The sequence below is a fragment of the Pinus tabuliformis genome, chromosome 3_1, assembly GCF_031772625.1.
Source record: "Pinus tabuliformis cultivar Carrire ecotype Pingquan chromosome 3_1, CPIR1, whole genome shotgun sequence".
Lineage (NCBI taxonomy): Eukaryota > Viridiplantae > Streptophyta > Pinopsida > Pinales > Pinaceae > Pinus > Pinus tabuliformis.
This window is the reverse complement of record NC_142301.1, coordinates 819,723,053-819,867,231: the sequence shown is the minus strand read 5'-3', so window position 1 is coordinate 819,867,231 and position 144,179 is coordinate 819,723,053. Positions and strand designations below refer to the sequence as shown.

Below are 144,179 nucleotides of genomic sequence, written 5' to 3'. Positions count from 1 at the left end.
ATAGTAAGAATAAATAAAGTTAACAAAAAGTAAAAAAAAATAAAATAAGAAAAAGGTTAAATTAAGATAAAAACTGAATTAAGTAAAACTTAAATTAAAAATGAAAAATTGACATGTTGACATATGTATTATGTGCATGTGGATCTTTTTCCAATCCCTTTCTATTTTTGAAATTGTTTGTTTTATCTAATGGATGAAGAGGGGATGAGATTATTTATTTATTGTTTTGGAACAAAAGTGTTGTGAGACGAAGGGTTCCCTGGTAGTAGTAATTGATTGAAGGCTCGAGGGTGGCAAGTTGTGGAAAGACTATGTGTAGTTGAGCCTACTGTTGGGTTGAGATTCATCCCCAAAAACTTTGTTGCAATTAGCAGGATTCAAATAGCGTTTGACTCCGAAGTCACAAGTAAAAATATCGTCGCTACAAGTAAGTTGCTCTGCTCACATTTTATGAAAATCCTATGCTAATTAGTTGAATAGTTTGTCTGTTGATTATCAATCACATGATTGATATAATTAATTGTATATTTTAAATTTTGGGTTGTTATGTTGGGTGCGGGATCCCCCAAGGGAAGTTTTGGGGCTTAGAGCCTAGATTTTGGTCAAAAGTTGTAACCCCGATGTAAAGACTCCACATTTTGTGGGTGCGAAGTGCGTAGTTTGTAAAAGAGTCATAGGGTTGTCCACCATCAATTTTGTAATGTAATGTCGGGTGTAGAGATCTACCCATGGCTCGCAGACCATGGGATTGTATAAATAGAGTGAGGCTTTAAGTAGTTAAATCAGAGAATAGATCATGGAATAATACAGATCTAAGGATGAAGAGTTGAGTCTTATCTGAAGTGTAAGGTCTAGTTTTGGGTCATAGGGTAGGAGAAGGCTCTGCAACTGAGTGCGCAGAGGCCTAGTAGTCCGCAACTGAGTGTGCGGACACCCGCAGCTAAGCGCGCAGGGCGATTTGAGTCTGTAACAGTTGGAGCATTAATAAAGAGACTTTTCATATCTATTCTGCGTATTTATTTCCTGTTTTATGCATCTATTAGATTGAATATACATTGCACTTTTAATGCTTATATGATGCGTGGATATGTATGAATGTGTTGAATAAGTGAATGCAAGCTAGAATATCTGTTTACGCAAAGTTAACTAATATCTTTAAGAAGATAAGTAAGATACACGGTGTAATTTGGGGAAATAGCGCGACACTGCCATAACAGTGTGAAAGCATCTCAGCCCCTGGTTAGGGCTGTGCGAAAGATGATTATAACAGATCGCGAAGGTATTGAAGGTTAGGACAGTGCGCAAAGTGACCTGCATGAAGTTAGGCACATTTGGACTAAATCGGCATCTCAGACATCTTAAGGGTGCCAAACTTGGTTCCAGCATCCCCTCATACTGCTTCGAGTGAGACTTCAGTCTGCGCTTTGCGGGCTGATGCCGAAAGGGCCAGTAGTGTAGGGATTTGTTTGGCTAATTAACTCTGAACCTGGGTCAGACCCCCTCAAGCCAACAAATCATTCCGTTGCTGGGACTGGAATCTGCATAGAGATGTCTGATGTTGTATCATTGGAATCCAACTAAGAAGAAAATTGAAGGCTAGTTGGATAGAAGAATTCACGATGTCACAGCACAAGAGAACAAGAATCCACAACTGACAAAATAAGAGTGGTTAGATTGCTACCTATACATAGAGATCCATGAAATCTTCTTCGCATCTTTCCCTACTGAGCTATACGAGTGGATCGTGAAGCTAGAAGATAACCAAGGAAGGTGGAAACTCGACAATCCTATTGTGTGGACCCCAGATCTAGTGCGAAGATTTGAAGCATCAGAGGATAAGATCACTCGCGTCGTTGATCATTGGCTTGTTCATACTATTGGAGGATTCATTACTGAGTTCGCGGTTGACATCTCAGTCAGCTATAACGAGGCAGAGCAACGCTTTCTCAAGGAACCGCGAGGTAAGTACGTAAAGTCTTTGAATACTTGGATTAAAATGCCATTGTGCGAAAAGAGGGTCATGAAATTATCTTGATGTTCGAGGCTACGCGAAGTGGAAAAGCTTACAGGAACGAAGGAAATAAGGGACCAGAAACTAGCCCCTTGATTTCATCTCCACGAGGGGACGAGGAAGATCTCACGAAGGTATCACCACAAAGTGAGATCCATCTGATAAGGCAAAGAATTCCGCGAATAGCACCTCCACCCACACCGCCACCAACTTCACCACCATCACCTCCATCTTCACTTGTACCACCTCCACCACTACCATGATTCAATATGGCAAACACAGTGAGGTTGCCTATGTTCAAGGGTTTGGGAAATGAGGATCCAGACCAATTCTGGTTCGTGGTAAGAGTTGTATGGGAAGCACAAGGAGATACAGATGACAATATAAAGAAAGTGACACTCATTAGCGCCCTGCAGTACCGCGCGCTGACCTGGTATATTAAGCACTCCAATGATAATCCAAATGCGGGAATCACAGATATCCAAGAAGCGCTAAATAGAGAATTTAACAGACCGAAATCTAAAGCACAGTCAATCATTGCATTCAAAGAGATCACGATGCTACCAGGCGAGGCTCCTTGGGAGCTGGATCAGAGGCTGAAATTTACGATTTGTGAAGCTAATGTGAATCTAATGGATGGATAGCATCGCAAATGGTTTGTAGCTTCGCTAATGCCACATTTAAGGAGTGCGTTATCACAAAAAAAGCTAATGACTCAGGCAGAGGCCTTAGAGATCACGATGAGGCTACATGAGACCCTAATCTAAGATCCTAACTTGGGAGTTCAACAGATCCACGCGCAGCTGAAGAATTTATGCCTTGAGATGCAGAGTTTGAAACAGGATAGGACGACTCAACCAGAAGTGCGCGAAGGGGTGTGGTGCGCAAAATGCAAGGGTCGGGGTCCTGACAAGGACCACTACCCGGTTTTCGAAAATTACCTCATAGGAGGAGGAACGATGTTGTTAAGGCCGGAAGCACAAGCAAGACCTAGTGCGATGCCTATTTTGTGGTGTGTGATTTGTCAAATAGCTGGAAAACATGCCACGGACAATTGTCACTTGTTACAGAAGTATACGAAAAATTCACAACAGTTGTTCTACAACTTTTGTAGGTCAGTGGGACACGATGAGCACACTTGTAGAAGCTATGAGTTAATGATGGATAGAACTCCCACCTACAGAGTTCAGGCTGAAACGTGGCCCCTTGACCAGAATGCAGGAATGGCGTGAACAGGATTTCAGGGGTGCGGACGAGGCCGAGGCGAAGGAGGACCTAGAAGAGGTCGCGAACAATTGATATGCTACAATTGCGGAGGGCTAGGACATTATGCCCGCGATTGCACAAATCCAACGTGCCCGTCGTGTTTGTATTGAAACTTGTTTGATCATGAGACAGAAGATTGTCCTACACTGATAGCTAGGATACGCGAAAAAGGAGCGTTACCGCCTCCCTCGACTCAGAACTTGCAAATGATGAGGTCTGAGTCGTGTGAGGAAGATTCGAATGTGAACATTGTGCTTCAAAGTGGGATCGCGATGAGAGATGACAAAGGCAAACAGCCAGAAGATAGTACTTGGGTTCACAAAGCTTCGGCAAAAGAAGCAGAGTTTGATTTGGAGTGCACTCAGAAAACATTCATGGAAGCTAAGAAGAGCTTCACTGACGCCTCCATTTTAGGAAGCAAAGATAGACTGGATCTGGAGATGGACCCATCCATGCTCACAACATTCTTGGAAACATGTATGAAGTTACTGTAGAACATTAAAGCTGTAAAGGGGTTACAGGAACTTATTAATAGATGCATTAGGACAACGCTAGGAGAACCGCATGTAGTCAGGAGGATCGGAAAACATAAGACAAGGACGGGAAGAGAAATGAGGCTAACCGTACAGATTGAAGAATATGAGATGGAACAAGTCATCATGGATTTAGGTTCAGATATGAATGTTCTGCTGAAACAGACATGGGAGCAAATGGGCAAACCTATGCTGCAGTGGTCTCCTATTTAGCTGCGAATGATGAACCAGTAGAAAATAATACCCTTGGGGTGATGACAAGGAATAACCATGGACATTGAGGGAGCCAGCACGTTAGCAGACTTTGAAGTGATAGAGATTGTTGATGACAACAAACCCTACCACACGCTCTTAGGAATTGATTGGGCCACGGACATGAACAGGGTGATTAATCTGAAAATGCGAAAAATGATTTTTGAATCACTACGCATAATTATACCCCTGGACCCTGCTAAAGGATCGCACTATACAGAGCCAGTGCGTGACTATGAAAGTGATGATGGTTTGGATTACATCTATAAGATAACAACGCAAAACCAGGACTGGGTGAATCCCACTGCGGATGGCCAGATTGCGTGGGAGTGCGAAAGCTCCTATACTTCGGATTCGGATGAGGAGACAGAGCGATGGTAAAATCAGTTACATGAGGTAACTACACTAAATTGTAATATGATGACAAGGTCACTACGCTGCGTATCAACATAAGTAAGAGATTTTCCTACTTATGATGGTTTAAGAGAGGTAGATACCTTCTTGGAAATTTGAAAGGGAGGTGCCAGAAAAACAACACTTCCAGGCATCGCACTGGGTACTGCACGCTACGCCCGCGAGGTGGTGGGGAACGTACAAAGGGAGATTTGACGACTGGTGCTAGTGTAGGGGAATGATGCGCTTATGATTTAGGAAGCCTAGGGTGCAACTGAAAGATAATTACAATGGGCAGGATGATCCGCGGACGCATCTAGCCAAATGGATGCAGGCCTATGGGGAAATCCACAGGCTGAGTGGGTACACCTGTTCTGTCATACCTTAGATGTTATACCAATGAATTGGTATATAGAAATAGAGCTCCGCCATGGGATAGGTGAATGGGATGTTCTGCACGAAGGGTTCGTGATGACCTTCAGTTTAGAGGATGAGTGGGACAGTGTTGATGAAGCACTACAAGAGGTAAAATTAGCCATCTTTAGGATACCACAGGAGCCAATAGAATCGATTCAGCCTAAATGGGCTACTCAGCTAAGTTGTGCACTGGAATGTTGTAATGTAACTGCTGAAGAAGAAGACGAAGATCCGTGGAAAATTAACATTCCAGATTCGGAAGGCCACTGTGTGGTTCAAGGACCAAAGATTGAGGACCCTAACATAACCACATCGGTGAAGACTAAGCAGGTGAATATTGGTACGGAGGCAGAACCTAAAATTGCAAAGATTGGAGACTATTGGGACGACCCGACAATGGATAAGGTCACTGAATTACTCCACGAATATTAGGACTTATTCCCGACCAAATTTACGGATTTAAAGGGAATAATAAGAGATTTAGGGGTAATGAAGATCACGTTAAAACCTGACGCAAATCCAGTTAAGCAAAGGTCGTATCACTTAAATCCGAAATACAAGGAGAAGGTCCGTGTAGAACTAGACAAGATGCTCGCGACAGGCATCATTGAGCCTATGGAGGAATCCGATTGGGTAAGCCCGATGGTGGTACAAGAGAAGAAGCAGATGGAAGAAATAAGAATATGCGTGGATCTCAAAAAGTTAAACAACGTGTGTGTACATGATCCATTCCCAACTCCGTTCACAGATGAGGTGTTGGACAATGTAGGCGGTCAGGAAGCATATTCTTTCATTGATGGGTTCTCAGGGTACCACCAGATCAAAATCGCACCAGAGGATAGGAGCAAGACAACCTTCGCGACTGAGTGGGGTTGCTTTCAATATACTTTCATGCCATTTGGATTGAAAAATTCCCCTGCTATCTTTTCGCGTGTAGTTGTTGCGGCATTCAAGGAATATATTGATAAGTTCTAGGAGGTCTATTTTGACAACTGAACTATATTTGGGCTAGTTAGGTGCCATGTAGTGAACCTGCACTTGATGCTGGATACATCCCGAATATACCAAATCGCACTCAACCTCAAGAAATGTACGTTTCTCGTTCCTTTTGGGAACTTGTTGGGGCATGTGGTTTGTAGACAAGGGCTGACGGTAGACCTCGCGAAAATTGCAGTGATTCTGAATTTGGAGGCACCGCGAAATGCGAAACAGTTATGCACTACTCTGCGACATATGGGGTACTACAGGAAGTTCATCAAAAGCTATGCCCAGATCACCGTGCCGATGGAAAATCAGTTGAAAATGGATGTCACATTCTGCTGGAACGATGACTGTAAGAAAAGCCTTGATGTGTTGAAAGAAAATATGGTTATTGTGCCGATTCTAGTCTTCCCGAACTGGAAGAAAGAGTTTCATGTCCATGTTGACGTGTTGAGTATAGCACTGGGGGTAGTACTAACATAGGCTGGTGGAGAAGGCTTACCCTATCGCGTTCACGAGTCACAGATTATCTAAAGCAGAAAATAACTATTACACCATTGAACATGAGGGACTGGCTGTGGTATATGTGCTCTAGAAGTATCGACACTACTTGCTAGGAGGTCACTTTAAGATGTATACAAATCATTCCGCCCTGAAGTACTTGGTCAATAAGTTTTTGTTGGGGGGGTGCATATGCAGATGGATTTTATTGTTCCAAGAATATGATTTTGAAGTTGTTGTGAACCATGGACGATTGAACGCGGGACCAGATCACCTGTCGCGCATTGAGACATGAGAGGAACCTACTAGTCTGGAGGAAGGATTACCCGATGCGTAGCTCTTTGCTCTGCGCGTCGCGGATGGAAATTTTGAAGATATAATTCACTTTTTCATGACTGGAACTGTGCTAACAGTGTACCCTGTCCAGTAGAAGAAGGAACTAGTGGTGCGCGTGGTAGATTTATCTGTCATTGCGGGGCACCTATATAAGATGGGAAATGATGAGATATTGTGAAGGTATGTATCTGAGTTTGAACGAAGAAATATCCTCGCGGACGCTCATGGGGGTGCTGCAGGAGGACATTATGCAGGAAGAGAAACTATGCAGAAGATTCTCCGCGCAGGGTTGTGGTGGCTGACCCTTCATCAGGATTCAAAAGAACATTGCAAGGCTTGTGATGTATGTCAAAGAATAGGTAAACCATCGCGGAGGGACAATATGCCTTTGAATCCACAAATGACGTTGAAACCCTTTGAAAAGTGGGCAATCGACTTTGTATGACCTATCAAACCTCAACGAAAGACAGGCGTGAGATATATTATCACTGCGACAAAGTACCTGACTCGTTGGGCAGAAGCGCAGCCGGTAAAGGATTGCAAGGCCACGACGGCTGCAAAGTTTTTTTTTTAACATGTATTGACATGATTCAGATGTCCGAATATCTTGATGAGTGATCACGGTACACATTTCCTGAACGAGACGATCAGCGCGCTGACGGAAGAATTTCAGGTGTATCATTAGAAAAGCACAACATATCACCTGCAGGCTAACATGATAGTAGAAGCATTCAATAAAGTACTGGAGACGCGTTGACCAAAGTATGTAACGCGCAACAAAGTGATTGGGACCTACGCGTACCGCAGTATTATGGGCTTATAGGATGACATGCAAGAAACTAATGGGACAAACACCTTTTAGGCTTGTCTATGGAGTGGAAGCTGTAATGCCTATGGAATACATCGTGCCTAGTCTGCCCATAGCAGCACTCACAAGCATGACAGATCACAGAGCCTTGGAGGAGAGGTTCACGCAGTTGGAGGAGCTCGAGGAAGAATATTTTTTGGCTGGATTCCACTAGCAGGTGTAGAAGCAGTGCAAAAAGGCCTGGCACGATCGACATATTAAGTTGCGCACCTTCAAGGCGAATGATTTGGTGTTGTTGTATGATAGTAAGTTCAATAAATTCCCATGGAAGCTCAGAATGCATTCATTGGGACCATATGTTATTAAGGAGATCACAGATGGTGGCGTGGTGGAGTTTCTAAAGCTAATTGGAGAACTCTTCCCAAGAAAATTCAATAGCAGTCATTTGAAGGCATACACAGGTGGCCCAACCATCTGACTAACCGACAGAAACATAGTCTTAGCACTCCAGGTAGCTGAAAGGAGGTATGAGACTATAAACTACTTTGCCGAGGAGCTGCACGATGTTAGGACTGCGTGCAGTAGTGACATGTCGAAGGGTCCGCCACAATGAGAGGGTAGTTGCGTTGCTGTGCGGATCAGCTGGAAAGTGACCGTTACAGTCACTATTCACGATGCGATGCTTGGTTTGGGATCAAATGGAGTAGGCGATAGGCATTTAAGGCGAACTTTGCGTGCTAGATTCTTGAAAACCGGCCACCAAGTGAGAATTAAAGGACCGAATGTGGGGGGAATGGCTGAATTCAAATTCAAAAGGTGCTATAAATTACAAAGGGGTGTCCAGCAAACAATACTTGGCAATTTGAGAACTGAGTTGTTGCGCACCCAAACACTCATGAACTTAGACTTGTTCGATATTTTGAAGGTGAATTCTTTGTTTGAGAACTTACCTGAACAGAGAAGTCCACCGCGCAAAGGAAAAAGGATGAGGAAAAATTGCGGATGGCACAATTGGCAGAGAAGCGAAGGAATGAAGCAGCAGTAGCCAGGGCCCAGGAGGTGCGCGACGCAAAGGTGGCAAAAGAGCAACGGAAGGCAGTAGAGGAGGAGTGTGAAGGACAGAAGTCACCTTCGTCTGAACATGAAATAGATATAGAGCAAGGGGTGTGGACTCGCAGACATTGTCCACACAACTGAAACGACAACGCCCAAGAGAGCAGGTAGGGCCACGGAAGAAGTCAAAGGCTTCAAAAACTTCTTTCGACCCGATCACCCTCATTGAGGGGGATCTACATGACATTGGGGAGATGGTGAGGGACATCACCGCGGAGGCCCTCCAACAGTTTGTGGAGGAAAACCAGATGGTGTTGGGGTCTCTCTGAGCGTGGATACAAGAGTTGCAGGTGCGCACTCCACAGGCTGGCACTTTTTCAACCAACCTTGTAGTAGGCATGTCTGCAGCTGAGGAAATGCTGCGCAACAGAATGACCAACACTATAGTGCTGCCAGAGGGAGCACTCATTACAGAAAATGAGGCCAACAGGCCTATGGTCAGTGGGATGAAGGGGATCGGGATAGATATGGATGCACTCCCTCACGAGACACTCTACATTTTGCAGGATGCAGTTACTGTAGAACTGTGAGATAGCGAGGGTCACGTGCTCCAAGTCGTGAGCGAGAAGCGCATCAACATTGAACAATTGAGCTTGCAACGCGACGAGGTAGTGGCACAGAACCAACAGATAGTGTAGGTGGTCGAGGAAGCCTGCCAGATGGTCCCGGAGCTGGCCATCCATGCAGAGAACCAACAGAGGTGTGCATCCAGAAACTAGCAGCAGTGGTGCACGAGGCAAAGGAAGAGATGGCTAAGGTTTAGCTGGAGCTGAACCTTTAGATAGCCGAACTAAAATTGAAGGCACAGCCTTCAACTCCACCAGAGGTTAAGGAATAGCGCACCAGCACGATTACAGTAGCAATAGAGGAGGTTAATAATGTAGTGACAGACCGCACGAAGCTATTCAAGGAGTCGTTCGAGGTTCTCACTACTTTGCAGGACAATCGAAACATATAGCACCTAGAAACAAAGACGCGCGAGCTACAACAGAAATATGATGAAGTAAAGGGGACCGTGCAGGCAGTTTCCCTTACACAGAGGCTCACGCAGATGCAGCAGGCGAAAGCACTCAACGAGCAGGTGGATGCTGCTAGACACAAGGAAACAATTTTGAAGGTGTGCTTAAAACCGTGGATTGATGAGGCATATGTCATTACAACCTCTATTGAAGAAAAGCTTGCGCAGATGCAAGGAACACAAGAACAGGTTTAGGGAGGCAGTGCAGCTACAACGATCTCTAAACAACGCAAATAGGAAGTGCAGCAGGCAGCCGCTCAGTGTGTTGTCGATCTTGTAGCGATCTAGGTAGAGTTGGGAGGTCTTCGCGCAAAGATTTCCACACTGACAGAGTGACTCAAGGGCAAGTCACGATGTTTGTGTTGGGGGCCTAGTGGGTGCGGGATCCCCTAAGGGAAGTTTTGGGGCTTAGAGCCTAGATTTTGGTCAAAATTTGTAACCCCAATGTAAAGACTCCACATTTTGTGGGCACGAAGTGCGTAGTTTATAAAAGAGTCATAAAGATGCCCGCCCTCAGTTTTGTAATGTAATGTCGACTGTAGAGAGCTACCCATGGTCCGCGGACTATGGGATTGTATAAATAGAGTGAGGCTCTAAGTAGTTAAATCAGAGAATAGATCATGGAATAATACGGATCTAAGGATGAAGAGTTGAGTCTTATCTGAAGTGTAAGGTCTAGTTTTGGGTCGTAGGGTAGGAGAAAGCTCTGCAGCTGAGTATGCAGAGGCCTAGTAGTCCACAACTGAGTGCGCGAACCCCTGCAGCTGAGTGTGTAGGGCGAGTTGAGTCTATAACAGTTGGAGCATTAATAAAGAGAAGTTTCATATCCATTTTGCGTATTTATTTCCTATTTTATGCATCTATTACATTGAATATACATTGCACTTTTAATGCTTATATGATGCGCGAATATGTATGAATGTGTTGAATAAGTGAATGCAAGATAGAATATATGTTTACGCGAAGTTAACTAAGATCTTTAAGAAGATAAGTAAGATACGCGATGTAATTTGGGGAAATAGTGCAGGACGCTGCCATAGCAGTGCAAAAGCATCTCAACCCCTAGTTAGGGCTGTGCGAAAGGCGATTATAACAAATCGCGAAGGTATTGAAGGTTAGGATAGTGCGTGAAGTGACCTGCATGAAGGTAGGCACAGTTGGACTAAATCGACACCTCAGACATCTCAAGGGTGCGAAAACTTGGTTCCAGCATCCCCCCATACTGGTTCGAGTGAGACTTTAGTTCATGCTCCATGGGCTGATGCTGAAAGGGCTAGTAGTGTAGGGATTTGTTTGGCTAATTAACTCTGAACTTGGGTGAGGCCCCCTCAAGCCAACATGTTACACATAGTATCAAAGCAGGGCTACAAGTCATGAGACTTATAAACCTTTATCACGCTCTTCATAAAATTAGAGACTTGTAGATATAATTCAATAAAAACATAAAAATATTACTAAATAAAAATATATAATCAATAGAAATATATAATTAGCTATATTAGAAAAATAAAATATTTGAGATTGTATATATCTATATATATATATAACTTACTAGTAATATATATATTTAAGTATTCAATTATCATTATGCGTAGAAATAGTAGAAATAATATTATTAAGGAATAAAAATATATGTATTTACTTGTTTTGTAAGAGAATAGAGGATGGATACTCCAAAGCTATTATTGAGAGTATCTCTTAAGACTTCATTATCTCAACAAGTGATGAAAAACTACGATAAGAGGAAATTCCCACAATCTAATAACACTGGTTAATCTCCTTCATCGTATACATGTTTAAAAAGTTGAAATAAAATAAGGTTTTTTTAGGAAGAAAAAGCATAATAGTATTATATAAGTTATATAACTGCCAAAATTACATCTTGTCTATGAAATGGTCATGACCAACCTGAGAAACAGACGGCAGATAGATCTGTGCCAAAAGTTCCCAAAAGACAAATTTACAGAAAATACAGAATTTAACAACAGAGTTGATTCATCATGATATTCAGCATGAAAATCTTCTACGACATGGGGATGATAGTTAGATAGTACCACATGATCAAAATAGCAGATGTTCATATGATGGATTATCCATCTGCAGGCCTGAATGGGATAGAATTTTAGATAATCCTAAATAAAAAACAAGAAAGAACATACCTGGGGTCTTTCTGAAACAAAATTAAGAACCAGGGAGGGAGAATTCCTGTATGAGATAATTTTCTGCCTCAAATTTTACCTCCATATTCCAGAAGCCTGGACGAGAATGTAGACCCTTTTTGGACAATATATCTGCCTGAACATTCTGCGCTCTGTAAATATGGCTAATTGAGTAGCCCTCCCTGCCCTTCCACAAAGTCATGATTCTGTACATCCAACTGTCTAGGAACTGATTTTTTATGTGGTGTTTCCCAGTGACATGTTCTATAATGACTTTAGAATCACCAAATATATGAAGAGATTGAATATTTAGAAACTGACACAAAAATAGTAAACCTGCAAGTGCCATAGCTTCTGCTTTTATGTTGGAGCCTGATCCTCCATTCCAATATATTTGATATTGCAGGTTGTTATCCATGCAGATCTGAACACCGCATCCACATATATCATTCTGAGAAGCCCCATCAAAGAACGCTCTTGGGAATAGCATTTGGTCCAGTGGAGAATCCGCTTGTTTTGACTTATGACCCAGAGAAGTTTTAACCGAGATAGAGTCCATGGATGATACAATCTTATCGAAGACGACTATGAAGGGGTCTCTTCTTCCCTGAAAAATACTATGATTCCTCCACTTCCATATATGCCAAAGGGCAAAAATAATAATGGGTCTCCATGACACTTTTTGACAGCGCCACCAAATAAATGCTTCAGATATAGAGTTATGTGTAATAAAGGGAAAGTCATAATGAACAACGAAGTCTCGCCATATTTGTTGAGATAAAGAACATTGAAAAAACAAGTGGAAATTGTTTTCCTTGATTGATTTACAAACATAACATAACCCAAGGCCATGCCAATTTCACTTCTGTAAGTTATTCCATATCAAATTTTTGTTGTGAAATACCAATCAAGAAAATAAGATGGATTTTTGTGCACAGCTAGACTTCCAATTTCTTATCCGAAAATCTAATAATAAATTCAACGTTGGTTTATAGTTTGTACCACGAGTGCTATGGCATAAATAAAGCATTGAGCGAAATACTAAATACTTTATTGAAAAACAAAAAAACAATCATGTAAAACCCATTTTCTTTATTACGGTAGAGTTTGCTTTGAATTTTAGTTTCGTTTTGTCTTCCTATTGAATGTTAAAGGATTACCTTGGGAGTCGGGTTAATCTATATCACCTTGGGGTAGTGAAATATAAAACCTATAATATGTATTGGATTTAGTTATTAAAAGATATATGCTTAATCTTAAATGGAAGATTATTGTTAAAATTGAATGAAAATGTAATATAATATAAAAATATAAAATTATTATTAAAATTTTATGAAAAGTAATATAATACTTGTAATTGCCTATAGTAAGTTGGGTTTGCCTTCCTTAAAACTTATGGGCTTCAGACTTCTATTTTTCTCGTTGATTCTTAACTCCAACAATCTTATAACCGGTGATGTAAAAGAGGACACTACCGCTATATATAAAACTTCACGTGGAGATTCTAAAGAATGCATGATAACATAAATTTTAAAGACCAATCTCTATAATCCAATTTTGATTAAGCTATTGTAAATTTATTGTTAACATTAATTAAATGTTAATTATTATATTACATTACATTATTTAGATTATAAGGGAGTTAAGAAATAAGCATGCCACATATATTATACAAATTTAGTATTTGTTTGTATGTAGATTTCTGGATAGCAATATATTTAACTTTTAATACTTAATTTTTTAATGTTCTTAATGTCCTTGTTGGTGATCAGGTTTTGAAAGGATTTATAAATAACCAAATCATTTCTTTTCATCTTCATAGTAATAGGTTTGCAAGGTACGATTTAAGTAGAAACATTTATACACGGTGTTGTTAATTATATTAAAGGTAAGAATATTATTTTTAATACATTTATTTGGAGATAGATAAATATAACTATTTGTGTACTAGTCACATAAATATCAGTAAATTATTATAAATAGTGTGTTTTAATTTTCATAATCTTATTATTTTTGAAAATATTTAGAGTACTACATAGCTAGTGGTTATTGAAAACTTATGGTTTAATTATGGTAGTAAATGTATTTGAATGAATGATAATTAAATTATGGCTTTTATTTTAATGTGTAACTTATTATTATTGTTCCGAAGGATACGGAAAAATAAAGATGAAATGCTATTCTTTCAACCATGGTTTTTCATTCAAATATTGCACTTTTTTTTTTGGGAAACCCAATCTTTTAGTTTTAATTAAAAATATTGATTTCTTATCCAATGTATACTTATCTATTAAGTTAGGATCTCAAATTTATTTACCATTTGGGTTTCCTTGATCTAGATATTAATGTTGTTGATATTAAAAGATTAGATTTACATTTGACCTATGGAGAATTCTCTAGACCTTGTTTACATTAGTTTTAGAAGAACTAATAATATGATATCCCTTATTGAATTATGTGAGTTTTTTATGATTGGTCAATTATGACTTGATCTTGTCAATTGATTATAGATATACCAAGTTTTCTCGTGGTGTTCATCTATTATAAGTCATCTAAAATATAGTTTCTTGATTATTTCGATAATGCTCACTATATTTATTTATGGGTTGGTTGCAATAATGTGATCATGTGCCTATGTTGTATCCTAGTTGCTAGAATTTTATCTATTATGGAATTGATGTAAGAGATTGACTTCACAAGGGTGTACATTTGTGTGATTTTGGGTTGTCATTCACAGTTGAGTATCATTTATATAATGATATAGACGCAATTTGTATGATTGAAAATATATGTTATTGAACTCTCATAGTCATTAGAGCATATCAAAATTTTAACTCGTCAACATTGCTACAAAGATGTCACCCCTTGAAATTTAATAATGATGTTTATACCCTTAGGTAAATAGTCAGCTTCCTAGTTAAAAGAATAAGGGATGATTATTGAAAAGTAATTGGTATCTCGATGAAAACATATCACTAATTGTATTGATGAAAACAACAGACCGAACTGGCAGATAGATCTAAATTCAAGCCAGAAGGGGTGTTGGATGATGTGGTTGTTTCTTTAGACTCTTGGGAATACCCTGCAGACTTCATTGTGTTTCAACCAAAGAACCCTGTGGGAGGACATCCCTTGATCTTGGGACGGCCATGGCTTGCTATGGCTGATGCTTATACTGGATGCCGTTCTAGTGACATGTATATTTCCCATGGAGATTCTAGGAAGAAGGTCATCTTCTATCCACTGGCTAGATCCATTCAAGAGCTCTGAGACACTTTATGGTTAGACTACAGTAATGATGAGGAGACTCAGCCTATTTCCTTGATACATCAGAATGCTAAGTTTTCGCAGGAAGGTGAGACTCAAGACTTCCTAAACAATCTAGACACCATGCCCAATTTTGAGTCATTGAGTCAGATTTTTAGTTTGGATTTTCAAGAAAGTCATGACTCTCTACCTCCCTCGTCACCATCTCTAGCAACACCTCTGTGTACTCTTGAGCCTGATACCACTCTTGTTGATATTAGTTCAAGCAAATCCTTGCATATCAGTTCAGACTTGGATTCATCCCAACAAGATCATCTTGTGAATTTGTTGCGAAACCATCTTGATGCCTTTGCAGGGGCTATGAATATTTGAAAGGCATCCCTCCTGAAACTTGTACCCACCGTATCTATATTTAGGATGGATCCTGACCTATCCGATGACCCCAAAGGCATATGTACCCAAAACTGAGAGATGTTGTAAAGGAAGGATTGCAAAAACTCTTGGATGCTAGTTTTATGTATCTTATTTCTGACAGCCAGTGGGTCTCTCCATTGGAATTAGTCTCAAAAAAATATGGTAGATGGTGCATTTGTATTGACTACAGAGAATTGAACAAAGCCACTCTCAAGGATTACTTCCCCCTTCTTTTCATCTACCACGTACTCGATACCCTTGGTGGTAAGAAGTACTTTTCTTTTCTAGATGGCTTTAGTGGTTATAGCCAGGTACAAATTGCACCCAAGGATCAAGACAAAACCACTTTTACATGTCCATGGGGTACATTTTCTTATCGAGTGCTTCCCTTTGGGCTATGTAATGCCTCGACTACCTTTCAAAGAGCAGTCTTGGCCATCTTTGCTAACCTTGAGTGTGTGGAAGTCTATATGGATGACTTTTCTATGTTTGGTGATTCATTTCAGGGAGCCCTCAAAAATCTAGAAAAAGTGCTTCTTCGTTGCCAAGAAGCTCATCTTGCCTTGAGTGTCAAAAAATACAGATTAATGTGCAAAGCCAGAGTGGTTCTTGTCCATCTTATTTCTGACAAAGGTATCTAGGTCGACCCTACAAAAATAGAAATTATTTTGAATCCTCCTGTACCCAAAACTCAAAGGGAAGTGAGAGGTTTTCTAGGACATGTGGGCTACTATAGGAGATTCATTGAGAATTTCTCAAGGATAGCTACCCTCCTTTTCTGACTTTTGGCTAAAGATAGTGAGTTTTCTTGGTCCACAACTTGCCAATAGTCATTTGAGACATTGAAGGAAAAACTAGTTCAGGCACCAGTTTTGAGAGGACCAAACTGGTCCTTGCCATTTCATATTTCCTCTTATGCCTCGATACTGCTATTGGTGCAACTTTAGGACTAGAAGAAGACAAACAATCCTATGTTATTTACTTCATTAGTAAAAACTTGTCACCCATTGAACTAAATTACACGGTTACTGAGAAAGAGTTTTTAGTTGTAATTTTTTCCATTAATAAATTCAAACATTATATTACAAGATATGAGGTCTTTGTACATACTGACCATTCTGCAATAAGATATTTGATGAATGAACTATTAACTAGCAGTAGAGTGACTAGGTGGTTATTATTGTTGCAGGAATTTAATATTACCATTATTTATAGACTAGGAAAATCTAATGCAGTAGCAGATTATATTTCAAGATTAAATAATCCTGGTGAAGCAATTCATGTTGATGATGATTTTCCTAACGAACATCTTTTTGGTATGTCGACAAAATCGCCATGGTTTGCTGACATTGCTAACTATTTAGCCACTGGAAAAATACCACCTCACTTATCTGCTCATGAAAAGCAGAATATCATACAGAAAAGCACTGCATATTCTTGGATTCAAGGAGACCTCTTTTACACTGGACCAGATCTTATTATCCATAAATGTGTAAGAGAGGAAGAAGTGTTTGGTATTTTAAAATCTACCCATGTTGAACCTTACGGCAGTCACTTCACTAATAAGTGGGTTGCATGCAAAGTGTTACGAGCTGGCTATTTTTTCCCCTCCTTGTTTAAGGATGCCAAACAATATGTCAAGCGACGTGACAACTATCAGTGAATTGGCCAGCCTAATCAAACTAATGAAATTCCTTTATGTCCTCAGCTTATGATTAAGCCTTTTGAAAAATGGGCCATTGATTTTGTAGGATCGATAAATCCAACATCATTAAAAAAAAAATATATTGGTTTGTACAGATTTCGTTACAAAATGGGTAGAAGCTAAAGTTGTTTCTCTTGCTACTGAAAGAGTTATTGTTGATTTTCCTTTTATTGGAACCTTTACTTGATTTGGTGTGCCTAGAGAAATTGTTTCTGATAATGGACCAAAATTTATTTCTAATCTGGTAGAGCGTGTGATGGAGCAATGCAAAATTTGGCACAGGAAATCTACACCGTATCGCTGGCAAGCAAATGGTCAGGTGGAGTCCACAAACAAGGTGCTCAAGTCCATCCTCACAAACATAGTAAATATTCATAAAAAGGATTAGGCTGACAAATTACCAAAAGCCTTGTGGGCATACCGAACCACTTGGAGGAACATCACAGGACACACACCATATGAGCTAGTGTACGGGAAACAAGCCCTCTTGCCGATAGAATTCCAGATCAAGACATTCATGACTGTAGTCCAATTGGGGCTAGATCTCTCTGAAGCACAACAACAACGTCTTCTATAGTTGAATGAGTTAGATGAATTTCAAAGGGATGTTGTTCAATAGAACATCTTGGTTCAACAACAACGCAAGAAGTGGCATGACAAGTCTATCTGGAAGAAGCAATTCCAACCAGGTGATTGGGTACTCCTTTATGATTCTAGATTCAAATATTTTAAAAGGAAATTCCATACATGCTGGATGGGACCTTATGAGGTGGTCAAAGTGTTTGAGAATGGAGCGGTAGAAATTAAAACTATTGATGGATAGAATTTCGTGTTCCTGGTAAATGGGCATAGATTGAAGATGTATTTTCAACCCCTTACCAAAGGAGATTTTATGCAGCAAGTCCAACAAAAATCTAAAAAGGAGTTGGTAGGTGGCAACACCAACTTGTTGAAGATTTGATTCCTTCTTTCTTTTCCTCATAGAATAAAAAAAAAGAAGGAAACAAATGACAAAAATAAAACGTATAAATTTATTCTTGTAATTATGAAAATCAGTTGACTGATATGATTGTAGAAGGATCAACCTAAGAACCAGCATGCTGGCAGGAAAATTGAAATTTCAATAAAAAGGGAATGTTACGTGAATTTTTAGATATGTTGGTTGTCACCAAGAAGAAGCAGGTTCAAGGAACCCACCCCTTACCCAAGTTTGGGGCAAATAGCATGGAAATTTTTACCCAAGTAAACACTTAATTCCCACTGCAATTACCATTTTCAGCACCAGTACAGATAGACCTTGAAGATAAAATTATGCCTTTCTTCTGTTTTCCCGTTTCATAATTCTCGCTATTTCTCTTTTCTAAATCCCATAATGAATCACCCTCCTTTTTCTTCTAAGAAAATTATCCCTATCTGATTTCATAAAGTCCCTCTTTCCCCCTCGTTTTTTTTTTCACATCCCATTCTCATTTATCCCCCCTGGTAGTATTATTCTTGGAATCCCTGTTATGACATTCCTTCCCATTCTGAAAATTACCCCTTCCCACTTCTTTGTTCCCTCATGGATCGTTTGCAAGATCTGATACAGTCAGATCAGAGGGCATGCTCATGAAACACCAAAGAATGGCAAATAAAACTTCTCTTGTATATTTAGGAAATTTTTTAAGTCCAGCCAAAGAAATGAGTTCTATCATAATTTTTTATTATACCCTCTTTCTTTGATGCTACAAAAATTCCTGATGTAGGAACACACATGATTGGTGCAGGCAGGTTTAGTGCAAGCACGTTGTAGTGCAAGCAGGCTCAGTGCAAGCACGTTGCAGTGCAAGTAGGATCAGTCCAAGCACGATTAGTGCAAGCACACGCCCGACTGTGAAAACATAGTGCAAAGAATTGTTTAAACACAGTACAGGAGCACTAGATGCAAAATGTTTATTGAGAAATTTATTTTTTTTCCTGCAGATGAATAGTTACCATAGTGATAGATCATAGCATTGTATTATTTAAATTTTGGTTAAAACTTTGTTTTATCATTTACTAATTTAGGGAGAAATCATTTAAAGTGCAAGATATTTTAGGTTCTGAGGTCTAATCTTTTTAATGAGTACCGAAGTACACCTTATGTGAATTATGAGGCAAATGGGGATAGTACAGATCCACCTAAAATCCCACACTTACCTCCATTGAAAAGATCCTCCATCACTTGCTCATGATAGCCTTACCTTATAATCCGATCCCCCACGACTGTTACATTGCCACTGCAAAAATTTTAGCCTCCTCTAATTATCATTTCCCACTTGTAGCAGATTGATACATGTGTGCATCCATCCCGAAGGAGAGATTTTAATGATTGAATGTGATTGGATGGAAGCAATCAACAAGACGGTGGAACGGTTGAATCTCCGTCATAAAATTCTTGGCAGATCCCTTGCACTTCGAAGTGTGAAATCTTCCTAAGGTTATGATAGAGAATTGAGGTGGATTCAACACAAAGATGGCACCTGTGAGACATGAACCACCATTTTTGAAAGAGATAGAACAAATGGCTAAGTATCGAGGTAGTCTTGCACTATTGCAAGAATCAAGATTTCTCCCAGTTTTGCAGAAATTCGACGGGTTTGATACAGTCGTGGCTTTGGAATTTTCAAAGACATTCAAGGAGGGATGAGATAAAGTAGAATCACTGGAATTTGAGGTCATGAAAGAATATATAGTGCGAGCTAAACTTTTGTCAACTGTAGGTGAAAAAAAGTTCAAAAATGAGAGGACCGAAAGGAAAATATGGCACCGATTTGTGGTCGATCGAAAGCTCGAAGTCAACTGGAAGAAAGGGCTTTCACAGAGCGCCATGCATGGAAAATGGCGAGACCTCCTGTACATATTACAAAATTTCCTGACCTGGGAGGTACGTTACACATTAACGTTCATGTATCATATCAGGTTGTTGCTGCATTTTGAATCAGGGATACACATCAATTTCCCTTATTACCTGCTTCGAAGTTTAGACAAGATGGTGAAAGAAGTGCATAATGGGAGTCCCAGCCAGGTTGCAGATAAATTGTACCATCACAGGTTCATTGCAATCCTGGTCAAGAAAGAGCTGGAAGATAAGGAAATAACTTGGGAGGCGTTGAAAGAATTTCGGGAAAGAGGTGCAAGGGAGTCAGCTGAAAAATGTGCAAGCAATAAGAGAAAAGCTAAGACTCCATGCCTTGCCAAGACAAAAAGTAATGACAAAAGGGTATAAGTAGGGGAGAAATCTATTGAAGAAGCCTCATCCTCAGCAAAAAGAGGAACAACTAGGACCTCGACGAGGAGAAGCACTGTCTCTTCAGGGACAAGTCACGATTAGTCGATCTCCCCGATTTTGATTGATGAGACACCCCAAGCTTCATGTGGAGATCATAACCTCTCGGTTCTCATAGATGCAGTAGCTCACATAGTGGGGAATGAAGAATATGCAAAGAAGGAGGATGACACACTCTTGTTAGCCTTCCTTCATAAATTGAAGAAGAAAAGAATGACATCAAGTGCAAGTAAAGACCCGGAGGAGGGTCAGGTAGATGATGAGGCACAACACAAAGAAACCCTTGACAATTTTGATGAACAGGGTACTGAAGCCCCTGATGAATTGAAGGAACAGGGTAATGAAGACCTTGTTGAGTTGAATGAACAGGGTATTGAAGCCCCTGCTGAGTTGGACGTACAAGGTATTGAAACCCCTGATGAGTTGGATGCACAGGGGAATGAAACCCTTGGTGACATGGAAGTCCCTGGCACTAAAACCCTTGGTGATATTATGATGCACACATTGGATGGCCAAGATGACTTTGATCTTGGTAACGACGTTACATTTTTTGAATCAGTTGTAGAGAAAGTGCTTGCACCAGAGAAGATGGAAACAAATATCTCTACCCTCTATCTGAATAACCAGATAGTAGAGCTCGAGCAACAAATTCACGACTTGGAGGCATTAAACCAAGTCATGAAGGAGTAGACTTGGCCAAAGCAAGGCAAGATAGAGTTGGTAGAAGAGGTCAAAAGACAGAAACATCAAGTGGAGATATGGAAGTGGAGAGGCTTCTAATTGTTACAAGCGCGTCAAGAAGGTAACCAAACAACTTAAGAAAGCTCGATGAAAGAAGACGAAGGTAGTGAAGGAAGGAATCAGTATCCAAGTGCAGATTGAAAGATGGCTCCCTATGTTTAAGATTTTTGTAGCAGGTAAAGGTTGTGTGAGGACACACAACAACTTAGGGATGGGAGGATGTTGGTAGGCTAAAATGCTCCACTTTATCCCCTTCCTATTACAAGACCATAACCATTAACCTTTGTTTATCTCCATAAACCTCCTCATTCCTGCACTAGTCCAAGAATACTGTCTATTCCTGTTACACTAAAAAATGTCACCTTGACTACTTACAGTTAGTATGGCTCAAATCAACAGTCATGCTACCCTCTTAGGCAAGTCTCATGCCTCTGTTATCCATCTCAAACTCAAAAAAGAGAGAAAGTCTTGTAAAAACTATGTTTATCTCTGGGGTCGCAGGTTCTCTCTAGCCTTACCTGCGGGGACGCTGACCATGTTCACAAAATCTGCGTCCATGGACGCTCTGTATGTTAAGGGACAGGTGCGTCCCTCTGTAAAAGGCAAAATGCGCGAGTTTTATCTTGAAAAAGTTACTTGTGGTTACTTCTAGAACATTCTAGAGGTCGGTTTGATGAAATGGATGCGCCTCCAGTTGGTTCATGTATCTCTATTAAGGGGGAACTTATCCCATCAATAAGGGAGCTATCCCACCCAAAGAGGGGGATGATCCCATTGATAGTGGACCTGAATAACCTCTTTACACCACTATAAATAAAGGCATTGAGCCAGAAGGAGAAGAGGTTGAAGCTATACATTTTCTTTGGGTAAATGCTGCAGGAATTAGGACTCCCATTTAGAACCTTGTGAGGAGAGATTGTCTTTGCTTGATTCTACTTGGAAGTGGGTGAGCTTTGTCAAAGTAGAGGAAAACCCTTGATGGACCCTGGGAAGAACTTGCACAACACCAAGGCCAGGTTGTAAGAGTTTCTTTGTTTCGTTATTAATACAAACTGGTTCATTTTTCTCAATAGCTTGTGTTAATGAGTTATTTCATGTGTTCCTTGGTCTGCATGTTGAATATATGTTTTATTATATGAGATGCAAGTGCTTGGTAATTGTTTGATTGTTTGTGGTTGCAGGAATTGATGTGAAGGAGGAGCTCATCCGGATCGGCAAGGACGGACTACAACAACAGCGTTTTGGAATAAGGTAAGCCTAAACATTTGTAATTTTCATGTTTTAAAAGGTGTATTTAGAGAAAGATCGCTCCATTTTGTCTTGTTTGTCGCTAGAGAGTTTAGACTCCTAGGGAGGTCAGTTGTGTCTGCACAAATGACTTTTTCCGCCACGACAAATTGGCGACTCCACTAGGGAATCCATTAATGATAAAGTCTTTTCCTTTGTGTGAACTTTGCTCTGAGAAAATCATTTTTATTTTCTGGTTTTTGACTGTGAGAATTAGTATTTGGGTGGCTTAGCTTTAGATTTAGTTAGATTTGGTTTTTCTTAACTTTTCCAGAAGGACGCACCCTCTGAGTACTGCACAGTGCGTCTTTGGACGCGCTGTTGCCGTTTGCACAGAGCGGGCCCGCGCCTGTTCTAACGGGTTGCCTGCGTCTTCCTGTAAAAATTTAGGAAAACTCCATTTTTGGTTTAATTGCTTTTAGATTTTGGTTTTTCTTAGTGTTTTCTGCCCAGATCCTTTAGTACCCTGTCAAAAATTTTCACCTGAACTTGTTTCATTAGCATTCCTGCTTTTAGCTTTCATCAATTGGGTGTTTTGAGTCTCTTTTTTGAGAAATTCTTAATTTGATTTCCTTTGGTCATTACTTGGAGGTTTCTCTCAGTCTTTTCACAATTTTGCATCTTTTTGCTTTTGTTTTTGCAAAAAAATTTCCCCCTCATTCGCCGGGGGGGGCTAAATTGTGTATGAGTGTTAATCGCCTTTGAGTGTTTTTATGTTTTGATCTTTGGAACTCTCACCCAGTTTTCTCGACTTGCACTTGATTGGTTCTTAGATTACATTAGAATCATCTTGTGTTTGAGAATTCTCTTGCATAGATCACATTTGCATAATTAGAGTTCTCAGTTTCAGAATATGAATGAAAAATGTGCATAGATTACATTTGCATACTTTTCATGTGAATTGTGCATAGATTACAATTGCATAGTTTACATTCTGAAAAATCAATCGTAGATTTAGATCAGCTTTCTTTGATTTGAATTTACACAAAAAAAAAAAAAAAAATTGGTTTGGAATTGATTTGCATTAGTTTTTCTTGATGAAATTAGTGCATTAGAGAATTTGTTAAATTTTCTCTTAATGATCAATTTTTTGCATTGTTGGAAGTGAATGAAAACTCTCTCCTTACTCTAGTTAGGATTCATCGAATTGAAAGGATTGCATTATCATATTCGATTGCATTCAGTTGAGTCGGGTCATAACACCATTGGTTTCATCTCCATTTACCCATTTGAGTAATAACAGCCTTAATAACACAGCGCTTAATTAAAATTCATCTAGTAATTTTTACATTTCTAGGGTTCTGAAACACCAACATAGCTTAGGCTAGGGTCTTGGAGTAGGTGAGTACTTAACTCTCCAAGACTACAAAACCAAACAGATAGTTTATCTTGAGTAGAATAAATCCAATTGTTTCAATTGCACTCTGGGAAAGCTCCTCTTAAAGGAGAAGCACGAGCTCGTGTCTGAACCAGTGAGGGGATCATTCCCCCCTCGTTGGGAACGACGCCAGACAATACGTATTACAAACGGTAAACCTCGGATTAACCATTGTCGAGGAGCCAGGGGTCACTTATCGGTAAACCTTGGATTGTTGTCAAGGAGCCGGTAAGGGGATTGAGCTTGCTACTCTGCCCTTGCGTGCTGTCGGAGTTTAGACTGTTCCCCCAGGTGTATTTGTTACTGTTGGTGACCTTAGTGACCATAATCTTTAGGGTTCTACCGAGGTGACGGTGGAGGGAAGGTCCCACTGTACCTGGAGCAGACGTCGGTTATACTCACTTGGATTTTCCGGGGGGTTCACTTCACTTCGAGACGGTTAAAGTGGAGGAACTTGTGCCGGTCTATTCATTAAGCAGGTTGCCGGGGTAACTGTTCCACCCACCACTTCTGTACTGAATTCGGCGATGTTGGGCTTCATCACCAACTAGTGTTTTCGGTCCGGAAGGCTACTGTTTGTGTATGGTTTGACTCCTAGATTTGATAGCGCGTGTTAATTTGTTTGTTTTTACTTTTAGAGACCATAGGTGTGAATTGTGAATTTTAATTGTTAGGTGTGAATTGTGAATTGTTAATTTTAGTTTTAAATTGTTAATAAAATTCACTGAAGTTGGATATAATGGCAAATGTTCCAGAATTTATCAACCTAGGAAGTCCTCCTAATGAGAATCCTAGTACTTTTCCTTATTTTGGAAATGTTGGTCCTCCTTATATGGCTACTTTGTCATTACCTGGATTTACAATAGGATTACCGATATGGTTATTTTCAACTTCGTTGGCCCAAAGTACTCCAATTGTTCCACCTCAACCGGATGCTTCACCTCAACAGAGTTCACCATCTCAACATCACCAACCTTCTGTTGACCCTTTACCTTCTTCGCCTAATTTTTCTTCCTCCATTTCTTCCTCTTCACCTGGTAAAAGCCTTGATGCTAGTAACCAGGAGGCTAAGAAGAAGAAGAAAGGGAAGAAGAATAAGAAGAAAAAGAAGCAAGATAAGAAAGAAGTCAACCAACCAACCATGGCTGTAAGTGTTAGTTGTGTTGAGGAAAACTCCGACATGCACCGTAAACCTAAATACCCTTGCAGGCTTTGTAAGGGTGACCACTTCCTTGTCAATTGTCCTAGTATTCCAAAGGTCTTGGAAGTATGGTCAGAAAAATCTCATCAACTTTCCATTGATCCATCAACCAGTGATAGTCAGGTTCCTGGGAAAAAGGGTAAACTTAGGTTTCCTTGTAAGTTATGCAAAGGGAGTCATCAAACTCACACTTGCCCTCACATGGATGAAGCCTCAACATTGTTGGAAAACCTTACTGTTCCACAGCAAGAATTTCCAACTGGTTACCGTAAACTTTCTCCCAACCTACCGTCAACTGACGGAGTGATTGATCTAAATTCAAGTACAGTCGATCACACTCTCTCATTGGAGAGTGAAACTCATGTCACTCAGGTTGATGATCCATTAGTTGATCAAGTGGTCAATTCAATTTCACATTCGGTCGATCACACTCTCCTTTTCGAGAGTAAATTTCATACCGCTGATGTTCTTCTTGTTACATCGGATTCTTCTATGCCGGGGGGCATTTCACCTGTTTCTACAGAACCCCCTCCAAGTACTGAGGTCTTTTCCTTTGATTGGAATAGACTGACAGAACCTCGTCTTCCTTCCTCCATCCCTTTCCAAATCATTGTCAAGGCGGGTGGTAGGGACATACATCGTACTTAGGTAGATGAAGGTGCTTCTGTTAGTATTTTATCCTCAACTGTTTGGAAAGCTTTGGGTTCCCCTCAGCTAGCGCCTATTACGCAGAATCTGAAAGCTTTTAACAGAACCATTAGTGAACCTTTAGGGATCCTTCCTAAGTTTTCTATTGCCTTGGAAGGTAAAACTGTCTGTATTGATCTTATGGTAGTTCGAGGCCCCTTGGATTTCAATTTACTCCTTGGGCGAGACTATGTTTATGCAATGAAAGCTGTCGTATCGACACTCTTTCGCGTGATGTCTTTCCCTCACAATGGACATATTGTGACTGTAGACCAGCTTTCGTTCCCTAGTCTTGTCTCAACTGCCAATAATATGACAGCCCCAAATGTTCCTGATTCTCAAGTGGTATCTACCCCGCCACGGGTAAATTATGTGGCAACCGGTCCCATGTTTTCAGTTACCGAAGTAAGTGAGCCTCTCACTGTTTGCTCATCTTCCTTTGATTTAGATCCGGTAATTGACATGGAAAACTCTATGGGATTACTTGAACACGATGTTCTTATCCCTTTTGAGTCCCTTGACATGTGTTCCTTCCAAAGAACTGTTCTTCCTTCTGATGAAGATCTTTTGGAAGCCATGATCAAGGTGTGTCCATTGACATGTCTTTCCTCCAGTTGGAAGCCATGATCAATGTTACGAGGATAGTTTTTTCCTGTATCAACCTCGTTAAAAAATGAAATAGGCTAGCATGAGGACAGTTCTTTTACTGAGTCAACCTCATTAAAAAATGAATCAGCTAGATTTTAGGATATGTAGGTAGATTGTAGAAAGTAGGGTTTGAGGACAGTTCCTGTTACTGAGTCAACCTCATTAAAAAATGAATCAGGTTTGAGGACAGTTCCTGTTACTGAGTCAACCTCATTAAAAAATGAATCAGGTTTGAGGATAGTTCCTGTTACTGAGTCAACCTCGTTAAAAAATGAATCAGGTATGAGGATAGTTCTTTTCTTGTGTCAACCTCTTTAAAAATGAAACAACTCCCTTTTCAAGTTACATATTGAAAGTAAACCTTCATTTCATCCAGCCGATTGAATGCAGTGAAGCCTGGGGGGGCATGTACCTCACTTTGCATCATTATGCTGGGGGCATGCGAACTTTTTGAGCATAGTTCCTTGTCTTGTGTCAAGCTCGTTAAAAAATGAAACAAGGGTAGGTTAAGTAGGTAGATTGTAGAGAGTAGTCATGAGCATAGTTCCTTGTCTTGTGTCAAGCTCGTTAAAAAATGAATCAAGGTTTTTATGAGCATAGTTCTTTGTCTTGTGTCAAGCTCGTTAAAAAATGAATCAAGGTCTTTAGAGTAGAGTTTTTGTTAGGTAGATTGTAGAGAGTAGTTATGAGCATAGTTCCTTATCTTGTGTCAAGCTCGTTTAAAAAATGAAACAAGGGTTTTGAGGATAGTTCTTTTCTTGTGTCAACCTCACTAAAAAATGAAACAGCTCCCACAAGTCTTTCCACGATCTTGAAAGTAAAGCTTCATTCCATCCACCTCATTGAATGCGATGAAGCTTGGGGGGCATGTACCTTGATTTGCGTCATTATGCTGGGGGCATGTGAACAAGCATAGTTTTTCGTTTCAAGCTTGCGTAAACATGAAACCGAATCCGAGCATAGTTCTTTTCCTGTGTCAAGCTCGTTAAAAAATGAAACAAATCCTCCTCTACTTGAGTCGAGAGATTGACTAGATCTTATAGATGTTAAGTATTTAGGTTAGTTATTTCAGTTTTTTGCATAATTTTCTTACAGTTTTAGGTCAAGTCTTTCAACTGATCTCGTACTTGAACCTTCTTTTCATCCACCTTAGTTGAATGAAATGAAGCTGGGGGGCATGCGCTCTAGCAGTTATGCTTAGGGGGCATCAAGCACAGTTTTCTCTCTGTTTCAAGCTTGTGAAAAAATGAAACTACTATGAAGCATAGTTTTACTCTGTTTCAAGCTTTTGTAAAAATGAAACCTATCTCGAGTCAATTTCAGTTATTTTCAAGACTCGTTAAACTCATGAAAATTCCGAGATTATTTTGCTATCTTTCATTCTCGTAAAACAAATGAAAATGCCGAGTTCTTTCCGTCTTTTCCTGCTCGTAAATTAAATTGAAAGTCGGCCATATGAGTACATTTTTATCATTTTTTCAAACTCATTAAAACTTACGAAAAAGTGAAAACCATGAGTACATTTTTATCCCTTTTTCGAACTCGTTAAAACTTACGAAAAAGTGAAACCTTAGAGTCATCTTTTAAGGCCTTTTCTGACTCCTAAAACATGAAAAGATCGCCGAGTGTTTCTTTTTCACTCGTTAAAACGGAATTAAAAGACGGTCCCCTTTTAGCTCTTTTCTGACCGCAAAATCAAGAAAAGATTGCCGGGTTTTTGTCGTTTCAAACTCGATAAGGAAATAAAACGACGTGTCCTTGATCGCTTTTTACTTTTCACGTCAACGACACTATTATGAAAGTACTCCTTGGTCGCAAGATCAAGCGGTTCCCCCAGGTATTATTTTATACTTTTTCGGGCTTGAGGGACACAAATATACGAAAAAGTTCAACGTGGAGTCTCCTTTAGTTTTTTCAGACTCTCTAAAATTGAAAAACGCCGAGTTTCTCCTATACTGGGCTCGTTAAACTTTTACAGTAGAGGACCTGTTCAATTACAAACAGGAACGAACCACTCCTTCCTAGGGTTCGAATTTAAACTAGGTTGGACTCGTTCGAAGGATGAGCTTATAATCAAGCATATGTTATCCTCCTCAAGCTTGTTAAAAATAAAGAGGTACTTGCCAGAAATGGTGGGGGAAAAGAGAGAAGAATGAACCTGTTTGTCACCTTTTGTCTCAGAAGAAACTTTATTACCACTCTTGAACACGACACTTTTCATTCACTTGGGTTGGGAAATCTTTTACCTCACAGTTGACCAAATCACTTTGAAAGTCTTTAACCGGGTTTCGGAGATTAACTTTGAGTTATTCATCACCAAGCCATCTGTTGTGTCGTTATGTGTTCAAGAGGTCTGCAAGAAAAACTTTCATCTGCAAAATACTTGTCATCCATTTGACCATCCTTGAGTCAGTCCTTACGGCAACATTTCTTCAACTTGAACAATGATTTCGTGTTGCGGGCTTGCCTGCAACGGGTCGCTTTCTATCGACATCGACACATTATCTAGAAAGATGACTTAGGAATCGACAGTACCTTGAAGTCTGCATGCATCAATGGCAGGTTTCTCGCCTTTGACGTCAGTTTACATCATTGACTTTCGATCAAAGGATTCCGTGAAGTGTTCGACATCAAAACATCTATTCACATTTCACGGGTTGTGCTTGGTACTTTGAGAACCATTGACATTACTGGTGGTTTCTCTCACGCTTGTTAACAGTTTACATCATCAACTGGTAATCAAGTGGTTTCTAACATGTTCGACATCAAATCATTTAATCACATGGCTAGAATCGTACCAATTCGGGAAGTAGAAGTGAAGACCCTGGATCTAGTTTCTACCATCCAGGCTGCGAGGAGTTTTGTATTCATTATCTATGTAGACTAATCATAAACAGATGGCTGCATCCATACTGTGTCTACAAAAGTCTATTAAAATGATGTACTGCAAGATCATTCCTGTATCAGAATTGTTAGTCCATTAGTTAAAGTTTTGAATCTGAGTATGGGAATGCCTACCTCAGTGATGATATAATCTTATCCATGTATTTTGTGTTGAAAATTGCAGGTTCCAACCAGGCCATCCACAAGACAATCCTTGAAATGATAAAGCGCTTCACCCTTCCTAGAATTACAAAACCCTATTCTATTCCAGGCTTCGCACTTTAGGGGGCAATCTGTTACACTAAAAAATGTCACCTTGACTACTTACAGTTAGTATGGCTCAAATCAACAGTCATGCTACCCTCTTAGGCAAGTCTCATGCCTCTGTTATCCATCTCAAACTCAAAAAAGAGAGAAAGTCTTGTAAAAACTATGTTTATCTCTGGGGTCGCAGGTTCTCTCTAGCCTTACCTGCGGGGACGCTGACCATGTTCACAAAATCTGCGTCCATGGACGCTTTGTATGTTAAGGGACAGGTGCGTCCCTCTGTAAAAGGCAAAATGCGCGAGTTTTATCTTGAAAAAGTTACTTGTGGTTACTTCTAGAACATTCTAGAGGTCGGTTTGATGAAATGGATGCGCCTCCAGTTGGTTCATGTATCTCTATTAAGGGGGAACTTATCCCATCAATAAGGGAGCTATCCCACCCAAAGAGGGGGATGATCCCATTGATAGTGGACCTGAATAACCTCTTTACACCACTATAAATAAAGGCATTGAGCCAGAAGGAGAGGAGGTTGAAGCTATAGTTTTTCGTTTCAAGCTTGCGTAAACATGAAACCGAATCCGAGCATAGTTCTTTTCCTGTGTCAAGCTCGTTAAAAAATGAAACAAATCCTCCTCTACTTGAGTCGAGAGATTGACTAGATCTTATAGATGTTAAGTATTTAGGTTAGTTATTTCAGTTTTTTGCATAATTTTCTTACAGTTTTAGGTCAAGTCTTTCAACTGATCTCGTACTTGAACCTTCTTTTCATCCACCTTAGTTGAATGAAATGAAGCTGGGGGGCATGTGCTCTAGCAGTTATGCTTAGGGGGCATCAAGCACAATTTTCTCTCTGTTTCAAGCTTGTGAAAAAATGAAACTACTATGAAGCATAGTTTTACTCTGTTTCAAGCTTTTGTAAAAATGAAACCTATCTCGAGTCAATTTTAGTTATTTTCAAGACTCGTTAAACTCATGAAAATTCCGAGATTATTTTGCTATCTTTCATTCTCGTAAAACAAATGAAAATGCCGAGTTCTTTCCGTCTTTTCCTGCTCGTAAATTAAATTGAAAGTCGGCCATATGAGTACATTTTTATCATTTTTTCAAACTCATTAAAACTTACGAAAAAGTGAAAACCATGAGTACATTTTTATCCCTTTTTCGAACTCGTTAAAACTTACGAAAAAGTGAAACCTCAGAGTCATCTTTTAAGGCCTTTTCTGACTCCTAAAACATGAAAAGATCGCCGAGTGTTTCTTTTTCACTCGTTAAAACGGAATTAAAAGACGGTCCCCTTTTAGCTCTTTTCTGACCGCAAAATCAAGAAAAGATTGCCGGGTTTTTGTCGTTTCAAACTCGATAAGGAAATAAAACGACGTGTCCTTGATCGCTTTTTACTTTTCAGGTCAACGACACTATTATGAAAGTACTCCTTGGTCGCAAGATCAAGCGGTTCCCCCAGGTATTATTTTATACTTTTTCGGGCTTGAGGGACACAAATATACGAAAAAGTTCAACGTGGAGTCTCCTTTAGTTTTTTCAGACTCTCTAAAATTGAAAAACACCGAGTTTCTCCTATACTCGGCTCGTTAAACTTTTACAGTAGAGGACCTGTTCAATTACAAACAGGAACGAACCACTCCTTCCTAGGGTTCGAATTTAAACTAGGTTGGACTCGTCCGAAGGATGAGCTTATAATCAAGCATATGTTATCCTCCTCAAGCTTGTTAAAAATAAAGAGGTACTTGCCAGAAATGGTGGGGGAAAAGAGAGAAGAATGAACCTGTTTGTCACCTTTTGTCTCAGAAGAAACTTTATTACCACTCTTGAACACGACACTTTTCATTCCCCTGGGTTGGGAAATCTTTTACCTCACAGTTGACCAAATCACTTTGAAAGTCTTTAACCGGGTTTCGGAGATTAACTTTGAGTTATTCGTCACCAAGCCATCTGTTGTGTCGTTATGTGTTCAAGAGGTCTGCAAGCAAAACTTTCATCTGCAAAATACTTGTCATCCATTTGACCATCCTTGAGTCAGTCCTTACGGCAACATTTCTTCAACTTGAACAATGATTTCGTGTTGCGGGCTTGCCTGCAACGGGTCGCTTTCTATCGACATCGACACATTATCTAGAAAGATGACTTAGGAATCGACAATACCTTGAAGTCTGCATGCATCAATGGCAGGTTTCTCGCCTTTGACGTCAGTTTACATCATTGACTTTCGATCAAAGGATTCCGTGAAGTGTTCGACATCAAAACATCTATTCACATTTCACGGGTTGTGCTTGGTACTTTGAGAACCATTGACATTACTGGTGGTTTCTCTCACGCTTGTTAACAGTTTACATCATCAACTGGTAATCAAGTGGTTTCTAACATGTTCGACATCAAATCATTTAATCACATGGCTAGAATCGTACCAATTCGGGAAGTAGAAGTGAAGACCCTGGATCTAGTTTCTACCATCCAGGCTGCGAGGAGTTTTGTATTCATTATCTATGTAGACTAATCATAAACAGATGGCTGCGTCCATACTGTGTCTACAAAAGTCTATTAAAATGATGTACTGCAAGATCATTCCTGTATCAGAATAGTTAGTCCATTAGTTAAAGTTTTGAATCTGAGTATGGGAATGCCTACCTCAGTGATGATATAATCTTATCCATGTATTTTGTGTTGAAAATTGCAGGTTCCAACCAAGCCATCCACAAGACAATCCTTGAAATGATAAAGCGCTTCACCCTTCCTAGAATTACAAAACCCTATTCTATTCCAGGCTTCGCACTTTAGGGGGCAATCTGTTACACTAAAAAATGTCACCTTGACTACTTACAGTTAGTATGGCTCAAATCAACAGTCATGCTACCCTCTTAGGCAAGTCTCATGCCTCTGTTATCCATCTCAAACTCAAAAAAGAGAGAAAGTCTTGTAAAAACTATGTTTATCTCTGGGGTCGCAGGTTCTCTCTAGCCTTACCTGTGGGGACGCTGACCATGTTCACAAAATCTGCGTCCATGGACGCTCTGTATGTTAAGGGACAGGTGCGTCCCTCTGTAAAAGGAAAAATGCGCGAGTTTTATCTTGAAAAAGTTACTTGTGGTTACTTCTAGAACATTCTAGAGGTCGGTTTGATGAAATGGATGCGCCTCCAGTTGGTTCATGTATCTCTATTAAGGGGGAACTTATCCCATCAATAAGGGAGCTATCCCACCCAAAGAGGGGGATGATCCCATTGATAGTGGACCTGAATAACCTCTTTACACCACTATAAATAAAGGCATTGAGCCAGAAGGAGAAGAGGTTGAAGCTATACATTTTCTTTGGGTAAATGCTGCAGGAATTAGGACTCCCATTTAGAACCTTGTGAGGAGAGATTGTCTTTTCTTGATTCTACTTGGAAGTGGGTGAGCTTTGTCAAAGTAGAGGAAAACCCTTGATGGACCCTGGGAAGAACTTGCACAACACCAAGGCCAGGTTGTAAGAGTTTCTTTGTTTCGTTATTAATACAAACTGGTTCATTTTTCTCAATAGCTTGTGTTAATGAGTTATTTCATGTGTTCCTTGGTCTGCATGTTGAATATATGTTTTATTATATGAGATGCAAGTGCTTGGTAATTGTTTGATTGTTTGTGGTTGCAGGAATTGATGTGAAGGAGGAGCTCATCCGGATCGGCAAGGACGGACTACAACAACAGCGTTTTGGAATAAGGTAAGCCTAAACATTTGTAATTTTCATGTTTTAAAAGGTGTATTTAGAGAAAGATCGCTCCATTTTGTCTTGTTTGTCGCTAGAGAGTTTAGACTCCTAGGGAGGTCAGTTGTGTCCGCACAAATGACTTTTTTCCGCCACGACAATTCCTACAAAAACTTCATATTTCATGTTTAAGGTTTATTAAGTGCTTAATTAATCATTTTAAATAGATTTCATGCCTTTAATATTTGTTACTTATATTTACTTTCCTAAAGTATTTGATAAGATAAAGTATTAATCGTTATGCTAGCTTGATCTAGTGCAGGTAGATTCCTGCACTGCCAGCAACTATCTGTTCTATGATGTCTGTAACAGTTCAATCACTTCACACAGGAATTTTGGTCTACGTTGTCTAGTTTGGTTGTGGTCATCCAAATTTGAACTTAAAGCAAAGGAAAATCAGGGATATGGCTGAGGATCAAGTCTACGGCAAACGAATAGTTCGCATCTTATTATAGCTATTGGCTTAATTTTGTAATTTTGTTTGTTATTTCACTTCAGCCGAAAGGCTTGATTTGGAACGACTGCGATTTTTGGTTACAGCCATAGGCCGCAGGGTTGTATAAAATGTAGCTTTTAGCTAGAACTAGGCTAGCAAGTGATAGCGATAGTAGATAGTTGTAATTTCTAGTTTATTTGTAATTTTGTTGTCACCCTCGTTCTGGGCTAGACTTGAACTCAAATGTATATTTTCTCATCGGAATTAATACAAGGAGTTGCACCATGATTTTCTCATTCTGTGTTATAATTCTTCATTAATGTGTTAGTAACATGTTGAAGGCTTTCATTTCCAAAAATGGGAAACGAGTTGGTTGGCTAGGGTCCAGCCAACCCATCTCATTTACCCTCTTGCTTTGTTATCTTAAAGGTGTGTTACCTCTATTTATTTACAAAAGCGTGGTTTGAATCTTGATTTTGTGCTTGCTTACGAATTCTGATTTATTTCATTAAAATAGTCAAGTGTGAACAGATCTGTTGTGTGAAATTTAAATTCAATTACCTCATGTAATTTATTTTTCTTGGTTTTCTTTTGCTTGGATCGTGCAGACAAGATCCTTCTTGCACCAGTGCATGTAGGATCTTGCACCCTGGTTCGCTAGTTCGTTTACAACAAATGTTTCATTCTTGTTCCTTTATATGACTTAATCTATTTCTGCAAAGCAAGCATTTATCATCCGAAGGAGGCATCTCTAATACTAAAAGTTAAATTCTTAAAGATTAAGGATAACTTCATGAAATAGAAAAGAACGTTGTTGCATATCTCAATTTGTATTTTCACCTCATGATTTAAGGAAAAAGACTAGAAGTAATCTGGAATATGATAGTGAACCATTTCAAGTTATATTTGATTATATGAAAAACCCCTTTCACTGAAGAAATTTTTCTTTACTTTCGAAGATTATTTTTATCTTAAGAGTTTATTTCTATTTGTGAGATTCAGTCAATTAAAGCATTCTTTTCGTGTGCAATATTATTTTAGATTCTACTCGCACCTGCAATTATTTTTATAGTTAACATGCTCCTTTATTTTCCCAAAAGAAAATTTGAATATTTGGTGTAGGAAGCCCTATTCTGGTACAAGGACTAGTGTCTTGTTACAGGAACAAAGTGCTCCAAGCCTTGAGACTTAGAGCCCCTATAGGAAAATATAATTTTTCGGTATAAGTGTAAGATATATGTTTCACATAAGTTCTACACCTGCACTAGTGCAAGCATATTGCAAGAGTACAAGAATGACCACTTAGTGTGATAAGGAAAATAATTTAGAAGTCAAATATTTTCAAGGGCCCACTTGTTAAACTGCCATCACCTATATTGATGATAAACATAGAGTTTCACTTCATCAATTAAGATTGTTTACAACAGTGTGAAATTTCCTTTATTTGATTTCTTTGCAAATGCATTCTTTTACATTCCAACACTAGAATTACTTTGGTGTTAATTTCCTTTGAAATTTTTCTTTTTGATTCTGCAAAGTTTCAGTGGAGAAGTAGGAATAGAAATAGGAAAAGTTCATACCACTTCTAGCATTACCTGCGCTTCGTCTCTAAGTTTACGAAACCCCCGAATTGACAATTAAGTGTTGAAGGAGCTTGCTTAAGTGCAATTCCTGGACCCAATAGGCTCTATACTACTATGTGTATCTTGTACTCTTTCATGTATTTCATATGATTCTTTAGCCCACTTTATGTTCCTTCCTACTCGTAACAAATGCATACTTTTTGCTAGATTACAAAATCAACTCCATTTTCCGTAGTGTTGGACCCAAGTATACATAATATGCATACATGAATGTTAACATTGGAGGATATACAAGAGTTGTGGGAGAAAATGATTAATAACTACCTCAAGAACTACGTGAGAAGAAAGCAACAATTGATTGTAGAAGCTAGAGCACTTTTGTTCTCAAAAGCACATGAAAGGTTTATTGACATAGTTCCTACTGAATAAAGAAATATATTGAGCACTTCACTATTGTGATAGACAAAACCTAACAATTGACTAACTTTAAATTTAACAAAAATAAGAAGAAAAAACTTACATGATTGGGTAAATATGATAGTAGATAACTTATGCAAGGAGAAAGAAATAGAATAATGTACTTTTATTGAAATAATTAAAGCAATGTTCTTCGATGATTTTCATAACAACTTCTTCTACACCATACCTACTTTATTACATGTGTTTCTCCTTGGCAAAGGATTTGGTCACATAGCCAAATATATACCACCCCTACAAGCTCTAATAGACTGCAATCGAAGTAAGCAACAAACCAAATAGGAGTTACTCAACTCTCGGTGAAAAAAAACGAAAGAGGTGTGGGATTATTTCTTAGGCAAATAAAAGGTGTTCTTATATTCACCCTCAATGACCAGGATTAATTTGAGTTAGTAATGGTGGGATAAATTTTCATGAGAGATAAAGAAGAATGAAAAAGAGAAGAACAAATAAAGTGGAAGTCAAAATGAGAGGAAGATAGTAGATTGCAATGACATGAGAAAATACACTTGATGAAGAATCCCCACAGAGGATCCAAGCACGTACATGTCAGTGTAAACAACCGATCGATATTTGAAAAATAGAGATGGAAAAAAGAGAGAAGAAGAAATAATAAATACAATATAAAAATTTATCTAGATATTAAGAACTAAGAAGTTCATGAGTGTGAGAATTATGATGCACCAAACTCCTCTATAGGTAGCTGAAAACACCTAGAGCTGAGAGGTGTAGCACCACCAACAACTGTTAGGCCCCTATACTACTAGTGTAACCCCTTATTGTTATTAGTACAACCCACTTATTATATTGATGTAGCCATGTAGTGCCCATATTGTTACTATTGTGCCCCATAGAAGCCCACTAATGTTATTATTGTGCCTTTACATTATTATTGTTATGTCGGCTCTGATTATGTTATGACCCCTTAGACTCGTATATATAGAAAGGAGGTCTTTTCATTTGTATCATCAAATAATTGTTCATTTATGTAATGTAAAGGAGGTTTCCCCCTTGAAGAGTCTGAATTCTAAGGCATTGATCTATCTTTTATATCTTTTCTTGAGCTGGTTTCATAACATTTGGTATCAGAGCTTTGGATTCTAGGGTTTCGCTGCTCCAAACAGGTCATCATGGAATTTTCGCTATAACTTTTTTTCTGCAACGTTTCAAAAGTTGCAAAAAAACCCATTTGAGAAGAAATCGCGCTGAACCTCAGGTCCAAATTTCAGAGCTTTTCGCGCTATATATGCGGAGATATGATCTGAAGAAGTTGGTCTTTTTGCAGACTCCTGAATTACATTCCAAGCATGTGACCTGGGGAAAATCGTCATAACTTTCTCTCTGGGAATCAGATTGAAATTTTGTAAGAAGGTACAGAAAGAGGACAGAATGTAGTTTCTTGTATGCATTTTTCAGATCCAAAGGTCGAAACAGTGACTCGTGGCACGTCGTACAAGTTCGCTCTACTGAACTAGTCTATAATCAAGTCACTGTGGTAGATTTTGCATAACTCTTCCCTGTAGAATCCAATTTGGGTCAGACTGGTGGCATTGGAAAGAGGACATGGAGAGATACTATAGGTTGCAATTTCAAAAGTTAAAGATCCAAAAGTACAGAGTTACAGTCGTTTCAAGATCAAGCTCCTAAAATCAAGAAAAAGCAAGATGAAGAAGTTTGATGGCAAAGATCCGGTAAATTGGATACTTCAGATGGAGCAATATTTTGATCTACTTGGTGTACCACTGTTACAAAAGGTATGTATTGCATCTTCATATTTAGAACCGGATCAATTTTTATGGTATGAAGGGCTTTGTTCTCGTAAAAAACTTGTTACGTGGTCGATTTTCACGGAGGAAAGGATAGCACATTATGAGGATACAAAGAGCAACACCTTCTTTAGAGAAACACCACAACGATTGGAAAGAGTAAAAGGGCTTTGTGACATAGTGGAAAGCAAAATTATGGAAACCAGGAAGCATACCCCTCACAACTATAAAGATGGAAGTGTTTTTTCTCCTAGCCTTCCACAACTTACAAGGGTTACACCACAACAATTGGAAGAAAAAAGAGAAAAAAGGTTTTGTTACAATTGTGATAGCAAATGCACTAAAGGTCATAAGTGTGCTGAGAAGAAATTATTTTACATAGAATATGAAGAGGAGGAAGAAAAGGATCAAGAAACATCAAAAGAAGAAGATATACTCCAGGACCCCACCCCAGAGAAAGAAGAAATGAATCAGACCATATCTTGTAAAGCATTGGCAAGAATTACCACTCCTCAAACTCTCAAGATAGAAGGACATATCAAGAAGAAAAAGGTGCAAGAAGTGAAATATCACATTGAGAAAGAAGAAATGAACCCAACCATATCTTATAATTCATTGGTCGAAATTAGCACTCCTCAAACTATCAAGATAGAAGGACATATCAAGAATAAAAATGTTCAAGAAGTGAAAGATCACATCGAGCATCAAGAAATGAATCCGACCATATCTTGTAAAGGATTGGAAGAAATTACCACTCCTCAAACTCTAGAGATAGAAGGACATATCAAGAAGAAAAAGGTTCAAGCAGTGAAAGATCACATCGAGCATCAACAACAAGTTCTCCAACTTTTAAAGGATAACGCCACTTCGGTGAAAAATCGAATGAAACAGCAGGTAGATCAATATTGTAGTGAAAAATGTTTTGATGTAGGTGATTGGGTATTTTTACTGCTACATCTCAAGCAAGATATTTATGAGAAGGAAATTTTGGCAATACTACATGCACTTAAAAAATGGCGACCTTACCAAATGGGAAGACTCTTCAAGGATGAGGATGTGGAAGCATTGTTTTGTGCTATTTCTATTATCCAACCAGATTGGATAAACGAAGCAAGGGATGAATGGAAGAAGGACGAAGAAGTATGGCCACTTATTCAAAAGTTGCAAAAGATCCCAATTCAAACAATATTGGTAGAATTTGAAGAGGAAGGAAAAATCATATTGGAACCTGGAGCAGTCACAGAAACAAGAACTCGGCAGCTACGAAATCGATCAATTTCAGAGTATCTCATCAAGTGGAAGAACTTACCCGCTGAAGATTCCACATGGGAGGACAAGAATTTTATATAGAAGCATCAAGAACTACTCAAGCATTGAGGACAACGCTTTTTGAAGGAGAGGGCAATGTTAGGCCCCTATACTACTAGTGTAACCCCTTATTGTTATTAGTACAACCCACTTATTATATTGATGTAGCCATGTAGTGCCCATATTGTTACTATTGTGCCCCATAGAAGCCCACTAATGTTATTATTGTGCCTTTACATTATTATTGTTATGTCGGCTTTGATTATGTTATGACCCCTTAGACTCGTATATATGGAAAGGAGGTCTTTTCATTTGTATCATCAAAGAATTTTTCATTTATGTAGTGTAAAAGAGGTTGCCCCCTCGAAGAGGCTGAATTCTAAGGCGTTGATCTATCTTTTCTATCTTTTCTTGAGCTGGTTTCATAACAACAACGAAAAGAAGTAACAATATGCAACTAATCTTTGGAAAGAATGTAGACAATATAAAAGTTTTGTTCTACCATTTCCAGATTACTCACATCAAATTTTTATTTTTTCCCTTCGACTGATCCGGATTTAAACAGGAACACAACAGATTACAGAGATAACCATATACACAAAGATGCAGCGGAAATAATACTTCATTTCATTAATGGAAAATACTGAAATATGCTTACAACCAGAAATGGAAATAAACCAGCTAGGGCGATGGTAGCTTATCTCTGAGAAGAGATGTGGTGGCTACATCCCTCTGAACTGTGTTACAATGAGGCTCGAAGGCCTATTTATTGTTGAGAAACAATGGAAAACCCATAACATTCCAAAACCTAACCCTAGAAGATGAAACGCCAAACTGTGGGCCCCGTTTGGGTAAATTGGTACACCAACTTCCCAGGGTCGTAACTTTGGCATACGATCTCCATTTGACGCATACAATAGCTCGTTAGAAATATCTATCCGAGCACTGCCACTTTGGGAGGCAACACGGGTCCATGGACCCCTGTTGCCCCAGATTTCCCAAAAAACATCGTTTAGGGCCTCAAAACGGCTCCGGAAGTTCAGGACCCAAAAAACTGCTAAAATTAGTAAGTTGTGCTACAATTAAGGAAACTGAAAATGCTGAGAGAAACAATGGTGGGGGTCCAGGTGGACTTGGCAGGTGGCCACCAATATCCACCTATATCATTCCTCCCCCCTTAGGAAGCAATGGTCCCCATTGCGTTGAGTTTCTCCATGAGATGAGGAAACTTTTGCTGAACTTGTTCCCTGGTGAGCCACTTGCCCTGCTGAAGGAGTTGGCCTGCTTTGACAACTCGATACAGTTGGATATTCTGTTGGCGAGTGTTCTTGATCTTTGTGTCCATGATCCGATCAGTTACAGCTTGTTCCATGCAATCTAGATTTAATTCTGTGGGTGTGAGCTGTTCTGCAATGTCGGATGTGTCTAGCAATGGTGGAAAGTATGGCCGAAGGTGGTCCACATTGAACACTGGGTGCAGGCCAAGGAATGGGGGAATGCTGAGCTCAAATGAATTGTCTCCCATAGCCTTAGTAATGGTGTAAGGACCATATCAGAGTGATCTCAGTTTCCGATAGGCTCCAGTAAGACGTTCCTTTTGCAAATGGAACCAGACTTTGTCACCCACCTGAAACTTGTGTGGCACCCGATGTTGATCATGTCGCTACTTGTACTTGGCATTTGATTTCTCCAGAATGTCATGGACTTGTTGGCGAATATGTTGGATGCACTCAATGAAGCTGGTGGCTTTATCTGTTTCGGACTAGACATGAGCTGAATTTATGTGATTAGCTGCAAGTGGCATGGCCACATCAATGGGGCATAGTGGCTGGAATCCCAAACCCACCTGAAAAGGGCTATGGCCAGTGGAGCTATGAAGAGCTCGGTTGTAGCTGTGCTAAACATAGGGGAGGTTCTCATCCCATGTGCGTGGATGCTTTGAGTTATACATGCGTAGAATGTGCACAATCATCCTATTGACAACCTCTGTCTGGCCATCAGTTTGAGGATGGAAGGCTGTGGACTTTGTGAGTTTGGTGTCCAACATTGACCAGAGACTAGACCAAAATGTGTTGAGAAACTAACTGTCTCGATCTGAGATGATAGACTGTGGGATCCCAAAGTGCACCCACACTCGTTCAAAGAAGAGTTTAGCAGTGGCTTCTGCTGTGATATTCTTCTTGCAGGCCACCATATTGGCCATCTTTGAGAACCTGTCGACGACCACAAAAACACAGTCATTTCCATGCTTAGTGGAAGGAAGGCCTGACATGTAATCCATGGAGATGGATTCCCAAGGTCGACTAGGGGTAGGCAATGGGGTATAGAGGTCGTGCTTCTTGATGGTCGGTTTGGCAATGGCACAGGCAGTACATGATCTGATGTACTTCCCAACATCCTGTCGAAGATTCGGCCAATAGAAATAATTTTGCAGTACTGCCACTGTTTTCTCGACCCCGAAATGCCCAGCAGCCCGACTGTAGTGTGCTTCCCAAATCATCTTGGCACGCTCACTTGAAGGAACACAAAGGTGACCCAGGTGGCATAACAGGGCATCCTGGAGGTGAAAAGCTAGAACAAGCCGACCCTCCAAGAGTGTCTGGTATGTGTGGCCAAATTCTGGGTCGCTTTTGTAGAGAAGTGGCCAATCAGAAGTCTCGTGCCCACAAGAGTTGAGCACGGTGGTTAACGCCATGATCGGTGGTCGACTGAGGCAATCTGCAACATTATTGGTGTTGCCCTTCTTATACTTGATATTCAAGTGGAATTGTTGTAGGTATGTAGACCACTTCTGATGACGATCATTCTGAAATTTCCCTTGGGTCTGTATGAACTGCAGGGGTCGGTGGTCTGTGTGGATGACCGTTTCCTTCCCCAAAATGTAATGCTTCCATTGTCGACAGGCCTGTACAATGGAATACATCTCTTTATCATAAGTGGGGTACTTCCGGACTGTGTCTGAAAGTGTTTCACTGTGATATGCCATTGGATGTCCATGTTGAGTAAGGACTACCCCAATAACATAGTGAGAGGCATCTGTCTTGACCTTAAATGGTTGTTATAAATCTGGTAACGCAAGCACTGGCGCCGTGCAGAGGCGATCCTTCAACTCCATGAATGCCTTCTATTGAGATTCAGACCAAAAGAATTTTGATTTCGCCCCTCCCTTGGTGACATGACTCAAGGGCCAAGTAATATGAGAAAACCCCAACACGAACCTATGGTAGAAGTTGGCAAGACCTAGAAAGCTGCGGAGCTCTGTTAGAGTGGTTGGAGATGGCCAATCCCGAATGACTTGGATCTTGGCTGGATCGACATACACCCCCTGTTCATCAATGATGTATCCAAGATACTGAACCTGGGTCATGCCAAAAGTGCATTTCTCCAAATTGGCACATAGCTTGTGTTGCCGCAGTGTTTGGAGAACCTGTCGGATGTGGTGGAGGTGCTCTTCCCAACTCTGCCTGAAGATCAGAATATAATCCAAGTATACTACTACAAAGGAGTTGGTGAATGGCCGCAAGATGTCATGCATTAGCCTCATGAAGGTTGCAGGAGCATTCGTTAATCCAAAAGGCATAACCAACCATTCGAAAAGGCCCTCCTTGGATTTGAAGGCAGTCTTCCACACATCAGAGGGTTCGATTGGTACCTGGTGATATCCTGACTTCAGATCGATCTTGCTGAAATATTTCGCCCCCTTTAGTTGGTCAAGGAGGTCATCAATCCGCGGGATCAGGTACCTATTACGGACAGTGATCTTGTTTAGCGCCTGATAGTCAATACAGAGTCTCCATGTCCCATCCTTCTTCTGTACCAACACGATCAAGCTCCCACAAGGTGATGAACTCGGACGGATGTGACCTTTCTACAGGAGCTTCTGAATCTACCTCTTGATTTCATTGTTCTCCAGAACAGAGTGCTGATAAATTGGTCCATTGGGTAGCGGCGCACCTGGGGTCAGATCGATGGAGTGCTTGACCTGACAGTGCAGAGGAACCCCTACAGGGGAGGTGAAGATGTCCTCGTACTCCTCCACAACCTTGTCCATCTGTAGTTGTCGTGCAGAGGGACCCCATCTGGAGGCCACGATCATCGTCTTCTTCTTTCCTTGAGGGCGTATCATCAGGAAAACAAATTTCCTGGTTTTGGAAATGATCTTACTGCATTGTTTTGCAGTAATCAAAGAGATGGCGGTAGGTGGTGCTACCTCTGGTATCCTGTACAACTTATTTCCCAATGTAATAATAACAACATGGGGCCTTGATTCATACATAGCAATGAGAGACAAATAGGTGACAAATGCAGGGAACAAGACGTTAGGTTAGTTGAACATTAAAAAGTTAAATATTAAAAAACAAAATTTTGACATTTATAATAAATAAAAAAGGTCATAAATGTTAATAAAAGAAAATAAGTAATTAGTAAATAATAATAAAAAAGGATAAGAAAATATTAAATATTAAAATAATTTAAAACTATTAATTCTAATTAAATAATTTTAAATGAAAGAAAATATAATAAAGATTAATATAATGAAAAGATAAAAAAAGATATATATCTGTCTATATAGATATATATATGTATGTATGTATGTATGTATGTACGTATGTATGTATGTAAAAATAAAATAATAATAACTACGATAAAATAGTTCTAATAAATTAAAATTAGAACAAAAGGAATATAAAACAAAAAATCAAAGAAACTATGAGAATTGATAAATCCTTATACCCCATATATATACGAAGCATATTAATTTATTCTAAAAAATAGAATATAATTTAATAATAATAACTATAAAGATATTCCTAACTATAAAAGGAACCAAAAGCATAAAGAAAGGAATAGAAAGAATTCACGAGGAAGAAAAACCAGAGGAAAGGGTAGGAATCTAGTTTTTGATAATCTTCCAACCATCGTTCCTGTTCAAATTTCCATAGTTTTTTTCAATATGAATGACTTCTCTAAACTTCCTGGGATGATAATGGTCAATTCTAGCTAGGATTATGAAGTCTTCAATGCAAATATGGTGCTTGGTTTTCTCAGCATGCTCAACAAGAGCAGAGGAACAAGATTGCCAATGTTTAATATCAATGATATGCTCTTTGGATAATCTGCTTAATAGATCGATATGTTTCACCCACATAGGGAGCACCACATGAATATGGAATTAAGTAGATTCCTTTCATGTTACAAAGGTCAACCATATCATTAAAAAATTTCGACATACGTACCCTAAATGGTATTTAATTGTTTCAAGGAGGCAAAAACTTGATTATTTCATAATATGTGAGTGATTCTATTAGTGGTTCCTTGAATATAGAGAAGTTGAACCTTGGGATAAGATCATTAGTGTCACTTTTTTGGCATATGATGAAGGTGAGCTTTTTTGAAGGCCTTGATGCACTAACATTTCTTATAACCATTCTTCATGAAAACATCCATCAAGTGGGTTTTTCATCATTAAGGTGAATCTCATCGGAAATCCTCAATGCACGGGTGGCTAAGGTGTTTAGTAGTGCTAGGGAAAATTTTAGGGGATAGTGTTTGCAGGTGGGATAATTTTCCATGCTTTTTCCAACAAAAAAAAACATTCGTCAATTTCCATTTTTTTCTAAAAATGATTCGGCCCAATTTTATATTATATAATTATTTTACCTTAAAAATAACCAAAAATTTATGTATACTAATATAAAATCATTAGAAATATGAATATTTTTATGAAGATATCAGCAAACATTTTACAATATGTATATTAGAGACTAGGTTTCTAAAATCTAGGATAAACTTCCATCCTTAAAATTTTCCGTGTTTAGCAGACCAATATTTTGTGCAGGATGATGATGAGACCTACCATGGAGGTATTGTTTAGTGTGAGTGTTCTTATGGAACACTTGGTGACAAATGGAACCATCGTCATTATTAGTAAGAAGAAAATCAAAGAATGGAAAGATACCATTACTCTCAACCTCCCTAGTAAACTTGATAAAGTCAGATTGACTGCTCATATGTTAAAAGAATAATTCTAACTTATCATGTCCATGGGGCCAGGTAACACAAGTATTATCCACAAAACAATTCGATATATTTGGGCATACAGTGCATAAGCTAAGGCCTTGGTCTCAAAGTCTTCCATGAAAAGGTTAGCAATGACTGGGGAGAGAGGAGATACTATGGCAACTCCACATGTTTTCTCATAGAATTTGTTGGGTGGTGGAATTGCGGTTAGGCAGACTCCTTCAACACTTAATTTTCAACTCAGGGGTTTCGTAAACTTAGAGACGAAGCACAGGAAATTCCAGAAATGATATGAAATTTTCCAAACTCTATTCCTACTTCCTTAATTGTAATCTTTTAGAATAAAAAGGAAAAGATCACTCGACAATTTACACCAAAGATATTATAGTGTTGGAATGTGAAAGAAAGTACTTTTGTAGGAAAATAAATGAAAGGAATTCTCAAACTTCTTGAAAACAATATTTGAATAATGAAAATGTAAATCTTTGTTTATCTTCAGTATAGTTGTGTGCTAGGTTAATAATTGGACCCTTGAAGATATGCGACTCCTTATAGATCATTCTCCCTGCACTAAGCTATTATTCCTGTACTTCTGCAATGTGCTTACACTGGTACCAGAACAAATCTTAGGTGCTAGAGGTATATTTTACACATGTATTAAAGATTTATGTCTTTATGTAGGAGATTTAAGCCTCAAGACTAGAGCACTCCATTCCTATATCAGGAGATCGATTCCTGTACCAAGAAAGAGGTTCCTGCACCAATTTTTCCAATCCTTCTTACGAGAAAATAAAGAATGTGTTAACTTGGGAAAAGAACTTGCAAATGTGAACAAAACTTCAAAATAAATTCCTCAAATCAAAATATGCTTCAACCAATATTAATATCTAAAACAAGAATTAATCTCCATAGTCAAAGCACACTCTTCTTTAATCAAGGAAATTCCTCATGCAATCTAAGAATATCATTTAATTGTGACAACAAGCTTCAATCCTATAATAGTTATTCACACGAACTGATCTACATTCATAACCTTCTTAACTCAGAAAGATTCCCTTCAAGAATAATTACGCATAAAGTCTGATCTTTCCTAAACAGCATGAAGTGTAGGCACAGACCAATGTGTCACAACAACGTTCGGTTTCTGATTATCAAAAGTATGTTTAATTTGAAATATCAAGAACACTTCGGAATGAAAATCATGCTCTTTAGAATCGCATTAAGACTCATCAATCATATAAGAATAAAATACTATTACTGTAATGAACCAAAGGAATCAATCTTCAAGACTGTAAATGCACTAGTGCAGGAATGTGTGCTTGCACGATCTAGGCAGAAAATGAGATTAAACTTCAAAGAAGGAAATCATAAGATTAAAATCAATTGAGCATGCACACCATGGATCCGTCACATTGTAATGAAATCAGATTTAAACTTTGTAGAAGAATTAAAAAAACATCTATTTATTTCACACTTTGCATTAAAAAATTAACCGACCTTAATCGAAAAAGAAGAACACGAGGGAGAATGAGCTGGGTTGGCTAGGCCCTGGCCAACCAGCTCATTTACCTGTTTACGAAATGTAAAGATTTAGCTCTTTAATCAACGCATCAAAACAGAATTACAATGCAAGATTGAGAAATCATGGCACAATTCCTTTCTATTAATAATAAACAAATATACATCATGAGTTCGAATCTAGCCCAGAACGAGGGCGATACTAGAAAAATTACAGAAGAATGAAATCACAATATCCTTGCTATAGCTATCGCTTGCTACCATTTTCTATCTGAGTCCTATATTTTATACATTCATTCAGGCCTACGGTCGTAACCAAATTACATCAAGCATTCCAATCTAAGCCTTTCGACTATAACAAAATAAAAATAATAGTTGGTACTAAGCCTTTCAGCTATAACAAAATGCTATTCTAGGTATTCAGTTGGCGACCCAATCTCCACCATATCCCTGAATTTCCTCTCCACTCCGAGCCCAGATCGAGTTGATCATTCTAGAACACGGTGTCCGCATGGAGTGGTGAGCTGTCATGATAGTGAAAGATTTGCTAGCAGTGTAGGAATCCTACCTACACTCAACCATGCTAACGAGATGATCAATACATTGCCTATCAAATAATTTTAGGAAGATAAACGTTAGTTGCAAATATTTAAATGTATAAAATCTATGAAAATGATTAATTAAGCACATGTGTAACCCTTTAACATGAAATATAAAGTTACTACAGGAAGAGACACGATTCTTGGACTAGTGTAGGAATAGGGAGGTTTGCAAGGTTAAAACAGAGGTCTAAGGTTATGGTTTTGAAGGGAAAAAAGGTTAAAAATGAAGCAATTTAGCCTACCAACATCCTCCCCTCCTTAAGCTGTTGTGGGTCCTCACACAACGTTTACCTACTGAAAAACACCAAAATAGAAGGGCCTCCCTTGAATTCTGAACTTGTATGTGGATCCTTGCTTTCATTGTCTTTGCTTTCTTGCTTTGAGCCTTTTTAAGTTTCTTGGTCACCTTCTTAAGACATTCATAACACTTTGAGGCCCGATATTTCCATATCTTAACTTGTCTTTTCTATTCCTTCACCTCTCCTGCCAACTCTGCGTTTGCTCATTTCTGCATTGTACTCTGCTCTTTCATGGCTTGGTGTAATACCTCCAAGCCATAAACATGTTGCTTGAGTTCTTCTATCCAACTGCTCAGACAGAGGGTGGAGTTCTCCACTCCCAATTCTTTGGGTGCATACTTTTCAGTAGTTGATTCCATACATGTGCCACCATCATCAAGGTCAAAGTTATCCTAGCCGCCTTCAATTCCTATATTGTAATATCATCAAGGGTTTCAACACCCAGAACCTCAATGTTACTAAGGGTCTCAGTGACCTGCATTTTTACTCTATGAGGATTTTCAATACCCTATTCATTCAATGTACCAGGGGTTTCAGTACCCTTCTCCTCAAAGTCATTAAGGCCTTCAATACCTTGCTCGTCCATCTCACTAGGGGCTTCAGTACCCTATTCTTCAAAATCGTTGAGGGTTTCAGCACCCTGCTCATCCATCGCACCAAGGGTTTGAGTACCTTACCCTTAAAAATTATTGAGGGTTTCAGTACCCTATTCCCTGTCATCCACCTGACCCTCTGTCAGGTCCTTACTTGTACTTGACATCACTTTTCTTTTCTTAATTCTGCCAAAGAGGACCGACAACGACGTGTTGTCTTCCTTCTCCACATAGTCACCATCAACCACTTTATGAGATGTTTCCTCAGCAAGAACTGAAAGATTTTCTTTCCCTGGTGAAGCAGGTGGCAAGTCATCCAACAGTATCAGAGAGGTCGACTGAACATGACTAGTTCTTCACCTTGCTGACCTCCTGGTCTTGGTAGGATGCGGTGCCATCATTTTCGATTTCTCATTCTTGCCTGCACTCCTCTTCTGAGCCAATGTCTCTGCACTCTTCTTCGGAGCCAGCTTTTCTGCACTCTTCTTCTGAGCTAGATTTTCTACACTCTTCCCTTGAAACTCCTTCAAGAATTCTTGCCAAGTCACATTTTTAGCTTCCAACTCTTCCTTAACTAATATTGTGATCAGCCCGTGGTGATATAATTTGTATGCGGCCTAATTGGATTTTCCTTTCTGAACCCCTTTCACCATCTTTTCTAAACTTCTGAGCAAATAATACGGGAAATTGATGAGCTTACCAGACTCAAAGTGCAAGAGTAGGTGTATGTGATAGAGGAAAGTTAGTGAGTAGCATCCCTCGCAAGTAAGGAACTTCTGAAACACATACAGGAGATCCTTCCACTTCCCGATCATAGCGTTCCGTTGGAGGCCATTCTTCCACTCCACCTTTGGCTTCGGGTTGACCACGAACTGGTGCCACAGTTTCCTTTCTAACTTCTCCTTCTTGAACCATTTCTCCCCCACTGCTGGCAACTCTGTAGCCTAAGATATCAATTCTTCTGTAACTGCAAATTCTAATGAACCAACCTTGGCTCGGCTCCCATCAAAGGTCTGGGCAAATGCTATTGCCACAACTGAATCAAATCCATCGAACGTCTATAGGAATGGGAGGAACGCAGATTCCTGCAACATTGCAAGACTATTACTATACTCATCTATCTATTCCATCTCTTGTATGGATCATGGTTGAATCCTTATAGGCGCTATGTCTGTTCGAATTCACCCACTCTCTATCTCAAGTTCTAAAAAGATATTGCAACAAATTAACTTAAATGGTGATCAAGCTATACATCCACCATTATATTAACCATTTCTTGAAATATCATGCTTCATTATTAAAATTACACAGATGTGAATGCAAATTGGTGCAAGTACAGGCAGGCGATAATGATTGGAAGAGGCGGGGGTTTAGAAAATAATTTCACGTAACGGTCATGCAAGGTCAGATATGGAGTGAGGGCATTATTATCAGGTGATGAGTTTTCCAAGGGAATGTAAGTATTGGATTTCGGGAGAATCGTACCACTCTGCATTTACTCCATGATTTCATGTAAGGTGTACTTAGTACTCATTGAAAAGATAAGATTTCATAACCTAAAATATCTTTGTACTTAAATGATTTCTTCCTAATTTAGTAAATGATGAAACAAAGCATTAATCATAATATAAACTGAATGCCATGATCTATAGGTGGTACAATTATTCTTCCTATACAAAGGTTCATGAAACAAAGGATAAGCTTCAACATGCATTTTTGCACCAGGTGTTCTTGCACCAGAACATGTGTTTTTTTTTTGAATTGGGCACACTCATCAGTGAGGATTCCTTTACTAAGCATGCCTGCACTGAATGTGCTTGCACCAACCATGCCTGCACCGAGCATGCTTGCACTTAGACATGCTTGCACTACCCATGCCTGCACTGAATCTGCTTGCACTTGAACACACATTCCTGCACCAGGGATATTTGTAGCGTAATAGGAACCAAAAGAAAATTATGATAAAATACAATTCATAGGATGGATCAAAAAAATTGCTGAATATACAAAGGCAATTTTATTCACAATTCTTTAGTGTTAGCATATGCCTCTTGATCTTATTTGTGAGTCATATCCTGCAATCAATCAATGAGGGAAATAAAAGAAGTGGGAAAAATGGTAATTTTTTAGAATGGGAAGGAAATTACGACAGAGAATTCAAGAGAGAAACCACTAAGAGGGATAAATAGAAAAAGGGATTTTGGGGAAAAAACTTCAAGGGAAAAGAGGGAAATATGAAATTGGATAGGGGAAACTTCTTTCAAGAAAAGGATGGTAAACTTTTGGAATAAAAAAGAAGAAGAAAGCAAGGGGATTCTTTTTGAAAATGGGAATAGAAGAAAGGCAGAATTTCACCTGACATTTACCTACATAGTGCTAATCCATAAAATAAATGCAGTGGGAATTGATTGTTTCATGAATAAAAATTTTCATGCCAGCTATCGCACACTTGGATAAGGGCCTAGGTCCTGTACTTGAACCTGCTTCTTCTTGGTGATAGTTAACACATCAAAAGGTCAAGCAACATTCCCATTTTATTAGAACTGATCTTCTTGCTAGCAAGTTGGTTTTCAGGTTGATCCTTTTGTAATTATGTAAGTAGAACTGATTTTAACAATCAGAGGAATTTTTTTTTTTAATTATTATATAATTTTATTTTTTTTGGATTTCCTTAAATTTTATTTTAAGAGAGAGGAAATCATATCACAATAGGCTGGAATAGCCACTTACCAATTGAAGTTCATAATGTTGCTACACTTGCTGCATGAAGTCTTCCTTTGTGATCTGCTAAAAATATACTTTAACCTTATGCCCATTCACAAGGAAAAATGAATCTCACCCATCGATAGTTTTGTCTTCTACATCCCCATTGTCGAAGACTTGAATCACCTTAGATGGTCCCATCCAACGAGTATGGAACTTCCCTTAAAAATTTTAAATATAGAGTCATAGAGAAGTACCCAATCACCTGGTTGGAACTATTTCTTCCTTATAAACTTGTCATGCCACTTCTTGCGTTGCTGCTGCACCAAAATATTCTGTTGAAAAACATCCCTTCGAAATTCATCCAATTCGTTTCGCTGCAATAAAACATTGTTGTTGTGCTTCCAAGAGATCTAGACCCAACTGAACTGCAGTCCCGAAAGTATTTATTTGAAATTCAATCGGTAAAAGGACTTGTTTTCCATACACCAACTCATATGGTGTATGCCCCGTGTTGTTCCTCCAAGTGGTTCGATAAGCTCATAAGGTTTCAAGCAATCGGCTAGCCCAATCTTTCCTGTTCATGTTAACTATTTTGGTGAGGATGGACTCGATCACCTTATTTGTGGATTCCACCTGGCCATTTTCTCGCGGGTGGTACATTGTAGATTTCCTGTGCCAAAACTTATATTGATTCATGACTTCCTGTACCAAGTTAGAAACAAGCTGTGGTCCATTGTTAGAAACAATTTCTCTAAGAACACCAAATCTAGTAAAATTTCATTAAACAAAAAATCAACAAAAACTTTTTCATTTGAAAAAGAAACAACTTTAGCCTCTACCCATTTAGTAACAAAATCAGTACAAACCAAGATATGATTTTTATTTAAATATGTGGGATTTATGGGTCTTACAAAATCAATAGCCCATTTTTCAAAGGGCTCAATCATTACTTGAGTACATAAAGGCATTTCATTAGCTTGAACAGGTTGACCCATTCGTTGACAACTATCACAATGCCTAACATACTGTTTCGCATCCTTAAATAAGGAAGGCCAAAAATAGCCAGTGCGTAAAATATTATACGCAATTCGTTTGTTAGCAAAGTGGCCACCACAAGGTTCATCATGGGAAGCTTTTAAAATATCAAACATTTCTTCCTCCCTTACACATCTAGGAATAACAAAATCTGGTCCAGTGTAAAAGAGGTCTCCTTATATCCAAGAATATGAAGCACTTTTCTGAATAATATTCAACTTTTCATGAGCGGATAAGTGAGGTGGTGTATTTACGGTGACTAAATAGTTGGCTATGTTAGCAAACCATGGAGATTTTGTTGACATACCAAAAAGATTCTCATCAGGGAAATCATCATCAACGAGAATTGCTTCAAACGGATTGTTTAATCTAGAAAGATATCAGCTACAACATTAGACTTTCCTACTACCAATAATTGTAACATTGAAATCTTGTAATAGAAGCAACCACCTAGTCATTCTACCACTAGTTAAAGGTTTATTCATTAAATATTTTATAACAGAATGATCAGTATGCACATAAAATTCATATCCCATAATGTAATGTCTAAATTTATTAATAGCAAAAATAGCGGCTAAAAATTCTTTCCCAGTCATTGTATAGTTAAATTCGGTAGGTGACAAATTTTTACTGATGTAGTAAATAACATAGGACTGTTTATTCTCCTCTTGTCCTAAGGCTGCGCCAATGACATTGTCTGAAGCATCGGGGGAAATATGAAATAGCAGGGACCAGTTTGGTTCTCTCAACACTGGTGCTTGTACCGATTTTTCCTTCAATGTTTCAAATGACTGTTGGAAAGTTGTGGACTAGGTGAATTCACTATCCTTAGCTAGTAATTGAAAAAGGGGGGTAGAAATCTTGGAAAAGTTTTCAATGAATCTCCAGTAATAACCAGCATGTCCTAGGAAACCTCTCACTTCCCTTTGGGTTTTGGGTGCAGGTAGATGAATAATGACTTCAATTTTAGCGGTGTCTACCTGAATACCTTTGTTAGAAACCAAATGACCAAGAACCTCCCCCACTTTTCTCATTAATCTAAATTTTTTATCACTCAAAGAAATATGGTCCTCTTAGCAACGTAAAAGAACTTTTTTGTAAATTTTTGAGAGCTTCATCAAGTGAGTTACCAAACATATAAAAATTATCCGTTAAATCTCCACTCGGTAGGCAAATGTACCCCAAGGGCATGTAAAGGTAGTTTTGTCTTGATCTGAGGGTGCGATCTGGATTTGGTTATACCCACTGAATCCGTCTAAAAATGAAAATTACTTCTTACGGTAAGGGTATCTAGCACCTGATCGATGAAAGGAAGGTGAAAGTAATCCTTGAGAGTGGCTTTGTTTAATTCTTGATAGTCAATGAAAATACTCCATCTCCCATATTTATTAGGTACTATCACTATTGGAGAGACCCAATGGTTGTCGAAAATGGGGTAGATGAAATTAGCATCTAAGAGTTTTTGTAATTCCTCCTTAACAATATCTCTTAGTGCGGGATTCATTTGTCTCTGGGGTTGTCGGACAAATCAGGCTCCCTCTTGGATATAGATATGATAAGTACCAGTCTCAGGATGAATGCCTTTCATCTCTTCATAACTCCAAGAGAATGCATCCTAATGATCTCGTAACAAGGTAACAAGTTGCTCTTGCTGAGATGAATCCTGGTCTGAACTATTGTGTAAGGATTTGCCTGGACTAATTTCAATAAGAGTGCATCGGGATCAAGAGTATAGGCAGATGATGCCACAGTGTGGGATAAATAAGGTTGGGAATCAGAGTTTTCTTGAAAATCTGGACTAAACATCTGATGAAGTGTATCAAAACTAGGCATAGTGTCTAGATTGTTCAAGAAATCTCGCAATTCACCATCCTGAGCAGACTCGGTATGATGCTAAATCGAAGAAGTAGGTTGGGTCTCCTCATCACTACTGCCATAATATAACCATAAGGTATCCTTCAGTTCTTGAATAGATCTAGAAGGTGGGTATAAGGTGACCGTTTTCCTAGAGTCTCCATGTGAAATGTACATATCGCTGGAGCAACATCCAATATAAGCATCAGCTGTGGCAAGCCATGGTCATCCTAGAATCAAAGGATGTCCTCCCACTAGATTCTTTGGCTGAAGCACAATGAAATCTGTGGGGTATTCACATGAATCTATAGAGACAACAACGTCGTCCAATACTCCATCAGGCTTGATTTTAGATATGTATGCAAGTTCAAGCACAGTAGGTGTAGGATGATTATGGCCCAACCCAAGTTGTTCCATGGTTTTCCTAGTCATCACATTAATGGCCACCCCTAGGTCTATTAATATATTAGAGACAAGGATATCACCTATCTGGACAGAAACAATAGGGTTCCAGGATCTGTGCACTTATCCATTGATACACATCTTGTCATCAACTTAGCTGCTCTACCAACAAACTGAATGGTCTGAGGTTCTACTCTCTTTCACCATAGCTTTTTAAGACATAATTCTCGAATGATCTTTGTACAGATGGGAATTTCTTGGATAGCTCGAAGTAAAGGAATCTTTATACAAATATTCCTTAATTCAAAAACCAGAGTGGACTCTGGGTCACTCTTCTCCATGACCAACTGCTCTAGATAGGGGGGCTGGTTTGAAGAAGATGGTGAATTCGAAGGTATGGGAATGGGCTAAAGGGTGATATTGTTTTTCGAATGATGAGGAGTTACCTCCTCATTTTTCTCATCAATAATCATCATGGACTATTTTTTCTTTTCTAGTTCAACCACCCTTCTCGATCTCAATTGAAGCTCATTTATCCCAACCGGTAGGAATCGATAGGTAGGAAGAGGGTACAGTCCAACCGAATGAATTAGTTGTACCACCTTATTATTAGGATTTAGTATCGGTTGAGCAGGTAGTTGAGGTGGTCTGAATGGTGGTGGCCAAGGCAATGGTGGCAATGATTGACTTTGTTCAGGTAGAGAGGGAAAATATGGTTGTGACATATGGTGTAGTGCATAGGAAGGAGGATATGATGGCCTCTAAGTAGGATAGGAATGATTGTAGAAATTCCCATTGTAGGTCACCTGATAATGCAATATACTAAAGCAAAATACTAGATCTTCTTCTACAATCAAACTTTGCGGAAGCTTAAACAAATTGGGCAAGATCAATTGAACACATATAATTGATAAGAAGAAATCAATCACACATAACACAGAAGAAATAACCAAGGGAAATCCTCAGCTAAAAACCTCGCTATCTGTATTATCATACGAGGAAATATCTCAAGATTACATAAAGCTTTAGCTCACAAGCTATCCAACAATCAGTACAATCCCTCACTGCTGCTGATAGACAATCAAAGGCTTCTCACAAACCTTCTTGTCTACCCTCCAAGCCTCCTATTTCTTTGAGTAATTTTCCTTGGGGTCCAGTGCAGCCACTTGTGCGAATTGGCCTCTTCACACACTCACTAACCTCTGATCAAATTGCGCAATCCTAAAGGAGATAAATCCTTCTCCATGGATGATCTTTCTTTATAGGAAAAATCCATCCAACCAATAGTATACTGTCCCTCCTCTGATCTCAATTGGGTCTCTGTCTGAATTGACATGCATGAGTTATTTATGAGAGAATATTCAATTATTTGAAGTGCAGTAGTTACATGCATGCAAACATTAACTAACTAAACTCACATTAATTTAAACAAACTATTTAAATCAATATAACTGGACTTGAATTAGTTAACTGAGCCAACTAATTACAACTCAAATTAGAACTCATCCTTATCTCTTTAACTGATGGATAAATTCCTCAATTAATGGAGAAACTGTTGCATGTCCTCACATAGACTTCATGTTTGAGTTTTCACAACTAATTAACTCATGGTGAATTAATTAATTTATTTTCAAACAACTGTTAAGTTCAAATTCGAATTTTACTTCCTATTTTAGTCTAGGGACTGACTAAAATTGGAATCCATTCCGAAACTTCCATTTTTCATTCCCTATTGCTCAATCCAGCACTGGTACCCAAACTGCTATTTATAGCAGTGCTATTTTTAGCATTTCTTGTTGCCATTTCAACACTCCCTCTCAACAAGAAAGGCATTCAACTCAAACCCGATCCTGTACCTTTGGAACGTTCTACATGCAACACTTCTACCAAGTGTGGTTGCTCCAACAACTCTAGAAACAAAAAAAAACTCCCAGCTGACCTCTTTGTTGGGCTAGAAACATACTTTGATGCTGAAGCTCTACTTGCTGCTGACAAGTGCTTCCTCTCTGACCTCTAAGCTACTGCAACACTCCATGCATCTTGCACTATTGTACACCTCTCTGTGCCATTCTGCGCTGGTGCAACACTACTGTGCCTCTCGCATTGTTGCAACCTGCTAGCTCTACACTGTCTTGGGACTCCTGCACTGTAGCTCTCTCTACTGCTCCATCTACATTTGTCTCTACCCAATCATCCAGTCCTACTACTCCTCGTCGGGGCTCCTATAGCAAAGTCGAATCAAAGAGGTTGGGTGCCTCAAGGATCCTGCCCCTTTTCTAGCCTTCTTGGGACAATCACTCCACATCGCCCCACCTCCTACCTGGAGGTATGGATGCATGTGATCCCTCTACCCACCTGGCTCAAAATTCCCCCCTATTGGAGGTATCTGCATGAGTGGATTCCTCCACTCTATCTCCTCTCGGCTTCCCCAGTTGTGGCTACTCCACAACCTCCTGAAGCTGCTTCACCAATCGTGGCTCCTCCATAATTATCTGAGACTTCTTCTGGCAGTGCATGTTGAGAGGTAATTTACTCTCCCTCTCAACCACCAAGTCTCCATCAGTTGCCTTTCTCCTCAAGGCTTTGCATGCATCTTGAACCTCAAGAGCATACAGGTTCTTGGCTAGCACACCAATCTGTCTCATATTTCCCGCCGTCACAAAATTTTCTAGAAAAAGAGTTGATTTTAAATCAATGATATCTCCCTCATCTGAACTCCGATTCAGCCAATTTTTTTTTTGAATTTGGCTCTTCTCCCACAAATCCAAATATTCTATTTGTTTCTAAAATTTTTGTACATAAATTTTTATATCTTCTCTGCAAACTCTCGGCCCAAAACTCAAAACTTCAAAATCTCCTCTAGTATATTGTTCTCTACTTTGATCACCTTTGCTCCGATACCATGTAGAACTTTTTATACAAAACCTCGCTCTGATACCATGTAGAAATTCCCACTGTAGATCACCTGATAATGCAATATACTAAAGCAAAATACTAGATCTACTTCTACAATCAAACTTTACGGAAGCTTAATCGAATTGAGAAAGATCAATTGAACAGATATCACTGATAAGAAGAAATCAATAACACATAACACAGAAGAGAGAATCATGGGAAAGCCTCAGCTAAAAACCCAGCTATTTGTATTATCATACAAGTGGAAATATCTCAAGTTTACACAAAGCTTTAGCTCACAAGCTATCCAACTCTAAGTACAATCCCTCAGTGCTGCTCATAGACAGTCAAAGGCTTCACACAAACCTTCTCCTCTGCCCTCCAAGCATCCTATTTATTTGCACAATTTTCCTTGGGCTCCAGTGCAGCCACTTGTGTGAATTGGCCTCTTCACACACTCACTAACCTCTGATCAAATTGCGCAATCCCAAAGGAGATAAATCCTTCTCCATGGATGAGCTTCCTTTATAGGAAAATTCCATCCAACTAATAGTACAATGTCCCTCCTTTGATCTCAACTGGGTCTCTGTTTGAACTGACATGCATGAGTTATTTATGAGAGAATATTCAATTATTTGAAGTGCAGCAGTTACATGCATGCCAGCATTAACTAACTTAACTCACATTAATTTAAACAAACTATTTAAATCAATCTAACTGGACTTGACTCAGTTAACTGAGCCAACTAATTACAACTCAAATTAGAACTCATCCTTATCTCTTTAACTAATGGATAAATTCCTCAGTTAATGGAGAAACTGTTGCATGTCCTCACATAGACTTCATGTTTGATTTTTCACAACTAATTAACTCATGGTGAATTAATTTATTTATTTTCAAACAACTATTAAGTTCAAATTCAAATTTTACTTGCTATTTTAGTCCAGGGACTGGCTAAAATTAGAATCCATCCTGAACTGCTAAAAATAACAATGCTATTTTTAGCACTTCCATTGTTCATTCCCTATTACTCAATCCAACACTGGTACCCAAACTGTTATTTATAGTAGTTCTATTTTTAGTACTTCTATTTTTAGCATTTCTTGTTGCCATTTTCAGCAATGATATGAATGGTTTGGCCCTCTCCATCCTTGTTGCCAAGGTTGAGAGGACTGTCCATGATGAAAATGATTCCCATGCTGCCAATGTTGAGAGTGATTATTATTATTATAATAGGAATATATAGGTGCATTATAGCCATAAAAATGTGGTTCAAGAGCCATACTTGCACTTACCTATGGTTAGTTTCTTCGTGCTCAGATGGCATGTAATGGCTCAGCTTCGAAATGCTCTCCTTCAAGTACAAATTTTAATCTAGGTATGGAGGGGCACTCCTTAGTGGCATGGTTCTCTTCAAAAATCACACATTTATTAGCACCTTTCATATCAGCAGGACATTCTCTTAAAGGATGCTTTTTTCTAGACTTTGGACAAAAAATAGACAATGACTCTTGTTCTTTTTCTAATTTTTGCTAAAATTTCAGAGAGTCTATTTGTTTGCTAATAGTATTCATTATTTCAATTTTCATGTTGTCCATTTTATTCTCCAAGCCAATGATCATAGCATTTGTAGATCCCAATTTGTTAGTTTTGCTTCGACCTCCTCTAGTGGATCTAGATTTATTTCTGGAGAACTTCCTGCACAAGTCATAAATTTGTTCAATAGTCTTCTGAGCAATGTCTCCTTGTCCTAAAAAATTCAGATTATGTCTAGAATCCTTAGTAAGTCCTTGTAGGAACAAGGCTCGAATAGTACTTAAATCAAATTTGTTTTTGGACCTTTGGAGTATATACAAAAATCTCTCTAAGTTATCCTCCAAAGTCTCATCATCACCTTGTACAATAGTGAAGATCTCGTCCTACATTTCTCTAGTTTTACAATATTCCTAATATTTATTCAAAAATACTCTTTTCATTTGTTCCCAAGAAATTACAGTGTTTCCTACTAGTCCCATGAACCAGCGCAAGGATGAATCCTTGAGAGTTGCAAGAAATAACTTTAATTTCTAGGCATTAGAAGAATAATCATAACTCTGACACAATATATCAAATTTGAAAAGAAATGAATCTGGGTCTTCATGCACTATTGGAAACCCAAAAGTGGTCTGCTCTTCATTTACCTAGTTCTCTCTAGTCCCGTCTGCATGGTCTTCATGATCAACCATTGTTGTTCCTCCAATTGGACCACTTTAAGAAGGTGAAGGTTGACTAATGTTGAAATGAAATTTTTGATCACCTTTAGTTTCCTTCTTCCCCTTTTTAGTTTGTGTCACACCTGAATCACTATTTCCAAAATCCATGTCGATTGTTCCAGCTTGATGAGTCTGAGTTTTCTTGGACCTCCTACCTGAAAAAGAAGGTCCAATATGAGAAGAGTTTTCAGATTTTTAGTATTTTGTCAGCCCTTATTGGGCTTCAGAACCCTACCTTTCTTAGTCATTCATTTGAAAAAAATCAAATCCAAAAAACAAAATTCAAATTATTATGAAGAAAAAGAATTTGTTAACTCCTAGAATGAATAAAAGAATCAATACTCGTAAAATCCTCAAAATAATAAAAGCATATTGCATATAAAATAATAGCAGACTTACCCCTATTGCAGAAAATGGAAAGTTCTTACTATTTTCAAATCGCCTCCCCGGCAAGGGCGCCAAAATGTTGGGTGTTGGAATTGCAGTTAGGAAGACTTCTTCAAAACTTAATTGTCAACCCAGGGGTTTCGTAAACTTAGAGATGAAGCACAGGAAATGCCAGAAATGATATGAAATTTTCCAAACTCTATTCCTAATTCCATAATTGTAATCTTTAGAATAAAAAAGAAACGATCACCTGACAATTTACACCAAAGATATTCTAGTGCTGGAATGTGAAAGAAAGTAATTTTGCAGGAAAATAAATGAAAGGAATTCTCAAACTTCTTGCAAAAAATTTGTGACTAATGAAAATGTAAATCTATGTTTATCTTCAGCATAGTTGTGTGCTAGGTTAATAATTGGACCCTTGAAGATATATGACTCCTTATAGATCTGTCTCCCTACACTAAGCTATTATTTATGTACTTTTGCAATGTGCTTACACTAGTACCAGAACAAAGCTTAGGTGCTAGAGGTATATTTTACACCTATACTGAAGATTTATGTCTTTATGCAGGAACTCTAAGCCTCAAGACTAGAGCATTATGTTCCTGTATCAGGAGATTGATTCCTGTAGCAGGATAGAGGTTCATGCACAAAGTTTCCAATCCTTCTTACGAGAAAATAAAGAATGTGTTAACTTGGGAAAAGAAATTTCAAAGGTGAACAAAACTTCAAAATAAATTCCTCAAACAAAAAGATGCTTCAACCAATCTTAATATCTAAAACAATAATTAATCTCCACATTCAAAGCGCACTCTTCTTTAATCAAGGAACTTCCTCATGCAATCTAAAAAGATCATTTAATTGTGACAGCAGGCTTCAATCCTATAATAGTTATTCACATGAACGGATTTTCATTTATAACATTCTTAAATCAGAAAGATTCCCTTCAAGAATAATTACGCAAAAAGTTTGATCTTTCCTAAATAGCATGAAGTGCAGGCACATACTAGTGTGTCACAATAGCATTCGGTTTCTGATTATCAAAAGTATGTTTAATTCTAAATATCAAGAACACTTTGGAATGAAAATCACGCTCTTTAGAATCGCATTAAGACTCATCAATCATATAAGAATAAAGTATTATTATTGTAATGAACCAGAGAATCAATCTTCAAGACTGTAAATGCACTAGTACAGGAATGCATGCTTGCATGATCCAGGCAGAAAACGAGATTAAACTTCAAAGAAGGAAATCATAATATTAAACTCAATCGAGCATGCACACCACAGATTCGTCACACTATAATGAAATCAGATTTAAACTTTGCAGAAGAATTAGAAAAACATCTATTTACTTCACACTTTGCATTAAAAAATTTACATAGCTTAATCGAAAAAGAAGAACACGAGGGAAAATGAGCTGGGTTGGCTGGGCCCTAGCCAACCAGCTCGTTTCCCTATTTAGGAAATGTAAAGATTCAACTCTTTAATCAATGCATCAACACAGAATTACAATGAAAGATTGAGAAATCATGGCGCAATTCCTTTCTATTAATAATCAAAAAATATACATGATGAGTTTGAATCCAGACCAGAACGAGGGCGACACCAACAAAATTACAGAAGAAGGAAATCACAATATCCTTGCTATAGCTCTCACTAGCTACCATTTTCTATCTGAGTTTGATATTTTATACTTTCATTTCGGCCTGCGGCCGTAACCAAATTACTTCAAGTGTTCCAATATGAACCTTTCGACTATAACAAAATAACAATAATAGTTCGTACTAAGCCTTTTAGCTATAACAAAACAATATTCTAAGTATTCAACCAACGACCCAATCTCCACCATATCCTTGACTTTCCTCTCCGCTCCGAGCCCAACTTGAGTTGATCGTTCTAAAACACGTGTCCGCATGGAGCGGTGAGTTGTTACCACAGTTGAAGATTCGCCAACGGTGTAGGAATCTTACCTGCACTCGACCATGCTAACGAGATGATCAATACATTTCCTATCAAATATTTTTAGGAAGAGAAATGTTAGTTGCAAAGATTTAAAGGTATAAAATCTATGAAAATGATTAATTAAGTAGATTCGTAACTCGTAAACATGAAATATAAAGTTAGTGCAGGAAGAGACACGATTCTTGGACTAGTGTAGTAATAGGGAGGTTTGCAAGGTTAAAACAGATGTATAAGGTTATGGGTTTGAAGGGAAAAAGGGTTAAAGATGAATCAATTTAGCCTACTAACAGAATTCACCTTGAAAACTGAAGAATGTGGAATTTAAGCATAACCCAACCAATTTGGTTGTGCTGGAATTTGTAATGTAACTAATAATATCCAAAACTTCATTAATGGGAGGTTGGTTATTTTGGGCTAGAGATTCGACATTCCCATATCACAAGTATATCAATTCCCATTATTAGAGAATCCCTCCAACAAAGACTCCATATTAATTTAGAGCCATTCCATAATTTGGTATAGAAGAGACGAGAATGGAAACTTAAGAGATCATCTTGAAATAAAAATTCTTGTAGTTGACCAAACTTTGATAGACAATGAAAAAAATAAAGATATACTTCTCCATATTCAAAACTCATGAACATACCCCTCTTTCCAAAATTATTATTTGTTGAGGAAGAAATAAATACAAGTCAAGATGATGAACCAATGCAACCTTGTATGGATTGGTTCATTGAATATATAGATAAGTGGTGTCAAACTGATGACAACGTGAAAAATTACATAAGAATTAAAGAAGATGAGGGAATGTACCCCACGTACAACTCAACCATAAGTTATCAAGGCTGAGGATTAGATAAACTGACCGACCCCAAGAAAATGGAATAAAGTCCATATGCTCAAATAAAAATGAGATTAATCATATCTCCCTCTACGAAGGTGACAAGGATCCTAAAAGTAACTAGTTAGTTTGCGATAAATTTTGGACAACCAATGATATCGATGAAGATAAAAAAATGGCACAATTTGTAGTATCTCTCCAGAAGAGAGCTCTCTCATGATTTATGAGTTTCACATAGAACCAACCTAGAAATAAGAATGATATCGAGATCAATTTCTTCTCCTTCTTTAATTCTCATGATGTTAAACTTGTTGTTCAAAAGTTAAAAGAAATTAAATAGAAACAAAATGAAACAATTAAGAAGTATGGTAAAAGGTTCAACGATTTGTTAAGTTAAATCCCCTACCATATTGATGAAGCTTTGTTGGTTCAGTGGTATGTTGTTGCATTTGTTGGGTGTGGTTGTTTACCTATTTTCTACACATTCTTTCCGCAATTTTGACCCTTTTGTCCTTTAGGCCTATGACTTTACTTGACCAATTTCCCTATTTTCTCACCTTTATAACCTATTCTACTGTTATGTTACTTTGCCATATTTTTCTGAGTAATGCGATGCTTTATTCCTTTTTGTGGCTAACTGGGAGAGTATTGAAGAAGTATTTTGGGAAGCTCTTCTTCTTTTCAGGTGATGGCTCGCGAGAACAAAGTTATGAAGAAGACAGGCAGCACGGATTAACTACAGAGAATGGTAGAATAGTTCGTTGTTACACATTGGATGTTGTTACACATTAGACGTTGTTATAGGTTGTTGTTACATATTGGATGTTGTTACAGGATGTTGTTACACTACACGCTGATACAAGAATCCGTTTTTACACCAAAAGTGATGTCACCAACGATGCCATGCCATCCTAAACTGTTATTCACTCGATGTTGTTGCGCCGAAGCTGGAAAATGTGGGTACTATTCCACATAACAACTGTGGGCAGTAGGAATTGTTTATTTTGGAAGCAACAAACCCAAGCGGTTGCAATCCTAACTACTCTATATTTGTATTTACAAATAGGTTGTAACTACTTTTATTTTTTATCAGCATGAGAATTGTGAGATTCTCATGACTAATCTTTTTTCTAATTTTAGGATGTAATAACTATAAAGGAACTTGATTTTTCATGTACAAGGACATGACATATAGAAAAGTATTGTTACTCTACTTCTGTAATTCTGAGTTTATTTTTAATATTAATGAGCATAGTGATGCTGTTACTGCTCTTCAATTGATTTGTTAATTACTTTTGTGTTACTCCTATGCCCCGTTGAGGAGGAAGGGCCCTCATGTTTGGTAGGGATTGTAGTGATAGAGGTAGTGTACATTCTGGTTTAGTTAATTGATTTATGGTTTCTCATTTTTGCTATAAAAATCGTGGATTACATTCGTTACTGTTTCTATTTATATTATGATGTTACACTGAGTTAATCAACACAATGGTTAGTAACCAACTGGAATAGATATTAGTTTCTCTGTGGCATGCCTTTACTTTGATAGTGCGAAGTGTAATTAATTATGTAGAGTGTTTTTAAGTCTACATGAAGGGTTTGATTCAACAACTTGGTTCAGCGACACTGTTTACTGTTTTCTACATTTTCTTATCCTTGGATGTGATGTATCGGCATAGATAGTGAAAACTCCATTGAAATAGCAAGACCTACCCTACGTTGACAATTAAATGTTTTAGTCTCGGTCAATTAGGATTGATTAAAACAACACTACATTTTGGCACCATTGTCGGGGATGGTAGTTGAGGATACAATCAACCAAGTTATTTGTTTGATGTAGAGTGTTCCTAGTCCACACTTGTTGGGCGGTAAGGCAAGAGGTAAGAACTTGTGCATCACTCTAACATACCTCGATGGGCTCACCATTGTGATCAATAGGGCACTTAGGGAATTTTGGTGGTTCGTTTCATGTGCGTTCAACTCTTCAATCCCTGGGCGGTAAGACGAGAGGTAAGAACCTGTGCATCACTCTAACATACCTGGGCGGGCTCACCACTATCGAAGGCTGAGGCACTTAGGGTGTGAGTTAATACAAATAGGGTCCATGTGTGCAACTGTAGAAATTATAGAGATAACAAAACTACCTCCACTCTAATTAGTCACAGGAAAAATGGGTCATAAAAAGGAAAGGAAGAGTGTAGATTTGGGAAGGAAAACATTCATCTAGGAACTAATCTCTAAGGCAGAAAAAGAACAATCCATCTCTCAAAGGGATGCAAGGAAAATGGGGCTGAAGAATGCTATTACTCCCATAGAAAAAGAAAAAACCTCTAATTCCTCTATCTTGGGACCATATCATTCTAAAGCTAGCACCCATATCACCAAGACTGAGAATCTGATCCAAGGGAAGGAGGGGGAAGCTAGTAGCCAGAATTTGAGGATCGAGGGGCAAGGGGAATTGAGGGGGAACATCGAACACTTGGGATGGAAGAACACCTATTGGTTTATCAATACCTAGATATAGGTAGTGCGGTAAAACAAATAGCCCCAAGAACATCTCAACCACTAATCACATCTACGAGACCATCACAAGAACAATTTGAAGGATGTCTTCTACAACAAGGGTTAGAAGGACTAGTCATGGGGGACAACAATGACAATAATGCTAAAACATATGATACTATCACCACCTTTGAATTCCCAATCAGGGATATCAGAGGTGAAGCTCCTATGAAAAATATTCCTCTATCATCCTTAACATCCTTCCAGGGAATGACTGTGGAAGATCTAGACACCTCTTTATTTGAGTTCGATGTCTTATGAAAAAGTTATGATTATACCTCAGATGCACATAAATTAAAATTATTTCCTTCTACTTTAAAAGGGGCAGCCTTGAGATGGTTCATGGGATTAGATTCTTCTTCTATTTGAACATGGAATGACATGAAGGAGATGTTCTTATAAAAGTACGAAGACTATTGCAGAAGCAGGGACTTAAGGGAGGAGATCTTTTGAATGACACAGAAAGAGGATGAAATCCTGGAAGCTTATGTGGAGAGGTTCCACTATAATCTGCAACAGTCTAAACATAGTGATCCAGACTAGGAGATCTTGAATACTATACTTATTAGAGGAATGAGGGGTTACTTCCTTGATACCCTAAACCTATTGGGGAAGGGGGATATATCACAAGAACCATTTGCTGAAATTGTAAAAATCTCTGTAAGATGCTCTAGAGGATCGTCTAAGGGGAGGAGTGCAGTTTGAGATGCCTCCACATGGATACAAAAATCTAAAAGAGGGGGAGTAACTAGAGCAAAAATCAGAAATTTGTTTGAAAATTTCAAGACCGATATCCTCAGTACTCTCTCTGCCCAGATAATGACAACGCAGATCAAGAAGACACAAGCAGAAGCTGACACACCTCTAGCTGTGTTATGTTTGAATTTCCTAAAGAAACATCCTTTGAGGGAATGCGAATTTAACAACATCATCTTGTGCAATATTTGTGAGCTGGAACATTCGATAGGGCAATGTCTAGAGCTTCCTAGATTAAAGGCAATACTCAGAGAGTCAAGCGAGGAAGTGTAGTCCTCTTATTTCATCACACCAAGGAGCCCATGGCAACGACGACCTCTAGATATGTCTCAAGACTTTTCCTCTTTCAATTCATGGAACAATGCATATAATACTCAATAATATCGATGGAAATATTGTACTCCTCCTCCAGCACAATTTCCTTCACCCTAGTACCAGTGCTCTCCATCCCCTTCTGTTCAATATCCTCAATCTCAACCATATCCTTGGAACCACAATTGGAGAGGAAATGCCTAGAATTCATTTATGCCTGGACTACCCATGCAATAATAGCTGCATTTACCTCCTTTCCAAACTCCTGCTCCTCCACCACTTGTGCGATCCTAACTGCCTATGCAACCTAACCCAAACCCAAAAAATAAAGTAGCTCAGGGCATAGCGGCTCTGACTACCTTCCAAACCTACCTTATTACCCCCATGGGACTTAATGAAATACAATTGCAATCGGGCAAGGCAATTAAGCCAAGTCACTCCCCTACCATTACAGAGGAGGAATGTCAACCATCTAGAAGAGATGTCGGAGGCTCTGAGGTGGCTATTGTGCCTACAACAACCTATATAGAGGAAGTTGTTACATTTGTAACAGATGACCTATGAAGAATTGTTATTGTTGTAATAGACAACTCGAGGAAGGTTGGTACACCTGTAATAGCCAACTCGACTGTCATAATGCAAAACCCTCCATATCCTCAGAGATTGGCCGAACCTAGGATGAATTCACAACCTGAATCTAATTTTCTTAGGGATTTGCAAAATTTGCATGTATGAATTCCTCTGCTACAAGCCCTTAAAGAGGTACCTATTTATGCTAAAACAATGAGAGGTTTGTGCATAAAGAAACCTAGCAGGAAGCCTAAATACCCTGCCACCATACATGTGACGGGGAATGTATCCGAAATAATGTTTGCTCAGCCTCTCCTAACTAAGTATAATGATCCAGGTAATCCTACGGTCATTTTATACATTAATGATCAACCCATATCCAACACATTGATCGATATCAGAGCTGCCATTAATGTAATGATAAAGGACCTCTATGTCGCTCTTTACCTACAGGGACTTAGACATACTCCTACTGTACTTGAATTAGCAGAAAAGTCCCATGTTAAACCCGAGGGGATGTTAGAGGATATAGTGATTACAATATATTCCTGGAGGTATCTGGCTAATTTTCTAATCTTGCAACCCAAATCTAATTTGGGTCAACATCCTTTAATCCTAGGGAGACCTTCGCTGGCCACTGTGGATGCATATATATGCTGCAGATCGGGGTCTATGGTGATCTTGGATGGCCAGGCAACAAATAACCTTAGACTTTACCCCCAAAACAAAATATGGATATATATAACCCTTGGTGGGATGAGTTTGAGCTTGAGTCAGATCTTTCCCTACCACTCCTCACTTTGGGAAAGCCCATTATTTCAAGGATGAGACAAAAGTTAATGTCATCCATGGTTTTATTAGTAACTCACTTTATGTCGCTTCCACTAAAAATGCGAATGAGGAAGAAGAGGTGGAAGATATAGATTTTTAACAAATGAGAACCACTTTGAATATTGGCAGTAGTCCAATTGAGACAGAATATAGAAAGTTTCTGAATATTAACCCCAACCTGATTGTTGAGTAAAACCAACTATTGTTACAACTGTTACTGAAATACAAAAAGGCATTTGCATGGGATTATACGGATATGAAAGGGATCCAACCTAACCTATTAAATCACCATATTTATTTGAAGGATGGCTGCAAACCAGTCAGACAACCACAACGTCGCATGAACCATACACTAAAGGAGGTGGTGAAGGAAGAATTATAAAAACTTCTGAGTGCTAATTTTATTTACCCAATATTTGACAGTTAGTGGGTGTCGCCGCTTGTCATTGTTCCTAAAATAATGGCAAGTGGAGAGTCTGTGTAGATTAAAAAGAACTCAATAAAGCCACTCGAAAGGACCATTTTCCCTTACCATTTATAGATCAGGTCCTTCATACCCTCTCTGGAAAGAAGTTCTTTTCATTTTTGGACAGATTTAGTGGCTATAATCAGATACAAATTTCCCCAGAAGATCAAGATAAAACTACCTTTACTTGTCCTTGGGGAACCTATGCATACATTGTACTTCCTTTTGGACTTTGTAATGCACTAGCAACCTTTCAAAGGGCAATACTGGGGATTTTTTCTGACTTGCTGAATGACTGCCTGGAAATCTTCATGGACGATTTTACACCTTATGGAGATGATTTTTAAACAACATTAGTCAATCTAGAAAAAGTGTTGGAACGGTGTGTATAGATTGATTTTGACTTAAGCACTGAAAAATGTCACATGATGATGATTGAAGAGATCATGCCTGGAAACAAAATTTTTGCTGAAGGAATCAAGGTAGACCATGCAAAAATAGAGGTAATCTTGAAAATTCCAACCCCAAAAACGCAAAAAGAGGCACATAATTTTTTGGGACATGCAGGGTATTACGGGAGATTTATGGAAATTTTTTCAAAACTTGCATTGCCATTTTCCTTGCTCATGAAGGATGTTGATGTTTTGTGGATAGGGAAGTGTGAGCAGGACTTTTTAAAGCTAAAATGTTTGGTATTAGTAGCTCCGATATTGCGAGGACCTAATTGGGAACTACCATTTCACATAGCTACAGATGCATCTGATATTGTTGTAGGTTCTGTTTTGGGCTAATTGGAGGATAAGAAACCTTATTCTATTTACTACATAAACAAAAATATGACCCGGACTGAGCTCAACTACACAGTGACTAAGAAGGAGTTCTTAGCAGTCGTGGACACCATCAATAAATTCTGACATTATATCACTCAGTATCAAGTATTTGTACACACTAACCATTCTACCATTCGTTTTTAATGAATAAGCCAATTACCAATGGTAGGATTACATGTTGGTTATTGCTGTTACAAGAATTTGATATCACTATTGTTGATAAACCTGGAAAAGATAATGTAGTAGCTGACTTTCTTTCTAGGTTAACTATTGATGACAATTGCATTCCTAATGAGGATTCTTTCTTGAATGAATATCTTTTTTCTATTTCTACTTACTCACCTTGGTATGCAGATATAGCCAATTATCTTGTTGTAGGGAAGTTTCCAAAATATTTGTCTTCCAAGGAGAATAGAAAGATCATAGATGGGAACCTCTATCACACTAGAGAAGATAAGGTCTTTGATATCCTTAAAGCCTGCCACAAAGAACCTTGTGGAAGGCACTTCATAGATAAGCGGACATGATACAAAGTCCTTTCAACAGGGTATTATTGGCCAACAATATTTCAAGATGCCAAGAAGTTTGTGAAGGGATGTAATAGTTGTCAAAGGATGGGCCAACCACTGCGATCAAATGAGATGCTTTTACAACCCCAAGTCGTCTTAGAACCTTTTGAGAAGTGGGCTCTAGATTTTGTGGGACCAATTAATCCATCATCTAGACATAAATCTTACATCTTGGTCTGCACTGAATATGTCACAAAATGGGTTTAGGGAAAGGCACTAACTAGAGCCACAGAGAAAGCTATCCCAGACTTTCTATTTAAACACATCTTTGTTTGGTTTGGCATACCCAGGGAGATAGTCATAGACGGAGGGCCCTAGTTCACATCTCATAGGATCTAGGGGTTGGTTGAAAAATATAAAATCCATCATAGAATCACAACACCTTATGATCCATAAGCAAATGGCCAAGTGGAAAGCACTAGCAAAGTCATTGAGGGGATCCTTACTAAGACTGTGGCCAGTCACTAAACAAATTAGGTTGATAAACTTCTAGAATTGTTGTGGGAATATAGGAATACATGGAGGAATACCTCTGGCTTCTCACCATATGAACTTGTGTATGGTAAAAACCCTTTATTCCCCATCAAATTTGAAATCAAGACACTAAGAACATCATTGAACGTCAATTTGGACTTGGCTACAGCACAAAAGCAGAGATTGAACCAACTCAATGAATTGGAGGAGAAACGGTTAGCTACTATATAGCAAACAAAGATTATCCAGCAGCAAAGAGCTAAGTGGAATAACAGATTCATCAAGAAGAAGAAGTTCCAGAAAGGAGATTGGGCTCTCTTATATGAATCAAGATTTAAAGACTTCAAGGGTAACCTCTGCACCAGATGGCTAGGTCCCTATGAGGTAGATGTAGTCTTTGACAATGGGACTGTAAATTTGGTGACCATTGACAATGCGAGGACACCATTGTTTGCAAATGGGAATCGTCTTCGGTTATATCACAAACCTGCTTCAAGGGATTCATTTGTCAACATTGTCACAAATTCAGATCTACAGATTACAAGAACAGGGGAAATCCCCCTGTGCTACAAAAATTCTAATTTTTCCAATAAGTGTAATAGCTGAAAATCAACTACGGTTGGCAGCTGTTACACCTTCAAGCTCTAAAATAATAATAATAATAATAATAATAATAATAACAATCTGGTTGTGAAAACCTTTCCTAGGCATAGACAAACACTTTTTGTAGTAGTTGAAAACCACCTCGTGGTGGCTGTTACACACTCTGTAACAACATCTAGTATATTTCAAAGCATACCTTACGATAAGTGTTGTTACATGATCATTTATTCTTTATTTTTTGGTAGAAATCAAAATAATATATATATTATTAGTCTTGGCTGTTACACATGTAACACTCGACGACTGTTAAAAAATAAATGAGATATTTTATTTGAAATAAATAGCAGGCATCATTGTGATCCTCATCATCAGAATTAAATTCAAGTGTCTCACTATCGGAGCTTGGTTCGCGCGTCGCGCCACCAATGACTTCTCCCCACGTCACCTAGGTACGTCGTCAAAAGATAATATTGAATTTGCTTTATTTGGTAATTATGGAAACTTAACATGATTTTTGATGGCCGAGGGCAGTTGTCATATTTATGTTGTGGGGGGGAATGAATAATATTGTGACATGACTGTCGCATGATTTGTGATTATTCAAAAAATCCTACAATTAAGGCATGATGACCTGGTAGTTATTGTTACTTAATGCCGATCATACCAAAAAGGGTAAGTGTACCTTCGATGAGACCTCCCATGAGTCACCATTAATAAGGAAAATTTACCGTGCAGTCCGAATCATGAATGCAAAATCCCAATTCAAAATCCTCACATGCACCATCCTACCATTTACCGCTACTGGAAGTGCTGAATCCCCATTCAGAGTGATCGGAGAAGTGAAAGATATCAGTGCAGGCTGAAACAGCTAGGTTGTGTGTCGACGACCCTGGAGCGTCTAGAGGAAGGGAGAAGGAGGTGAGACAACACTGAATTTTCATAAGAAATGGGTAGAGCAGCAATATGGAATGAACCAGGGTCCAAAGAAGCCTTGGAGGATTGCCCTGAAGCATGCCAGATTTTCAATGATGCAGGCTGGTTTGAATTCTTCTGGAGGTTATAGGGATCAGATGGTGGCGTTGCCTTGGAATTTTCAAATAATTTGGAGAGAAACCAAACAGAAGTTATAGGGTTGAAGCTGGAGGTCACATAAGAGGTGATTTCTAGAGTGATAGGATTACCAGTGGAAGGAAAGAGGTGGTTCAACAAGAAGGTCAATGACCCCTCCCTGAAAGGGGATTTCTTCCAAGAAGAAGAGTCACAAGTAAAGAAAGGAAGGGGAATTGATAGATTGTCACTGCCCCAGCGATGGGATGATGTTTCCCTATACCTCATCAAGTACATTAATTGCGAGGGAAGGGAAAAATTATGTTTAATTACCACTTTCCATTGTTGAACCACCTCCGATATCAGCAGCTGATCAATCTTCCTTACTTCTTGCTAGGAAACATTAGGTACATGGCCGTGGTTGTGAAGACATTTGCGCATCTAGAAACATGTTTCACAAACCATGGCCTTATCAAACTCATTGTTTTCGACGCCTTGAGCCACCATGGCAGGAATTGGAAATAATTTATGAGGAAGAAGCCTGAGACCACCCGTAGGAGGCAAAAGGAGACATCTGAGGAAGCTCTAGTAGTGACAAAGGAGCAACCCCAACCCTTGGCAGTAAGGGTTGGTAAGAGGCCATTTGAAAGACCAATTGGTGACAAGCGGTCGAACCAGAGGATAAGGGTTAGTGGGCACCTAGGGTCCCCATCCATGTCAAGGAAGAACAAAGAAGCAATAGAGCAGAAGGATGAGGAGGAGGCTCAACCAGAGAAACCTTCTTCACCTGGTAAGAGCGAAACCCAATCCTTGTTGTCAAGAATTAAAATCTTAGAAAAATAAAATAGAGAACTAAAGGAACATATGGCAGAGGGAAAGGTAGAGCCAAGAGCCCCAGGGCTAGATACTTTGGCTGAGGCCGCAGACAGGGCCAGAAAGGGAGATGTTTTGGGCACTATGTGTGCAGCTTGTGCTGAGAAGCTAGTGGCAGTAGGATTTAAGGTTTGTGTAGCAGACACCACCTCGAGGGAGAGCCAAATTGACATCTAGGAAGCTGGTACACAAGAAACTTTTGACGAAGTTGTTGTTACATAAGAACTAGCAACCCATATGGCACAAGCCGTAGAAAGTGATCAGGTAATGGATACGCAGGGGCCCTTGGCTAACACTGCTATTTCACTAGAATTAGTAGTGGAGGAGGAAGTCAGCCAAGGGAAGGAAGGTGCTATCTCAAAATCAGGCCCTGGAAGGCTGCAGACCAGGAAGACTTCAAGTAACTATTTCAAACCAACTTTTGGCTGAGGCTTAGCCTCCTCAACCTGAGAGGGCTCTCTCAAAGGTTAATGATTTTGATAAAGATTAGATGGCTAACTCTATGAAACAAGTATGAAAAATATGAATGGTGGAAACACATTAAACAAAACTATCCATTGGGCTTATGGAGTCAACAACACCTCAATATAACAATGAACTCAACCTTACATGGAAGTCAGGGCATTCAGCGTTTAAATATTCAGAACATAAACTCATATGGGACACACAGTTTATGCATGTATACAGGAAGTCAGAGCACATTCAGTGAATTCTGAGTGATTATACATCCATACCACTGTAAGAATTAAGAAAAAGGACAACATCACATATTCTGAACATGAAAAACCCTTCATGAATCCTGAGAAGCAAAGTCAAGCATCTATTATTGAAAATGAGTCATACATATGCCAAATACAAGTTTTTCCATAAAGATTTCCAACCCCTATTACATTGCTGTTTTAGCTATATATAGAGCTCTTATTCAAACTGATCGAAGTTCCTCCTCAAGCATGAGGGGAATTCGTAAACTACTTCTATTGACACCTATTAACCTTTAACTAACTAATAAATACAACTGACTGTTGACTGGAGTTTTTAGAGATCTAAATCAAGTAGGATTCTAACACCGTGTTATGCTAATAATAGCCTTGATTACAATGGTTCTTGTTCTTTGACATCTGGTTCCTTTTGGCGGTGGCTGTGATGGACCTTTAATGCTTCATGTTGCTCTTTAATATCACATGTTTTCCAATGTCATGAAACATCGGAAATTATCCCCGTTTTACTGGTCTTTGGTTTACCTCAAAATGCTCGAATCCAATGAAGCATGCCTTTTATCTTTGATTACCCAAATTGAACAGATTGCCACGTCGATGATATGCTGGCCACCTTTTTCCATGTACCTGTGTAATGACAAAACCTTTCAAAAAGATTTGCTGCTTTGTCAATCATAATTGATCAGCTCATTTGTAACATGCAGCTACAGCAGTTTCGTAGCGCGCTACGAAACTGTTGTGTAATTTCAAAAACACAGTCTTAGACTCTACTCTGTTTGTATACCTTATCTTCAATTTCATTGCCTGAAAAAGGAGCACCAGATTTGTCTTGTCTTTTAATATCTGAATCAGAAGTGACACATCTACCATTTCCAAAAATTTGCTCAAGTATGCCAAGAAGCTCCTTATCATGCTGGTTTAGCTGTTGAAAATAACTCTGCTTACCTACAACGTATTTATTCTTTATGCACTTGAACTTGGTAAACAATTTTACTGCTGATGCACATTGCTCTGTCTCCTTGTTCGATTTATTGGCCACTTCATCCCAAAATCCTTTATGCTTGGAAAAAGACATTGCATCTTTTAAAGATGTCACACCATGTGCACCACGATTTATACCATCTTGTACAGCAGAAGCAATACAAATTTCATCTTTCAATTAATGCGATCACTGAGCTTTTGCCTGAACCACTTGCCCCAACCAAGGCTTGGCTATGACAGGCTTTAATTTTTAGGTTCAAATCTTTGAAAATGGTGACTTCAGGCCTGGATGGATAAGCAAATTCTATATGCTTTAATTCAATTTCACCTTTGATTTTATCAGCAGTTTCTGCATCTTCATCATCTGATTCAATTTTTGTTCCACGGTCAAGAATTGCAAAAATAGAACTGACTGCTTCTCCACCTTTGATGAAATCACAGTATTAAGCCTTGAGATCCATATAGTGAGAGCTGCGAGATTCCAAATAGAAAACCAGAGAACTGGCCACGTTTCAGGCTTTGGGTTTGAGGTAACTTCAGCTCTTGGTCAAAAAATTGAGAACTTTGTCCTCTGCATTGAAAGCGGCTACAGTTCATATGTTGCTAACTGCTTCACCTGCCACCATGCTTGCCCTTGCATGCGCTTTTGCTGTGTCTCCCGCAAATCCTTTGAGAGACAGTTGCTGCACAAAATTCAAAGACAAGAAGAGGGAATGTTGCCAGAATTAGCAGAGCCATTCGCCATTCCACAATGAAAGCTATAATAAAGGAAGTTAACAATGAAGTCATGTTCTGTAAAATAACTGAGATTCTTTCCGCGATTGCAGATTTGACATTTGTTGCATCAGCTGCCAAATGAGAAGCTATCTGGCTTGAGTTATTCTCCTCCTCATCAAACCAGCTTACTTCATTACGAAGTATAGCTGAAAGCATCATCTCTCGGACTCTTGCAGTGAGATTCTCGCCCATGATACTGAAAAAGTAGTGTTGACAAAGGTAGGCAACAACAACATAGAGACCAGATCCAATGTAGATGAAGACATATTCTTTGGTTTTTCTTTGCATTTCTCCCTTGTCGGTGTAATAGAAAAATTCAAACATATTGCTCATTATGATGGCGAATGTTGGTTCAATTAAACCAAAGAAAATTGATTCTGCAGCCCCCAGTAGAGCATAGGGCCATTCAGGTGTATTTAATTTGAGAAGTCTAAAGAAAGATCCTTGAGCTGGGTGATCAATCTTGCTTGTATCAGCCTTTGAAATCATTTCAAGTCTCCCATCTACCCCTGTACTATATTGATAGCTAAGGGCTCTTAAACTTCCTAAACGGAGGCTTAGAGACTTGGTTGATAATGAATGACTGAGGCGTGTGGATTTGGATTTCCTTAGAGGAAGGCTTCCATCTGTTGTCATACCCATTTCTTGGAGTTTAACCAATGCTGAATATGCACCACTGCTACCTTTGGCGGGCAATTCTTCATGATTTCCTAATTCAACGATCTGACCCTGCTGTAAAATAGCAATGATGTCTGCATTTCTAATGGTGGATAGACGATGCACAACAACAACAGTAGTTCTTCCTATCATCAGACGGTCAAGAGCTTCTTGAACAATGCTTTTAGAACCTGCATCAAGAGCACTAGTTGCTTCATCTAATAGAAGAATTTTAGGATTATTTAGCATTGCTCTTGCTATTGCCACTCGTTGTTTTTGTCCGCCAGATAGCTGAACCCCTCGTTCTCCAACCTGAGTGTTGTAGCCAACAATGCAGGTTCTTGGTTTACGAGCCCAATTTGCTGGCGAAGCCACTTTAGCTGCAAAGTTTTGAGATCATGACCATATAAGTGAATATGTCCTTGGCTAGGATCATAAAAGCGTTCTATGAGGGCCACAACAGTGCTCTTCCTAGAACCGCTACCCCCCACTATTGCAATAGTCTTTCCAGCTGGGATTTGGAGAGAAATTTTGGAAAATCAGTACATCTGGCCGACAAGGGTAACTGAATGTAACATCTTGGAAGTCAATGTTGCCCTGGATTTCTGCTAGCTTATTTCCTTCTGAAACATCATGAATGATTGTAGGTTGTTGTTTAATAATCTCCGTCAGCTTGTATGCAGCAACTTTCCCCTTGCCAAATGCACCAATATTGGAGAATGATTGCCCTAAACTCATGCCACCGACTATAGCAGAGAAAATGGCAGTGAACACTTTGCCTCCATCTGTTTGGCCATTTCTAATGAATACTCCTGCATACCAAAACACTAGTGCCCAAGACATAAATGCTATTCCATAGGTGCATCCGATGCCCAATTTTTCTATCTCTCTGTTCTTCAAGACATTTTGCAAATTAGAAACAAAGGAAGGTGGCAAGAGCCCGTTCTTCTCAGAAATCATTTTCTCTAGATCCACGAAAACCCTGCCACATATAAAAGGAACATCCTTTGTATTGATCTGAATATGATCGCCATGAGGATATTTACGAGCTCCCTTTTCTGGAACATGTGCAACTGTTCCTTCTAGCAATTTGAGTAATGCCTGTTGAACAGCTTTAACATTGAAATCAGCGACCATGAGTAGTTTATACAAAATAGACTACACATCCTCCCCTTCATATGCTGCATGTGTTAAAGTTGTTGCATTTGCGTTAACAAAGGGCACGTTCACACAAACCTAAATAGGGTTTATGCACTGTGATCTTTGAAATGAGCTTCGACATACTAAAGCAGAGAATTGACCTTTTTAGACATACCAACAATACTCTTAACAAGACTCCTATTTAAACTGTTTAGACTCTAAAACCAGATGAAAAGACTGGACAGAATTTAAAATATTTTCCTTGAGTGATAACAGGTGGCTCCACTTGGGATAGTGTGCTCCTGCGGTACACTAAGAACATGCAGGTCCAGTGCTTTGTCTTCTTTATTACAAACGGAAATTTGCTTGACAAACATCCCTTTCCAGCGTCTTGGGCCTTCACCTCGGGCTTAAGCTTGATGATCACTGTAGGAGAAAGAAATCTACATCTACTGAAAAAAATGCTCAGTCAACCTTGAGCTTATTTGCATTTTCCTACCTACCTACCCTAACAATTCAAATTTCTTTCAGCTCAATCAATGTGAAATTTCCAATGTAGCCAATCATTTGTCTTATCTGATATTTGAGTTTTTTGACTGCATCGGAGTTCAGAGCCACAATGATATTGTGATGACCACTGCCATTGAAATTGCCTCTGATCTTCATAAAAAAACTGAAACACTGGGGAGTAAAACTCTTCCATGTATTTAGCTATAGGATCCCAGAATACATGATTAGCTTGATGTTTCTTGTAACTTTCTGGTTGTGCAAACTGATCTTCAACAACAGTGTACAGTTCCTCAATCGTGAAAGAGAAAGGAAGCAACACTCTCTCCTTGTGTTCTGCCATAGAAAGCTTCTGAAAATAATGATCATGATTATGAAAACTATATGCCTGAATTTGACCTTCTAAACCTTCAATGTCTTTCTCAATGTCTTCAGCAACTTCATCCAAAAATTTCATCTTATCCTCTGCCTTACACTCAAATGATTTTAGATACGAGGACCAGGACAAAGAAAAAATTTCATTTGTATCTCCATTACTATGATCATTATTCCATTGTTTGAAACCTTGAACTGAAGGGGATTTTGCCACCAACTCTGATCTATCTATCCATTCCTCCAAAAACATAAACCAAAAGTCTTCAAATGACTTAATGGATTTGGCAGGAAAGCTTTCAATCCACTGTTTGCATTTCCCTTGGAATGAATCATAGAACAACATAATGCAAACATCTTCATGCTTAACCCTAAGAAGCTCGGTAAAATCACAAAAATCTGATATATGCTTCAAAGTTAAACTCAGATCTTCTCCATTGAATTTTGGACCATTCCTTAGAAAATATGCATCCTTGGGAAAATGATTTGGGAAACCATGAATTCCTGAAAAATCTATGCATGCATACCTTGAAATAAGAATGGTAGCATCTGGGTCCTTCATAACTCCAGTGGAATCACCATGAATGTATGAATTTTGAATTCTTCAACAATGGAGTCGCCAAGGTAGATTTGCAACCTCGAAAACCTTCTGAGCTCCTGCTACCTTCAGAAGTTCAGCTTCATAATTTCGGGAATGAGTAATCTTTAGGCTCCCGGCAGACGCACCAAAATGTTATCTCAAAATCAGGCCCTGGAAGGCTGCAGACCAGGAAGACTTCAAGTAACTATTTCAAACCAACTTTTGGCTGAGGCTTAACCTCCTCAACCTGAGAGGGCTCTCTCAAAGGTTAATGATTTTGATAAAGATTAGATGGCTAACTCTATGAAACAAGTATGAAAAATATGAATGGTGGAAACACATTAAACAAAACTATCCATTGGGCTTATGGAGTCAACAACACCTCAATATAACAATGAACTCAACCTTACATGGAAGTCAGGGCATTCAGCGTTTAAATATTCAGAACATAAACTCATATGGGACACACAGTTTATGCATGTATACAGGAAGTTAGAGCACATTCAGTGAATTCTGAGTGATTATACATCCATACCACTGTAAGAATTAAGAAAAAGGACAACATCACATATTCTGAACATGAAAAACCCTTCATGAATCCTGAGAAGCAAAGTCAAGCATCTATTATTGAAAATGAGTCATACATATGCCAAATACAAGTTTTTCCATAAAGATTTCCAACCCCTATTACATTGTTGTTTCAGCTATATATAGAGCTCTTATTCAAACTGATTGAAGTTCCTCCTCAAGCATGAGGGGAATTCGTAAACTACTTCTATTAACACCTATTAACCTTTAACTAACTAATAAATACAACTGACTGTTGACTGGAGTTTTTAGAGATCTAAATCAAGTAGGATTCTAACACCGTGTTATGCTAATAATAGCCTTGATTACAATGGTTCTTGTTCTTTGACATCTGGTTCCTTTTGGCGGTGGCTGTGATGGACCTTTAATGCTTCATGTTGCTCTTTAATATCACATGTTTTCCAATGTCATGAAACATCGGAAATTATCCCTGTTTTACTGGTCTTTGGTTTACCTCAAAATGTTCGAATCCAATGAAGCATGCCTTTTATCTTTGATTACCCAAATTGAACAGATTGCCACGTCGATGATGTGCTGGCCACCTTTTTCCATGTACCTGTGTAATGACAAAACCTTTCAAAAAGATTTGCTGCTTTGTCAATCATAATTGATCAGCTCATTTGTAACATGCAGCTACAGCAGTTTCGCAGCGCGCTACGAAACTGCTGTGTAATTTCAAAAACACAGTCTTAGACTCTACTCTGTTTGTATACCTTATCTTCGATTTCATTGCCTGAAAAAAGGAGCACCAGATTTGTCTTGTCTTTTAATATCTGAATCAGAAGTGAGACATTTACCATTGCCAAAAACCTGTTCAAGTATGCCAAAAAGCTCCTTATCATGCTGGTTTAGTTGTTGAAAATAACTCTGCTTACCTACAACGTATTTATTCTTTATGCACTTGAACTTGGTAAACAATTTTACTGCTGATGCACATTGCTCTGTCTCCTTGTTCGATTTATTGGCCACTTCATCCCAAAATCCTTTATGCTTGGAAAAAGACATTGCATCTTTTAAAGATGTCACACCATGTGCACCACGATTTATACCATCTTGTACAGCAGAAGCAATACAAATTTCATCTTTCAATTAATGCGATCACTAAGCTTTTGCCTGAACCACTTGCCCCAACCAAGGCTTGGCTATGACAGGCTTTAATTTGTAGGTTCAAATCTTTGAAAATGGTGACTTCAGGCCTGTATGGATAAGCAAATTCTATATGCTTTAATTCAATTTCACCTTTGATTTTATCAGCAGTTTTTGCATCTTCATCATCTGATTCAATTTTTGTTCCACGGTCAAGAATTGCAAAAATAGAACTGACTGCTTCTCCACCTTTGATGAAATCACAGTGTTAAGCCTTGAGATCCATATAGTGAGAGCTGCGAGATTCCAAATAGAAAACCAGAGAACTGGCCACGTTTCAGGCTTTGGGTTTGAGGTAACTTCAGCTCTTTGTTAAAGAGATTGAGGACTTTGTCCTCTGCATTGAAGGCGACTACAGTTCGTAAGTTGCTAACTGCTTCACCTGCCACCATACTTGCCCTTGCATGCGCTTTTGTTGTGTCTCCCGCAAATCCTTTGAGAGACAGTTGCTCCACAAAATTTGCAAAGACAAGAAGAGGGAATGTTGCCAGAATTAGCAGAGCCATTCGCCATTCCACAATGAAAGCTATAATAAAGGAAGTTAACAATGAAGTCATGTTCTATAAAATAACTGAGATTCTTTCCGCGATTGCAGATTTGACATTTGTTGCATCAGCTGCCAAATGAGAAGCTATCTGGCTTGAGTTATTCTCCTCCTCATCAAACCAGCTTACTTCATTACGAAGTATAGCTGAAAGCATCATCTCTCGGACTCTTGCAGTGAGATTCTCGCCCATGATACTAAAAAAGTAGTGTTGACAAAGGTAGGCAACAACAGCATAGAGACCAGATCCAATGTAGATGAAGACATATTCTTTGGTTTTTCTTTGCATTTCTTCCTTATCGGTGTAATAGAAAACTTCAAGCATATTGCTCATTATGATGGCAAATGTTGGTCCAATTAAACCAGAGAAAATTGATCCTGCAGTCCCCAGTAGAGCATAGGGCCATTCAGGTGTATTTAATTTGAGAAGTCTAAAGAAAGATCCTTGAGCTGGGGGATCAATCTTGCTTGTATCAGCATTTGAAATCATTTCAAGTCTCCCATCTGCCCCTGTACTATATTGATAGCTAAGGGCTCTTAAACTTCCTGAACGGAGGCTTAGAGACTTGGTTGATAATGAATGACTGAGGCGTGTGGATTTGGATTTCCTTAGAGGAAGGCTTCCATCTGTTGTCATACCCATTTCTTGGAGTTTAACCAGTGCTGAATATGCACCACTGCTACCTTTGGCGAGCAATTCTTCATGATTTCCTAATTCAATGATCTGACCCTGCTGTAAAACAGCAATGATGTCTGCATTTCTAATGGTGGATAGACGATGCGCAACAACAATAGTAGTTCTTCCTATCATCAGATGGTCAAGAGCTTCTTGAACAATGCTTTTAGAACCTGCATCAAGAGCACTAGTTGCTTCATCTAATAGAAGAATTTTAGGATTCTTTAGCATTGCTCTTGCTATTGCCACTCGTTGTTTTTGTCCGCCAGATAGCTGAACCCCTCGTTCTCCAACCTGAGTGTTGTAGCCAACAATGCAGGTTCTTGGTTTACGAGCCCAATTTGCTGGCGAAGCCACTTTAGCTGCAAAGTTTTGAGATCATGACCATATAAGTGAATATGTCCTTGGCTAGGATCATAAAAGCGTTCTATGAGGGCCACAACAGTGCTCTTCCTAGAACCGCTACCCCCCACTATTGCAATAGTCTTTCCAGCTGGGATTTGGAGAGAAATTTCGGAAAATCAGTACATCTGGCCGACAAGGGTAACTGAATGTAACATCTTGGAAGTCAATGTTGCCCTGGATTTCTGCTAGCTTATTTCCTTCTGAAACATCATGAATGATTGTAGGCTGTTGTTTAATAATCTCCATCAGCTTGTATGCAGCAACTTTCCCCTTGCCAAATGCACCAATATTGGAGAATGATTGCCCTAAACTCATGCCACCGACTATAGCAGAGAAAATGGCAGTGAACGCTTTGCCTCCATCTGTTTGCCCATTTCTAATGAATACTCCTGCATACCAAAGCACTAGTGCCCAAGACATAAATGCTATTCCATAGGTGCATCCGATGCCCAATTTTTCTATCTCTCTGTTCTTCAAGACATTTTGCAAATTAGAAACAAAGGAAGGTGGCAAGAGCCCGTTCTTCTCAGAAATCGTTTTCTCTAGATCCACGAAAACCCTGCCACATATAAAGGGAATATCCTTTGTATCGATCTGAATATGATCGTCACGAGGATATTTACGAGCTCCCTTTTCTGGAACATGTGCAACTGTTCCTTCTAGCAATTTGAGTAATGCCTGTTGAACAGCTTTAACATTGAAATCAGCGACCATGAGTAGTTTGTACAAAATAGACTACACATCCTCCCCTTCATATGCTGCATGTGTTAAAGTTGTTGCATTTGTGTTAACAAAGGGCACGTTCACACAAACCTAAATAGTGTTTATGCACTGTGATCTTTGAAATGAGCTTCGACATACTAAAGCAGAGAATTGACCTTTTTAGACATACCAACAATACTCTTAACAAGACTCCTATTTAAACTGTTTAGACTCTAAAACCAGATGAAAAGACTGGACATAATTTAAAATATTTTCCTTGAGTGATAACAGAAGGAGAAGCTAACATCCATGAGCCGGTGGTCGACACTTTTGTTACACAAGAACCAGCAATGGAGACATAAGCCTACCCAAGGAAAAATGATATACAGAAGTCTGTGTCTAACACTGTTGTTACACAAGAACTAGCAATGGAAATGGACGCTGACCAAGAAGATAAAGAAACTATGAAAAAGTCCACTGACGAAGTTGTTGTTACATAAGAACTAACAACCGAAGTAGAACAGTTTCACCCTCAAGATGTTGTTACACCTTCAATTGATAGTGCATGTGGGAGAACATTGGGTCCTGATGAAGGATGGTGTTTTGAGAAGATGTTAATGTTACCAAAGCTGCAAAAATGGAAGCATCAGGGGCTCTCTCCACAAGAGGGAGTGATATTTCTCTAAGCGCACAAGAAGGTGATGGATTCCCTTAGAGAGAAATGCTAAAGGAAGAATGGGAAAGAGAGTGGGAAGCACGAAGGCACAAGGAAACTATAAAGAAGAAAGATGAACAATTGTATCAGCTGAATCAATAGGTATCAGACTTGATGAATGATAAGATTAAGCTCTGTGACCTTTCCCTAAACCTGTTAGCATGCAGGCGTCCATCCCCGTCATATCTAGTGTTCCTCTGCGAACGTTATTATTTATTTCAATTAAAAGTTGTTTTAGAATATGTCCTATTTGGGATATTCAACCCGTACTTTTCTGGAAATTTTTCGCTCCTGCAACTTTGATGATCAGAGCTTGTTGTGCGAGATATTTTTACATAATATCATGTGTGAATATGTCAGCACGAAGATGGTAGTGAGTGTCTTCTCCTACATGGGAGATTTGTAGTTGTGGGCCTTCCTTTCATTTATGAGGAATCAGATTGAGTGGCATCTAGCCATGAAATAAATAGAAGCTAACAAGGAGAGAACAACATTGTGGGTCAAAGCTGAACTAGGGATGGTTTACGAACTCAGGCATGAGTTTAAGATGTTCCTGAGCACTCCAGAAATCAAAGAACAATTGGCCACCTATAGGAAAAGGATCGTGAGGATCTACCTCAACTTGTATGCAAATATGAAAAGTGAAGCGCTAGCGGGATGTCTCAAGCACACTGAAGCATGTAGTGTTGAGATACAAGAAGGGGATCATTTTGAGTACATGAATTGTTTGGTTGCTGTTGCACGAGTGCCTGAGTATGCTCAGATTGTGCATACATTAGGGGCATTTTGGATTGGCCTCAAGTTCAAATTTCTTTTGATTTGGTTGCCAGTAGAGAAGTGTCAGCCTTACTACCACCTATGTGACTACGAAGAGGAATCTTTGCCATGACAGTCGATGGCCATTCAAGGGTTCAGAGCTCTAGGCGAAGACACTATTGGTGCCTACAATTTCACAGACTTGCATCATGGGTACAGTTGGAGGAGCTGAGATTCTGCATGGGGACATGTAGTTGCTTCATTCGGGGGGAGATGTTGGGTGTCGTTTTAAAGTATTTTCTGCACATTATTTCCCTAATTTTGACCCTTTTGTCCTCTAAGCCTATGACTTTACTTGACCAATTTCCCTGTTCTCTCACCTTTATAACCTATTCTACTGTTATGTTCCTTTGATGTATTTTACTAAGTAATGCGATGCTTTATTCCTTTTTGTGGCTAACCTGGAGAGTATTGAAGAAGTATTTTGGGAAGCTCTTCTTCTTTTCAAGTGATGGCTCGCGAGAACAAAGATATGAAGCAGACAGGCAGTGCAGATTAACTACAGAGAATGGTAGAATAGTTCATTGTTACACATCAGATGTTGTTACAGGATGTTGTTACACTACACGCTAATACAAGAATCCGCTGTAACGCCAAAAGTGTTGTCGCCAGTGATGCCATGACATCCCAAAATGTTACTTCACTCAATGTTGTCGTGTCGAAGCTGGAAAATGTGGGTACTCTTCCACATAACAATTATCAGAAGTAGGAATTGTTTATTTTGGAAGCAATAGACCCAAGCAGTTGAAATCCTAACTACTGTATATTTGTATTTAGAAATAGGTTGTAACTAATTCTATTTTTTATTGGCATGAGAATCATGAGATTCTCATGACTGATTTTTTTTCTAATTTCGGGATGTAATAACTATAAAGGAACTCGATTTTTCATGTACAAGGACATGACATATAGAAAATTATTGTTACTCTACTTTTGTAATTCTGAGTTTTTTTTTAATATTAATCAGCACAGTGATGTTGTTATTTCTCTTCAGCTGATTCGTTAATTACATTTTTGTTACTCCTGCACCCTGCTAAGGAGGAAGGGCCCTCCTCTTTGGTAGGGATTACAGTGATAGAGGTAGTGTACATTCTAGTTTAGCTAATTGATTTATGGTTTCTCGTTGTTGATGTACAAATCGTGGATTACGTTTGCTACTGATTCTATTTATATTATGTTGTTACACTGAGTTAATCAATAGAATGGTAGTAATTAGCTGGAATAGATATTAGTTCCTTTTTGGTGTGCCTTTACTTTGATAGTTGCGAAGTGTTTGATTCAATAATTTGGTTCAGTGACACCTTTTATTGTTGTCTACATTTTCTTATTCTTGGTTGTGAAGTATCAGCACAAACAGTGCAAACTCCATTGAAACGGCAAGACCTACCCTGGGATGACAATTGAATGTTTCAGTGTCGGTCAATTAGGATTGATTAAAACAACACTAAAGTGTTATGAAAAAAGATTCGTGGGCCATTGCGAATGCCCTGAAAATGGCTGAACGAATTTAGATAGATGATGATTGATAGAAAAATCCTCAATGATTGATAAAATATTGGAAGAAAAATATGAACAACTACAACAGTCATTGTTAAGTTTATCTTTGTAGAAAAATAAAATATGGTGCACCAATTGTAGTAATGAGGGACACACGAAATATAATTGCAAATTTGTAGACTATTTTGATTAGGATGCCTAAGATGTCTAGACTGACACATATTGTGACATGAAATTGAATTCTATTAAAAAAAATGAGAATGTAACAATAAAGAGGGTTCCTTGCATTCTCTTGCATGGGACCTAATTGAGATATCTACAAGAACCCTTAGTGAAACCATTAAATGATAAAGATATGAAAATATAGTCTCCTCATTTAGGAATTTATCTTCATAACAAAAAAAGGGCTTCTACAATTCAAATGCACTATCAGACTTATGAAACTATAACTACATAGAAAAAATATCCTTCTTCCTACTTTCATCCTAGATCTACTTATACAAAAAAATCATAATTAGTCTTTCAATAACTCTTTGATTGAAGGGAAATTACCTCTAAGATTTATATAATTAGATCTCCTTATTTCAAAGACCCAATTCCCCTCAATTTGATTTCTCTCAATCAACAAATCAAATGGGAATCTAGTTAATTTAGTACTTGAGTGCTTTAAATTCTTGGCTCCTTTAAACATTAGAGAGGAGGCATGATCTCCCTCTTCTCTCTTGTGGAATTTGGTGGAGATCACCCTTTTGACTTGGTTGAATGGATAATTAGCCCATAACTTCAAAATCCATAAATTCATCAAAAATCATAATTAAACTAAATTATATCACATAAACTAAAAAAACTTATCATTCATACAATTCAATAATTATAACCTAAGATGTTTTATATTCACCATATTCAATTTACAAGTAATCTAGGCTTTAGTCCACAAAAGAGGGTCTTGTCATCTAAATGTGGGCCTTAAGAGCTCTTCATTTGGTGGCACATCATTGATCACTTATGGAAATAATGGATAATTTCAATTTGTTTGCTTCAAGGGAATGAGAACATTTATTTGGCCTATGAAAGTGTGCTTGGGCTCTTAAATGTTCTTGAATATGAGGTCATAAACATCCTCATTAACATTATTTCTTATTTTATTATAATAGAATCCATAGAACCAATATCCCATTTGATAAAGCTAAGATGAATCTTCATTATCAAGCTCTTTTGTTGAATAAGATGCCTCATTTTCCCTTAGATTATGGCTTATACTCTAAGTCATCATTTAATGTTACAATTTAAAAATGTCCATTATTCTTAGGTTTCTCCCAAATAAAAATCATTCTAGCAATGTCCTAAGTAATAAATTTAAGTTCATTAATTTTTTTTTATTTGTGATATAACATATAATTTTACTGATTTTAGCCATCATCTCCTTAATTAGTTCATACTCTAGTATGACACATTGTGCTCTCTTCTCTTTCATATTTACCCCCATTGAAATTGATAGTATAATGGTGTTCATTGTGAATGGAAAAAATACAAGTGATACTAACTATTCTATCTAATGGGAATTTTCACATTCAGTCATACACCTTGAGACCTGTCCAATGACCTCTTGTTTTCTCATTTTTATGGATTACATATCCCAAGATGTGACCTTGAATGATAAAACTTCAACCACTATCATACCTTCTGCAATTCAACCTAAACCATTAGGTTAGTATGTAAATGGCAATCCCACATGCATTGTTTTAACACTTTTCCTATAGTATATAAGTCTCAATGCTTCATGCAGACTTCACCTACTTGGCTAATATCTTATCAAGCTCATCCATAAAGGGGTTGGTGGTTATAAAAAATGGTATTGTATAAAAATTATGGATATTTAGTAAAAACAAGGAATATTAGGAGGGTCATTCAACCAAAGGATTTTTGGGTCTTGTACATGCTATGTAATATGTGAAATAACTTAGGGCCCCTTGTAATACTTTCCTCTTCATGCATTTCCTCCATGGAGAAGCCATATTATAATGTAGGAAGAAGTGAAACACTTCCATTCTCCACTTTGCACATAAGAAACCTATGTAAAATGTGCAGTGGAAGAAAGCCTTGGGAAACTTATGGAATCAAAATTGAGTCATATCCACCTTATATTTCGACTTAAGACACTTAAGTAAAATGTGAGGTAGATATGAGACTTGGGTATATTATGGAATGAAAGATGAGTCATATGTGTTCATGTTTTTTATATAAGAAACTCAAATAGAGTGTGGGATAGAGGTGGGACTTGTGTAACATATGGAATGAAGGTTGATTGTTATGCAATGAGGAATGAAATACTTTCGATGCACCCCACGCAAGAAAGAAAAAACATAACAGTTGGGTTGTTGCAAGGCTTGTGTATCTTTTGGAATAAAAGTTGAGTCATCTTTGGCCTCTTTTCATAGAGAGGAAACTTAAGCAAAGCACAATGAAGAGAGAATAATTGGCCAACATATGGAATGAAAAGAATAGGTGATGGAGGAGAATCATGTTGGTAGGCCAGAATGATTATTTTTTACCCCCCTTCCTATTACGAAGTCACAATCATTAACCTCTTTTTATCTACATAAACCTCCTCATTCCTGCACTAGTCCAAGAACACTGTCTATTCCTACATAAACTTCATATTTCATGTTTAAGGTTTATTAGGTGCTTAATTTATCATTTTAAATAGATTTCATGCCTTTAATATTTCTTGTAACTTATATTTACTTTCCTAAAGTATTCGTTAGGCCCCTATACTACTAGTGTAACCCCTTATTGTTATTAGTACAACCCCCTTATTATATTGTTGTACCCATGTAGTCCCCATATTGTTATTATTGTGCCCCATAGAAGCCCACTATTGTTATTATTGTGTCCTTACATTATTATTTTTATGTTGGCTCTGATTATATTATGAACCCTTAGACTCCTATATATAGAAAGGAGGTCTTGTGATTTGTATCATCCAATAATTTTTCATTTGTGTATGTAAAGGAGGTTGACCCCTCGAAGAGGCTGAATTCTAAGGCATTCAACTATATTTTCTATCTTTTTGTGAGCTAGTTTTATAACATTTGGAATCAGATCTTTGGATTCTAGGGTTTCTCTGCTCCAAATGGGTCATCGTGGAATTTTTGCTATAATTTTTTTTTGCGAAGTTTCAGAAGCGAAAAAAGAAAACCCATTTGAGACGAAATCATGCTGAACCTTGGGTCCGAATTTCAGAGCTTTTCGCACTATATTTGCAGAGATATTATCTGAGGAAGTTGTTCTTTTTGTAGACTCATGAATTACATTCTAAATAGGTGACCTTGGGAAAATCATTATAACTTTTGTTTTGAGCATCAAGAAATGAATCCGACCATATCTTGTAGAGAATTGGAAGAAATTACCACTCCTCAAACTCTTAAGATAGGACATATCAAAAAGAAAAAGGTTCAAGCAGTGAATGATCACATCGAGCATCAACAACAATTTCTCCAACTTTTAAAGTATAATGCCACTTTGGTGTAGAATCGAATGAAACAACAGGTAGATCAACATCATAGTGAAAAAAGTTTTGATGTAGGTGATTGGGTATTTTTACGGTGACATCTAAAGCAAGCTATTTATGAGAAGGAAATGTTGGCAATAATACATGCACTTAAGAAATGGCGACCTTACCCAATGGGAAGGCACTTCAAGGTAATAATGGATCATGATAGTCTTAAATACTTTTTAGAAAAAATATTATCTTTAGAAGAACAGAAAAATGGGTCACAAATATGTTGGGTTATGACTTTGACATCATCTACAGAAAAGGGAAGAAAATTTTTGTTGCAGATGCACTCTCAAGAAAGAATGAGGATGTGGAAGCATTGTTTTGTGCTATTTCTATTATCCAACCAGATTGGATAAACGAAGAAAGGGATGAATGGAAGAAGGACAAAGAAGTGTGGCTACTCATTCAAAAGTTGCAGAATATTCCAATTCAAACAATATTGCCAGAACTTGAAGAGGAAGGAAAAATCAAATTGGAACCTGGAGTAGTCATAGAAACAAAAACCCAACAGCTACGAAATCGATCAATTTCAAAGTATCTCATCAATTGGAAGAACTTACTCACCGAATATTCCACATGGAAGGACAATAATTTTATACATAAGCATCAAGAACTACTCAAGCATTGAGGACAACATTTTTTGAAGGAAAGGGGCATGTTAGGCCCCTATACTACTAGTGTAACCCCTTATTGTTATTAGTACAACCCCCTTATTATATTGTTGTACCCATGTAGTCTCCATATTGCTATTATTGTGCCCCATAGAAGCCCACTATTGTTATTATTGTGCCCTTACATTATTACTGTTATGCTGGCTTTGATTATATTATGACCCCTTAGACTCCTATATATAGAAAGGAGGCCTTTTCATTTGTATCATCCAAGAATTTTTCATTTGTGTATGTAAAGGAGGTTGTCCCCTTGAAGAGGCTGAATTCTAAGGTGTTCAACTATCTTTTCTATCTTTTTGTGAGTTTGTTTCATAATAGTATTTGATAAGCTAAAGTATTAATCGTTATACTAGTTTGATCTAGTGCAGGTAGATTCCTGCACCGCCAACAACTATCGATTCCATGATCTCCGTAAAAGTTAGATCACTTCACACACGCATCTTGGTCCATGTCATCCAATTTGGTTGTGGTCACCTGGAGTTGAACTCAAAGTGGAGGATAGTCAGGGATATGGCTGAGGATCAAGTCTACGGCTAATGAATAGTTCACACCTTATTATAACTGTTGGCTTAATTTTGTAATTTTGTTTATTATTTCGTTTCAGCCGAAAGGCTTGATTTGGAATGACTGTAATTTTTGGGTATGGCCACTGGCTGAAGGGTTTTATAAAATGTAGCTTTCAGAGAGAACTAAGTTAGCAAGCGATAGCGATAGCAAAATAGTTGTAATTTCTGGTTTATTTGTAATTATGTTGTCGCCCTCATTTTGGGTTGGAATTTAACTCATATGTATATTTGCTGATCAGAATTAATACAAGGAGCTCTGCCATGACTTTCTCATTTTGCGTTACAATTTTTCATTAATGTGTTAGTAACATGCTAAAGGTTTTCATTTCCTAAAATATGAAACAAGCTGGTTGGCTAGGGCCCAACCAACCTAGCTCATTTGCCCTCTTTCTTTTGTTATCTTAAAGGTGTGTTAACTCTATTTATTTATAGAAGCATGGTTTGAATGTTAATTTCATGCTTGCTTACGAATTCTGATTTATTTCATTCAAACAGTCAAGTGCGAATGGATCTGTTGTGTGAAAGTCAAATTAAATTACTTTACTTCCTGTAATTTCTTTTCTGGTTTTCTTTCGCTTGGATTTTGCAAATAAGATCATTTATGCACCAGTGCATGTAGGACATTTCACTCTAGTTTGCTAGTTCATTTACAACAAGTGTTTCATTCTTTTCCTTTATATGATTTAATCTATTTCTACAAAGCAAGCTAATCCGGATCTTGGGGGGAGGCCCTCAAGATCTAAAAGATTGAAATGGATCTTGGGGGTGAGGCCCTCAAGATCTGAAAATTTGTAGTTACCAAAAGAAAATGAGTAGAATTCCCAATAAACAAAACCACAAAGATTTTTTTATTAAAACAAATAATAATTGTAAGGACTACATTGTGGTGGACAATCTGTCCTTTTACAAAATGTGACTTGTTACTTATAGTATTTTTCAGTTGCAATACCACTGTTCAATTCCATGGGTGAATGAATACCATGGGTGGATGTCACAATACCATGGGTCAATTCCAAGGGTGAATGAATAGCATGGGTGGATGTCACAATACCATGGTTGGATGTCACTTACAATACCCTGGGCGGATAAATAACATGGGTGGATGCCACTTACAATACCATGGGTAAATTCCATGGGTGGACGAATACCATGGGTTGATGCCATTTTCCTTTCAGATCATTCCTCCCTCCTTAAGAAGCAATGGTCCCCATTGCGTGAAGTTCCCTCTTGCAAAGCCTCTGTTGAATATGAAGAGCCACTGAAGAGAAGGGTTTTATGTGCTTAACTCATAACCATGATGAACAAATATCCAAGGATAGAGATACCCTGTAATGCTTGTGGCCAATTGTGATACTGACAGTGTGCGACCTAGCAAATGGACTTCAATGAAGTGTGGGTTTGTGGATGACCCATAACCATGATGAATGAAGATCCGAGGATATAGATACCCTATAATGCTTGTGACCAACTGTGATACTGACAATGTGCGGCCTAGAAAATGGACTTCTATGAAGTGTGGGTTTGTGGATGACCCATAACGATGACGAACGAAGATTCTAGGATAGAGATACCCTGTAATGGTTGTGACCAACTGTGATACTAACAGTATGTGGCCTAGCAAATGGACTTCGATGACAAGGATTTTGTGATGTTGACCCATTACCGTGATGTTCGTTGTTGATGAAGTAGCAGGTGCCTACATAGCTTGGGGTGGGAGGGCACATCTCCAAATAACCCAAGCCGAATGTTATTATGTTGAAACTGATGAATGTTAAGCATGTGCCTACTAAAGTGGGGTGGGAAGGCACGTCTCGAACGGGAACCTGCTTTGAATGCTACTCCATAATTAGAATGGACATAACTCAGTCAATATAACTCAGAATATTTATTATAACCTATTTTTCGAGGTAGACGAACTATTTTGCATCTTCCCATGTGTTGGAAATCCTTATCTGGACACTCTAGAATCTCAGATTCACACTGCAAGTTTTCCGCTGTCACAAAAGTTCTGAAAAAATAGTTGATTTTAAATTAGTGATATCTCCCACATCCGAACTCTGATTTGACCCATTTCTTTTTGAAATTTGGGTATTTTTTCACAAGGAATCCAGATCTAGTATTTGTTTTTGTAAATATTGCACCAAATGTTTCAGATCTGATCTGCAAACTTACCGCCCAGAAAAAAATTCCTAAGAAAAAAATGAAAAAAGAAAAATTCTTCCTGCTTGGCCCAAGAAAGTACTCAGTGGAGGTCAGAGCGTGTGCCTAGAGTTTGTTGGATATTGCTGAAAAAATTTGAAACCAAAATATACATGAAACCCTCATTCGAATGGAATCATAACCTGCTCTGATACCATTGATCCGGATCTTGGGGGAGGCCCTCAAGATCTAAAAAATTGAAATGGATCTTGGGGGTGAGGCCTCCAAGATTCTAAAATTTGAAATTACCAGAAAAAATGAGTAGAATGCCCAATAAACAAAACGACAAAGAATTTTTTATTAAAATAGATAATAAATGTAAGGACTACATTGTGGTGGACAATCTGTCCTTTTACAAAATGTGACTTGTTACTTATAGTATTTTTTAGTTATAATACCATGGGTCAATTCCATGGGTGGATGTCACAATTCCATGGGTCAATTCCATGTGTGAATGAAGACCATGGGTGGATGTCACAGTACCATGGGTGAATAAATACCATGGGTTGATGTCACTCACAATACCATGGGCAGATAAATAACATGGGTGGATGCCACTTACAATACCATGGGTAAATTCCATGGGTTGATGCCATTTTCCATTTGGATCACAAGCGTTTATCATCTGAAGGAGGCATCTCTAATACTAAAAGTTAAATTCTTAAAGCTTAAGAATAAATTCATGAAATAGAAAATAATGCTATTGCATACCTTAATTTGTATTTTCACTTCACAATTTAAGGAAACATATTAAAAGTTATCTGGAATATTATAGTGAACCTTTTCAGGTTAGATTGGATTGCATGCAAAACCCTTTGACTGAAGAAAGTTTTCTTTAACTTTTGAAGATTGTTTTTATCTTAAAAGTTTATTTCTATTTGTGAAATTCAGTTGATTAAAGCATTCTTTTTCATGTGTAATTTATTTTAGATTTTGCTCGCATTTGCAATTCTTTTTACAGTTAACATGGTATTTTGTTTTTCCCAAAAGTAAATTAGAATACTTGGTGTAGGAAGCTCTGTTCTGGTACAAGGACCAGTGTCTTGTTACAGGAACAGAGTGCTCAAAGCACTGAGGCTTAGAGACCCAACATGAAGATATAAGTCTTCAGAATAAGTGTAAAATATACTTCTCACATAAGTTTTGTACCTACACTAGTGCAAGTAGATTGCAAGTGTACAGGAACGACCACTCAGTGTGAGAAGGAAACTCGTTTAGAAGGAAAATATTTTCAAGGGCTCTCTTGTTAAACTACCACCACCTATACTGAGGATAAAGATAGCGTTTTACTTCAACAGTTAAGATCGTTTAAAGCAGTGTGAAGGTTTCGTTATTTGATTTCTTCGCAAATGAATTCTTTTACATTCCAGCACTAGAATTACTTTGGTGTTAGTTTCCTTTGATATTTTTCTCTTTGATTCTGTAAAATTTCAATTAAGAAGTAGGAATAGAAATAGGAAAATTTCATACCACGTCTAGCATTATCTATGCTTCGTCTCTAAGTTTACGAAACCCCCGGGTTGAAAATTATGTGTTGAAGGAGCTTGCTTAAGTGCAATTCTTCCACCCAACATTTTGGTGCCGTTGTTGGGGAGGCGATTTGAATTGGTAATAGTTTTCCATTTTTTTGCAATAGGGGTAAGTCTGCTATTATTTTTTCCTATAGTGTGCTTCTATTTCTTGAGGGAATTTAGGTGTTTAGTTATTTTTGAATTGCAGTGTTTTATTGGAATTTTGTTTTGTCATTTTTTTGAAATGAATGCCTAAAAGAGGTAGGGGTGCAGGGCCCACTAGGGGCCGAGGAAACACTGATAAATATGAAATATAATCTCATATTGGGCCTTCTTTTGTAGGTAGAAAGTCTAAACATACCTAGACTCATCACGCAGGAACAATCTACTTGAACTCTGGCAGCAGTGGTTGAAGTGTGACACAACCCACAAAGGGGAAGAAGGAGACTATTAGAACCCATAGTCAACCTTCTCAACCTATTGAGAGTGATTTTCTTAGAGGAGTGACAATGGTAGATCATGAAGACCATGTAGAAGGAATTGGTGAAAATCAAGTAAATGAGGAAAAATCCACTTTTGGATTCCCAATTGTCGATCTTGATACACAAGTACAAATGAAAAATATTCCACCATTAGCTCTTCCTCATTTCTATGGTAAGGTACATGAAGACCTAGGCTCTTCCTTATTTGAGTTTGATATTTTGTGTAAGAGTTATGATATGATGCTCAGAAGTTAAAGTTGTTTCGTGCAACTCTTAAGGACACAACACTCTGCTGGTTCATGGGACTAGGAGGAAACACTATATCTTCTTGGGAACAAATGAAGAGAGCATTCTTATCAAAATATTAGGAATATTGTAAAACTAGAGATATTCAAGGTGAAATCTTTATTATTGTGCAAAATTATGATGAGACTCTAGAGGACTGCTTAGAGAGATTCATGTACATCCTCCAGAGGTCAAAGCACAAAATTGATCTAAGTACCATTAGAACCTTGTTCTTACGTGGGCTTACTGATGATGCTAGGAATAATCTAAATCTCTTAGGAAAAGGGGATATTTCTCAGAAATATTTTGATCAAATCTATGACTTGTGTAGGAAATTCTCGAGAAACCAATATAGATCCCGTAAAGGAATTCAGAATAGAAATAGGAAAACCAAATCTACTGATGCTATGATTATTGGATTAGAGAACAAAATGGACAATATGAAAATTTAAATAATGAATACTGTTAGTAAACAAATATACTCTTTGAAATTTCAACAAAAACTTGTAGAGGAACAAGAGTCATTATCTAATTTTTGTCCAAAATGTAGAAAAAACATCTTTTAAGAGAATGTCCTCTCGATATTAAAAGAACTAATAAATGTGAAATTTGTACAGAGAACCATGCCACAGAAAAATTCCCTCCATACATGGGCTGAAATCTATATTTGAAGGAGGACAACCTGAAGCTGAATCATTGCATGCTATGGGAGCACGAAGAAACTGGCCTCAGGTAAGTGCAGGTATGGCTCCTAAACTTCCACCACATTTTTTTGGTTATAATGCACATCCATATTCCTATCCTAACACTAGTCACTCTCAACATTGGCAGCATGGGAACCAATATCATTATGGAAAACCCTCCCAAACTTGGCAACAAGGAAGGAGAGGGACAAACCATTCACACCATTCTTATCTTGCACCTATGCAGTCATACCCACTACATAATCACCTTACCCAATTCCACAACCATCATTACCTCAGCTGAGTCAGCCAATGCCACCATTTCCTTTACCTCCAATTTTTTGACCTCCTCAGTTTCCTGCCAAACCTTTACCCAACCCCAATAACAAAGTGGTACAAATGATCCACTCTATGAACCCGCTTTCCTCATCCAGATATCAGTCCATGCCAGTTGGAGTCAATGATCTCCAATTGAGATCAGGGAAGATAGTAACCTCAGAAAATCAAAAATATCCCATGGTGATTACTGAAGAGAGAGGTGAGGAGGAAACTCCTGATCATTCTGAAAAATATGTCACCATCCAACCCATCCCCATACCCTCTAAGCCTTTTCCATCTTCTTCCAACCGACCTCCCTATCCAGAGAGGTTAGTTGTGGAGAAGAGTGACCCCATTCCTAAGTCTAGCCTAGCCTCTAAGCTTAGGAACCTTTCATAAAGGTACCTTTGCTCCAAGCTATCAAATAGATTCCAATCGCAAAAAAATCATTAGGGAATTCTATCTCAAGAATCCAGGAAGGAGAAGATTAGAACCCCAAACTATTCAATTTTTTGGTAGAGCGGCAGAGTTAATGACGGGGTGTACGCACATGGAGAAATATACTGACATTGGAAACCCTATTGTCTCTTTTCAAATAGGTGATGTCCTTATCTCTAATGTACTTATATACCTAGGGGTGGCCATTAATTTTATGACCAAGCACACCATGGATCAACTTGGATTGGTCCATATTCATCCTACTCCCACTGTGCTTGAACTGGAAGATAGATCTAAAGTCAAGCTAGAAGGGGTGTTGGATGATGTGGTTGTTTATTTAGACTCATGGGAACACCTGGTAGACTTCATTATGCTTTAGCCAAAGAATCCTCTGGGAGGACATCCCTTGATCTTGGGACAAACATGGCTTGCTATGGCCGATGCTTATATTGGATGTCATTCTGGTGACATGTATATTTCCCATGGAGATTCTAGGAAGAAGGTCACCTTGTATCCACCCGCTAGATCCATTCAGGAGCTCCGAGACACTTTGTGGTTAGACTACAATAGTGATGAGGAGACGAATTATGTTTCCTTGATACATCAGTATGCTGAGTCTTCATAAGAGGGTGAGATTCAAAAGTTCCTAAATAATCTAGACGCCATGCCCAATTTTGAGTCATTGAGTCATAATTTTAGTCTAGATTTTCAGCAAAGTCATGACTCTCTACCTCCCTTGTCACCATCTCTAGCAACACCTCTATGTACTCTTGAGCCTGATACCACTCTTGTTTAGATTAGTCGAGGAAAATCCTTGCATATCAGTTTAGACTTGAATTCATCCTAGCAAGAGCAACTTGTGAATTTGTTGCAAAACCATCTTAATGTCTTTGCATGGGGCTATGAAGATATGAAAGGCATCCCTCCTAAAACTTGTACCCACCATATCTATATTCAAGATCGAGCCCAACCTATCCAAAAACCCCAAAGGCATATGAACCCAACTCTAAGAGATGTTGTAAAGGAAGAATTGAAAAAACTCTTGGATGTTGATTTTATCTATCCTATTTCTGACAACTAGTGGGTCTCTCCATTGGTATTAGTCCCAAAAAAAGATGGGATATGGTGCATTTTCATGGACTACAGAGAATTGAACAAAGCCATTCTTAAGGATTACTTCCCCCTTCCTTTCATCAACCAGGTACTCGATACCCTTGCTGGTAAGAAGTACTTTTCTTTTCTAGATGGCTTTAGTGGTTATAACCAAATACAGATTGCACCTGAGGATCAAGACAAAACCACTTTTACATGTCCATGGGGTACATTTTCTTACCGAGTGCTTCCCTTTGGGCTATGTAATGCCCCGACTACCTTTCAAAGGGAAGTCTTGGCCATTTTTGCTAACCTTGAGTGTGTGGAAATCTATATGGATGACTTTTTTGTGTTTGGTGATTCATTTCAGGAAGCCCTAAAAAATCTAGAAAAAGTGCTTCTTTGTTGCCAAGAAGCTCATCTTGCCTTGAGTGACAAAAAATGCAGATTAATGTGCAAGGCGAGAGTGGTTCTTGGCCATCTTATTTTTGACAAAGGTATCCAGGTTGACCCTGCAAAAATAGAAATTATTTTGAGTCTTCCTGGACCCAAAACTCAAAGGGAAGTGAGAGGTTTTCTAGGACATGCGAACTACTATAGGAGATTCATTGAGAATTTCTCAAGGATAACTATGCCACTTTTCTGACTTTTGGCTAAGGATAGTGAGTTTTCTTGGTCCACATCTTGCCAACAGTCCTTTGAGACATTGAAGGAAAGACTAGTTCAGGCACTAGTTTTGAGAGGACCAAATTGGTCCTTGCCATTTCATATTTCCTCTGATGCCCTAGATACAGCTATTGGTGCAGCTTTAGGACAAGTAGAAGACAAAAAATCCTATGCTATTTATTTCATTAGTAAGAACTTGTCACCTGCTGAACTAAATTATATGGTTACGGAGAAAGAGTTTTTAGCTGTAATTTTTTTCATTAATAAATTCAAACATTACATTACAGGGTATGAAGTCTATGTGCATACTTACCTTTCATCAATAAAATATTTTATGAATAAAAAATTAACTAGTGGTAGAGTGACTAGGTGATTATTATTGTTACAGGAATTTAACATTACTATTGTTGATAGACTAGGAAAATCTAATGTAGTACCAGATTATCTTTCAAGATTAAATAATCCTGGTGAAGAAATTCCTGTTGATGATGATTTTCCTGACGAACATATTTTTGTTGTGTTGACAGAATCCCCGCGGTTCACTTACATAGCTAACTATTTAGTAACTGGAAAAACACCACCTCACTTATCCACTCGTGGAAAGTGGAGTATCGTACAGAAAAGTGCTGCATATTCTTGGATTCAAGGAGACCTCTTTTATATTAGACCAGATCTTATTATCCATAGATTTGTAAGAGAGGAAGAAGTGTTTGATATCTTAAAATCTTCCCATGATGAACCTTGCGAAGGTCATTTCGCTGATAAGCAGACTACATACAAAGTGTTATGAGCTAGCTATTTTTTTCCCTCTTTGTTTAAGGATGCCAAACAATATGTCAAGCGATGTGACAGTTGTCAGCGAATTGGCCAACCTAATCAAACCAATGAAATGCCTTTATGTCCTCAATTTATGGTTGAGCCTTTTGAAAAATGGGCCATTGACTTTGTAGGACAAATAAATCCAACATCATTAAATAAAAATCATATTTTGGTTTATACAAATTTCGTTACAAAGTGGGTAGAAGCTAAACATGTTTCTTTTGCTACTGAAAAATTTGTTGTTGATTTTCTTTTTACTGAAATCTTTACTAGATTTGGTGTGCCTAAAGAAATTATTTCTAACAATGGACCGCAGTTTATTTCTAATCTAGTATAGGGTGTGATGGAGTAGTATAAAATCCGGCACAGGAAATCTACACCGTATCACCTGTAAGAAAATGGTCAGGTGGACTCCACAAACAAGGTGATTGAGTCCATCATCACAAAGACAGTAAATATCCAAAAAAGGGCTTGGGCTGACAAATTACTGGAAGCCTTGTGGGTATACTGAACCACTTGGAGGAACAACAAATGACACACACCATTTGAGCTGGTATACGGGAAACAAGTCCTCTTGCTGATAGAATTCGAGATCAAGACTTTCAGGACTACAGTCTAATTGGGGCTAGATCTCTCTGAAGCACAACAACAAAATCTTCTACAGTTGAATGAGTTAGATGAATTTTGAAGGGATGTTGCTCAGTAGAACATCTTGGTTCAACAACAGCGCAAGAAGTGGCATGACAAGTCTATCCGGAAGAAGCAGTTCCAATTAGGTGATTGGGTAGTCCTTGATGATTCTAGATTTAAATATTTTAAATGGAAATTGCATACATGCTAGATGGAACCTTATGATGTGGTTAGAATGTTTGAGAATGGAGTGGTAGAAATTAAAATTATTGATGGATGGAATTCTATGTTCTTGGTGTTGGGTTGTGTTATATTCTTTCCATGTAGGGGGTTTGAAGGGCACCCGTAACCCCACTTTATGGGGTCCGGGGCAGCGCCCCGAAAAATTTTGGTTTTGGACCATATGTTAGGTTGGGCGGACCCACCTATGGTTTTTTGCATGATTTTCGCACATGTTTTTTGGACGCGATGGTTTTCGGTCCATGGTATTGGGCGCGATGGTTTTCCGTCCATGGTATGGATGCTTCGGCATGTATAAATATGTATTGTAACATTGAAAGGAACATAATGAAAAATCAAGCTGGTAGTCCCGGTTTTGGGATCCAGGGAAAAATCTCTGTGCATATGTGTTTTATGGGTTATGCTCTCGCATTGTTTATTTTCTTTGTTTAAGAATTCGTATGCAGGTAATTTCTGTACAGGGTTAAAACCTACACCTGGTAAATGGGCATAGATTGAAGGTGTATTTTTAGCCCCTTACTAAAGGATATTTTATCTAGCATGTCTGACAGAAATCTGAAAAGGAGTTGTTAGGTGGCAACACCAACCTGTTGAAGATTTGATTCTTTCTTTTCCTCATATAATAAAAAAAAAAATGAAAAAAAAATAAAAGAAAAAAATGACAAAAATAAAAGTTATAATTTTTTTCCTGTAACTATGAAAATCAGTTGACTAACATGATTGTAGAAGGATCAACCTGAAAACCATCATGTTGGTAGGAAGATCGAAAATTCAATAGAAAGGGAATGTTACTTGATTTTTAATATGTTGTTTGTCACCAAGAAGAAGCAGTTTCAAGGAACCCAAACCTTACCCAAGTTTGGGGTAACTAGCATGGAAATTTCTATCCAAGTAAACGCTTAATTCCTGCTGCATTTACTTTTTCCGGCACCAGTGTAGGCAGATATTGAAGATAAAAATTTTCCTTTCTTCTATTTTCCCATTTTGTAATTCCCACTATTTTTCTTTTCTTAATCCCATAATGAATCACCCTCCTTTTTCTTATAAAAAATTATCCCTATCCGATTTCGTAAGATCCCTCTTTTCCCCCTTGAATTTTTTCCACATCCCATTTTCGTTTATCCCCCCTGGTAGTATTATTGTTGGAATCCCTGTTATGATATTCCTTCCCATTCTAAAAATTGCCCCTTCCCACTTCTTTGTTCCCTCATGGATCGATTGCAGGCTCTGATACAGTCAAATCAGAAGGCATGGTCATGAAACACCAAAGAATGGCGAATAAAACCTTGCTTGTATATTCAGGCAAATTTTTTAGTCCAACCAAGAACTGAGTTCTATCAGATTTTTCTTTTATCCCCTCTTTCTTTGATGCTACATAAATCCCTAGTGGGAGAATGTGCATGATTGATGCAAGCAGGTTTAGTGCAAGCACGTTGCAGTGCAAGCACGTTGCAGTGCAAGCATGCTACAGTGCAAGCAAGTTAAGTCCAAGCATGATTAGTGCAAGCAAAAATCCAACTGTGACAACACAGTGCAAAAATGGTTAATGGAGTGTGGGAGTGCTTGATGTAGAATGCTTGAGAAATTTACTTTTTATTTTTATAGATGAATGAATACCACAGTGATAGAGGATAGCATTGTATTATTTAAATTTTGGTTAAGACTTTGCTTTATCATTTACTAACTTAGGAGAAATCATTTAAAGTGCAAGATATATTAGGTTTTGAGGTCTAATATTTTTAATGAGTACCGAAGTACACCTTATGTGAATTATGAGGCAAATGGGGATAGTACAGATCCACTTGAAATCCCACACTTACCTGCGTTTGAAAATATCCTCCATCACTTTTTCATGATAGCCTTACCTCATAATCCGATCCCTCATGACTGTTACACTGCTGCTGCAAAAAATTTAGCCTTCTCCAATTATCATTACCTGCCCGTAGCAGATTGATACGTGTGTGCATCTATCCTAAAGGGGTGATTTTAATGATTGAACATGATTGGATGGAAGCAATCAACAAGATACTGGAACTGTCAGATCTCCAACATAAAATTTTCAGCAGCTCTTTTGCACTCCATAGTGTGAAATCTTCCTAAGGTTGTGATAGAGAATTGAGGTGGATTCAAAACAAATATGGCACCCGTGAGACATGAACCATAATATATGAAGGAGATAGAACAGATAGTTGAATATCAAAGTAGTCTTGCACTATTGCAAGAATCAAGATTTCTCTCATTTTTGCAGAAACTCGACCTGTTCGATACAGCCGTGGCTTTGGAATTCGCATGGACATTTGAGGAAGGTCGAGCTAAGGTAGGATCACTAGAATTTGAGGTCATGGAAGAATCTATAGCATGAGTTATAGGCTTGTCAACTACAGGGGAAAAATGGTTTAAAAAGGAGAGGATCGGAAAGGAAAGATGGTATCAATTTGTGGTCGATTAGAAGCTCAAAGCCAACTAGAAGAAAGGGCTTCCACAAAGCGCCATGATTGGAAAATGGCGAGACCTCCTGTATATATTACATAAGTTTCTGACCTATGAGGGACATTACACATTAACATTTGTTTATCATATCCATTTGTTGCTAAATTTTGAATCAGGGAAACGCATCAATTTCCCTTATTACTTGATCTAGAGTTTAGAGAAAATGGCGAAAGGTGTTCAAGACGAGAGTGCGAGCCGAGTTGCAGATAAACTGTACCATCATGGGCTCATTGCAATTCTGGTCAAGAAAGAGCCGGAGGCTAAGGAAATAACCTGGGATGCATTCTTGAAAGAATTTCAGGAAATAAGTGTAGGGGAGTTAGCTGGAAAAAGTGGAGGCAAGAAGAGAAAAGTCGAGACTCCACGCCCTACCAAGACAAAAAGAAAGGACAAGCAGGTGCAAGTAGGGGAGGAATCCGTTGAAGAAGCCCCATTCTCAGAAAAAAGAAGAATGATCGGGACCTTGACAAAGAGAAGGATTGTCTCTTCAGGGACAATTCATGCTTAGTCGAGCTCCCCGATTTTGATTGACTTGACTCCCTAGGCTTCACCTGGAGATCACAACCTCTCTGTTCTTGTAGATGTAGTACCTCACACTGTGTTCAACGAAGAAAATGTAGAGAAGGAGGATGAAATACTCATGTCGCCCTTCCTTCATAAATTGAAGAAGAAAAAAATGACACCAAGTTCAAGTAAAGACCCAATAGAGGGTTAGGTAGATGACAAGGCGTAGTACATAGAAACCCTTGACAATTTTGATGAACAGGGTACTGAAGCCCCTAATGAAGTGAATGAACAGGGTATTGAAATCACTGATGAATTGAATGAACAAGGTACTGAAGCCCCTGACTAGGTGAACGAACAGGGTACTAAAGCCCCTACTGAGTTGGATGTATAGGGTAATGAAACCCCTAATGCATTAGATTCATAGGGGGCTGAAACACTTAGTGACATGGAAGCCTCTTGCACTGAAACCATTGGTGATATTATGACATAGAAGCTGGATGACCAAGATGACTTTGATCTTGGCAATGATGGTACATGTTTTGAATCAGTGGCAGAGAATGTGCTCGCACCAAATGAATTGGAAATAGAGGCCTCTACCCTCTATCTGAATAACCAGATAGTAAAGCTCGAACAACAAATTCATGACTCGGAGGCATTAAACCAAGTCATGAAGAAGTAGACTAGGCAAAAGCAAGGAAAGTTAGAGTTGGGAGAAGAGGTCAAAGAACAGAAACGTCAAGTGAAGCTATGGAAGTTTCAGGCTTCTAAATTCTACAAACACCTCAAGAAGGTGACAAAAAGCTTAAGAAAGGAAGAGGTAAGAAGATGAAGGTAGTGAAGGTAGGGATTAGTATCCAAGTGCAGGATTGAAATATGGCTCCCTATGTTGAATATTTTTGCAACAGGTAAAGGTTGTGTTAGGACACACAATAGCTTAGGGATGGGAGGATGTTGGTAGGCCAAAATGCTCCATTTTTACCCCCTTTCTATTACAAAATCACTATCATTAACCTTAGTTTATATACATAAACCTCCTCATTCTTACACTAGTCCAAGAATACTGTCTATTCCTACATAAACTTCATATTTCATGTTTAAGGTTTATTAGGTGCTTAATTAATCATTTTAAATATATTTTGTGCCTTTAATATTTCTTGTAACTTATATTTACTTCCCTAAAGTATTTAATGAGCTCAAGTATTAATTGTTATACTAGCTTGATCTAGTGCAGGTAGATTCCTGCACTGCCAACAACTATCAGTTCCGTGATATCCGTAACAGTTCGATCACTTCACACGGGCATCTCGGTCCACATCATCTAGTTCAGTTGCAGTCATTCGGAGTTGAAATCAAAGTGGAGGATAGTCAGGGATATGACCAAGGATCAAGTCTATGGCTAACAAATAGTTTTCACCTTATTATAGTCGGTGACTTAATCTTGTAATTTTGTTTGTTATTTCGTTTCAATAGAATGGCTTGATTTGGAACAACTGTAATTTTTGGTTACGAACACAGGCTGAAGGGTTGTTAAAATGTAGCTTTCACATACAACTAAATTAGCAAGCGATATCGATAGCAGTATAGTTGTAATTTATGGTTTATTTGTAATTTCATTGTCACCCTCGTTCTAGTCTACACTTTAAATCAAATGTATATTTGCTGATCGAAATTAATACAAGGAGCTGCGCCATGACTTTCTCATTCTATGTTATAATTCTTCGTTGATGTGTTAGTAATGTTCTGAAGGTTTTGGTTTCCTAAAACGGGAAACAAGCTGGTTGGCTATGGCCCAACCAACCCAGCTCATTTACCCTCTTGCTTTTGTTATCTTAAAGGTTTGTTAAGTTTATTTATTTACAGAAGCGTGGTTTGAATCTTAATTTAGTACTTGCTTACGAATTCTGATTTATTTCACTAAAACAGTCAATTGTGAATGGATTCGTTGTGTGAAAGTCAAATTAAATTACTTTACTTCTTATAATTTCTTTTTTGGTTTGCTTTTGCTTGGATCGTGCATGTAAGATCATTTCTGCACTAGTGCATGTAGGATCTTGCACTTTGGTTCGCTAGTTCATTTACAACAAGTGTTTCATTGTTTTCCTTTATATGATTTAATCAATTTCTACAAAGCAAGCGTTTATCATCCAAAGGAGGCATCTCTAATACTAAAAGTTAAATTCTTAAAGATTAAGAATAACTTCACGAAATAGAAAAGAATGATGTTTCATATCTTAATTTGTATTTTCACTTCACGATTTAAGGAAAAGGATTAAAAGTAATCTAGAATATTATAGTGAACCGTTTCAACTTGGATTTGATTGCATGCAAAAGCCTTTGAATGAAGAAAGTTTTCTTTAACTTTTGAATATTGTTTTTATCTTAAAAGTTTATTTCTATTTTCGAGATTCAGTGTATTAAAGCATTATTTTTCGTGTGCAAGTTATTTCAGATTCTGCTCACATTTGCAATTCTTTTTATAGTTAACATGATCTTTTATTTTTCCCAAAAGTAAATTGGAATAATTGGTGTAGGAAGCTCTGTTTTGGTACAAGGACCAATTTATTGTTATAAGAAAAGAGTGCTCCAAGCCCTGAGGCTTAGAGACCTTACATGAAGACACAAGTCCTCAGTATAAGTGTAAAATATACTTCTCACATAAGTTTTGTACCTGCACTAGTTCAAGTAGATTTTAAGAGTACAAGAATGACCGCTCAATGTGAGAAGAAAAGTGATGTAGAAGGTTGATATTTTCAAGGGCGCACTTGTTAAACTACTACCACCTGTACTGAGGATAAACATAGAGTTTTACTTCAGTAGTTAAGATTGTTTACAACAGTGTGAAAGTTCCTTTATTTGATTTCTTTGCAAATGCATTCTTTTACATTCCAACACTAAAATTACTTTGATGTTAGTTTCCTTTGAGCTTTTTATGTTTGATTCTGCAAAATTTCAATTGAGAAGTAGGAATAGAAATAGGAAAAGTTCATACCACTTCTGGCATTACCTGTGCTTTGTCTCTAAGTTTACGAAACCCTCGGGTTGAAAATTAAGTGTTGAAGGATCTTGCTTAAGTGCAATCCTGCACCCAACACATCACATGAAATTTTCCCATATTTTGATATGAAGAATATTTTTTGTAGAAGATATTTGCATCTGTAGGAATCTATCAGTTTTTTGAAGTGTCCTTTAGATGATAGATGTAAATATCTAATAGTATGAGGTTGCCTCTAGTTTTTAGAATTAGGAAAATATGTAATCATCTGAAAAGGTTATTGGTTATAACCCATTTTGTTTTAAGATAATATTTTGTTTAGGGAGAGAGATATAAAGAAAAAGAGATTTGGTGCTTAGGGATTGCTTAGGCCTGTGAACCATAAAAACATGTCTGTCTAATTATTTGAAATATTTAGAAAATATAATATTATGTTTTCATGTTTTTAACCATGTATTCTAAGCCCATGAAATGTTGAAAATTATGGCATTTCCTGAACCACGAATTACTATATTAGGGTGTAACGTTTCTTGTTCAGTATATTATAGGGGTCATGTTATATTGACGCTTGGAAAAAAATAAGGTAACAGTGGAAGTTGAGTGTAAATAATCAAAGCCATGAGAAGTGTGAGAGACTGAAGGATTGATAAAAAACATAGGGCTTGATAACCTCGCTAAAATAGAAAAGATATTTGATCACCTGCATATTAAATCACCCCACCTATGAGAGGATAGGAGCAAGGGGAACATAGTTTCATGGCTGAGTTCATATTAGAGGGTAACTAAATAAGGGGAATCGGGCTCGTACATGAAATTCCTATAGACTGCACCATCATAACCTTATCCAAAGGCTAGAAGCACGACTGCATACCCCCCTTCCTTGCTAGTGTCATGAGGTACCCATCCCCCTTCACCCCCCCCCCCGCATCTTCTAACTTAAATGGGTATTTGCCCCCCCACACCCCACCCTCCCCCTCCCCATCTTCTAACACAATGTTGGAAATAATACTGAGAGGGGGGGGGGGGGGTGAATCAGTATTATCAGATTAATAAAACTTTTTCAATGCTCAGAAACATATACGCTACTTCAGTTAAGTGAACCAGCGTGTACACGCTACTGTGCCTAAAGAAAACAGTGTATAACCAGAAAACTTATAATTCAGTTAGTTTATCTTCAGTTAAGTGCATCAGGTCATTATTCACCATATTAAGAGTAAACAGATGCAGTATAACAGAACAGATCATCACACAAAAGCCACATACATGAACACCATGATATAAGGTGGAAACCCAATGTGGGTGAAAACCACCTGCTGCAAGTCATCTCTATCTTTCTTTAATAAGAACTTCAGTTTACAATCTTTTGTACCTTATACCAGTACGCAGGCTACAACCTGCAGAAGGCTTCAACCTTCTCTCGTTCTCCAAACTTCCTTGGAAGGGAGCTCCAACCCCCTTTGCTCTTGTACTAGCTAAGATACTAGTACGTAGGTGCTGGCCTACAATCTTCTTTCCTTCAGGTACCACTTTTCATACATTTTCAGACTGGATATTCCTGAAGCACAACATTACAATCTGAATACCACAATTCATTCAACTTTCATAGCAGATTACAAAACAACCAACAATCACTGAACCACTGAAACCCTATCAAACCCAGTCACCAGAACACAGAGCAGACTACAGAACTCTACAATAACAGTCAGACCCAGCTGCAACCCAAAAATCAAGCTTTAAAAGATATACGCTACTTCAATGAAGGAAACCCACGTATACACGCGGTTTTACCGAAGACAACCTGCGTGCAGATCTAAAAGGAAATTTTCATAACTTGCAGCTGTACCAGATATCAGTTATACCCAGAACATAACATTGCTTCAGTATGCAGATCTAGAAATACGCATAATCAACTATATAAAGATAGTTCATTTCAAACCATTTGATCCCGATCACTCCTTAGATCTTATTCTCCATCAACCGATGAGATCTCTCCTTAGCTCAGATCAAGCAATACATCATCAACCAATAACCTGCGTACTGGATCTAATACTTCATCAAATATTCAAGACTTTTCAGATACTCTTGCCTAATGGTTTCCTTCTCCTTATATAGCCTTAGGCCTTGTTGAATACCAAGAGCCGAAACCATAGAAATCGAATACCATCATCTTCAAAACTAGGGATCAACACGTCCGTCGAGACACCAAGGTCCAAAACCATAGGCACAACTTCCAAGGAATAACCGCCGTGGACCAAAGATAAGTTTTCCACATACACGCGCTTTTACTGAAGCCAACCAGCGTGTACACGCGACTTGGTATATAGCGAACCAGCGTGTATATATTTTTCTTCATACTTGTAGACTGATCATCAATTCCTTGCTGCTATCCTTCTGCACTATGATTTGTTATCAGTGTGATTTGCCATCAAGGACAACACTTGTCTCATAATGCCAACAATCTCCCCCTTTGGACTTGATGGCAACAACACCAAATCAAATCACTCTCCCCCTTTGTCATCAAGGGCAAAGGGCTGTGCTCCCCCTGAGTACATGCTGATATCTTTGCTTGGCTGTGCTGAAACATGCTTCCTCTGACTGTAGGAAAGATCTGCAAAAGATGTTCTTCAAAGGAACCAAGACTTATACACCATAAGGGACCTTCCTATTACCAAAAGACTCAATACATACATCCATACTCCCAACCAAGAGGGGATACATCAGAAACAACCAATTATATTACATCATTCATCCCAGGCATAGTGGGGAAACCAACATAGGCTGTTACATGACCTTGACACCATAAAAGAGATATCACAGAAGAGATACATGACATAGAGACAACAAATCTAGACCAAGACTTATGAAAGTCACAAGCAGCATCTGATACACATCTTTTAGATCAGCAACCAAGATTTTCTTCTGAGATCATTCTCCTGAAACCAACAACATTTGTGTACTAGAACCAAAAGCATCTAAATGCCAACAATGCTTTATGAGACTTTAATCTGCTCCCCCTGAACCTGTGCCTGCTGCTCCCCCTGAACCTGTGCCTGCTGCTCCCCCTGAACCTGTGCCTGAAGAATTCTGGCATACCCATCTCAGACCTTCTCCGACCGGAGTCTGCCCTTGCTGTTCAGAACTCCATATACACGACTTCTCCTGCAGAAAACAGCGTATGCACGCGGATATGCTTTCTGCAACACACATACACCATACACGCGACTTTCCCAGCATAAATCGGCGTATATACGCGGATATCCCTTACGTAACTTGCGTATACCAAATTTTCTGTAGAACAGACAGGCTTCAACAGTAGGATGAAGCATCAACTACTCCCAGCTTTTGTCTGATATATTCAAAAGTTTCCCTGGGCAGTGGTTTCGTGAGAATATCAGCAACTTGTTCCTTAGAAGGAACATACTCCAACTTGACCTTCTGCTCAAGCACTTGTTCCCGAAGAAAATGGTACTTGATTGGTATGTGCTTGGTCTTTGAGTGCATGACTGGATTCTTTGAAATGCTGATTGCACTTGTATTATCACATAAGATAGAGACTGGTGAAGTGCAAGTGATTTGAAATTCCTGCAAGGTCTGCATCATCCAAAGAAGTTGTGTGCAACAAGATGCCGCAGCCACATATTCTGCTTCAGCTGTAGATAAGGCAATCGAACTCTGTTTCTTGCTGAACCAAGATACTAATCTGGGGCCCATAAAGAATGCACCACCACTTGTGCTCTTCCTGTCATCCACGCTTCTAGCCCAATCTGCATCTGTATAAGCATGAAGTGTGAGATCTGTATCTCTAGGATACCATAATCCATAATTTTGTGTCCCTTGAAGATATTTGAAGATTCTCTTCACTGCTTGAAGATGAGTCTCCTTTGGATTTGCCTGAAATCTCCCAACTATTCCGACTGCATGCATGATGTCTGGTCGGGTACCTGTCAAATAAAGCAAACTCCCAATCATGGATCTATAAGTTGGTTGATGAACTGCTGCTGATTCATCATTTGCACTGAGGCTGCATCCTGTAACCATGGGTGTACATACTGGCTTTGAATCTTCCATGCCATACTTCTTCAAGATCTGCTTGAGGTACTTGGTTTGAGACAAGAAGATGCCTCCTTCATTTTGTTGGATTTGCAATCCAAGAAAGTATGTCAATTCTCCAAGCAGTGACATTTCGAATTCTTTCTGCATAACCAAGGCAAAGTTTTGACTCATAGTCTCTTCATTGCTGCCAAAGATAATATCATCTACATAAACAACAAGTATTAGCAATTTGTTATTTTCAATTTTTATATAGAGATTGCTATCTGCTGATCCTTTTGAAAAGCCTTGTTGGTGAAGATATTTGTCCAATCGATAGTACCAAGCCCTTGGAGCTTGTTTGAGACCATAGAGAGCCTTTTTTAATTTGCATACAAGGTTTGGATCATTCCCAAGAATGAAACCATCTGGCTGCTCAATATATACTTCTTCTTCTAAGTCTCCATTCAGAGAGGCTGATTTCACGTCCATTTGAAATACCTTGAAGTTTTGAAAGCTTGAGAGAGCAAGGAACATTCGGATGGCCTCAAGTCTTGCTACAGGAGCAAAGGTCTCTTCAAAATCTATCCCTTCTTGCTGCGCATACCCTTTACAAACAAGTCTGGCCTTGTTTCTAATTACTTCTCCATTTTCATTCAATTTATTCTTGAAGACCCATTTTGTCCCTATGACATTCTTATCTTTTGGTCTAGGAACCAGTTCCCAAGTGTTGTTCTTTTCGATCTGCTCAAGTTCTTCATCCATTGCTTTGACCCAACATTCATCTTTGCATGCCTCTTTCACATTTTGTGGTTCAGTGGAAGAGAGTAATGCCAAATAGCTTGAAGCTTCTGCAATTCTTCTTCTTGTTTGTATTCCTGCTTCTTTCTGCCCCACAATCTAAGATTCTGGATGATTCTTTTGAACATATCTGGATGGAGTCTTTTCTTCTATTCTTGCCTGCTCCTCTGGTTCTTCTTGAGGTTCTTCTTCTTCATCATTCTGCCTTTGAGTGTATCCTTCATCTTCTTCAATGTCTTCATGATGAACTTGCCTAGGAATATATCCCTTCTCATCAACCACTACATCAATGCTGTCAACAATTCTACCAAGTCTTTTATTGTAGCACTTATATGCTTTGCTATGTGGAGAATAACCAAGAAGAATGCCTTCATCTGCTCTTGGTTCAAGTTTGCCAAGTTGCTCATCAGTATTCTTAATATAACATTTGCTCCCAAATATTTTGAAGTGCTTCACCGAAGGAGTCTCACCACTCCAGAGCTCATGAGGTGTTTGAGTTCTGTTTACTCGGACATTTGTTTTGTTAAGAATAATAACCGCAGCATGTGCAACTTCACCCTAGAAAGTTGCGGGAGTACCTGATTCATCAAGCATAGCACGAGCCATTTGTTGGATTGTTCTGTTCATTCTTTCCACCACCCCATTTTGCTGAGGACTTCTAGCTGTAGAGAATTCTCTTCTTATCCCATGTTCTTCACAGAAATTGAAAAATTCATTTGAGGTAAACTCCCGACCTCTGCCGGATCTAAGACACTTAATTTTGTATCCTGATTCATTTTCAACCAAGGCTTTAAAGGATTTGAATTTTTCGAATGCTTCATCTTTGTGCTTCATAAGTCCTAACCAGACAAACCTGGAGAAATCGTCAATGAATAATATCAAGTATTCTTCTCCTCGAGGTATCCTTTTCCTGAATGGACCACATGTATCTGTATGTACTAGCTCAAGAGGCATGCTGGCTGATCCTTCCTTCTCTGGAAAGTTAGTTCTGGTTTGCTTCCCAAACTGACAAGATTTTCATATAGTGTTGTCTGGAATTTTGATATCTGGAAGACCACGAACTGCCTGATATTTGCATGCTTTCCTTATTTGTGAAAAGCTTAGATGCCCCAACCTTCGATGCCATAGCCAGTGTTCATCATCCTTGCTCAAATAGCATTGTTGTGGTCCTTCTTCAAATATGTATAGATTATTTGGAGTCCTTCTTCCTTTGATCACTGTTTTACCTATATCAAGATCACGAACACAACATCCATTTGATCTAAATATTACCTTTGTTCCTTGATCGCACATCTGACTGACACTCAGAAGATTATGCTTCAATCCATCAACATACAAAACATTTCCAGCTTTGACCTTCTCTTTCAATGGAGCCACACCTTTTCCTTTTATGGCTGTAGAGATATCGTTTCCAAAAGAAACTTTCTTCCCCTTTTCTAATGCGGTATATGACTCAAGCTTTTCTTTGTCCCCTGTCATATGCTTCGAACATCCGCTGTCAATGTACCATAGACTTTCTTGACCTTCTGCATAAAAGGCTATCCCACATCTTTCTGGTTGTGGTTCCTTTATTCTCCATGTTCTGACATTTGAGTTTTGCTCCTTCTGAATTGTCTTTCGGAACCTGCTCCTGCATTCAGAGTCTTCATGACCAAAGTTATTACAAATAGAGCATTCAACTTCATTTTCAAGAACCGAAAAGTTGTTATAAGTCCTTTTCATGGTTTCAGTCATTCTCCCTTGCTTTTGAGCTTCTCTAGTCATGATTGTCTTGTATGCAACACATTGAGCTGCTTTGTGACCGAAGTTATGGCAAGAAAAGCATTGGCCATTAAATAAACTTCTGCTATAATCAGATCTATCATCCAACCGATTGTAGCTTCTATTTATTCTTGGAGCAAATTGGGAAGATTTTACCTGTGGCTGATTGTAGCTTCTGTTTGTCCTTAAGGCAGTTTGTCCCCAAATTTCTTGATGTTCTTTATTTGTTCTTGAGGTAAACTGTCCCTGATTCACCTGATTACTTTTATTTGGCCTTTGCTCGCTTTTCCTTGCTGCATCAAGATAACTTTTAGAGGTAGAGGCTTGAGATGTTTCTCCATTATATCCAAGACCTGTCTTGATCAGAGGAGATCGCTGCACATTGATAATCTCATCCAAGGTTTCAGATCCTTTAACAAATTTAAGATTAATAGCTTTTGTTTTCTCAATCTCTTTTCTAAGACCAACAATTTCACCTTCTAGTTTTTCAAGATGTTTTTCCTTTTCATCAATTTGAAATTGTAGAGTATCAATGATCATATTCTTTTCTTCTATACATCTCTTGAGTCTAGTAATTTCATCATAAAGGTTATCCACATCTATAGCATCCATATAATCATCATCTTCAAATGCCATTAACAACTTATATTCATTACCTCGTTCATCTTCATCACTATTCGATAGACCATCACTATCTTCATGAGTGTAGTAGCTTTTCTTATTTGCACTCTGTTTCTTGTTCCATCTAGCAGGTTCCTTTCCTTTATCCTTATAAGGACATTTTGAAGCATAATGACCTACTCTTCCACAAGCAAAGCATTTAAAAGGTAACTTACCTTTGAACCTTCCAGAACCCCTTTGAAGATTTCTGACAAAATTTGATTCTTCTTCCTCTTCTTCTGGGACGTGGCTTGCTTCATAATAATCTTCTTTGCATGATGCCTTGAAAGCAACTTCTCTTCTGTCTGATGGACCTCCCTTTCTCATTTCATAAGCAGTTAGAATTCCATGTAGCTGAGACATAGTAAGAATTCGTAGATTTTCCTTTTCTTCTATTGCAGATACTTTAGATTCAAACTTGGGGGACAATGATCTTAGAACCTTTTCAACCACTATAGCCTCTTTTATTTCTTCACCCAAATTTTTCATACAATTAACATTCTCATCTACCCGAAGAAAATAGTTAGCCACACTTTCATCATTATACATCTTGAGAGTCTCATACTGAATCCTGAGAGTTTGAAGTTTAGCACGCTTTACCTGTTCATCTCCTTCATAGCTCGTGACAATTTTGTCCCATATCTGTTTTGCGGATTTGTAGTGCATTACCTTCATGAATTCCGTTTGGGATATACATCCTAATAGGGTACTGACTGCTTTTCCATTTGTTTCATACTTCTTTTTCTCAACTGCATCTGTAGGAGTAACTGAAGGAAAAGCGTAGCCTGTTTCTACGATGTCCCAAAATTCTGTACCAAGTGATTGAAGATAGGCAGTAACTCTTACCTTCCAATAATTGAAGTTTGTCCCATCAAAAACCGGTGGCCTGATTGATGCTTCTCTCTCGTAGTTGCTCATGATGAACGATCTACCTTCAAGCGATCAAGCTTCTCTGAAGGACCTGCTCTGATACCAATTGTTGGAAATAATACTGAGAGGGGGGGGTGAATCAATATTATCAGATTAATAAAACTTTTTCAATGCTCAGAAACATATACGCTACTTCAGTTAAGTGAACCAGCGTGTACACGCTACTGTGTCTAAATAAAACAGCGTATAACCAGAAAACTTATAATTCAGTTAGTTTATCTTCAGTTAAGTGCATCAGGTCATTATTCACCATATTAAGAGTAAACAGATGCAGTATAACAGAACAGATCATCACACAAAAGCCACATACATGAACACCATGATATAAGGTGGAAACCCAATGTGGGTGAAAACCACCTGCTGCAAGTCGTCTCTATCTTTCTTTAATAAGAACTTCAGTTTACAATCTTTTGTACTGGTGCAGCCTTATACCAGTACGTAGGCTACAACCTGCAGAAGGCTTCAACCTTCTTTCGTTCTCCAAACTTCCTTGGAAGGGAGCTCCAACCCCCTTTGCTCTTGTACTAGCTAAGATACTAGTACGTAGGTGCTGGCCTACAATCTTCTTTCCTTCAGGTACCACTTTTCATACATTTTCAGACTGGATATTCCTGAAGCACAACATTACAATCTGAATACCACAATTCATTCAACTTTCATAGCAGATTACAAAACAACCAACAATCACTGAACCACTGAAACCCTGTCAAACCCAGTCACCAGAACACAGAGCAGACTACAGAACTCTGCAATAACAGTCAGACCCAGCTGCAACCCAAAAATCAAGCTCCAAAAGATATATGCTACTTCAATGAAGGCAACCCACGTATACACACGGTTTTACCGAAGACAACCTGCGTGCAGATCTAAAAGGAATTTTTCATAACTTGCAGCTGTACCAGATATCAGTTATACCCAGAACATAACATTGCGTCAGTATGCAGATCTAGAAATATGCATAATCAACCATATAAAGATAGTTCATTTCAAACCATTTGATCCCGATCACTCCTTAGATCTTGTTCTCCATCAACCGATGAGATCTCTCCTTAGCTCAGATCAAGCAATACATCATCAACCAATAACCTGCGTACTGGATCTAATACTTCATCAGATATTCAAGACTTTTCAGATACTCTTGCCTAATGATTTCCTTCTCATTATATAGCCTTAGGCCTTGTTCAATACCAAGAGCCAAAACCATAGAAATCCAATACCATCATCTTCAAAACTAGGGATCAACATGTCTGTCGAGACACCAAGGTCCAAAACCATAGGCACAACCTCCAAGGAATAACCGCCGTGGACCAAAGATAAGTTTTCCACATACACGCGCTTTTACTGAAGCCAACCAGCGTGTACACGCGACTTGGTATATAGCGAACCAGCGTGTATATATTTTTCTTCATACTTGTAGACTGATCATCAATTCCTTGTTGCTGTCCTTCTGCACTATGATTTGTTATCAGTGTGATTTTCCATCAAGCACAACACTTGTCTCATAATTCCAACACACAAATGGGTACCTTCCCCTTGCCCCTCACCGCCCCCAAAATCTACTGAGATAAAGGGGTACACCACTCCCATATGTTGATGTAAAAGGGTACCAAATGCAATTATCGTGGGCCATTGAATGTGATCTCTCAAATCACATGGTTTAGAATTGAATGTGGCAAAAGGTCTATGGGCTAGGTTGATAAGAGTTGAAGCACCCCTTGAAACAAAGAGAAGGGTTATGTTTTACAGTCAAGTTGATTCAAGTGGTACCAAATTAGGGACGCTTTGTAGATCCTGAGGCTCAATAAATTTATGGAAGACTAGCAGAATAGCGATAGCAAGCATGATGCCCTGAAGAGGAGGTCGAGAGAGAAATAAGAGGGATGAGGAATTCAGAATAAAATTCAGGTATATCTAGGGAAGAATGGAAGCCATGGAGACATCACAGAGAAGAGAACCTAATGTCAAATACATCAATGAGAGTGAAGATATGAGTTGAAAAGAGGAGATGGAAGTAGCTCCAGTATGAGAGCCAGCAAAGGAATAATTGATAAATATAGTTACCAAAGTAGGGTCTAGGTTGAATATGGAGGTGCCACTGCATGATTTAAAATTAATTATGGAAGACTTGATTGAATTGGCAGATTGGATAATTAATTTTATTATGAAGGCATGGAGGATGACTAGAAGTTCAAATATACAATAACCATACTAAGGGAACATGCAACATTATGGTGGGAGAAATTGTAGAAAGATTGGAGAAATAATGGGAAGAAAAATATTAAGAGTTGGGATAGAATGGTGGACAAGTTTAAAATAAAATTCATTCCCAATGACTACCAATTTAATTTGTTGAGGTAGTTGTAAAATCTTAAGGAAGAAAACTATGACAGTGAAGGAGTACACTAAATAATTTTACATACTAGACATCAAAGAAGACCACATATAGGAAGATGTGGAGAAGGTGTTTAAACATATAAATGGCATGAGATATGATATTCAAGATGAAATTAGTCTCTTGTCCCTAGAGCCTATATTGAATATTTAAGAGCAAAAGAGAAATTAACTTGAAAAAAAAGCCAAAGAAATAGAGTAAGGAGTCCAATAAATGGAAAAGGATCTTCCAGCTAACGAAGATTCTAGACTCTAAGAGAAGAAATAGGAAACCTAGTAGCTAATCTCCCAGAGGGAGATAAATGAGGGGCATAAGATTCCTCTTGAGAGGAAGAGGTATAGGAAGACAAGTGAGGTGTTATATATGTGGAAATACAAGAAATATATCATGGAATTGTCTTGAAAATAAGGAATCCAAACATATAGAGGCTCTTATTGTAGAAGCCAAAGAAGGAACAATGAATCCAGAAACTAAGGAGGAAAGTCCTAAGATGGGTGAGTCATTTATGTTCTAGAGAATATTGGTTAAATATAAGAAAGAAACTCATGAACCAACACAGAGGAGAAGTTTGTCAAGGAAAATGTGTAAATCTAAAGGGAAATGCTGCAAAATGGTCACTGACAATAGTGGCATTGACAATATGATCTCTATATAGATGGTGGAGAAGTTAGGATTGTAGAGGATGACACATCCTACTCCATATCAAGTGTCTTGGTTGCATAAAGGACATCATATTTTAGTAAGTGAACAAAGTAGGGTATAATTTCATATTGGTACCTATAAATATGAAGTGTTATGTGATATTATGCCTATGAATGTCTATCACAATTTTTTGGGAAGACCATGGCAGCATGACAGGAGAGTTGTTTGAAACAAAAGGAGGAATACATACACCCTTGAAAATGAAGGTTGTAAGCATGTGTTGTTATCATTGAATGATGAAGGGACAAAGGAAGATGTAACAACTTTGGGTTAGAAGTTCATGTAATAAAAGTTAATAAAGGAAAAATAAGACCAAGGTCAAGGGACACTTATTCCAAGTTGAATATTGGGAAAAATATCCTAGTGGGCATCACTCGTTGTGTATTATGGCTAAGGGGAAATTGGAAAAGGAAATGGAAAAGGATTTGAAAAGGAAAAAATGTATTTTTAGCATTTTATTTATGAAAATAAAGGAAAACAAGAGAAAATGGAGGTGAAAGGTCACATGTTTCATGTGAGGAGAAAATTGAAGAAAAATAAGGAAAAATGAAGAAATTAGAGGCATTAATAATAAAAATTCATTAGAACATTAGTTTGCAGTCTTTTGTCAGTTCATTTTTAGAATTGGTCTCAGAGAGGAGAATAGCACAAAGAGGAGAAGGAAAGAAAGCAAACAAAGGAAGGGAAAGGAAGGACAAGAAAAGCAAATAAAAGCAAGGATCAAGAGGGGAAAGGTTGGATCAAGAAACTTCAACAAGAATACTTGCAGATAACAGGTTGCATGTATGATTTCCTAGTTGGTTTTGGCATGCATGGTATGTGCGTGTGTATTTGGTTTCAATGTTGTTGGTGGCATGATTTTTTCTAGATTTTGAAAGTTGCTTTTAAGCCTTTCATTGCCATTTCTAGATAGCCATGGTGTGATGGGATTATTTCTTGGTTGAGTTTTGGATTACCAAATTTTTTTTGATCCGGGTGAGGTGGTCTCAGGAAAATCCCAAGGGTTGGGGGTGGAGATGGTTTTCTCCAAGAATACCTCAACAAGTGGGTGGAGATAGGAAAATTCCTCAAGGGATGCTAAAGGGATTATAAGTCATCCAAGATCAGTTTGGTTTTGTGATCTCATAGTTGATTTAGGTGATATCATGGTATGGTGAGGGTAGAGGTGGTTTAACCTCTGGATTTCCTTGATTGTTTATGGATTGGTTTATCCCATGAGATCCCACATTCGTGTTTTGAATATGGAACATAGTTGATTGGTTGAAAGAAATATTTGGTTTAGCCCAATCTATGGTTGGGTGGTATGTGGAAGTCCCTGACTTGGTTGGATTTTTCATATGGTTAATAAGATCTAAGTTTCTCTTATATTTGATAAGTAAATGTACTTGTTATTATGTGGCTTTAATGTTTGTTCAATTATTGTTATCTATCTAGTTATATGTTGGTTATAAGCATGGTTATATGAAAGATCTAAGTATTCCTCTTATCACATTGCAGTCAATGAATGTATGGTTAATTTTTGCATGACCTAATTGGTGTTATGACAACTATTGTGAGAAGGCATAAATCATTCTTGTTAAACCTCAGATAATTCTTCAGAGCCTTATGTCCATATATGCATTTGTGGCCTATAGGTTGAATGTTCATAATGTGCTTGACGGAACATCAGTCCTAGTTGGGATAAGTCAAGTCAATTCCTGGTTTGAGTTTTGGTTTGGAAGCCTTGATTCTATGCTATTCATCATTTCTGGAAGTTTCACTGAGTTTTGGGTGGGGGCCTAAGTCTTAGCCCTGAAAAAGTGGCTCAAAATTTGGGTTCACTGGCATAGAACTGATTGAAAAAGCGCATAGTCATTGGGAAGCAAGCTTATGGGAGAGACTAGAGGGTTATAGTTGCTTGGAGGCCTTGGAAAGGGAGTGAATGAGGGTCTAGTTCAATGAAATAGAGAGTTAACTCAGGGGTTGGACACCTGGAGGGGTTGGGTTGCTCCTGGAGGTCCTATCGAACATGAGGGAGGCAAGTAAAGTCTTAAGTTGTCAATTCCATTTCCTTAAGGTCATATAGGAGGTTTAGTCTTATATAATGAACCTCATCTTATGTTTACCCTGGGCAGATCAGTGAAAGTGGGTAAATGTGGGAGGAGGCAGTTACAATGTGGTATCAGAACAAGGTTACATTGTTTTTGGGTAAAATATGATGTTTTCATGGTTATGGTTGTCATGCATGGGGTTATGGTACATAGTTGGTATGGTCATGCATGATGTTTTTATCTTGATTTAATTATGATCATACATGTATCAAGCTAATGTGGACTGATTTGGCAGATGATATAAGCCTCCCCTGAACATCAATGGGATATGGTTTTGATATTCGTATCTTTTTGGTTTATCTGACATGGCCTACTTGCAAGAAGAAGAGAATAAAAGATGATGAGAAAAATGGTAGACTAAATTTCCCATGACTCACCCTACAGATTAATTGGGCAACAAGGAGATGAGTATTCTCTTGGTATAATAGATAAATTGAGGAGTTTAAGGGAGGAGATCAAAAGTTACAAAGAAAACAGTGATAGGCTGGTTGAGGCTCAGGAAAGACTTGAAAGGGCTCAAGAAAAGTAGGTAGAAGTCAATGTAGTAATTATTTAGACCTTGTCAGAATTGTAGAGACAAGGACGGTTGAGGATCAGTCAAGAGAAGGAAGAGAAAACTAATGGAGCATATGGTAGGAAGTCTTAGTCTAGATACAGTTTGGATAAAGGGGATATAGTTAGAGGCAATAGATCACTGGATAAACTTGAAAGGAGGACTGGTATGTGTGGGCATCATTCCAATTCCTCATTGAGGAGACATTTTCATCATCATCACCATCATTGTTCTTATAGGAGGAGTGATTATTTGCCAAAGGAGTTCAAGAAAGTCAAGCCTCCTACATTTGATGAAGAGATGAATAAGTCAGAAGATGCAAAGGCATGGTTACTTGGGATGAAGAAATTATTCAGATAACATAGCTACTTAGAGAACATGAAAGCTAAAATATCCACCTTCATCCTTAAAGGGAAAACAAATATTTGGTGGGAAGATGTGAAGAATGTTAAGGGAATTCAGGCAGAATATTTGATTTGGGCTGATTTGGAGAGACCCTTTAAAAAGAAGTACCTATCGGAGAGGTACTATGATGATAGACCTAAGGTGTTCTATGAGCTTCATATGAGTTCTAACACAGATGATGAGTACACTAGCAAGTTCTTGGAGCTGTTGAGGTATGTGCCTTACCTCAAGGATGAGAAGGCTAAGATTCACAGATTCATTAGTGGATTTCTTGTAGCATATAGAGGCCGAATTGAGTTTGATGAGCCCATATTGTTGGAGGAGGCCATCTGGAAGTTGAACCATTGTTATGAGTAGTTAAAGCACAAAGTTGAGCCTAAGCGTGACTTGAAGGGGAATGATAAAGTTAAAGGGAAGTGGCCACCGAAGTGGGGAAGACCTCAGGATGTGGATGAGAAAGAAATTGTTGCTCCTTACCAGAATTTCAACATAGTTGAGTAGGGATATGGGTCACAACGTGGAAAGAAGCAAACTAGAGATGATGGTAAGGGACCGTTGTAGTGTTGGATATGTGGAAAAGATTATTTCAAGAAAGATTGTCCATTGTACTAGGGTGGTAGGCCTTAGATCTACAGTGATCAAGAGGCACAAATAGTTTGGGATGTTGAGCATAGAATTCCTCAGATTTATGAATTTTTGGACAACAAGTAGGTAGATAACTAGACATCCATTATTGAGATGGAAGGTGAGCTCTATGTTAGAGTTGTTTCTATTTTGATTGATCCTGAATCTTAATTGTAGTTATGTTAATCATGACCTAGTGGATAAGTGTGGCTTGAGAAATGAAGCTCATGCAAAGTCTTGGTTGGTGCATTTGGCTACAGGTATTAAGAAGAGAGTTCATCATTAGATAAGAGCTTATGCATTTGAGCTGAATGGTATGCCTACATCAACACATTTGAATGTACTAGCACTGGGATCATATAGTATGCTTTTGGGTATGGATTTTCTATATTGTCATAGGACCAAAGTAGATTGTTATGAAAAGGCTATTGAGTGCCTAGATGATAATGGGGAAAATACAATCTTGTAGGGAAAGGAGAAACATACATTAGCGAAGATGGTCACCGCTATGTAGGCTAAGTGCAATTGCATGAAGGAGTGTGTACTATTTGTAGGCCAGATTTCTAGTGACAAGGGTGAGGATGTTGAGGATGTATAAATATTCAAGAGATACCCTATATTGCAACAATTTTAGGATTTGTTTCCGACAGAGATTCCAGAGTTGCCTTCCCATAGGGAAGTGGACATTTCTATTAAGTTGGTACTAGGAGAAGCACCAACATCAAAGGAACCATATAGGATGAGCACACCAAAGTTACTAGATTTGATGTTGTAGATGAAGGAAATTCTTGATAAGGGATATATTTGGCCAAGTGTATCTCCTTGGGGTGCACTAGTGTTGTTCTTGAAGAAGAATTATGCTACTCTTAGATTGTGCATTTATTACGTGCAACTGAAGAAGGTGACGATCAAGAATCGACACCCATTGCCGAGGATTGATGACTTGTTTTATCAGTTGAAGGGAGAAGTAGTGTTCTCAAAGATTGATTTGAGATTAGGATACCATTAGGTATGCATCAAAGAAGAGGATATCTACAAGACTGCTTTTAGGACCAAGTATGGGCACTATGAGTTTGTTGTGGTTCCTTTTGGTTTGACTAATTCTACAAATACTTTTATGTGCTTGATGAATAGTGTACAATCCTTATTTGAACAAGTTTGTTATTATATTCATTGATGCTATATTGATTTATTTTGAGAATGAGGAAGACCATGTAGAACACTTAGCAACAATATTGAGATTGCTAAGAAAGAATCAGTTGTATGCCAAGCTTAGCAATTGAAGCTTTTTTTAGAGAAAGGTACATTACTTGGGATATGTTGTCTCCAAGGAAGGAATAACGGTGGATCAAGAAAATATAAGGGCTATCATAGAGTGGGAAGCTCCTAAGAATGTGGATTAAGTCAGATCGTTCATCGGGTTAGTAGGTTACTATAAGAGGTTCATCGAGAACTTCTCAAGCATTACATATCCTATCACATCATTGCAGTGAAAAGGTAAGAAGTTTGAATGGATGGAGGAGTGTGCGGCCAGTTTTGAGTAGTCGAAGTAGTTGTTGACCAATGCTCCAATTCTTAATATTGTAGATCCCGAAAAAGAGTTCATGGTGTGTATGAATTCCTGCAAGTGAGGACTTTTTGGGGTCTATATTTAGGAGATCTAGGTGGTGCGTTATGAGTCACGAGAAGAACTATGTGACTCATTATCTTGAGTTGACAGCTATTATTCATGCCTTGAAGATAGGGAGGAATTATCTTCTTGGTAGGAGGTTTGTATTAATGAGCGATCATTAGGCCCCTATAATACTAGTGATTCCCCCATTAATATTGTCATTGTATCTCTTATTATTATTATTGTGCCCCTATTGTCCCCATATTGTTATTAGTATGCCCCATAGAAACCCACTATTGTTATTTTTGTGCCCTTATGTTATTACTGTTATGTCGGCTGGATTATATTGTGACCCCTTAGACTCCTATATATAGAAAGGAGGTTTAGTCATCTGTATCATCTAAGAATTTTTCATTTTTGTAATGTAAAGGAGGTTTCCCCCTCGAAGAGGCTAAGTTCTAAGGAGTTGATCCATCTTTTCTATCTTTTTGTGAGTTGGTTTCCTAACATTTGGTATCAGAGCTTTGGATTCTAGGGTTTCGCTGCTCCAAAAAGGTCATCATGGAATTTTCACTATAATTTGTTTTCTATGACATTTCATAAGCTTAAAAAAAATCATTTGATATGAAATTGTTTCAAACTTCAGGTCTGAATTTTAGAGCTTGTCTCACTATGTTTGCGGATATATGATCTAAGGAAGTTAGGGTTTTTGCAAACTCCCAAATTACATTCCAAATAGGTGACCTCGGGAAAATCGTCATAAATTTTGTTTTGAGCATTAGATTGAAATTGAGTGAGAAGTTTCAGAAAGAGGACAACCTGTAGTTTTCTGTGTAATAGTTTCAAATACTAAGGTCGAAACAGTGACATGTGTCACATCGTACAAGTTCGCTCTACTGAACTAGTCTATAATCAGGTCACCGTGGGAGATTTCGCGTAACTCTTCCTTGGAGAATCCAATGTTGATCAGACTTGCGAGGTTATAAAGAGGAATCAAAGGGCTACTACAGGACGAGATTTCATATATTCGAGATCCGTAGTTATAGAGGTAAAATAGATTCAATATCGATCTCTTACAAAGTGAAAAAAAGGTGTGTAGTTTTTTTAAAATTTTGCATAAGATTGGTTTAAAAAAATAGTTTAAGGAATTCAAAGGGAATAGTTAAGAATTATTAGCATTAATTAATGTCCCAAAGAAAGAAAATGGAAACACCTAGTAAGCAACCTGAAAGCTCTAGCATGACTTGTGAAGAAGAGGAAGAAATGCAACATGATATATCAAAATTACAAGACCAAGTACAACAAATTTCACTCTCACTAAAGGTAAATGAAGCCAAGATGAATGGTGTGGAAGATAATATGAATGGCATGCAAGTTAATATGGATGGTGTGGAAGCTAATATGAATGGCATGTAAGTTAAGATGGATGGCATGGAAGCTAAGATGGATGGCATGGAAGCTAAGATGAATGGCATGGACGATAAGATGGAAGAATTGAAGATAAATTTGAATAAGTTGCTACAAGAAATGATCACTAATGGTGATAGGGTAGTAAAGGAAGCTCCTGATGAGAACAAAAGAAATGTTAGTCATGATTTCATAGACTCTAATGTTGGATTGAAGACCCACCATGTTCTAAAAATCGATATGAGGAAGTTTGATGGAAAGGATCCCGAAACATGGATACTACAGATGGAGAAATTTCTCGATCTCCATAATGTGCAAACACACAAAAGGTATGTATTGAAAATTTATAATTGGAACCAAATCAGTTTGTATGGTATCGATGGCTTTTCTCTTGTAAACAAATTGTCACTTCGGCAATTTTTACGGAAGAAATTATAGCACATTATGAGGATACAAAAGGCAACACCTTTTTTAGCCAATTGATAAATCTTAAACAAAAGGGTTCAATGATGGAGCACATTGAGGACTTCCAAAAATTGAACATAAGGGTGAAAGATATTCTAGAGGAGCATATCATTGATGTGTTCATAGGGACTTTAAAGGATAATATCCAACATGAGGCTCGCCTTTGGGAACCTAACTCATTGGAGGAGGCATTCATGTTAGCAAGAAAAATGGAAAGCAAAATTATGGCAACCAGGAAGCCTGCCACTCACAACTATAAATATGGAAGTGTTTTTCCCCTAGCCTTCAACAACCTACAAGGTTGACACCACAAAAATTGAAGAAAAAAGAGCAAAAGGGCTTTGTTACAGTTGTGATAGAAAATACACTAATGGTCATAAGTGTGCTAAGAAGAAATTATTCTACATAGATTGTGAAGAGGAGGAAGAAAAGGAACAAGAAATGTCAAAAGAAGAGGATATACTCCAGGAACAAACTCTAGATAGAGAAGAAATGAATCCGACCATATATTGTAATGCATTGGTTGGAATTACCACTCCTCAAAATATCAAGATATAAGGACATATCAAGAAGAAAAAGGTAATAGTGTTGATTGATTCGAGAAGTACCCATAATTTTATTCATTGTAAGATAAGAAAGGAATTGAATTGCTTCCTATATCGAGCACCAGAGTGTCAAGTGATGGTTGCAAGTGGAGGAACCATAAATTTCTTTAGAAAGTGCCATAATATCAAGATATCCATGGGAGAATATGTATTGAATAACCCAATGCTTTCCATTCCAATGGGTGGTGCTAATGTTGTACTAGGAGTCCAATGGCTACAATCCTTGGGTACAATAGCTTTTAATTTTCAAGAACTTTTCATGAAATTTTGTGCAGAAGGAAAGGAAGTTGAATTAAGGGGTATTGCAAGGAAACTGGGAAAGATAATCAAGTCTAACAGTATGACAAAGCTTCTAAAGAAGGAACAATGAGGTGTAATTTCACAATTATGTTTGCTAGAGGTTCCCACATCGAAATCATCTATCTCTCCAGATCTCCTAAAAGTATTGGACAATCATTCCAAGGTATTTGAGACTCCCAAAGGTCTCCCACCTATTCGTTTTCAATATCATGCTATTCATTTGAATCCAGGAAGTGTTCCTCCAAACATCAGGCTGTATAGATATCCCCATGCCCAAAAGAGTGAAATTGAACATATGGTTGCAGAAATGCTAGAGGCTGGTATAATTCAACCTAGTCAAAGTTCTTTCTCTACTCCAGTAGTATTGGTGCACAAGAAGGATGGATCATGGCGTCCAGATTATAGGGAGCTCAACAGGCTCACTATTAAAGATAAATTTCCCATTCATGTCATTGATGAATTGTTGGATGAATTGCATGGATCAATTTACTTCACCAAGTTGGATCTTCGTTCAGGATATCATAAAATGAGAATGAAGATTGAATACATTCCAAAAACAACATTTAGAACTCATGAGGGTCATTATGAATTTTTGGTCATGCCTTTTGGCCTTACCAATGCACCTTCTACATTTCAAGGTTTGATGAATTCCATTTTCAAACCCTTCCTTAGAAAATTTTTGTTAGTATTTTTTTTATGATGTACTAATCTACAACAAGTCTTGGAAGGATCGTGCTGAACATGTTGACAAGGTGCTCAAACTATTGGAGGAGAAACAATTATATGCTAAAAACTCCAAATGTTCCTTTGGAGTAAAAGAGATAGAATATCTGGGTCATATTGTATCTCATGAAGTTGTTAAGGTAGACCCTAGAAAAATTAAATCCATTAAGGAATGGAAAATCCCCACATCCATAAAGCATCTGTGAGGATTTCTCGGGTTGACAGGGTATTATCACAAGTTTTTTAAGAATTATGGGAGAATAGAAGCACCTCTAACAACATTATTGAAGAAAGATGCATTTTCATGGACTCCAAAAGCAACAAATGTCTTCGAACATCTTAAAGAGGCAATGTGCCAAGAACCAGTTTTAGCTACACCAGACTTCACAAAAACCTTTATTGTGGAATGTGATGCTTCAGGAAATGGAATTGGTGCTGTTTTAATGCAATATGAAAGACCCATTGCTTTCGAAAGTCGTCCAATCAAGGGAAAGTATTTACACAAAGCTATTTATGAGCAGGAAATGTTGGAAATACTACATGCACTTAAGAAATGGTGACCCTACCTAATGGGAAGACACTTCAAGGTAAAAACGGATCATGATAGTCTTAAATACTGTTTGGAACAAAGATTATCCACTGAAGAGAAACAAAAATGGGTCACAAAGATGTTGGGTTATGAATTTGAAATCAGCTACAAAAAAGGGAAGCAAAATGTTGTGGTAGATGCACTCTCAGGAAAGGATGAGGATGTGGAAGCATTGTTGTGTGCAATTTCTATTATCCAACCAGATTGGATAAACGAAGCAAGGGAGGAGTGGAAGAATGACGAAGAAATGTGGGTACTCATTTGAAAGTTACAACAAGATCCTAGTACATATGATACATTTAGCTAGAAAAATGATTCATTATGGTTCAAATATCACTTATACCTATGTAAAAATTCCCAACTCAAACAAAATATTCCTATGGAATTGCACACTTCTCCCTTAGGAGGGCACTCAATATTTTTAAAAACTTACCACATGGTTAAGAAGGAGTTTTTTTGGGATGTCCTTAAATCGGATATTCAAAAGTTTGTGGTGGAAGGTTGGTTTGCCAACAAAATAAAGTTGAAACAATTAAGACCCCAGGTCTATTACAACCTTTATCCATTCCAAGCCAATGTTGGGAGGAGGTTTCAATGAATTTTATCACAGGTTTACCCAAGTCCAAAGGAAAGAGTGTCATCATGGTGGTAGTTGATAGGCTTACCAAGTATACACACTTTTGTGCGTTATCACATCCATTTAAATCCAATACAATCTCTACTACATATATGGAAACAATTCAAAAGCTACATGGAAACCCAAAGATTATTGTAAATGACAGAGATCCCATTTTCACTGGAAATTTTTGGACAGAAATATTTTCTTGTCTCGGTACTCAATTAGCTCATATCTCATCTTATCATCCTCGATCTGATGGGAAAACTGAGATAGTAAACAAATGTTTGGAAGGATATCTTCGTAGCTTTGTATCTGATAAACAGACACAGTGGGTCAAATGGTTGCCTTTGGCTGAATGGTCGTATAACACTTCCTTCCATACTGCAGCAAAAATGACCCCATTTATGGCACTTTATGGATATCATCCACCATCCATCACATCATATTTAAGAGAAAAATCTAAGGTTGAAGTAGTGGAACATCACATCGAGAATCAACAACAAGTTCTCCAACTCTTAAAGGATAACCTCATGTTGGCGCAAAATAGAATGAAACAACAGGTAGATCAACATCGCAGCGAAATAAGTTTTGAAGTAGGTGACTGGGTATTACTACGACTGCAACCATATAAACAAATGTCCCTCAAGCAAGATAAGAAGGATAATAAATTATCACCAAATTATTATGGTCTGTACAAGTTGTTGCAAAAGATTGGTACTATGGCATACAAATTGGAGCTTCCTGCAGCTTCCCGAGTGCACCCAGTTTTCCATGTTTCATGTTTAAAGAAGGTTATAGGTGACAAGCTCCCAGTTCAAAAAATATTGCCAGAACTTGATGAGGAAGGATAAATCATATTGGAACCAGAAGCACTCATGGAAACAAGAACTTGACAGCTACGAAATTGATCAATTTCAGAGTATCTCATCAAGTGGAAGAACTTATCCGCTGAAGATTCCACATGGGAGGATGAGAATTTTATGTAGAAGCATCCATAACTACTCAAGCATTGAGGACAATAATTTTTAGAAGGAGAGGATCATGTTAGGCCCCTATAATACTAGTGATTCCCCCATTACTATTATCATTGTATCTCTTATTGTTATTATTATGTCCCTATTGTCCCCATATTGTTATTAATATGCCCCACGGAAACCCACTATTGTTAGTTTTGTTCCCTTATGTTATTACTATTATGTCAGCTGGATTATGTTGTGACCCCTTAGACTCCTATATATATAATGGAGGTTTATTCATTTGTATCATCCAAGAATTGTTCATTTGTATAATGTAAAGGAGGTTTCCCCCTCAAAGAGGCTAAATTATAAGGCATTGATCTATCTTTTCTATCTTTTTGTGAGCTAGTTTCCTAACAATGATCAAACTGGGTTGAGATATTTGTTTTACCAACATAATATGAATTCTAAGTAGGCTAAGCAGTTGGCCATGATCATCGAGTTTGAATTTGAGATCAAATACATTAAGGGTAAGGAGAATAGGGTTGCATATTCTCTCAATAGGAGAGTGAAAATGAACCATGTTGCAAAAGTGAGCTCTTATGGGACATATTTACAGGATAAGATCTTATAGGCAGGTCAGCAAGATGATGAGTACATGGATCTTAGGCACATATTACAATAGGGTATAGGTGATCAGGATGCATACTATCATCTCATGAAATATGGTTTAGTGAGATCTAGGGATAGGATCTATGTGTCAGATTATAGTGGGCTCAAGAAGGTTATCTTGAGAGAGTTTCATGTCAAGCCATATTTAGGACACCCAGGATATCAAAAAACATTGACAATAGTTAAGAAGTTCTACTATTGGCCAAATCTAAAGAAGAAAGTGGCAGAGTTTGTGGCTAAATGTTTGGAGTGTGAGTAAGTGAAAGTTGATTGTACGCATCTAGGTGGGTTTCTTCAACCTATTCCAATTCCAGAATGGAAATGGGAGTCATTTCCATGGATTTCATTGCAAGTATTCAAAGTACATCTAGACAGCATGATTCTATCATGGTTGTCGTCGATACATTAAGAAAGGTATCTCACTTCATTTGAGTAAAGACTACTTATTCATCTAGTGAGGTGGCACATGTCTTCATCAGGGAGATAGTGAGGTTACATGGTGTTTTGAAGAAGATTGTGTCAGACAGGGATGCTAAGTTCACTTCCAACTTTTGGAAGGAGTTATTTGCAATTTTTGGGACATAGTTGGGCTTCAGTACAACTTATCATTTGTGACAGATGGACAAACATAGAGGATCAACAGGATTATGGAGGATATGTTGAGGATGTATTTCATGCACTAGCAAAGGAGATGGGAGGAGTACCTTCCATTGGTTGAGTTTTCTTACAAAAAAGGTTATCAGGAGTAACTGAAGATGATTTTGTCTAAGTGAATCTATGGGAAGAGTTGTAATACTCCCATCAGCTATAGTGATCTAGTGAACAGGGTACTTATTGGACTGGATATGTTGGTAGAAATGGAACAGGAGATGCATTTTATAAAGAAGAATATGAAGGTAGCACAGGATGGGTAGAAAAGTTATGCAAACTAGCACATGACATTTGAGGAGTTTCAAGTTGGTGAGCATGTATTTGCACATAAAGCCCAAGAAGAGATCCTTGAGGATTGGATCATGTGCCAAGTTGGCACCATGATATTGTGGGCCTTTCGAGATCCTTGAGAGGACTGGACCAGTGGCCTACAGACTTTCACTGTATCCGAAAGTGAAAGTCCATGATGTTTTCCATGTTTCATTACTTAAGATATATGTAAAGTATGTTGATCATGTTATTGATTGGTTTATATTATAGGTCGAAATAGAAGCAGAATACCATCCAGAACCTCAATTTATATTGTAGTGGAAACAACTTATGCTTCGGAGCAAAGCAATCAAGTTAAAGTGTAGTGGAATCACTTTGGGCCCAATGAAGCTACATGGGATATTGTTGATCAGATGGGGGCTATGTATCCTTGATTATTTTCTCACTGAGAAAAAGAAATTTTGGTATATGTATATATGTACATGGATGTAAATATCACCATGGGTTGTGTTATAAATCTCCAATAAGAGGTATGGTTGTCATGTTGTCATGATATTTTTTCTTTTGAGTAGGTTGTTTATTATAAATACTGCAATGGTATAGGTTATAAAGCTCCATGGGAAGTATGTTTTTCTTCTCAGTAGTTTTTTTGGTTGTAGGTGATCTGTAAACTTCCATGGTATTCCACTAGACAGTTCGTCACAACAGATCTGATAATATTACATTAAAACTATGAGATTCTACACTGATACAATTTTATGTAATTTCTAGATCTATAAAATTAACTGTAATTAGTGGATGCATGAAAAATTAAATCAAGTAGAAAAGTAGATAATGAAAAAATAATCGCACACACACATAATACACAATATATGCTCTCTGGGAAACCCTTTAAGGAGAAAACCCAGCTAGAAGGTGAGGTTGCTTCACTCTCTTTCTCTGTCTGGAAATATGGTTACAGATATAAAGAAGTAATGTTTGTGGCCTATGGACTGCTATAGTGCATATATCCTCTTTGTTTTCTCTACCTCCTATCTCTACTAACTATCTTTTCTCAACTATGGAACAAAATTCTCACGAAAGAATGGAATTCCTCTTCCTCCTAGTGGCCTGGTTATAACACAACCCGATAGCCTACTCGTGGTTAAGTTTGAATACATCAAATATTAACTAGAGTTAAAAAATAGAATCTTCTAGAGTCTTTTACATCACAAACAAGTGGCTAGCCCCTTTTCCATGAATAATGGGGCTAACACGACATCCTCTCGAACTATAGGTGTGAAAACAGGAAGGTCAACTTCCGAGTGGCATAACATTTGCATACGGACTCTGATTGATGCGATTCCTACGTTGTTGGAAACATCTGTGTGTGTAGAATAGCATGAAAAGGTGTTGAATTTAAGAAAAACAAAATTACCCCCAAAAAATGTCGTTTGATGTCTCAAAATGCTCCCAAAAGGTTTCAGAACCTGTTTCGCAAAACTGGGTCCCGCCGGTAAAAACAGTCCCATGAGCTGATTTCTCCTCTTTTTTCACTCCAAATGCATGGATATGGATGAAAGACAATATAATGAACCAATTCAGATCACACCTCCCCATTTTGGGATCCTTTTTGTCCCAAAATACTGAATGAGGTGAGGAAATTTTTCCTCCACCTTCTCTCTAGTGTACCATTTAGCTTTTCTTGGAAGTTGTCCCTTCAACCCAATCTGCCAAAGGTCTTGGTTCCCTTGTCTTGTAGTTCTGGACCTCTTCTACAAAATTGTATCTTTTGTAAACTCTTCCTGAGCATCTAGTGCCAAATCCTCCACAGAAGGTAGGACTTGTTCCTCCTCCTGATCTATCATGGAAGGCTCATAGAGTTTCAAATTCTCTACATTTACAATTGAGTAAATGTGCATATATGGTGGTAAACTGAGTCAATATGCAGTATCACCCACCTTTTCTAGTATCTCAAAGGAACCATACCTTAGAGCGTTGATTTTCTTTCCAGGCCCCTACAACCTCTCCTTGTTCAATTGTAGCCATACTCTATCTCCCACCTTGAATGATTTCTTTGTTCTGTGTTGATCATGCCTGGCCTTATAATTCACCTGTGCGTTTTGTAGTGTTTCCTGTACCTATAGATGGATCTACTTAATCTTCTCTATAATTTTTTCAGCCCTCAAATCATCTCATGTAATGACTTCCTTCGCTCCTCCTTGTTTCCCATATGTAATATCTAAAGGTGAAGGTGGAAAATATCAAAAACAAGTTTCAAATGGCGACTTTCCCGTAGAAGTGTGGACCGCTATGTTATAAGAATAATGTATATATACCATATTTTCATCCCAGGTCTTCGGATGCTTCTAGTTGTAATCCCTCAGAAGCTACCAAAGTCCTGTTGACTACTTTTGTATGCCCATCTCTCTGTGGATGGAATCCTATAGATCTCTTCAATTTCTTGTCCATCTTCTCCCACAATGTAGTCCAAAATCCACTGAGAAAACTTGTATCCCTGTTTGAAATGATGCTCCTTGGTATCCCAAAGTGTACCCAGACCTGTCTAATGAACAAGTTTTTTGCATCTTGTCTATTGATGGTATTTTTACATGACATCAGAACAAATGTCTTCTTGAACCTATCAACTACCATGAACAGCTAGTCATGTCCCTTCCTCGTTGTCAGTAAACCTCCAACAAAGTCCATCGAAATGCTTTCCCAAGGACGATTAGGTATAGGTAAGGGATGATATAGATTATGTCTCCTGTTGCTAGGCTTGGTGGTACAACAAAGCATGCATCCTCTTATGAGCCTAGCTACTTTTTCTTGCATCTTGGGTTAATACACATACCTCTACAAGTTATCCATAGTCTTCCCTACACCAAAGTGCTCGACAACTTTAGAGGTGTGAGCCTCTCTAATCAGCTGTAAACTCTCACCTTTAGAAACACATAGCTTATCTAGCCTATAGAGTAACCCATCCTGGAGATGGTTGTCAATGGTGTTGTCACCATCATGCACATGAATCTGACTTTCCAACTGTTGATACACCTCCTTGAAGTCCTCATCTTCTGAATATGCCTCTCTGTATGCATAATGGGTGAATCGCTCCATGTGCATAAGAGTTCCCAAAGTTGTAGTATTTGATATGGGTGGCCTTGAAATCATATCGGCAAACTTATTTGTGTTTCCCTTCTTATACTTGATCACCAAATAAAACTATTGTAAAAACCCCATCCACTTGTAATGCCTAGTCTGTTGTAGCTTATTTTGGGCCAACAGGTACCGTAACGGATGGTGATCCATGTGGATTATTGTCTCCTTTCCCATCAGATAGTTCTTCCACTTCTTCATAGCATGCACCATGGCATAGAGCTCCTTATCGTAGGTGGGGTAGTTAAGAAATGCCCCACGAAATACTTCATACTGGTAGAAAATGGGTCTTCCTCCTTGCATCAAGACAACTGCCATAGCATACCCACTCGCATTTGTCTCCACATCGTTGCAAGTTTGGTAATGCCAGAACCGGTTCTTCATTGATATTCTTCTTTAATTCATCGAAATCCTTTTTCTTCCCTTCTCCCCACTAGAAACTCTTGCCACTTACTGTTATGGCGTGGAGCGGTGCTACAACCACTGAAAATGAGGCTATGAATTTCCTCAGGTGTTGTATTTCTCCAATGAAACTCCGAACCTCAGTAACATTAGTAGGCACTGACCATTTCATGATGGCCTCCATCTTGGAAGGATTTATCTTCAATTCTCCTCCACAAATTACATATCCCAAATACACCAAGGAATGCTACACAAACTCGCACTTCTTGAGATTAGCTAGTAGCTGGTGCTTCTTCAATGTTTCCAGCACCTACGTCAAATGTGAAATATGCTCCTCCCAGGTAGCGCTATATACCAGTATATAATCCAAACAGACAATAACAAATGAATATATAAAAGGGCACATTACATCATTCATTAATCTCATAAATGTAGCTAGTGCATTACATAGGCCAAATGGCATAACTAACCACGCATACAAACCTTGCATGGTTTTGAAGGTGGTCCTCCATTTACATTCTTCTTTGACTCGAACTTGGTGATATCCAGACTTCAAGCCAAGCTTGGTTAAATACCTTTCTTGCTGCAAATTGATCTGGCATATCGTCTAGCCTGGGCAGGGGGTATCTGTTCTTGAGCATGATTTTATTCAATACCCTGTAATCTATACACATCTGCCAAGTCCCTTCCTTCTTTGGCACAATGATGATGGGTGAAAAAGATGGTGATGTACTCGGTCGAATGATACCTGTTCCTGCAGTTGATGAAATTGTTTCTTCACCTCACTTACTTCTATAAAATACTACCTGTACAACTCAATATTTGGCAATGGGGAGTTTGGCAATAATTGTATCTTGTGCTCCACTTCTCTCTTAGGGGCGTTGGCATTATGATACAGGTGTTTTCCTTGATGGCAACTCACTCAGATGAAAGCTCACAGTGCAACAGGTCAAAGAATTACAGATCAGACTACAAATAATGAAGAAAGAGAGGTATACGTAGGTTTGTCCTGTCCAAGCTGCGTATACATGCAGTTTTACTGAACAAAATGAGCATATACTACACACGCACTTTCACAGTAGGAAAAGCGTGTATATCTTGGAAAAACAAAGTTTTTGGTCTAAGGTATTTAACCCAAGGTAATTGGTCCAAGGTATTCGTCCTAAGTAGTTTTGGTCCATGGTATTAAGAAAGGCCTAAAACTATACAAGGAGGAGAAGATCATTAGGCCAGGTGTGCAAGTATTTTGAATATCTTATGGGGTGTTGGATCATATATGCAGGTTAATGAGCTTTTGATGGTTTGCTTGATCTGATCTGAGGCACCTATATGGCTGATGAAGGTTGATGGATTGGGATCATAAAGGTTTAAAAGTGTTCTCATTGTGGTTCGATCTTGAACAATCTAGATATGAATACTGACACATGTTTTATTCTGTAAATGTGATGATCTGGGTATGGCTGAAGTCTGGAATAGTTGTGATGTTTTAATTTAGCATTTATAGGTATGTACATATGTTCGCTTTAGTAAAAGAGCGTATACACACTGGTTCAACATATCAAAGTAGCGTATACATCATAAATTGGAATTTACAAATCTGTATGTTGGTTCCCTTTGGTAAAAGTGCATATACATGTTGGTTCGACACATGGCAGTAGCGTATACCTTATGAAGCATGATGTTTAAAGTTTCAGTAGTTTCCATTTGTTGTTGCAAAGTTCTAGGTTTTTCTTTGTGTTCTGGTGACTATATTCTGGTAATAGTGTTCTGAATCATCAGATTGATTGATTATGATTTGCTTTAGTGATGATGGGTTGTGAGTGATTGATTGATTTAGTTGTGGTTGATTCAGAAAGTGATGATTGAGTTTCAGTGATTGGTTGATGCAGATGTATTTGATGGTTGTATTTTAGTTATGATTTTTTGAGTTTCAATGTTGTTGATGGGTCCAGTATGAAAATTGGGTGAAACGTGGCCTTTAGATTGTGGTGTTGTGTTCCGGGAGTATCTAATCTGAAAATTCATGAAACGTGGTCCCTGGTGGAAGAGTGGAGTTTTCTATAGGCTAGCACCTACATACTAGTAAACATATTGCCTAGTACAAGAGCTAGGGGGTTGTAGCTCCCTTCCAGTAGTATTTGGAGAACAAGAGAAGGTTGTAGCCTTTTGTAGGTGGGTGCCTGCATATTGGTATGAGTCTGCACCAGTACAAGATTGTAAGCAGATTTTTTTATTATTAAAAGAAGACAGAGACGACAGCAGCAGGTGGTTTTTACCCACATTGGGTTTCCACCTTATATCTTGGTGTTCATGTGTGTTGCTTATGTGTGATGCTTTTACCACATTTTCTAATAAATCTCTGATATAATGGTTTAAGCTCAATATATGGTAAATTGTCTAAATCAAAAGTTCTCTTCATATACGCTGGTTGCTTTAAGTACAGTCACATGTACATGCTAGTTCAATTCGCCGAAGTAGCATATATAAATCTATTTGGGAAATAAAATTATAGATATGATAATACTAATTCACCCCCCTCTTAGTATTATTTCCAAGAATTGGTATCAGAGCAGGTCCTTCAGAACAAGCTTGATTGCTTGAAGGGAGATCCATCAACATGACTAATCAAGAAAGCATGGGATCCATTAGGCTACCAATCTTCGATGGGAGCAACTTTGTCTATTGGAAAATAAGAACCACAGCCTATCTACAATTGCTTGGAATGGATGTCTGGGAAATTGTGGAAGGAGGATATACATTTCCAACAACAATTCATACAGATACGACAGGTAAAAATCAATATGAAACCAATGCAAAAGTTGTCAATACTTTATTGGGAAGTATGTCACAATCAGAGTTTGTCAAATTCATGTAGCTCAAATTAGCCAAAGAAATATGGGAAAAAATCATTTTGAGCTAAGAATGAGACTCTCAGGTAAAACGTGCTAAGCTTCAAACTCTCTTTATTTAGTATGAAACTCTTAAGATGGATAGTGATGAAAGCATAGCTAGTTACTTCCTACGTATAGATGAGGTTGTCAATTGTATGAAGAACCTGGGTGAAGAAATTAAGGAATTTACCTTAGTTGAGAAAGTATTGAGATACTTGTCTGCTAAATTTGAATCCAAAGTGTCTGCCATAGAAGAAAAATAGGATCTGCAGAATATCAGTATGACACAGCTTCACGAAATCTTAATTGCCTTTGAGATGAGAAAAGGAGGACCATCAAATATGAGAGAATCCACACTCAAACCTTCAGCAAAAGGAAAGGAAGAACACAATGAATCGAGACATATTTCAGAAGAAGAAGATGAGGTAAACTTTGTCAAAAAGCTTCAACGGGGTTCTGGAAGGTTTATAGGTAAGTTACCCTTCAAATGCTTTTCTTATGGCAGAGTCGGTCATTATGCTGCCAGATGTCCTCATAAGGATAATTTTGAAAAAGGAAAGGAATATGCAAAAGGGAATAGAAAACAAGTTGTGAATAAAAAGAGTTACTATAATCATGAAGATAGTGATGGTTTATCTAATAGTGGTGAAGATGAAATTGGACAAGATTACAGACTTCTCATGGCTTATGACGATGATAATTTTTGAGATGCTTTAGAAGAGGAATACCTTCATGAAGAAATATCTAAACTCAAAATCTGTATAGAAGAAAAGAATATGATTATAGATACCTTAACATACCAACTTGCTGAAAAAGAAAAACACAATGAAAAACTAGAATGTGAAATTGTGGGTCTAAGAAAGGATCTTGAGAAAATAAAATCTCTCAATATTAGATTTTATAAAGGATCAGAAACTTTAAATGAAATTATCAAAGCTCAGTGTTCTCCTCTGATAAAGATAGGTCTTGGATATACTGAAGAAGCATCTTAGTCACAGAAGCCGTCAACCTCCACCAAAAGCTATCTTGATGCAACAAAGACCAGTGAACAGTACGATAGTCGTCAGCAAAGGCATAAAGTAGATCACCAGGTAAGTCAGACTCAATTTACTCCAAGGATGAATAGAAGCCACAACCAACCTCAATTAAATCATACTTAATCTGCTCCAAAGATGAATATTAATAGAAACTACAATCACCAGGTCAATAGATTCGATAGTCGTAGGAACTTCTTTAATGGGAAATGTTTTTCATGTCATAATTTTGGACACAAAGCTACTCAATGTGTTGCTTACAAAACCATCATGACTAGAGAAGCATGAAATAAAAGGAATGTAACATGGATCAAGAAAAGTTCCTATAATAACTTTTCTCTTCTTGAAAATGAAATAGAACGCTCAATCTATAACAACTTTGGTAATGAAGAATCTGAATGCAGGATAAAATTTTGGAAAACATATCAGAAGGAGAAAACTCCATTATATCCCAAGATATGGAGAACAAAAGAATCTCAAACAGAAAGATGTGGTATAGCCTTGTATGCAGAAGGACAAGAAAATTAGTGGTACATTGACCGTGGATGCTCAAAACACATGAGGGTGACAAAGAAAAACTTCACTCATATAATTCCTTAGAAAAGGAAAATAATGTCTCATTTGGAAATGACACTCCTGCTGTCATAAAAGGTAAAGGCTCTATTTTCTTGAAAGAAAAGGTTAAAGCTAGAAATGTTATGTATGTAGACGGTTTAAAGCATAACATGTTGAGTGTCAGTCAAACGTGTGATCAAGGAAATGAAGTGGTGTTTCGATCAAATGGATGTGTTGTTTGTGAGCTTGATATAGGAGAGACCATGATCAAAGGTACAAGAACTCCAAACAACTTATTCATACTCAATGGAGGACAACAACAATGCTATGTAAGAAAAAATGATGAAAACTGGTTGTGGCATAGAAGATTGGAACATCTAAGCTTTTCTCAAATAAGAAAAGCATGCAAATTTAAGGCTATTCGTGATCTTCCAGATATTAGCATCCCAGAAAAGACAATATGAAAACCATGTCAAATCGACAAGAAAACCAGAGTTCACTTCATGGAAAAGGAATGATCAACTAGTAAGCCTTTGAACTTGTCCATATTGATTTATGTGGACCATCGAGGAAAAAGTCACCTCGTGGAGAAGAATACTTTATTTTGTTCATTGATGATTTTTCCAGAATGTGTTGGATAGGTCTTCTAAAGCATAAAGATGAAGCATTTGAAAAGTTCCAAGCCTTCAAAGCTTTGGCTGAAAATGAATGAGATCGAAAAATCAAATGCCTCAAATTTGATCGAGGAGGGGAATTTACCTCGAATGATTTCTTTGACTTTTGTGAACAACATGGAATAAAAAGGAAATTCTCCACTGCAAGGAATCCTCAACAAAATGGAGTGGTAGAAAGAATGAACAAAACTGTTCAACAAATGGATCGAGCTATGCTAGATGAATCTGGAACTCCTGCAACCTTCTGGGGTGAAGCTACATTCATTGCTGTAACTATTCTCAACCAAGAAAATGTTCGGGTAAACAACACTCAAACTCCACATGAACTTTGGTATGGTAAGACTCCTACTGTGAAATAATTTAAAGTTTTTGAAAGCAAACGTTATATCAAAAGGACTAATGAAAAACTTGGTAAGTTTGAACCCAAAGCAGATGAAGGTATTCTTCTTGGTTATTCTTCTAGAAGTAAAGGATATAAATGTTATAATAAAAGACTTGGAAAAATTGTTGAAAGCATTGATGTTGTAGTTGATGGAGCTTGCAAAAATCCAAAACAGATAAAATCAAAAGAACATTATGACAATGAAGAAAATGGGGATTATTTTCCTACATCAAATCAAAATCATATTGAAGAAGAAACGAATGAAGCACCAGAAGAAGAGATAATGGTAGAAGAAAAGACTCCGCCCAGGTATGTTCAGAAAAATCATCCAGAAACTCAAATTTTAGGGGAAAAAGAGGTAGGTGTACAAATAAGAAGAACTATTACAGGTACCTCAAGCTATCTAGCATTACAATCCTCCACTGAACCTCAAAATGTAAAAGAAGCATGCAAAGATTAATGTTGGGTCAAGGCCATGGATGAAGAACTTGAGCAAATTGAAAAAAATGATACTTGGAAATTAGTTCCGAGACCTCATGATAAAAATATTATAGGAACTAAATGGATATTCAAAAGCAAGATAAATGAAAATGGAGAAGTCATTAGAAATAAGGCCAGACTTGTTTGTAAAGGGTATCCTCAACAAGAAGGTATATATTTTGAAGAAACTTTTGCACATGTTGCCAGAATTGATTCCATAAGGATGTTTCTTGCTCTTTCTAGCTTTTAGAAATTCAAAGTATACCAAATGGATGTAAAATCAGCCTTCCTAAATGGAGATTTAGAAGAAGAAGTTTATATTGAACAACCAGAAGGATTCATTCTTAGAAATGATGCAAAACCTGTATGCAGACTCAAAAAAGCCCTCTATGGTCTGAAACAGGCTCCAAGGGCTTGGTATTACTACCTTGATAAATATCTACACCAACAAGGTTTTAAAAAAGGTTCAGCAGATAGCAATCTATATACAAAGATTGAAATTGATAAAATGCTAATTATTATTGTTTATGTTGATGATATTATTTTTGGTAGCAATGAAGAATCCATGAGTCAGAATTTTTCTTCAGTAATGCAGTCATAATTTGAAATTTCCTTGCTTGGTGAACTTACCTATTTTCTTGATCTACAAGTTAAAAAAAATAAAGATGGTATTTTTCTTTCACAAACCAAATATCTCAAAGAGATCTTGAAAGGGTACATAATGGAAGATTCTAAACATGTACGTACCCCAATGGTAACAGGATGCAGTCTCAGCTCACATGATGAATCAACAGAAGTACATCAACCAACTTACATATCCATGATTGACAGTCTGCTTTATCTAATAGGTACCCGACCTGACATCATGCATGTAGTAGGAACAGTTGGAAGATTCCAAGCAAATCCAAAGGAATCACACCTTCAGGTAGTCAAAAGAATTTTCAAATATCTTCAAGGAACTCAAGACTTTTGTTTATGGTATCCTAGAGATGCAAATCTTACTCTTCATGCATATACAGATGCAGATTGGGCAGGAAGTGTTGATGACAGAAAAAGCACTAGTGATGGTGCATTCTATATGGGTTCCAAGTTAGTGTAGTGGTTCAGCAAGAAACAAAGTTCAATTGCCTTATCTACAGCTGAAGCAGAATATGTGGCAGTTTCCTCTTGATGCACACAACTACTTTGGATGATGCAAACCTTGCAAGACATTCAGATCAAATATACTACACCCATCTCCATTCTATGTGATAATACAAGTGCCATCAGTATTTCAAAGAATCCAATCATCTACTCCAAGACCAAGCACATACCCATCAAATACCATTTTTTACGTGAACAAGTGCTTGAACAAAAAGTCAAACTGGATTATGTTCCCTCCAAAGAACAGGTTGCTGATATATTACTAAACCACTGCCCAAAGAAACATTTGAATTTATCAGACAGAAGTTGGGAGTAGTTGCTGCATCATCCTACTACTAAATATAATGTTTTTTAGAGAAATATTATTATATACGCGTGTTTCATGAAGTTGAGTCTCATACACACGCAGGTTTCTGTGGGACAAGGAGCGTATATGTTTTTCAGACAAGAAAAACAATGGGGCAGGCTTTGATATGGGTGCTTTGTCTAATGTTGATGATCACAGTCTATTGATATGCTCTATTCATTAATTTTTATCTAACTGACAAAGATGCCTTGATTTTTGACTTGTTAACAATGCACAAGTAGCATAGGTTTAGGGGGAGCATTAACCTTCACTTGCACTCTGCATTGTTGGCATTATGGTTGCTGGGTCCAGCTATGGCTTCAGCTATTTATGCCTTTTGTTTCTTAAGCCATGTAAATGTCTAGGATGTGATATGTCTTCTCATACATTTGAATGAGTCCTATTGGACAAATGATGTAATTTGTATGCAGGTTTGCTTTGGTAAAAGAGCGTATACACATTGGTTCAGCATATCAAAGTAGCGTATACATCATAAATTGGAATTTGCAGATCTGTACACTGGTTCCCTTTGGTAAAAGTGCGTATACATGTTGGTTTGACACATGGAAGTAGCATATACCTTATGAAGCATGATGTTTAAAGTTTCAGTAGTTTCTGTTTGCTGTTGTAGAGTTTTGGGTTCTGCTTTGTGTTTTGGTGACTATATTTTGGTAATAGTGTTCTGAATCATCAGATTGATTGATTATGATTTGCTTCAGTGATGATGGGTTGTGAGTGATTGATTGATTTAGTTGTGGTTGATTCAGAAAGTGATGATTGAGTTTCAGTGATTAGTTGATGCAGATGTATTTGATGGTTGTATTGTAGTTATGATTTTCTGAGTTCCAATGTTGTTGATGGGTCCAGTATGAAAATTGGATGAAATGTGGCCTTCAGATTGTGGTTTTGTGTTCCAGGAGTATCCAGTCTGAAAATTCATGAAACGTGGTCCCTGGTGGAAGAGTGGAGTTTTCTGTAGGCTAGCTCCCTTCCAGTAGTAGCTGGAGAACAAGAGAAGGTTGTAGCTTTCTGCAGGTGGGTTCCTGCGTACTGGTATGAGTCTACAATACTACAAGATTGTAAATGGATTTTCTTATTATTAAAAGAAGACAGAGACAACAACAATAGGTGGTTTTTACCCACATTGGGTTTCCACCTTATATCTTGGTGTTCATGTGTGTTTCTTATGTGTGATGCTTTTACTACACTGTCTAATAAATCTTTGATATACTGGTTTAAGCTCAATACATGATAAATTGTCTAAATCAAAAGTTCTCTGCATATATACTAGTTGCTTTAAGTACAGTCACGTGTACACACTAGTTCACTCCGCCGAAGTAGCGTATATAAATCTATATGGGAAATAAAATTATAGATCTGATAATACTGATTCACCCCCCTCTCAGTATTATTTCCAACAAGGCAGTAGCCCTTTAGGCTCTTGGAAAATGTCCTCGTATGCCTATAACAACTCCTGTTGTTTTTGTTTCTTAGTACACCCCTCTAGGTATGCCTTGCCTCTTATTGACTCCTCTACAAACTTATTTTCTCTTAAAAACAATAAAACATACTTCTTGCTAGAACTGATCAATTTCTTGTCTTGGTTGGAACTTATGAGTGAAATTTTTGACTTGCCTTTGTGCACATTGATGATGAATAATTTTCCATCCTTAATGAGTTGGTACTAGTTAGCTCTCCTCATGAATATTGCATCACACATGTACATGTATGGAATCCCAAACATGACATCGCATACATTAAGGGGAACCACATCCAAATCTACTTCATCAATAAATTTAGCACTAATATAAAATATAATTTTACAATTTTTTGTTATCTTAAGCTTTGCATCCTTATATACCCATCCCAGTGGATATGGGTTTGGATGATCATGAAATTCTAGCCCCAACTTCTTGACTACATCTGCAACAATGATATTTTCCTACAATCCTGAGTCAAATAGAGCATCAATCTTCATTTTCTTGACTTGTATCTTTACATGAAAGATTTTGGTCATTTATTTCTCTTCATGTTTCTGAAGGTTACTCAGATTCACCTCCTTCTACACTGATATACAAATGATCTTCTCATTTACATTTGAGCTTCTTTCAACTTGGTTGCTTGAATCAATGGCCATGACATTCTTCTTCTTATTATCTTTCTTCTTGTTCTTCAGGTTTAGCTCTGGATGCAACTTCCAACACTTCTCCTCTGTATGGTCATCAATGTTTTAGTGGTTGCAGTGGTTGCTAGGATCTCTGCAATGGTGTTTTGTGGTTGTCCTCTTTTTAAATTTTCCCCCATTTTTCTTTTTATTCCCATCCTTAGAAGTATCTTTTTGCTCCTCTTGCTTCGATCCACTTGATTGTGCTCTTTTTAGGCCTATGTTCTCCAAGTATTGTGCCTGTACACAAGCCTCGTTCACCATTTTTGGCTTGAACAACATCACTTTCTCATGCAGATGGTAGTGCAAACCCTCCAAATACTTGAGGAGTACATCTAGGTTCTTTGGAGAGATACCCAACATTATAGCCATCTTTTTAAATTCTTTGGTGTACTCTTGCACGCTTTGGCCTGACCATTTTTTTGAAGTAATGCCACCAGATCCACTAGTCTTCCATGCACCCAATGGGATAAAACATGACATAATGAGGGTTTTTAAATCCTTCCACTTAGTCACTGGAGGTTCTCCCTCCAACCTCAGGGTTTTCGTGTGGCTCTCCCACTAGGTAGTGCATGGCCCTCCAATTTCAGCTACACAAATGAGATCTTTTGCCCTTCCTTGATCTGATGGACACTAAAATAAACTTCTAGTTTTTGCAACCAGTGGTTCAACTTTAGAGAGTCGATCGTGCCATGGTATGGATTGATATTTACCTTTGCTTCCACTTTAAATAGGGATTGGGTAATGACACTCGAGTTGGATTGATATTTTCTGGGTTCTTTCTTCGGCAAGTTATCTGCATCTTCATGATCTCCCGATCCCTCTTCTAATCTGTCCTCTGCATTCAAACCCCCTTATTCTCCAAACATACCAAGATCATTTATTAGGGCTACCATAAGGAGGTTGACATTGTGGTTTATATATGTGACTTATTCTTCGAGCTACGAAAACCTCACCTCTATAGGATCACAAGGTTCATTTATAGATTTGTCACCCATGATTAGGGTTTTATGATTTTTAGCCTCATTGATCTATAGCCTTGAAATCTCCACAAAATAGCTAAAGAAAGCCACTCTAATACCAAATGATCCATAAACTATCATGGATATTCCACTGGACAGTTCGTCACAACAGATCTGATAACATCATATTAAAAGTCTGAGATTCTACCTTATTACAGTTTTATTTAATTTATAGATCTATAAAGCTAACTGTAATTAGTGCATGCATGTAAAATTAAATCAAGCAGAAAAAGTAGATAATGACAAAATAATCTCACACAAACATAATACACAAGATATTCTCTCTAGGAAACCCTTTCAGGAGAAAACCCATCTGGAAGGTGAGGTCGCTTCGCTCTCTTTCTCTATCTGGAAATATGGCTGCAAATACAAAGAAGCAATGTCTATGGCTTGTGGGCTGCTATAGTGCATAGATCATCTCTGTGTGCTCTACCTCCTATCTCTAATGGCTATCCTTTCTCAACTATGGAACAAAATTCTCATGAAAGAAGGGAATGCCTCTTCCTCCTAGTGGCTCGGTTATAACACAACCCAATAGCCTACCTGTGGTTAAGTTTGACTACATCAACTCTTAACTAGAGTTACAAAATAGAATATTCTAGAATATTTTACATTACACACATGTGGCTAGCCCCTTTTCCATTAATGATGGGGGTTGATGCGGCATCCTCCTGAACTATAGGTGTGAAAACAGGAAGGTCAACTTTTGACAGGCATAATTTTTTCATACAAACTCTGATTGACACAATTCTTGCATCAATGAAAATATGTGTGTGTGTGTATAATAGCATGAAAAGGTTCTATAGTGAAGCAGCAAATTTTTACCCCCAAAAAATGTCATTTGATGCCTCAAAATGCTCCTGGAAGGTTTCAAACCTCGTTTCGCCAAATTGGGTCCTATCGATAAAAACGGTCCCGTGACATGATTCCTCCACTTTTTCCACTCGAAATGCATCGATATCGATGAAAAACAATATGATGATCCAATTCAGATTAGTAGGTGTCATA

At 38.1% G+C, this 144,179-nt stretch overlaps 1 protein-coding gene across 1 annotated transcript; it reads right to left on the bottom strand.

Moving 5' to 3' along the window:
• Nucleotides 1-48,046: 48,046 nt before the first annotated feature.
• LOC149190015 (ABC transporter B family member 19-like) lies at nt 48,047-81,963 on the bottom strand. Its single transcript, XM_089410409.1, is given in 14 exon segments — nt 48,047-48,225; nt 48,355-48,457; nt 48,723-48,877; nt 49,736-49,846; nt 73,449-73,503; nt 73,661-73,998; nt 74,186-74,281; nt 74,474-74,540; nt 74,662-75,620; nt 75,623-75,758; nt 79,581-79,827; nt 79,829-81,155; nt 81,158-81,351; nt 81,353-81,963. Coding segments are annotated over 14 exon segments (4,578 nt in total).
• Nucleotides 81,964-144,179: the final 62,216 nt, after the last annotated feature.